Source organism: Marmota monax, unplaced genomic scaffold (assembly GCF_021218885.2).
Source record: "Marmota monax isolate L192 unplaced genomic scaffold, Marmota_monax_Labrador192_F-V1.1 WCK01_AAM20220418_F8-fsc00059, whole genome shotgun sequence".
Taxonomy (NCBI): Eukaryota; Metazoa; Chordata; class Mammalia; order Rodentia; family Sciuridae; genus Marmota; species Marmota monax.
The window spans coordinates 4,987,487-5,131,665 of record NW_026693595.1 but is presented as its reverse complement, the minus strand read 5'-3'; the positions used below and the strand labels follow the sequence as shown (position 1 = coordinate 5,131,665).

Sequence of the window (144,179 nt, the reverse complement as noted above, 5' to 3'; positions counted from 1 at the left end):
TCAGTGGTAGGGTATCCCTGGGTTCAATCCCCAGTACAAAACAAAAAACAACTTTAGTTGCAGAAACATTTAGAAAATCTCCTATATAAAGACCGTGAAGACTTGATTAGTTAGATTGCTGCATAGCTTCATCATAGAAGCACCATGTGGTGTCTTCCTGGCAAATGTGGGGACTCAAGAACCTACCTGTTTAGGATTCTGTTTCACACTGGCTTCAATATATTTAGGCTCTTTGAGCTATGACATTCCCCAAAACAAGGGGCATTGAGTTCACTCACCAGACATTTGTTGAGCTACTACCTACAGGTTAAGCACAGTCAACAAGATGGACACAGTACTTTCAACAAGATGGGCAGGGCCTTGCTGTCATGAAGCTCACACTCCAGAGTCAGACTTCTCATGCTCCCAAAGGGCACATCCCAAGCATGTGCTGTATTTCATCATATAGAAAATACTCACTACTCACAAGTGACATTTCAGAGTGAATGTGTTTTAATACCAATGCTGAGATTTTCCTTCCACAAGGGATTCCTTCTTTTTTTTTGGTGGGGGTGGTGGGGTGGGGGGTGGAGGGTACTGGGCATTGAACTCAGGGGCACACAACCAGTGAGCCACATCTCCAGCCCTAGTATTTTATTTAGAGACAAGTTCTCACTGAGTTGCTTAGTGCCTCCCTGTTTCTGAGGCTGGCTTTGAACTCCCAATCCTCCTGCCTTAGCCTCCCAAACCGCTGGGATTACAGGCGTGCACCACTGTGGCCAGCTATTTTGTTTACATTTTTATTTTTTGTGGTCCTGGAAATTGAAAGCAGGTGCTCTACCCCTGAGCTACATCCCCAGCTCTTTAATGTTTTCGTTTGTTTGTTTTGTTTTGTTTTTGAGATAGGACCTCTCTGTTTCTGAGGCTGGCCTCAAACTTGCCATCTTTCTGCCTCAGTCTCTTGGGTTGCTGGCATTTCCAGGAGTGTGCTACCTTGCCCAGCCTATAAAATGCATAGCTGAATAATATTAAAAAACAAGAAATAAAAACTTAAAACTCGGTCCTATTCCTCTGAAGGGAGCCTCCGCTGCCATTAATGAGATCCAAAGCCTTCGCAGTGTGCTAGGCCCATCAGCCTCGGATTGGTCTATTTTGATTCTCAGAAAGCAACAGATGCAGGAGCTGCAGGCACACTTCCTGAAGGATCCCTTTCCATCCCACGTATTCTAGTGGCCCTGGCCTCTAGCCTCGGCCTAGAGGAGCAACAGGTGCAGAATTGGTTTATGGTGCAACAGAAGATATACCCGAACTCTGATCGAGGCTGTCACCCATTTGCATGACGCCTCGGCAGGCCCTCGCACTCATCCTGGGCACACTTAACCTGGGCGGGCCCATCCTGGTCTAGCTTCTGTTGTACATGCCCATCCTGCAAAGATGTCCACTACCCCAGCCCAAGAAGACCCAGAAGCTTCTCTATTCAGGCCCAGGCCAGTGGGACCCTCTGGGGCAGTGCCCAGGAGAGTGCCTGGCACCTCAGGGGAGAAGATGAGGAACTAGAAGCTGCCTTGAAGAGACTCTCCACTGCAGAGCCTGAGGAAGGTGACCTTGAAGACGCAGACAAATCAGATCCAGGAGATTTCTGAGTGGATGGGGGTTCTGCACTTGCCACATTCCACAAGTCCCACAGGTTCTCACTCTGGCTACTATTTCATCTAACTGCTGTCCCCACCTATCATTTGAGTCACCTGGGAGTGTCTGGGTCTCCAGTCTAGGAGTGGAATGGGTGTTCCTGGGTGCACTTCCTTCCTTTGATGCTGCCCCCACCCCTAGCCAATTTTATCACTATCTTTCCTAATTTATGGGGATCTTAGTCTACAACCCAGTGCAGCGGCTGCCTGCATCTCCAAGAATGAAGGACCTCTGCTTTCCCACAAGCATTTTCCCACAGTCCTCTGCTGACAGCCACACCCACATCAGATCCCCATCCCCCACCTGCATCTTTTAGATACCATATCCAATACAATTTCATCATTTTGAAATAGTTTGGAGCTTTGTCTTAATTTAGGTATCTTTTCCTCTTATTTCCTTTTAGTCTTTGCTTTGTTACTTGTTTGAGGTTATTTTTTCTGTTTGATTTCCCTCGACTTTCAATAAATTTTCTTGTTTTGCTTTAGTGGAAAAAAAAAACCTTAAAACTCTGATATGAGTCACGTATTGCTAACCACCATAAAGTCTCTGCAGAGTGAAGACATAAGAAAGACCTATTGTGTGTCATACTGGTCTTTGAAGTATATAATGCTGAAGAACCATTTCTACTAATATTTGATGAACTTCAACAAATTTGCACAAAGGATTAGGCCATGTGAACTGTCTCAACAGGAGGTTTAAGCAAATTAAACAGAAAATAGTTCTCTTACAAGGGGTATGTTGGACTAAAGTGTACTCTTGTTATAGATGAGTAAACCAGGACTGCCAAGCTGGCTCTAACACACAGAATTCAGGTAGAGGGAGGGTAGTCGCTTAGGACATGGGAATGGGGGTAAGTTCACAAGGAACAGTGATGACTGGTTGCTAGATTTCAGCACTTCATCAGTAAAAGCTCACTTCCTCCACATGAAGAAAAAGTCAGGGGAAAAAAAAACTGGGAGAGTAGCTAGGAGTCATACTTCAGCTGTAAAAAACAGGAAGCAGCAGAAAATGAGTGTCCTTGTGGCCACCACAAAGGGCAGAAAGGAAGGAACCAGTACAACCAACAAATAAAAATGGATCTATGAATGATAGAGGACAGAACCAGGAGTTCAGACTCTGGGGATAAAATAATGAGTAACTCTCTATTCTGAAGAATTCTGAGTTTAGAAGAGGAAACAGATTCCAGGTGTTGTGGTGGTGCACACCTGCAATCCCAGCAACCTGGGAGATTGAGTCAGGAGGATCGAAAGTTCAAGGCCAACCTCAACAAACCAAGTGAGATCCTGTCTCTAAATAAATAAATAAATAAATAAGGGTTGAGTATGTGACTCAGTGGGGGAGCACCCCTGGGTTCAATCCCCAATAGCAAAAAGAGAAAAAAAAAAGAAACAGATTAATTCCACTGAGTGAGAAAAGGGGATAAGAGTCAAATTGAGGAAAACAGTGAGCCCCAGGGGAGGCAGGTGAATAATTCAGTCAAATTACACAGGCATCTTACCCAGAGAGTATACTGCAGGTACTGAGGTATAAATAGGAAGTAGGGAAGATCATAGCATTCCAACTTGGAGAACACCATGGGCAAAGGTAATAAACTGAAATTACATAACAACACTGAAGCTTAAACACCAAGGGGGAGTCGGCAGATGGAGACTGTGAGGAAAGCCAGAAAAGCATTTTGTTTTGTTTAACTTCATTTGGAAAACACTTTTAAGCTTACCAAAAGTTATAAAAATAAAAAGGATTACATAGAACATATGCTTATGTTCATTTTCCCCCATTTGATTTATCCTTCTTCCTCCCTCAAGAGGGTCACAAATTTAAGGTCAGCATAGGTAATTTAGTGAGACCCTGTCTCAAAACTTAAAACAATAAAATAAAGAAGAGCAAGGATCTAACTCAGTGGTAAAGTGCCCCTGAGTTCAATCTCTAGTATCTAGAAGAGGAAAAAAAAAATTGCTTTGACTCGATATAGAAAAACAAACTAAAATGCGAAAAAGCAAAGGATGTTTTCAATCCCAAATTCTTTCAAATTAAGTAAAACAAATATATATGGAAGGTAAAAATCAATTTTATTTCTATTTCCATATTTAATATAGTTTTAAATAACTGGAATGAAAAATCAGCATCTCCCAGGCGCCCCCTTGTGGCTTGACTTCATGATTTCCCCAATTTTTTGATGGACAGAATTGACCTGGAGAATTTTATGAAAAGTTCCTAAGGCTGCATCTCAAAATATCAGAGCAGGAGAGGGGCTATATATTTGTTAAATCTCTCCAAAGTGATTTTGTTGACCAGGCATTGAAAACATACAGCTCAAAAAAAAGTATTTTTCCCCTGAAATTTCAGAAACAAAGTGTTTAGAGCCACAAGGAAATGTAAGAGAACATTTTGTCCTTTTGTTTCATTTGACTTGTGAAAAAGTTGAAACCCAAAACATGAACTGGCTTGCCCAAGGTCACAGAGAATGCAAATGTCAAAATCAAGAGCAGAACCCAACGTCTCCTGGCTCTAAATTCAGCATGATTAATTGGAACAATGCTGTCTAATCCAATCCATCTCAACATGTTTATCCCATAACCCACTGAGAGTTCTACAATGTTCCCTAAACCCCTCATCACCTCTGACTGAAGAGAGCACCGGAAAAGTTGGCAACCAATAATCTTCGAAGATAAACCCTTTCCTTCTTAATGTTTGGCATACCTTAAAGGTCGATTTTAAGAAGGCACAGGGAAATAAGCAGGAGAACTTGTAGGACAAACCACTTAAACAAGTTGAGTTTTGTCTCCAGGAACTGTACATAACTGACACTGGGGGAGTGCACAACAGGGACCCTGCCCCACAAATATCAAAGCACAGCCTGTTTTTCCACATTAAACTTTTGTTTCCTTGGGTGTTGATATTTGAAAGTACGTCTGAAAACACAGCTTTCCTGAGGGAGGATGGGGAAAGTGTAACAGAAAAAAAAAAAAAAAAAAAAAAAAACACTTTCCAATCTGCCTCTGGGCATTTACCAGCTGCAGAAAAAAGGGAGGTAGGGAACACCCAGGCAAGGTGTTCAATGAGGAATGGAAATTGTAAAGCAGGGAAATGGTCCTGACATCATTTGTCTGACCCCATCCTTAATTACAGTTTTCTGAGATTGCTTTAGGTCCTTTGCCTCTAATCTCTCTCCATGTGCATATTTACTTATTCCCCACCTGGGGTGTAGCTCAGTGGAAGAGCATCTGCCTACATGCAGAAGGCTCTGAGTTCAATCCCTTTTACAAAAAGTAAAAATAAAAAAAGAAGAAGTTCATCTAAAACCTTGCTTTCTTAAAAGTCAGATTGGTGGCATGGGTGTCCCCTAGGAGGTTGTTAAAAATGCAGAAACTTGGGGCCCCACCCTGGACCTACTGAAGCAGAAATAGCACCTTAACAAAATCCCCAAGTGGTTCATATGCAAGTTAAGGTTTGAGAAATGGTATTCTAAAAAATAAATTTCAGAATCCTATGGATGGGTAAGAAACTGAAGTTTACCTAGGCCAATTCTGATTTTTCTCAATTGTATTGAAATCTAGGGTCTCATGGAACATTTCCATGACTCCACATAGCACAGTTGCTGAACATATACACATTTTAAGTTTGAGGATTATAGCAGAACCCAGTTTCCTTCTCTTTCTTCCAATCTCACACTTAATTTCATATGTGGCACTACATTTATTTTCACATATGATAAAAAAAAACTGTATAGCAAACAGTTCAAGCACTGTCACTTCAAGAAGAATATTTAAGAAGCCAGAAGCTCTCAGTATGTGGACTAGAGCAAATTATTAGATTTTCTTGAATGTTAGTTACTTCAGCAAAAAAAAAAAAAAAATGGAGACAGTATTCCCAGGCATGGTGGTCCATGCCTGTAGTCCAGGCTTTTCAGGAGGCTGAGGCAGGAAGATGGCAAGTTCAAGGTCAGCCTCAGCAACTTAGAACCTGTCTCAAAACAAAATTGAAAAGCTGGGAATGCAGCTCATTGCTTGCCCCGCCTTCGGTTCAATCCCCAGTACTGGAGGTGGGGTGGAAATGGAGGAAATATTGTGTGCCTTGTGTATTTCCCAAGCATGTTAAAGGATCAAAAATTCCTAGTGTGTAGAATAGTTCAAATCAGAACTGTGATATCAAGAGCATCATTTCTTTTAAAACTTTCTATTTATCCTCACTACCTCAGCTCTGGACCAACATAATATTTTTTTTCAGACTTATTTTTCGTGATCCCTGTCTCTACTACCCTTCAAATAGTCATTTAGCCTGAAACTAGAGGGATTTTTAGAAGAGTTCCATATTGCTCACAAAATTTGCCTACCTTGAACTGCTTAATGGTTTTCTAAGAAGGGTCTTTAAAAAAAGTCCCACATCCTTCCGATGACTCAGTCCACACTCAAATAAGGCCATTGTCACTTTCTCTATAATCTCTTGTCTTGCCATCCTCTAGTTATACCTCTGTTGAAAATTAGAACCCAGACAACTTAATCAGAAAACAGTGTGTATCTCCCACTGTTTCTTCTTGGGACTGTTACTTCTTTGACACTTGGATGAAAATGCTGGGAGTTTCAATGATTTCTTGGTTCCTTTTTGGATAATAGAAAATATTGTAGTCAGGCTGGAGATGAAGCTCAGTGTTAGATCACTTGCCTAGCACACATGAGGCCCTGGATAGAAGAAGGAGAAGGAGGAGAAGGAGAAGGAGGAGAAGGAGCAGGAGAAGGAGAAGGAGGAGAAGGAGCAGGAGAAGGAGAAGGAGAAGGAAAAGGAGAAGAAGGAGAAGAAGAAGAAGAGGGAGAGGGGAAGGGGGGAGGGGAGGGGAGGAGGAGGAGGAATGCGGCAGCAGTGGCTAAGGGTGTGGCTCAGTGGTAGCGTGCTTGCCTAGCATGTGTGAGGCACTGGGTTCCATTCTCAGCACTGCATAGAAACAAATGAATAAAATAAATGTTCATCAACATCCAAAAAAAAAAAAAAAAAAACATTTGAATAAACAAAGAAGAAGAAAGAATAAGGAAAAAATTATAGTCTGAATAAGTGGCAAGCACATATTCAGTTCCATATTTTAAAATAGTTAGTCCCAAATAACCATCAAAATGACAAACTTGATTTTAAATTAAATATTGACCCTCCCCACACCGGGGCCCGATGTTTGTGGAGAAAAAGGTGCGTCATGGCTCCTTCTCTTCCTTTCTCTTGTGCTCCTACCTTCTCTAAACACCCCCTTCCAGCAAAATCCGGTTTCTGACTCTACCAGGGGGTTTAAGGGGAAGAAGGGAGGTGAGGTGGTGGTAGGATTAAAGTTCTTTCTCAGCCGATGTTTGAGATGTCAGAAGCAAAATATAAAAGTCAAGCTGCTCCCACAGCTGGCCTCTCCTGACTGCAACTGGAGACAACTCCTGCCATTTTGCCTATAGACTTTTGTTGGAGGGGTGGGTGGGTTACCTTCATATTTTTTATTGGTTCATTATAATTATCCATAATGATGGGATTCGTTGTTACCTATTGGTACACACACACTATATATATAATTTGGCCAGTTTCATTCCTCAATATGTCCCCTTTCTCTCCCCTGTTTCCTTAAAAGTATGACTTGATATGAGTCCACCATGTTCCCTGAACTCCTCAGGATACTTATCAAATTCTGACTCTTTGCACTGAAGTTCTTCTCTTTGTCTGGAAGTAAGAGTAATATCCCTTCCTCTGCCTCTTGGAGGAATCAGAGGAAACAGTTCACCCTCCAAATATCATCTCCATAGATCTTTCCTACATCTCTGTTATCGAAACCTTTTTATTTTTATTTTTTTATGGTGCTGAGGATTGAACCCAGAGCCTTGTGCATGCAAGGCAAGCACCCTACCAACTGAGCTATATCCCCAGCCCAAGAAGTAAGTATTTTTAACTAAAGATCTTATATATCACAGATAAGAGCTGGGATTTGTTTCATACATGAGAAAATAAGAAAATCCAGTAAACATATGAAAAATACTCAACCTGAGAAATGATGCAGGAATTATGAATTAAAACGAAGAGATACTATTTTCCCCTTAAGGTGTGACAAGGCCAAATGTTGAGACAATAGAAAATGGTTTAACCATGGCTGGTAGCAGGACAAGTTGGTCCAAGCTATTTAAGAGAGAACCTGTTATTACCTTGTGAAGGAAAAATGTATGTGTATCCTATGATTCAGGATTCATTTTAATCATATTTATATATTTGTTTCTACCATATACCTAGAAAAGCACACACTGGGTGTGGTGGTGCATGCCTGTAATCCCAGTGACTCAGAAGACTGAGGCAGCAATTTAGTGAGACTCTGGCTTAAATCAAAAAATAAAAACTCAGTGACAGAGCACCCCTGGGTTCAATCCCCAGTACAAAAAACAAAACAAAAGATATAGTGAAGAAATGATACATGTAGCTGGGTGATAGACACATGATTGCTTATTATATTCTTTATAAATTATATTTTATATTTATAAATAACATTAGTAAATGATTTCACATGTATAAAACATTTGATAAAACAAATAAAACATTTGATAAAAAAACAGCAGGGGTGTAGTTATTTCCCCCTTTATTATAAAATTTCTTTGCCGTATGTAATCATCTCTGTTACATCAAGGTGCTTGAAAGGGCTTATGATTTCTTGAGTCCAATTCTGAGAAGCCATTTTTCTCATACACTAAATCTGATACTATACAGTTGGGGGAAGTGGAAGATAAGAACTGTGCTCCAAGCTGGCTCTGCTGTTTACCAGCTGTTTGCTCTTAAGAGCTGGCCTGGCCGGGCACAGTGGTACAACTGTAATCCCAACAACTCAGTGAGACTGAGTCAGGAGAATCACAGGTTCCAGGCCAGCTCGGGCAACTCAACAAGACCCTGTCTGAAAGTAAAAAGTAAAAGGGGATGGGAATATAGCTCAGTGGTAGAGGACCATCATGTTCAATACCTAGTCTCTCCCCGCAAAATGTGTTTGCCTCAGTTTTCTTGTCTACAAAATGGGACTAACAATGCCATCTTACAGGATTGCTATGAGAATTAAATGAGATAAATAAACATGCACCATGTTCTTGGGACACAGTGCTAAGAACACATTAGCTTCCTTCCCCATCATGAAATAAATAGGTAAGAGTGAGTGTTCAAAATGGCACACAACTATTGCCATTCCTTGGAAATTAAATTTAAACCTATGCATTATTTTAATCTGCTCATTGCTTCGTTGGACAGATATTCACTGAGTGGCTACTATGTACAGGCTATTTTGATAATAGATAAGTAGCTTCAAACACACAGATGAAAAACAGCGTCTCTTCCAACCTCAGGGCTAGACCTAATGGAGAGAAGTTTGACCCAGGCCATGCACTACGTAAGAATGGAGTTGCAGAGACTTAGGCTCTGGGCAAGCAAAATATTTAATAAGTAATGACAATGTGACCCTTGGCGCCAGCATGCTACTTAAGGCCATTCATACTCTCCATCATCTGCTGAGTCATTGCTAAGCCAGGGAAACATGAGTTCCTGAAGCTACCTGGAGGGTTGGTTATATCATCTCTGGTTAAAATGGATCCTGAAATATATGTCACCTCCTGGGTGGGGAAGGAAAGCTTTTAACTCCCAGGAAGTGAGACAGTACATTGTTCCAGCTTACAAAAAAAAGATCTGTTAATCTATCAGATTCCATTTCCAGAAACCATCTCCTGAATGACTTAAGGCAGGGCTAAGGAAACAAAAGCATATTTTTAATTGATTGTGTCTTTCTTTGAGCTGAGATCCAAGTTACCTAATAAATTTTTAAATTCCCAAAGAGCTAGTTGCATTCAGAGTGACTCCAAAAAAGATGTTCTAATTTGAGATGTCATAGGCATCACAGCCATAAATCATCACCAACCAAATTGTGGCTTTGACTAATTGTGGGCTATATGAAAGGATGTCCTTTCGTCCTTCTGATCTGCTTTCTCCTTCTTCACTTTATCAGGTATCAGTTCTCAAAATTAGAGCTATGAATCCAATCTATCCTCCTGTTAATAATTCAGATATTAGATCATAGAAGTACCATAGGGCTTCAGAACTGGCAACTGCAGCTCAGAGTTGCCTTCATTGCTCAAGGTCATACATCTTAGCTCAGGGTTTCTCCAACTGCAGTGAGCATCAGCATCACCTGGAGGATTTGTTAAAAAAACAGACCACCACTGGGCCCCATCCCTGGATTTTATAGCCCAGCATATATGGAATGAGGCCTGAGAATTTACATTGCTAACAAGTTTCCAGGTATTACTGATGCTTCTGGTCCAGGTCCAAGAATGACTCATGAGAACCAGCTGTGTAGGTAAACTAGAGGCCAACTCTCAAGTAGTCAAGTACTTTTTTTCCCAGTGGGTTCTTTTCTAGGGAAGAGTCTTTTGTTGTTTGTTTTTTGCAGTGCCAGGGATTGAACCCAGGACCTCCTGGATGTTAGGAAAGCACTTAACAATTGAGCTACACTTCCAAACCCTTAGAACCCAATCTTTTCTTTGCGGGTGGGGCGTACCAAGGATTGAACTCAGAGGCACTTGACCACTGAGCCACATCCCCAGCCCTATTTTATATTTTATTTAGAGACAGGGTCTCACTGAGTTGCTTAGTGCCTTGAATTTGCTGAGGCTGGCTTTGGACTTGAGATCCTCCCGCCTCAGTCTCCCGAGCCACTGGGATTACAGGCCTGCACCTCCATGCCTGGCTAGAATCCAGTCTTTTAATGCTAGGTTGATTTTTTGTTGTTGTTTCTGCACTAGGGATTGAACCCAAGGGTGCTCTACCACTGGGTGACATCCTCAACCCATTTTATGTTTTATTTTGAGACAGGATCTTGCTAAATTGCTGAGATTGGCCTGGATTTGCCATTCCCTGTCTTAGCCTCTGGAGTCACTGAGATTGCAGGTTTTACACCAACAAGAACAGTTTGTTTTGTACTAATCTTTCACTTTGGTTGAATATTTCCAAACTAGACACTTCAAAACTAAGCATTTTGGTAGTGAAAGTCCATTCATGTGGCAAGATAGAATTGCAGGTTTATGACAAGCATTTCAGAGAGACCTATTAGCTGCAACCTGTGATTTAATACACTCTTCAAAATACCACTCCTCATGGAATGTTGGGAAACATTGGTAATGGTGTCAAAGGACAAAATTATTACCATTTAGTTTAGAAATCTTAATGAACCTTATTTTCAATTCTAGAATCAGATATTTCGTTCCATAAATAGACTGAGGGCTCCTATGAGCTGAGCAGCAGAGGTTGGTTTTATAGATAAGAAAGAGCTGAGGGCTGGGGTTGTGGCTCAGCGGTAGAGTGCTCGCCTAGCATGTGTGAGACCCTGGGTTCAATCCTCAGCACCACATAAAAAAAAAAAAAGTTAAAGGTTTAAAAAAAAGAAAGAAAGAAAGAACTGAAAAAAAAAAAAAGCAGAAACAAAAGGTGGACTGGTCATTCTGAAGGTATATTTCTTGTAAGGCAGGATCAGGCAAACAGAACAAAAGAAAACTAACCAACTGGTTAATATGAGGTTACTTCAGGTTACCTGTTTTTTTTTGTAAGGATTAAAGCAGAGAGAACTTCATTATCATGCCAGTTGAAACTAGTCTCTCTGGGAAATTTGGTTGTTATTTCTCATTTTTCCTGGTTTCTTGGATGGTCAGATAACAACTTTGTTTTAGCATGACTTTTAGTATGAGAAATTTCATTTTTATTTTGAGTCTGGTCTATTGGGATTTGCCTCAGAAGCTTAGTCCAAAACAAAGGCTTCCTGTAATATTTAATTTTTGTGTTTTTCCAGTTGCTTTTATTTTTTTCCCATATTTTCATTGGTACATTATAAGCTGTACATGTGGTGGGATTTGTTGGTACATATTCACACATGCGTTTCCCATAATTTTAATTTAGCAGTAGAAAGATATAAAAGAATTTATTCTGCTCACTCCTAACTACAAAATGAAAACTTATACCTCCACATTTTATTTTATTTTTCTTTACAATACATTTTCAAAAAAGAATTCTCTGTTTGGCATAATAATGTTTTGCAAAAGGGGTATGGCTGTTTTCATTTGCTATTAGCAATTATTACATTTGAGAAAAGAGAGGTTAGAGGATGGGAAACCAATTTCCATATGATTAAATGTCTTCAATGTATTTCGTAAAGTGAAAGTAAATATTTTAAGGGGGAGGGAAAAAAAAAGCAAGTCAAAGGTGTCCCTCAAGCTGCACTTGGTGTACTGTTCAGGGACACATAAAAATTAGAATAGGTGGAACAGCTAAAACTCTTCATCTAGTAGATATGAACCCTGTGACACAGAGGTGGTCAGAGATCTGATAACTGAGCAAATGAGGATGGAGCTCAGGGCTCCTCAATCCTGGGTTCAGGGTTTTTGTCACTGTGATCAGGTTCATCATCATCATTTTTTATTTATAGTTTAATATTTTGATGAAGCCAGGAAATAAAGGGCCAGTGTTGAGTATTAAGTCACCATGGCATGCTTTGGTACTCCCTGGTTATTTGTCTTGATATGAACTGTTTCACATCTGTTTAAAACAGTGATCCAAATATTTGTTAAAGATGATAAGGCAAACAATTCAACAGGGTCCATAGTGATAGGTATGGAGACTGAGGCAGTGGGGCAGGGATTGGACTCAATTCTGACTCCTCCAAGGACAAGTGGGATTTGGAGCACGGTAGGGGCCAACAGGATGGAAATTACCAAGAGGAGACATCAAAACATGAGTAAGGTGACTTGATAGGATTATTGTTGCAGGCAGGCCAGGATGATGAACTATGGAGGGTGAAGACACCAAAGTTTGGGGGGAGTCTCACTAAGCAAAGCGGTTTTTTTGTTTTGTTTTGTTTTGTTTATTTTTAAGTCCTGAGCATTGAACCTAGGGCCTAGCAGAAGCTAGCCCTTTCTCTTATTTATTTGTTTGTTTGGGGGATACAGGGATTGAACTCAGAATCACTGGAGCACTGAGACATATCCCCAGCCCTATTTTCTATTTTATTTAGAGACAGGGTTTCACTGAGTTGCTTAGAGCCTCGCCATTGCTGAGGCTCGCTTCGAACTCTCAGTTCTCCTGCCGCAGCCTTCTGAGCTGCTGGGATTACAGACATGCGCCACTGTACTCGGCTCTCTTTTTTATTTTGAGATAGGCACTTGCTAAATTGCCCAGGATGGCCTTGAACTTGTGATCCTCTTGCCTCAGCCTCTCAAGTAGCTAGGATTATCATCAGCATGTGCCACCAAGCCCTGACCCCATTTAGCAAGAGTTCTTTCTCACACTGGATTCTACAAGGACAGAATGAGAACCCAAGACTGGGCCTAGTCAAGCAAAGAACTCAGGAGCCTGAGTGAAGTTTGGATCAAACTTTGTCACACCTAAACCAAACCTTAGTTTATGGTAAGACTAGGACAACAGTGCATTTTATAAAGTTCCTTTGGTCCAAGGAACATAGTAAAACTCTCTTTCTGAAAGGAGAGATCCATTAAGCGGTCACTAGCTGGCTAAGTAGACAAGGAAAAGATCTTTTCTCACAGCTGTTTAGCTACAGTTCAAAGCTTCAGTATCTGGACTTATTCAGTGACACAGACATTCTCACATGGCAGGGATGTTCAGTTGCCTTGGAAGGACACCGATGTGTAATAAATCAGATGTATTTGCAGCCAAGGAGCAGGAAACTGTGCCTATCAGGAAGCCCATGACCTCTGATAACTAACAATCCTCACTGATAGAAGGTGTTGTCCCAGGAAGAGAATGGAAAATCCCTTTCAAAAGCTACTTTGACCGTGGCCAAAATTTGTAATGTGTCCTTCCTCTGATGATTTGGAGCTCACTTTAATGGGCCTGAAAAATCTGAGAATAAATCATTGTGAAGTGATGACATAAATTATGTATGAGTACCAATTGAATATTCAAGTATAATGAGTTTATGGAATACAAGAGAATGTTTCTTTGGAGACACTGCAATACTGCTATTGTTGGGTTTAGGGCCCAGCTGATCGCTTATAGGGAAGCTTTGTATAAACTTGGAAAAGGCACCCCTGGGTGATGCAGCTCCGCGGGTACATGATTTGGCAGGCAGAGCTTGGGCTGGATCTTAGCTTCCTTTTGTCCCATTGGCTGAGTGCCTTTGTGCAGTGCACAAACTGCATTCCCTTAAGTGGTAGCCTTGGCTCCTATTTGAAGTCTTTAGAAAGATTTCAAGGCTTGAAGCACATGCATAGGTTGTTTGAGAGTACATCTGAAAAATGTAGAAGTTATTTGCTCCTTCTCTTATCACAACATAGAGTTTGTTTGCAAGGTGTAAAGTGTCAATTAAGCTTAAAAGTGCCATGAAAGCAGGTAAAGCCTTCATGATAGAGAATTGAGATCCTGCCTTATTGGGCATGATTCTGGAAGAAGTACATCTGGTAGGGCCACCCTTCCAGAGCCAGACATAAACAAGTCAACACTCGGGAAATTTAGAATTCTAGCACCAGAAATGACTAATTTTTCTACCTGCTGTACTGACACTGAAAGGGGAGAGCTGTGTTATGTCGAGAATACAGTTAAAACCCTCTATAGTACCCACCTAAATGGACCAAAACTTGGGGGGGTGGGTATTAGCAATATAAATTACATGGGCTTGGCCAGGTATGGTGGCACCCATTGTAATCCCAGGGACTGGAAGACCTAAGTAGGAGCATTGCAAGTTTGAGGCCAACCTCAGCAACTTAGCAAGGCCCTAAGCCACTTAGAGAGCTCCTGTGCCAAAATAAAAAATAAAAAGGGCTGGGGATGTTCAACGGTAAAGTGCCTCTGGGTTCAATCCCCAGTACAAAAAAAAAAAAAATTATGGGTTTTAATGTCATAAAACTACTTTTAGTAGTTTATGGTGCAGTGAGGGCAGAACCACAGGAATCTGACACCAAGTGTCTAGTTCGAGAACAAAATGGATAGATACACATCATCCTATTTCTCCTGTTAAGTACAGCCTCTCTACATTTTTTTATATCGTGTATAAAATAAAGATGGAGAAAAGGTGGGCTTGACGAGGAATCTTAGGGCTCAAGGAAGGACATGGCAATATGGATTTTCTTCTTGCTTCATCTACCCAGACTGGCTGTAGAGAAGCAGGCAGTCAAAACAACAACAACAACAAAACCCCTAAGTCTACTCTTCCTCTAGCTACAGGACAAGGAAAGGGATGGCCTAGTAAAACAGATCACTTTTAGACATAATTGCTCTATTTTAGCCAAATACAACAGAAAAAAATGTGACCCACCCACATCACAGCAGCCAAGGCCAAATGGACAGCCTGGGCTTATGCAGCTGCTCAATTGTGTAGATCATCTCAGGTATTTTATCACAGGGATGTATAGCCGACACACATGTACTAACCAAACCCACGGTAATAGAATCCATTCTATCAGTATATCACTGAAGTTGCCCAAGATTAATTTTAAGGACAAACTTTGGTTTTCTTTTTTTTTTTTTTTTTAATTTTTATTGTTGGTTGTTCAAAACATTACATAGTTCTTGACATATCATATTTCACACTTTGATTCAAGTGGGTTATGAACTCCCATTTTTACCCCGTATACAGATTGCAGAATCACATCAGTTACACATCCATTGATTTACATGTTGCCATACTAATTTCTGTTGTATTCTGCTGCCTTTCCTATCCTCTACTATCCCCCCTCCCCTCCCCTCCCCTCCCCTCTTCTCTCTCTACCCCATCTACTGTAATTCATTTCTCCCCCTTGTATTATTTTTCCCTTTCCCCTCACTTCCTCTTGTATGTAATTTTGTATAACCCTGAGGGTCTCTTTCCATTTCCATGCAATTTCCCTTCTCTCTCCCTTTCCCTCCCACCTCTCATCCCTGTTTAATGTTAATCTTCTTCTCATGCTCTTCGACCCTACTCTGTTCTTACTCTTTGGCATTTGGCATTTGTTTTTTAGGGATTGGCTAGCTTCACTTAGCATAATCTGCTCTAATGCCATCCATTTCCCTGCAAATTCTATGATTTTGTCATTTTTTAATGCAGAGTAATACTCCATTGTGTATAAATGCCACATTTTTTTTTATCCATTTGTCCATTGAAGGGCATCTAGGTTGGTTCCACAGTCTTGCTATTGTGAATTGTGCTGCTATGAACATCGATGTAGCAGTGTCCCTGTAGCATGCTCTTTTTAGGTCTTTAGGGAATAGACCAAGAAGGGGAATAGCTGGGTCAAATGGTGGTTCCATTCCCAGCTTTCCAAGAAATCTCCATACTGCTTTCCAAATTGGCTGCACCAATTTGCAGTCCCACCAGCAATGTACAAGTGTACCCTTTTCCCCACATCCTCGCCAGCACTTGCTGTTGTTTGACTTCATAATGGCTGCCAATCTTACTGGAGTGAGATGGTATCTTAGGGTGGTTTTGATTTGCATTTCTCTGACTGCTAGAGATGGTGAGCATTTTTTCATGTACTTGTTGATTGATTGTATGCCCTCCTCTGAGAAGTGTCTGTTCAGGTCCTTGGCCCATTTGTTGATTGGGTTATTTGTTCTCTTATTGTCTAATTTTTTGGGTTCTTTGTATACTCTGGATATTAGGGCTCTATCCAAACTTTGGTTTTCATAGCTTTTTATACCTTTCGTGAATATTTTCTGGTCTCTAAGTATTTAGGTGGCAAAATTAAGATGAATGTGTTTAAAAATAAGTTAAATGTCCTCCCACCCCTGCAGTACTGGGAATTGAACCCTGGGACACTCTAACATTGAGCTACACCCAGCTCTTTTTATTTTTTTAAGACAGGGTCTTGTTAAATTGCTGAGGCTAGTCTCAAACTTGTAATGCTCCTGCTGTGGCATCCCAAGTAGCCAGGATTATAGATATATACCACCACACCTACAAATTGTTACTTTTGCAATGCATATACTATTTAAAGTTGTTTAAATTTAACATTCTAGAGAAAATTACATTCAAAATTATTGTTTTCAATTAAATACAACAACCACATATAGCACTGATTCCACCTTTCCTTTTCAGCTTCTAGAATCAAGTGACCTAAAGGGATGAAAGTTCTCATTGTTTGAATATTTTTCAATGTATATATAGCAAAGAATGCAGCTAATTTTCTTATAAAAATGACACGGAAAGTGCTGTGTTCTTTATAAACATCTTTTTCATTTTTATTCATTTATTTTTGCAATGCTGAGGCTCAAACCCAGGGCCTTGAGAGTATGAGGCAAGAGCTCCACCACTTACATCCCCAGCCCCTAGGTTTACACACATCTCTTTTCCAACATTATCTGCTCAAGTCCTCATAGCAATAAGAAGACACTAATCTTCTCTTTATTGAGAAGAACAAAGAGATGCAGAAAGACAAAGGTTTGTGCTGGGTTTCTACCACTTGGAGCAGTCAACAAATGATTTGAGTCTGATTATCCTTTCCACTTTGATCTCAAAGTGCACAAACTCCATCTCATTTTGAGGTTAGTAATTTATGAGGAGAAATATCATTTTTTTTTTTTTATATTAGAGGTAGAACCTGGGGGCACTATAACACTGAGCTACATTCCCAGCCCTTTTTAAAATTTATTTTAATTAGTTACACATGACAATAGAATGCATTTACGCACTTTGATATATCATACATAGATGTGATATAATTTCATTTTTGAGTGTACATGTTGCAGAATCATATTGGTCATGTAGTCACACATATATAGTAATCATGTCTGTTTCATGCTACTATCTTTCCTATCCCCACATCTCCTCCCCTCCCCTTAATTCCCTTTACCTAATCTAAGGTAACAATATTCTTCCCTACTGTGCCCCCACCCATTATGAATTAGCATCCATATATTGGAGAAAACATTCGGCCTTTGGTTTTGTGGGATTTGCTTATTTGGCTTAGCATGATATTCTCCAGCTTCAATCATTTACTGGTAAATACCATAATTTCACTCTTTTTTAAAGCTGAGTAATATTCCATTGAGTATATATACCACATTTTCGTTATCATTCATCTATTAAGGGACACCTAGGTTGGTTCCATAGTCTACCTTTGTGAATTGAGCTGCTATAAACATTGATGTGGCTGCATCACTATGGTATGCTGGTTTTAAGTCCTTTGGGTATAAACTCAGGAGTGGGATAGCTGGGTCAAATGGTAGTTCCATTCCCAGTTTTCTGAGGAATCTCCAAACTGCTTTCCATAGTGGTTGCAACAATTTGCAGTCCCACCAGCAATGTATGAGTGTACCTTTTCCACCACATCCTTGTCAACATTTATTGTTGCCTGTATTTGATGATTGCCATTCTGACAGAAGTGAGATGAAATCTTAAGTTTTGATTTGCATTTCTCTAATTGCTAGAGATATTGAACACTTTTTCATATATTGTTGATCAATTGTATTTCATCTTCTGTGAAGTTGTCTGTTCAGTTCCTTAACCCATTTATTGATTGGGTTATTTGTTTTCTTGGTGTTAAATTTTTTGAGTTCTTTATATATCCTAGAGATTAATGCTTTATTGGAGGTGCATGTGGTAAAGATTTTCTCCCAATCTGTAGGCTCTCCCCTCACATTATTGTTTCCTTTGCTGATAAGAAAGAAGCTTTTTAATTTGAATTCATCTCATTTATTGATTCTTGATTTTACTTCTTGTGCTTTAGGAGTCTTGTTAAGGAAGTCAGATCCTAGGCTGACATGGTAAAGATTTGGGCCTATTTTTTCTTCTATTAGGCACAGGGTCTCTATTCTAGTGCCTAAGTCTTTGATCTACTTTGAGTTGATTTTTGTGCAGGGTGAGAGGTAGAGGTTTAATTTCATTTTGCTACATATGGATTTCCAGTTTTGCCAGCACCATTTGTTGAATAGACTATCTTTTCTCCACTGAACATTTTTTGGCACCCTTGTCTAGTATGAGATAACTGTATTTATGTGGGTTTGTTTCTGTATCTTCTATTATATACCATTGGTCTACAAATCTATTTTGATGCCAATACCAGGCAGTTTTTGTTACTATAGCTCTGTAGTATAGTTTAAGGTCTGGTATTGTGATGCCTACTGCTTCACTTTTCTTGCTAAGGACTGCTTTAGCTATTCCCCCAGCCCTTTTTATTTTTTGAGATGGAGGTCTCACCAAGTTTGCCCAGTCCGTCCTCAAACTTTAAATTCTCTTGCCTCATCTCCTGAACGCTGGCTTCATTTTAACCAAACTAAAATCTTTTATTCAATGACAGACTAAAGTGTTCCACAGTAATCACTTTTCCCCAAAAGTGTGCATTGTGATTATATCCCCCTCACTTTAACATTTTGTCTCTACTATATACCAAATACAAGAATGGTCCCTACTTTGGGGGAGACTAAAAATTTGGGAGGAACATGGACATACCATTTACTGTATTTCTATACATACTTAGTCTATTTGAGCCTTTGGACATTGTTCTTAAATTCCGCATTCCTTTTTTTTTGAGAGAGAGAGAGAGAGAATTTTTTTAATATTTATTTTTTTAGTTTTCGGCAGACACAATATCTTTGTTTGTATGTGGTGCTGAGGGTCGAACCCAGGTCGCACGCATGCCAGGCAAGCGCACTACCGCTTGAGCCACATCCCCAGCCCCCGCCTTCCTCTTAAACCACAGAAATCAACAATCATTATGTGATCCTAGTTTAGAACAGTATCCAGAATACTCCTAAATAGTTTTAAGCAGAAGCATGGTGAGCAGTTAAAATCTCTGAGTCTTCTTTGTACATATGCTGCACAATCTTCTGGGACGGTACCTCTTTTCCTTATCCCTCCATCCCAGCCAGTCAGAAAGCTCAACTAGAAATGGTCTGAGCAAGAATATATTAATCTGCCAACTTCCTCTCTCCCAAGCAAAATAAACAAATAAAAACATCATCCCCTCTACTGACGTCTATTTCTTTTCCCCCCTTCTCTCTACACTCTTCTCCCATACAAATGAGCCTTGCCATTTAGTATTTCCCTGGTTTCCTCCCCCGCCCCACCCCCACATTCGATGGCAGGAATTTGGAGAACAGGCTGTAATCCTCCGGTGGGATGTTCAGTCTGTTGTTTTCTCATGTGTTCACAAGAAACGATCTGGGAGAGCCTTTAGTCCTTTCCAAGACACTCTGACCTGAATCTGATAAGGCTATGGCAAACAGTTTGATTTGAATTGGATTTTGTTTTATATAGTCTTTTTCAGTCTCTAGGTTCTCTGAAGTGGCATTTTTAGAATGCTAAAGCTTGGGCATGGCTAACTCTGAATTTCAAATGATGTAATTAATATTGGACATGATCGTGAAAAGGCACTGTCCTTGCATGCCCTCTTACTGTACTTGCCAAATGAGTTGAAGTTTGGCAATAGAAGAAAATGTATTCTCAAGGCATCGTGGCTGCACATGCTTCTTAGAACATGCTGGCGGGTGGGAACAAAATGCAGTCAATTGATGTAAATAAACAATCTGACTAGCCCCATCTCACCCAATACAGCTGTGTCTGAGCAGACTGGACCCTATTTAACTTCATGGTGGATCAACAAATCAGTTACTTCCTGATAGCAGAAATTTCATTTTCACCATGAGATAGTAAGCATGGGTTATTAAGTGGTTATTGTGTATTTTTATTTTAAGATAATGATACAACAGCTTGGTAAAATTTAAGATAATGATACAAAATCTAATGTTGACTGAGCACAGAACATTTTGAATAGGATTCAAAAGAGGAGAGAGAGGAGAGGAGGAAGAAAGGAAGAGATAAAGGATAAAATCAAAATGTCAAAGATAAAACACGTTTTGTTTTTTTTTTCATATGTGGGAAGAAGAGAAAAGAGCTACAGAGAATAACATAGAAGCCAAAACTTCATGATTACAAATTACATTTCTTCAGCAGCAAAACTTTTTCCTTTTTCATTTTTATTAAAAAGCACTCATCTTTTCTTAGAGGTAAAGTAGTTGACTAATCCCAGTACAAATCAATACATTTGTACATAATATGGAAAGAAAACATTTAGAAGCCTATCTGCAGAGGCTGGGGCTGCAGCTCAGTGGTAGAGCACTTGCTTAGTGTGAGGACCTGTGAATTCCCACGCTGCAAAAAAAAAAAAAAAAAAGTAAAAACAAATAAACAAAAACTCACTGCATTACTATATATCCCATTCCTCCTCAACTCTTCTGCAATCATGACATAAGGTTTTGCAGCCAACTACCTCTATCTAAAATTGAATGACAAAAAATTAAGTATTGACTATTATCTTTCTTTTTTGGTATGGGGGAATTGAACACAGGGGTGCTTTATTCATTGAGCTACATCCTTAACTTTTTTTCAGACAGGGTTGTCCTACATTGCTGAGGCTGACCTGTAACTTGTGATCCTCCTGCCTCAGTCTCCTAAGTCTCTGAGATTACAGATGTGTACCATCTCACTAGTCTAAAAATTGACTATTTTCTTACAGAATGTAAGAATAAACTATAGGAGAAATTCAGTTTTCTCTGATTACCGCTTTTCCCCTGATGTCTCATGGGAAATAAGGAGTCAAGGCATTTTTTTCTTGCCTTCATGTGCTGTTAGACCAGTGTTCATGATACACAATATTAACCTAAATAAAGTGAAGTGGTATTAGGAAGGCAGATATTTGTCCAATTGTTTTATATTTTTAATCTTCCTCCCATTTTGTTTTCCTTTAAATCTTTGAGCATAACTGTTTCAGTCTCATCAGCTCATTCCTTCATTTCTGTCACATTTGGTACTATTTCTATGGTTTTTCTCCTACTTAATGGTCAGAATTTGGTACTTTTTTGTATGTCTAGTAAGAAAAAATTTTAATGGATGCTGAACATTACCATATTACTTTGTGTTGATGTGTTGTTGCCCTTTAAAAAAAAATTGAGCCAGATGTGGTGGTACACCACACATTTTTAAACCCAGTGACTCCAGAGGCTGAGGCAAAAAACTACAAGTTCAAGGCCAGCTTGGGCAACTTAGCAAGGTCTTGTCTCAAAAAAAAAAAAAAAAAAAAAAAAAAGGGCTGTGGATATAGCATAGCTCAGTGGTAGAGCAGTGCTAGTTTCAATTCCCAATTAAAAAAAAAAGAACAAAAATAAAGTTAATTTCTTTAGATAGGCAGTTTTACTTAAAAACATCACGCTATTTGAGGGTTGTTTTAATTTTTCATCGTACTGGGCATCAAGTCCAGGGCCTCACACATGTAAGGCAAGTGCTCTACCCTTGAGCTACCTAACCTGAGGCTTGTTTTAAAGCTTTGTTACAGTGGGTCTGGTGTTAACCTTTATTTTACACTAATACAGTCTTACTACTAAGGTATGAACTCTTAGATCTTCTTTGATAGCCCTAAATGTTCAGAACAGTCTGGGGCCTAGATGGGTGGAATTCAGATGTCCCTGAGCCCTGTGTCAACTCTTTGGCCTTTGTTATTTTTCTGCTGGTCTTGGCCTTGTGGAGTTTAGCCCTATACAAACACATAATAGTACACAGTCAAGAAATCAGGAAGGTCCTTGTGAAATTTTTTAGGGCTCCTTCCTGTGACATAGCATGCTCCCTTCCAGTATTTTGCTCTACAAACCCCTAGTTACCTCACCAAACTAGTATTTGTCTCACCCTACTGAAATTAGTGCCCTCTATTTGGATTTCCTTTCCCTGTGTCAGAGCCTAAAAATTCCCTCTAAGTAGGGTTGCCAGATTTAGAAAATAAAGACAGAAAATTATAAGTACTTCTACTAAAAATTTTCTGTTGTTAGTGACCTGAAATTTCTTGTATATCTGAGATTTAACTAAATGCCCTGCATTTTATCTAGCAACCCTACCTCTAGGAAGAAATCCACAATTGTGAGGCTCACTTCAATTGTTTCTCTTCTCTCAGGATCAAAATCTTGAACATACCATGATCTGAATGTTGAAACACAGTTGTTTCTTACATATTATCCAGTTTTACAGTTGTTTGCAAAGGGAGAATATTGTACTCCTTTTTGGTTTGAATGTAAGTTGATAGGACTCTTTAAATTTAATGCAAACAAATAAATGGGACAGCTGACCCTTCTAGAATTGTTCAGAGGAATCATTAAGAGTAAAGAAGTGTGTTACTTCTCCTTGTGCCAGAATTGCTGTGTAAAATCAAGCTAAATTATAATCCAGAGCATATGCCTGCTATTCAATGTTTATATTTGAAGTCAGCTTTTCTCTCCTGCTTTATGGTCTCCACATGTACCTCAGTTTTAGCTACTCTGGGGAATGTCTACCTTTCTGGGAAGCCACAAGGGTCCTTCAAAATGAAGTCCTTGTACTTTGCACATCCTGTGTTTTTTAGAAAAAGAATCCCAAATATGCCCATAACAATTGTGAAATGTTATGAAGGCAACTTGAGGGTTAACTTTATTTACAAATACAATGATGATTCTTACATCTTGAGGAACTAAAATAGTCTTTAACAAGCAACAGTTATATATAGCTTTCTTGAAGGGACTCATGAAGACGAGAAAACAATAATAGTTATTGAGTACCTGCCATAAGCCAAGTGTTATACATTCAGCAGTGTGCTGGAGCTGGCTCGGGTGCCTCATGGGATTAAGAGAGGCAATTGCTAAACTGTCAGGAATTTTGCCAGCTAGTTGCTAAACCATCAGTAGCTTGAAATCAGCCATGGAAGGAATATTTATACCATGGAAATAATCAAATGCTACTTATCAGGGTATCTACTACAAGATCTGATTATTAAATATTTACCTCCACAATAACATTTTTCACTTTATCTTCCAAATAACTCAAGAAGGTGTGTGTCAAGACTGCAAAGTTTAAAAAGAATTAGATTGCATAAGAAATGTTTAAGCTTTCCCAGAGTGTAAAAGTAAGAAGATCAATTCTATGTGAAATTCCTCATCTTTTGTACTTACCTTCCTATACCTTTGAGCCAAGAGGCTTATTATTATTATTATTATTTTTGCATTAACATTGTATTGTATCAGTAAGTGAACATTCTGAATTCCCATGCTTAATCTCCAAAGTATTGGAGGTATAACAGTCTCTGCAGTCAACTAATTCTACCTCAGCCAAAGTATGAGATACCAAGCATAAAGACCTATCAAGTGGCTGCTAAAAAAGGGGTTTGTACTGCCACCATTTTCCTGGAACTTAACACTGATACCACCAGATGTGCTTTGTTCAACTGTCTACCCAAGGAGATGAAAAAATGAGAATGTGTATAGTCGGCTGATTTATTAACTTAACAGCACAGCAACCTACCATAAAATTAGCTGTCTTGTTTTTTCAGCCTTAGATTTGAGTTATTTTATCACCACTCTGGGCCCAGAGGGATAATCAAGTTTTGTGTCACAGATGATCCTGTCCCTAAGGATAACTAAATACATTTTTTAGTTTGAATGCTTCATTATAAAGAACAGAAATGGAAGAAAATTAAGGAGTACTTTAAAAAGGGTAGAAGAGGGGAATAATCCCATTTCACATGGGACATGTCCCTTAAAAACTGGGTAAAGGGCTGCAGACTTTTGAGTTTAGGTTGAATTTATTGTTTGTTTATGGGAAGGACTGCAGAGATGTCTTAATGAACCAGGTGCTAAGTGTCCTTCTAGTCTCTAGAAACATGACACCGGTAGTGTGACTACCTGTATGACCATTGACCTTTCAACAGACTGAAGTGATTCCTGAAGCAATTCTAGATTGAGGATCAGGACCTTATAATTTTCTTTAACTTAGGAAGAAAGAGGAGTAAGTTTTTAAGATCAGCTCTTTATTTGACTTTGGTGCTTGGTCCTCAGACCAAATTTAACCTAATTGTTATGGAGAAAACATGTTAACTACAAATAGATATAATTCACATTTTCTAAATCCATAAGCAAAGATATTCCATGATTATGCTTTGTGACAGGGTAGAAAAAAATGCCCCCCTTTTTTGTCTGTGTTTTGGGGGAGTACTGGGGATTGAACCTAGGGGTGTTCTACCACTAAGCTATATCCCCAACCCTTTCTAAAAAAATTTGATAGGGCCTCACTAAGTATCTAATGCTGGCCTCCCACTTGCAATCCTCCTGCCTTAGCCTCACAAGTAGTTGATATTACAGGCAAGCACCACCATGCCCATCTAATAATGATGATCTTAAAATCTAGCATTATAATTCTTTTTAGGGAGTGTTTTAGTTCACATCTTCCAAAAAGCAGATGGGATTACATATGCAATAGCTTTAGTAGTGGATTGGAAGATGTGAAAGTTAAATGGGGAGGGTAGAGTAAGCAAGGAGAGCCTTCAGATTGTGATGAGATTCTGACTTCTATAAAAGGGAACCAGAAAGGAATAATTTTTAGAATGGGCCTTGGACTGCAGCACAGTTCTGAAAGTCTGGCCAGGTCAATGTAGCATCCCTAACCCAAGTACCCATGGGGTTTCTATAGCGAAGTCTTAGTCAAGAATGGCCCACTCTAGCAGCCTCACTGTATACAGTCACCTATTGGAAGTAGCTTGGGAGAATAGTCTCAGTGTGAATGCCACTGTGGAGATGACAGCTGAACAGCTGGAGGCTGTCAGTAGATTCTGCTCTGGCAGATTTCCTTAAAGGGACAGAGGGCTGCATTTCCCTGCCTACCATGCTATAAAATTGTTTTTAGAAAAATACCATGAGGCACTGCTTAAAGCAAGAACTTGGGGTACAAACTCACAAGGGAAAAGGAAGTAAAGAAATGCTAAAATGTCACCTAGGCAGATAGAATCAGAAATTTGGGAGCATAGTTCAAGAATACAGAGGCTGTACTGGGTTGAGGACTTAGTGGTAGAGTGCTTATCTAGCACATGTGAGTCACTGGGCTCAATTCTCAGCACCGCATATAAATAAAGGTCCACTGACAACTAAAAAATATTTTTTAAAAAAGTTAAAGAGGCTGAAGAATATGGCAGGAAATGGCTGAATGACTTTTACAAATAGGAATATTTAATATTCAAAGTTAAATTTTCTGAGTTCCAAGTATAAATTCCCTGACACTCTATAAACTTTCAATAAATCTGACATGTACAAACACTTCATGGGAATATGTGTGTGTGTGTAAATCAAAGAAAAAAGCTGTATTCTGTCTCCGGTTCAACAAAATACAAAATGAATCACTGTACATGGAAAAGAAAGATGATTCATAATAATTAATTTGGTGGAAACGAGACTAGTCAGGAGTAGTCAGTCATTAGAGAGCAGAATTCCTTGGAATTCACAGAAACCTTGGTGGGAAGGTGTTGAATATTTTGGATAATGTAATGAGCACATTGGACTCATTTTTCTAGCTCTGCTGAGTCCATGCAGATTGAGTACAACTGCAAAGCCTTCATGCTAAGCCATTACCAACCTACAGAGGTGTATGCAGTATCAAATAAACAGTCCTTTGATGTTAAGCACCGTTGTGAAAATGGAAAAGTTAAAATAAAAATAAACTTGGTCATTTGTATTGAATACTCTTTAGGATGTATAAATTCTTTATCTTCCATGAGGACTTCTCATGAATTTGAGAGTTCTTTAATAGAAGTTGATTAATTTTAAGTCACAATCATTCTTACTTTGGTAATTTGTGTAGCTTTTTTGGTAGGGTACAGTTGGGAGTAGGATCTCGTTTTCAAAACTATCCAAGGTAAAACAGTATTGTAGAATCTCATTAAAACAAACAAAATAGGGCTAGGGCTGTAGCTCGGTGGTAGAATGCTTGCTTACATGTGTGAAGCACTGGGTTCAATTCTCAGCACTGCATAAAAATTTAAAAGAAGACACTGTATCCATCTACAACTAAAATTTTTTTTTAAAAAAGATATCAGTTGCTAGAATCAGAAATAAAGCATGTACAGATGAAGTTTAAGTCAAACAATAAAATTTACTCACTTGTATATATTTTGTATCACAATATGTAATAAGAGGATTATTTTCTCTGAGAAGTAGTTTAAATTGAAATGCTTCCCCTTTCTCCTTCTCCAATTTGCAATCCTCCTGTCTTGGGCTCCTGAATTGCCAGGATTACAGGAGTATGCCACTGTGCCTGACCCAGAATTTTTTTTTTAAAGGAAAAGTGAGCAGTAAGGATTTGCCACTATAGGTTAAATCTTCCATAACCAAGGGGTTTTCATTTCAGTTGCTTCAATGTTATTTGTCTTGCCTCCAGCCTTGGTTTTAACTCATAAAACCAAGAGCATGTTTGGGAACGAGAGGACATTTGGAGAAGCATCATGAGAGTAGGACAGAATTCAACAGAACAAAAGGTACATTGCTTTCATATACTGTAGTTCATCTACCTGTGCCAATTTCTTGAACCTTTCAACGACACTACAGACCAGATTCTCCAGTGGTTTTTAAGATCTCTCTCTCTCTCTCTCTCTCTCTCTCTCTCTCTCTCTCTCTCACACACACACACACACACACACACACACACACACACACGTACATGGCCAAAGTAAGAAGTGGGACAACTTTAATCACAGAGTTTCAGATTCAGTGTTCTCTGAATCTGTTCATTGGTAAACTTATATATTATCAATAAAAATTTCTCTAAAAATTATCTAAAGTGATTCATGGCCTGGCACTCTTCATTGATAAACAGATCCACATATGACATAAACAACCCCTTATTTATTTATATTTTCTTTTAGAACACTGAAAGTATTCAGTGAACAGAAAGGATATTATAATTACTCACCTTTGATGATGAAACTGGCTCACAGACTAATATCTAAAATTTCAAAGCTACCCTCTGTACCCCTGGTACTTTTAACGTTGCTACTTTCTTTTCAAATGTCATAACTTCAAGAAACACAAGGAAAATATAAAGTCACAACTTTTGATTGATGACTTAAAACTTCAAATGAGAAACAAAAAGAACAAGGCTTACCTCTTTGGAACATCTTCTTCGTTTGTAATGAATTCAATTGTTAGGAAGCTTTCAGTTACCAAGGGAGGGGTAAAGAGATAAAAAAAATAAGAAAGTAATTTTCTCTCCAAGTTAGCTTCTTTTAAGGCAGATCCATGTGGGAAGGGTCTGCATCCTGGGGATCTTCTTTTCAACTCTGCAAGGCATACTGTTAAGAGAACTACCTAAAACTGTTAGGCTTAAAAGGGACAGGACACAATACTACTTCTCCTGTTTTCTGAAGTGAGGCTTTGAAATCATGATTCCTGGAAAACACTGGCATAGCCATCAACAGCTATTATTGGACCTTATGTTTCTATTTATTTATTTGTTTATTTTGGCAATACTGGGGATTGAACCCAAAGCACTCTACCACTGAGCTATTACATCCCGATCCTTTTAATTACTTTCAGACAGTGTTTCACGAAATTGCTGAGGCTGGCCTCAAATTTGCAATCCGCCTGACTCAAACTCTGGAGTAGCTGAGATTACTGGCATACCATTGTTTGTGACATTCCTTATGTTCTTTAAGTAATTATTTTTTGCAGGCAGACCCTAGATGTTCCTAAGTGTATGCCTGTATGCATGCACATACCCTACAACCCAGGGGATTTAAAAAAAAAAAAAAGAAAAAGAAAAGAAAAACAGTTCAAATGTGACCATAATGAGAACTTAAGTTGTGAAGATTAATTCCTAGTCATACTTCCCTCAACACAGTCTGTTTCCAGCACTTCAAAAGAATTCCATACTGTTAATTTATATTCAAATTAGGTATTAACGCAGTATCATTTTTTAAAATGTTGTGCTCAGGGTATCTCATGAATTGTAAAATGGTCCTTATTTAGGTGTTTGGGCTGTATTGTGTATCTACCTTGCCTTTTTCCTGTTTATGTGTATTTGTTTAGAAGCATTTATTAGACTTAACACATTACATCGCTTCCTTCTATTCTGCTTCTTTCTGGCATTCATGAACCCAGTTACTTCATATTCAAAGTCACTTTAAATTCTCTTCCATAGTCCTTGGTATTTACAATTGCTTGACTTTTTGTCTTTGATCCAGAGAGAGCACTTTCAAATCCATCTGTCAATCATGGCTGTCAAACTGGGCTAAGCTTAACCCATACTAACTACCACTTTGTATGCTCCATGCCAGTTTCTTGGTTTGTGATGAATTGTTTAGAAGTTACTGTTCCAACACTGGCAAAACTTGCCAAGAGTACGTTGCTCTGTTTCTTGAAAATTCTTGACTTTGTTTTTTCAAAGAAATATGGAAGACAAGACCAGTAACATTCACCAGAAGAACAGACTCCTAGCAGCCAATCGTAGAAATCCACATCTGTTGGACAGAAGCCAATTAACTGGGTGGACAGTAACTAATTCTTATCTCAGGATGGGAGGAGCTTTGGTTGAAGCTGTCTGGCTGTAGCTCATAGCATGTCCTTTCAGGGCTTCAGCAAAGTCATTTTACTCTTAATTGGTTTTACTAAATTATGTCTAAATTATCTGGTTTTCTAGATTGTTTGAGTAGAAAAAGCAAATTGGAACAGCTGAAATAAACTCATAATTGTTAGGTAGTGTGAAAAGACAACAAAGGAAATTCAGAAAGCAAATAGAAGACCCCTAAAAGCAAAGCAGCCTATTTCCTATCCACATGAGAGCAGATGTGATCTTATAATGCTTGAGTTGAGAGTACCAAAGGAGAGAGAATATTTAAAGAAATAATGACAGAAAGCTTCCCAAATCTATTGAGAAACAATAACCTACACATCCAGGAAGCTTCATGAATTGCAAAGATTAAATGTGAAGAGATCTATAACCGGGACACATATATTAATGACGAAAGTTAAAGACAAGGAGAAATCCTGAAATTTGCAAGAGAAACCCAAAGCAGCATTTACAAGGGAACCTTAATTAAAATCTTATGTCTCATCAGAATCAATGGAATACAGAAAGCAGTGGGAAAACATCCAAAGGACTGAGAGTTAAAAACCTGGCTACCAGGAAAAGGGTGGTAGAGCACTTGCCTAGCATGAGTGAGGCTGAGTTTGGTTCCCAGTACCACATAAAACAAACAAACAAACAAAGACCTGGTAACCAAGAATTCTATACCCTGCAAAGATATCTTTCAAAATGAGGGTGAAATGCTTTCTGAGATAAACAAAAACAGAATTTGTTGCTAGCAGACTATTTTATAAAAAATACTAAAAAAGTTTTTCAGCCTAAAAGCAAGCAATTCTACAGTAATACAAATCTAAAAGAACAAAGAACATCATTGGTTAATTATAAAACTTTATGAACATTTTTCTCTTGATTTAAAAGCAATTTCAAAAATAATATGCATATAATGAATTGTTTTGCCTATAACATAAAATATATATGTAACATATTTGTCAACAGCAAAAATAAGATTCGTACAAAGTAGTAATGGGCTAAGCAAATTACGATAGATACTAAAGTAATAATTATAATAATGCATGGTTGCATTTGTAACATTTAGATGTAATATATAGTCATTGGAGAAAATACTTTAGTTAGACTTAGTACTTATTCTTTTTTTTTTTTAGGTATTGGGGAGGCCAAAGACTCTTCCCACTCCTCTTTGGCAGTACTGGGATTAAATTCAGGAATGCTCTACCACTAAACTAACTCCCTAGTCCTTTATTTTGAGGCAGGGTGTCACTAATTTGGCCAGGCTGACCTTAAACTTGCAAGCCTCCGCCTTAGCCTAGGATCAGTCTTGTACCAACACGTGTGGCTAATTATATTCTTGATAACATCACATATATTCAGATATATATATAGGCTAATTTCCTCTCTCTGTCTCCCTCCTTTCCATTCTTTTGTCTAGACATAGAAAGTTCAGACAGCCTCAAAAGGAGCAAACTCTCATGAAGTAAAATTGATGGCCTTTGACTTTTACCAGAGTTGTTAGGCATTTAAATAACCTACCATATTCCATAGGGATTTTGGAAATGAATGGTACATTTAAAAATTTTAATTCAGATTCCACTATATCCACATACCTCCCTGCTACTCTCCCTTCCTCTATACCATATACTGCTGTAAGCAGTTACTTTGGAAATTTTTTCAATTCTGGGTAAAGTAGTAAGATAGATGAAATTTGCATTTTATCAGATAAAATGTGACTTATTAAAAACAACATTTCCCTCTATTTTTCCAATATAAGAATGCTGTTCTTGAAACATACTAATAAAAACTCTTTATGAGAAATGTTAAATTGTACCATACACATTCAATACATGGTCTACAAGAAATAGAGGAATACAAAACAAAACAATTAAGTCCACCTCGCTTCTTATTGAAGAACCATTTTAATAGCTTTCAGCTCAATGACATTTGTAAAGACTCTATACTTCCCATTTCCTTTTCATTTATTATTTTTTAATGCTAATATCAAGTGGGTCATTTCCAGCATAAAGGTGTTTGCTTCCTTCAGAGGAAAAATCCATTTAAAAATCGGATAAATACCTTCTTTCTCCCTTCTGTAAATTCTGAGAATAATGAGTATCATATGTATAAATTGTTACCGAACATCTGGAGTATACTTTATTAGAATGCAGTATGCTATCATGATATTTAAGTATATTGCTTAAATCAACATAACAAAATATATCCACTTAGTAATAACTACTTTGATATATTTTTCAATGTAATTGCTTAAATTCTCAGCTCTTACACTAAACAGGCTGCTGAAATAAACACTATTCATGCGACCATGGTCATCATTCTTAATAGATTTTAACACAACTAAATAGCTGTCACTGTACCTAATAAAAACAATTACCTTAAACACACAAATCACTAATTTAAGAATTGCAAAGGCACAACCCACCAATTTACCATTCATTAAAAAAAAAAATAGCTGATATGGAAGAATCTTGGAGCAAATATAAAATTGGAGAGCAAATAAATTTATGCTGTTTTATAGTTCAAAAGTATATTGCTCTAGACCTGAGTGTCAACTTAATTCTTCTACATCATACTATCTTCCAGAAAGCACTGGGCAAATGATCCTCTGAGGAATATGTAGAGGAAATCTGAATGCAATATAAAATATTAAAGAACTTACATGTAGCACATCTAGTTCAATGTCCCACATAAATCTGGAATTTCTTCTGAGGCATGAATAAAGGATGCCCTTCAGCTTCTGCTGTATTTCTGGTGGTAAGATACTTGTTAACTCTCAGGAGGACAATCCTCCTCTTTGGTGGACAAATAATAATCAGTTTTTCTTTTGGTACTCAGCTTGCACCAGGGCACTTCCTCCCGAGTTGCTGAGTATGCCACCATGCCCAGCAAAGTCTTCCTTAAACTGTAGTCTCATCTGCCATTTTGTAACTTTCACCTAGTTCCACTGAGATCCAAAAGAATAAAGTGTAATGAAGTCAAACAACAACAAGTGCTGGCGAGGATGTGGGGAAAAGGGTACACTTGTACATTGCTGGTGGGACTGCAGATTGGTGCAGCCAATTTGGAAAGCAGTATGGAGATTTCTTGGAAAGCTGGGAATGGAGCCACCATTTGACCCAGCTATTCCCCTTCTTGGTCTATTCCCTAAAGACCTAAAAAGAGCATGCTACAGGGACACTGCTACATCGATGTTCATAGCAGCACAATTCACAATAGCAAGGCTGTGGAACCAACCTAGATGCCCTTCAATAGACGAATGGATAAAAAAAAATGTGGCATTTATACACAATGGAGTATTACTCTGCATTAAAAAATGACAAAATCATAGAATTTGCAGGGAAATGGATGGCATTAGAGCAGATTATGCTAAGTGAAGCTAGCCAATCCCTAAAAAACAAATGCCAAATGTCTTCTTTGATATAAAGAGAGTAACTAAGATCAGAGTAGGGAGGAAGAGCAGGAGAAGAAGATTAACATTTAACAGGGATGAGAGGTGGGAGGGAAAGGGAGAGAGAAGGGAAATTGCATGGAAATGGAAGGAGACCCTCAGGGTTATACAGTGGAGGGGGTAGAGAGAGAGGAGGGGAGGGGAGGGGAGAGGTGGGGAGGGGGATGGTGGAGGATGGGAAAGGCAGCGGATCACAACAGACACTAGTATGGCAATATGTAAATCAATGGAGGTGTAACTGATGTGATTCTGCAATCTGTGTATGGGGTGAAGGTGGGAGTTCATAACCCACTTGAATCAAAGTGTGGAATATGATATGTCAAGAAATTTGTAATGTTTTGAACAACCAACAATAAAAAATTAAAAAAAAAAAAAAAGAATAAAGTGTAAATTTCTCTCAAATATTTGAGTATAGTTAGCTTCCTCAGTCATCCTTCAAAGCCTTTGGGATTTTGACTTGGTAAAACACTTCAGGATTTTCTCTAATTTGTGATCATTCTTTCACAGCATCTTAAAATTACATTAATGCTGCAATATGATTTGTCTATCACTGTTCATATTATTTCCTCATAATGTATTTTTACAACCCTAAATTAAATCAGTTTCTAAACAAATGACTTATATGTTATTACTTTTCTTTAAAATATTTTTTTTAAGTTGTTGATGGACCTTTATTTCATTTATTTACTTATATGTGGTACTGAGAATCGAACCCAATGCCTCATACATACTAGGCAAGGGCTCTACCACTGAGTCACAACCCCAGGCTCTATATGTTATTTCTAACAAGCAAAAATCTCTACTACTACTTCTTTTCCCACTTATACTCTATTTTATGGTGCTGGCAAGCAAGGGTTTTGTATGGCTTAGACATTCAATAATTGTTAATGAATGAGCAAATACTAAGTAGCATGATCACTACAAAATAGACTTTTGAGATAAAATTTGTAAGAAGGGACAAAGAAGGTTAACTTTTAAAATGGGTAAGGGAACAATTCAATAATAGAGATGATTATTGTAAATCTATATACATTTAATGTCAGAGCACCCAATTTTATAAAACACTATTAGACAAAAAGGGAGAAATGTGTTTCAAAACAATAATGGGGGACCTTTAAGACATCCCGCTTTCATCAATGGACAAATCATTTAGACCCCCCCCCCAAAAAAAAGAAAGAAAGAAAAAGAAAAGAAAAAGGGCTGGGGATTTGAGTCAGTAGCACCCCTGGGTTCAATCCCCAGTGCCAAACAACAACAAAACACAAGAGATCAAATAAACTAAACATGTACAGAACAGTCCATCCAACTAGTGCAAAAAAATTCTTTCCATGAGTGCACTGAATTTTCTCTAGAATAGGAAATATATTAGGACACAGTCTTAAAAAATTCAAAAAAATTGAAATCATATTCTACATCATTTCTGAAAACAAAGGAATGAAACTAGATAATAATTCAATGAAACTGATATCAATAAGAAAAACTTCAGAAATTATACAAATACATGGAGACTGAACAACTCATTGTTTGAATAAACAATGGGTCATCAAAGAAATCAAAAGAGCTAGGCACCAGGGTGCCTCTTCAATAAATAGTGCTGGGAAAACTGGATACCCATGTGTGGAAGACTGAAACTTGAACCCTATCTCCCACTCTAGACAAAAATAAACCCAAGACAGATCAAAATATAAACCTAAATATAGGACCCTGAAACTACTGGAAGTGGAAACATTTCAAGACACTGGCATAGGCAATGATTTTTTGGCTTGAACCCCACAAAGCACAGGAAACAAAATTGAAGAAACAATCCACAGAAATAGATGGAAAAAATGCTCAGTTTCATTAGTCATCAGGGAAATGCAAATGAAACCTACAATGACACCATATCACCCCAGTTAGAAAGGATATTAAAAAGAAACAAAAGAACAATATAAACAAAAATATAAATAAACAAATAACAAAACAAAACACAACACAACAACAAAAAAACCCCCAAATATTAGTGAGAAGATAAAGGAACTCCTACACATTGTTGACAGTAATGTAAATTAATTCAGCCATTAAGCAGAAGAGTAAGAAAGTTCCTCAAAAAACTAAAATCAGACCTACCATATGATCTAGTTATCCCCACTTCTGGGTATAAAGCCCAAAGAAATGAAATTAGCATACCAAAAAGAACCCTGGGATGCCCTTTGCTTATTGTAGTACTATTCATAATAGCCAAGATACAGAATCAGCCTAGATGCCCAATGCACACATGAATGGATAAAGAAAATGTGTTTTTTATATACTTCATATATGTGCACACACACATTATTTGGACATAAAGAATGAAATCCTGTTATTTGCAGCAAAATGGATAAAACTGTAAGACATTATGTTAAGTGAAATAAGCCAGACACTGCCATTGTCTCTCTCATATGCTGAAGCTAAAAAATTTGACGTGAAAATAGACTAGTGATTATTGGAGACAGGGGCAGGAAGGAGTGGAAGAAGTAAGGTGATTTATCAGTACATGCTATATACACGTATGGAAATATCATACTGAATCCTACTAATATGTACAAATAATAGATGTTAATAAAAAACTCAGAAAATTTCAAAACTGAGTCTTATAAAGGTGAATGGGCATTTTTCACTCTTGTGTAGGAGTAAGGAGGATGGAAGAAGGCAAACAAGCACAGCTGAGTGGTATATTTGTGGTTTTACTGTTAATTTGACACATCTGAACCAAAGCATTCACAATACTTGATATACGTTGTAGAGAATCATATACTATAGTCTTAGACATAACCACAGAACAAGCAGAACAATTAAAACTACATAAGGCCTTAAAAGATATCCACAGTGTGTATTATTTCAATATTCATTCATTTACAAATTAGACTACATACCGTTAATTTTATTTTTATTTTTCTTTCATTGTTTTATTCAGGCAGGATTCATTCAAGGAAAGGCAACTTAGTTTTTGTGTGTGAGCTTTATTTTTTACTATACTGGTTAATATAAAACTTATGAATTAAATGTTTTATTACCTCCTGCATACAGGAGTAAATCCATGAAATTCTTAGATAGTAACCCAAATGAGTGGGTCCTATTCTTAAAAATAGCCAAAGTGAAAAAAGTCCAAATAGCCAGTCTGTTTGTGGTATTGAAGAACAACTAATGGACTTTCAGGTTTTCATACAATGAAGAGTAGTACTACAATTCTACAAGATTAGTCAAAATTTGAAAACAACGTTGCATTACAAATCAGTCTTGAAACCCTAAATGCCTTTTAGGTAACTAAATAAAATTTAAGTAGTTGCCTCACAGTATCAAACTTATAAATCCAAACTAGTTAAAATTCAGTGCCACTATGACTGCATTTACAAGGTAACTAATTGGTAAATTAACAGATGGCATAAAAATTAAGACTTACTTCATTTTTAGGATAAATGTATTATAACGAGAATACAGAAAATTCAATGTATTTTACAATAAAATAGCCATTTAAGCTCCTATCCCTGTACAACAGGGTTAGATGAACCCTATTTAACTTGATGTTTTAAAATTTTATTTTTACAGTTTATTCTATTATGAGTACTTGAATTGCTTTAGATATACAGCTTTTTTAAAGAATATTACATCATTTGTATATCAGGATAAGGTTTAGTACATTGAGATGTTTTAAAAATATTTATAAATTTGTTTCTGATATGCAAAAGCATTTGGCAATACTTTTACAGCATTTGATTTTATAGAACTAATTAAAATTTCATACAGTACTCATCTTTATGTTTAAAAAAAATTCACAGAAAAAATATAAATTACACAGCCTGACTGCATGATACTGTTATTTCCAGTTTCTATTTCTGGTAATTAAAACCTTCATTAAGTCTGTTAACAAATCATTACCTGTACATTTTTGAAGGCAACTGACATGATTTGTAAACAAAACCTTCAGGTTTTATATTATTTACCAAAGAGTGCAGTTCAGCAAGAAAAGAAAATCCAGTATGCAAATTTACAGAATATTTTACAAATTTACCAGTTCCTGTGACACAAACTGTTTCAACCTTTCAAGGTACTGTCCATAAAGTTCCACATCATTATGTCCTGCTCCTTCAACCCACAGAGGCTCCACAGGTCTTTGGCAACGCTCAAATAATGCGAGGCCATGTGAAAAGTCAATAACTTCATCTTCAGTCCCATGAATTATTAATACTGGAGAGGTTATCTTAGAGATTTTGTCAATGCTGTAGGGGAAAGAGAGGGGGGTAAGAAGACTCAATAATATGGCTATGTAAAAAGAAAGAAATTTTCTTGTGCTATAACAGAAAATTTAAATATTTGATCTCTAAGATTAAATCAGATTTTAAGATTCAAAAGTTGCCTTTTATATTAAGTCTAACTGAGGAAAGTGACCTTCATGTACTTCTGCTTTGGTGGAGTCATTCAATGCTGTCATCCTTTTTCACTGTTCTAAAATACTGATTTTTGTTTTTAAACTCAGGAAAACTTAAGCTTTCAAAGACAGAAATTAAGAACAATTTCAAGTATGTGCCAATTTTATCTCCTTCTGCACTCATATTCTCCCTCCTAATTTCATACTAAAATCACAACAAAACATTTTGGGTTTTGTTCTTATTTTGAGGGAATAAACAAACAAAGATAGGAAGAATGTTAATGCACCAAAATTTTAAAGCTAGAAAATAAGTGAATGTGAGAGAGAACTGATTAAAAGGATAGGAGAAAGCAAATACAACTTTAAGCAGACAGAAGGGTAAAGTGAAGAAGCAACCCAATTTGTAACAAAGAAGGCTAAGGAATTTGCTATGGAGATAAAGGTGGGGGATTAGAATATAGAGAATTTGTTCAGTCTGTTAAAACATATCCTCCTCTTTCATAGGTCCCCTTTACCTCTCAATTGCAGCTAGGTGGTAAGCCACCTTCCCCCAAGACTGAAGGTTCTGTGAACTCAGAATTGTCAGAGTTTAAGGTAGAGGTATCAGTTACAGAATACTCATATATTCTGGCTATTATGAACCCTACTTGGTTTCCAAGAATACTGGAAGCTAGGCCTTCACCGCCCAAGGGGCTTCTTTTTTTTTTTTTTTAAGAAAGAGAATTTTTTTTTTTAATATTTATTTCTTAGTTTTTCGGCGGACACAACATCTTCGTTCGTATGTGGTGCTGAGGATCGAACCCAGGCCACACGCATGCCAGGCAAGCGCGCTACCACTTGAGCCACATCCCCAGCACCCAAGGGCAATTTTAAAAAGAGCTTTCTTTATTGACTAGATTAGATTAGTTCTTTAGTTTTACACTCGTATATATGAGCAGACACAGCCAAGAATTATTAGATATTGGAAGAGAATACCTCAAATATAAGATAGAGATCAAAATAAACAGAATTTTCAAAAGACAACTTAGAGGAGTCAGTCAGAAAGAGAAGAAACCTTATAAAGAAAAAGGTTTTTCAAGAACTTTTGAGAGAGAGAAAGATAACATTACAGCCTTAAAAAAAGAAAATCACCAGACACAGTGATACATGCTTATAATTACAGTGGCTTGAGAAGCTGAGATAGGAGGACTGCAAGTTTGAGGCCAGCTTTGCATTTTAGAGAGGACCTAAGCAACTTAGTGAGACCCTGCCTCAAAAATCATCATCATCATCATCATCATCATCATCATCATCATCATTATTAATTAAAAGAGCTGAGGATGTAGCTCAGTGGTAAAGCACCCTTGAATTCAATCCCTAATTCAATTAAAAAAAAAATCTTGCAAAGAAAGAAATTAATCAGTGAAATAATTCAAGGCTGAATTTGCTAAGAAAAATTCTTGTATTATTTTTTATCAGAAAGATGTTTTAACTATAAAGGAATTAAAACTTTAAAAAACAAACTGTTTTAAAATAATTTACAACCAATGCTATTTCTGCTCATGTGAAGTAAAAACGGGAGCTAGACAGAAATATAAGATGGCAATGGTATAGATGCCATCACTTCCCTACATTCATTACTACCATTCAGCTAAACAGAAGTTGCATAATGTATATACCTAAAACAAAACTAAACCAAAAACAATTAAAAAGCCACAGTGGTAGAGTGCTTACTTAACATGCAAGAGGTCCGGGGTTCCAGCATCACAAAAATAAAGCAAAATAAAAATTTAACAAAACAAAATCCCTTCCCCCCTACCTCCCACAGCCTGCTTGAATGATAAGATCACATGCTCCCATAAGCTTCCCTATTAAAATGATCACATTCTGGCCAACATAAAAAGATTTATGCTTTGAAATAACCTCCATAGTTCTTCTAAAGAACCAAAGGATAGATTGGCTTTTGGCCTGTCACTCACAAAAAAAAAAAAAAAAATCTTTTGTGTTGCTGCCAAGAAAAGAAAGAAGACTGAAATTTGCCAGTTTCTTCCTTTTTGTCTTTCTCCCCTCTGAGTAAAACAGGACATAGATTTTTCTAACTATGAAGAGAAGCAGAAGAGAACATCTGCTTATCTCGAGGAACATGAAGAAGCTGCCTTTCTTTCAATCCATTTAATACTGTATGTTTGCAAATTTTGTGATGATAATACTTATTCTAGCTCATTTAAGACTCAACCTTTTTTTGTAAATTAGGTGTCATTAACTAGAAATTATTCACTCATATTTCCTTCTACCTAGTCTTCTCCAGGTTTTTTTTTTTTTTATCTTACTCAATGGCATCATCATATGTTGGCAGCTCAAGGCAGAAACTTTAGAGTCTTACTCAGTTCTGTCATTTCCCTTCTCTGCAATACTACTGCCATTACCCAGGGTACAAGGCCCTCCTTGGTACGTACTTCTTATGTAGATTACTATTACTCAAACATTTCAGCCTCCTTACTGGTCACCTGCCAATATCCTTTTCACATTAGTTTTTCACAATTTCTTTTTCTTTTTTATTTAATTTTTTAAGATATTGATGGAACTTTATTTTATTCATTCATTTACATGTAATGCTGAGAATAGAACCCAGTGCCTCACATGTGCTAGGCAAACACTCTACCACTGAGCCACAACCCTTCATAATTTCTATGTGATGTAAAACAGTTTATGGCTGAATAAACTGTATCATCAATGCATGCTATGAAAGAAAAAAAAATTCCCTTAAATGCATCTTGGAATTGAACTATTTTGAATATTGCCACTTACTTTGGGAATGCATCAAAACAGTAGGTCTTCTTTGTATCAGGAAAAGCAACTCTCATTCCAGAGGTCAAAGGAGAATGAAGAATAACAGCAGCACTCTCATACCGAGCAGCAAGATCCACAGATGGTACTGTACCTATACTTTGGCCATATATGATCACATTTTCAGGACGAATGCCATATCTATAAAATTCAAAAGTTAAAAGTTGGACAAGCAATGTTCCATCATTCTCTAAAGATTTGCTATTAGAATGAAAAAATTAGACAATATCAATTTATATTTAAAATTGAACTTTCTTAGTTATCACCATCATGTTGTTGTTGTTTTTTTTTTTAACTTTTTCTTTTTCTGTAGTGTTGGGGATTGAACCCAGGGCTTCCACATGCTAACAAGTGCTCTATCACTAAGCTATACCTCCAGCCCTATCACCATCATTTTTAATGCTACTTAGTAAGCTCTATATTCTCAGCTTATTTCATCTATATTCTCAGCTTATTTAATTGCCCTTGAGATCAATCCCCAGTACCCCGCCCCCACCCACACACATTTATTAAATCACTTATTAAGCTCTACTAATTCAAATCTGGCATATTGTTGTCCTATAGAATACCTTATGTTATAATTGTTGTCTATATAATACCTTAACAAAAGTTCTTTATTTATCTAGATACTGAGAATAAAAATGCTACATATAGTTATGGTCTGGAATGAGTATAAAAATTTTAGTCAAAATCAAATTACAATTTATCTTAAAGTTTGTTTACCTGTAAAAATAGACTAATGATTGAAAAGATCAACAGATAAAATACAATTCCAAACACCATGTGGTTTGGTTAATTATGAACAGACTTCATTCTACAAGTCTCAGGAGTATTTTACCCCTTTTAACACTGCTACAGATCTAAAAATGTGAACTCACTGACTCAATAAATATTTATTGGTTATCTACTATGTTCCAGGAACTGTATTTATCCACAGTATAACTGTCCCAACTGTAAACTACTTGAATTGTAGGTGAAGTGATACAGGAGCTAATGAATGTAAGGTGAAGGGTTATAGTGACCTTAAATATGTCTTTCCACCTACAAGGCAGACAGTAGTCATTTCTGGTAGCCAAGAGCCATTTGCCCAGCAAGCACCATCTGGTCTTTTGGAAAGGTAAGGGAGCTTTCTGAGAATCTGAACATTCACCAGGAAAGAGCAAGGCTAAATACCCATGTGTTCTCTTCCAGGAGCACAAGACTATTTGAATTATCCAGTTAGTGACATACCTCCACATAGTTTCTTCCATAAACATCTGTGATATGACCCAGAAGTGGGGTTTCCAGCTACACCTGACTCTAAATGTCACTCAACTCAGAAATGCCTTTTTATTTACAATTTACCTAGTTGTACATGCTCCTTAGAAAAGAAGATATTAGGAGAGAGAATGTGTGCAGTCACAGCACAACTCCTAACATTGCACTACTGCTGTCAGATGAACAGAAGCACTGTTGGTGGCAATTATAGGTTGTGGGCTCAAATGAGCAATGGCAAGAGTAGCAGAGACATCTCCTAATTAAGCATGAACAATTTCAGAATAGTATGAGTTAGAAAGGACTTTAGAGACCATCTAATCTAGTTGAGTTGCTTAATGAGCAGATGTTCAAAGTTAATGATAGACCTATAATTATAACCCAGGTAAACTGATTCCTGCCTGGTACAGTGTTCTTTCCACGAGAGCACACACATGCAGAGCTCAAGATTTGTGAGAGAAGGCTAAATGGTGAAAACCAGGCCTTTATTTTCTGTTGACCCATCAAAAGGTCAGAAACTGGGATTATTTTCCCAGTTGAAAAGTTCATTTATTTATTTCCCTCTTCCTGATTACTTAACATTTTACTTTTGGCTGGTAAAAGAAATACATGGCATGTATTCTAATTATATACATTTTGTTAGAGGATAGATTTTCAGAACTACAAAGAATTTTGGAGATCATTACACTCAACTTTTTCAGTAAAAAGACGAGGAAACAGACTCAGAGGAGTTGAATAAATTTCCCAAGACTACTAACTCTTTCAACTGGGCTTAGTTATGAAAAATCATACAGGAGAGCTCAAACAGTATGTGGGATTATTTAAGAATTTATTCTGCACTTGTTCCTCATTAATACTTGTTATCAAACGTGTTAAAATTAATTATTCAAGACAGGCAATCATTTTAGAAAGTTTACTTCAAATTGGTATCTGGCCAGGTGCAGTGGTGCATGCTTGTAATCCTAGCAACTCAGGAGACTGAAGCAGAAGGATGACAAGTTGAAGGCCAGCATCAATAACTTAGCAAGTCCTGTCTCAAAAATTAAAAAAATGTAAAAGGGCGGAAGATGTGGCTCAGTGGTAGAATGCCCCTGGGTTCAATCACCACTACCAGAAAACAAACACAAAATCTGACAGGAAAAAAGAAAGCTGACTAATCAAAAGAGGGAATATTTTTCGATAGACATATACTCATGTTTTGTTTCAAAAAAGTTGTCCTTCTATGTTAAGCACTAATAATAGAGGCTATCTACTTTACCTTTGCACCTTTAAAATCATTATTATAGATGAAATTGACCAAATCATGCTATGTGCATATATAACTATGACAAAATAAATTCCACTTCTACGTGTAAAAATGAATTCCACTATTTTATATGTATGTATACGGTACACCAATAAAAATTAATTCAAAAAGGATTTGAACCACTCTCCCAAAACCACATTATCAAGCTATACTTTATAAGTATATCTTTGTTATATGAATCACATCAATTATTTCAGTATTTTAAAAGATTATAATACTTTGTGAAATATAATATTCCAATGGTTGACTTTGAAAAGTGGGTAGTATTTTGTTTATTTAAGGCCTAATGAAACTAATATCAGTACAGTTGAAAAAGAGTTTTATATTTCTAAAAAAGTTACACCTATTAACAAACAATGAGGAGGTTCTTTGACATCATTAATATTTTAAATATTAAATTAGAAATAGTAAGTTTTCTTTGTGTTTTAGTTCTTTAGTACAATACTCTGGAAGTCAGGCAGCTTATCAGTATATAACATCAGAAAACTTAGATATCTATTTATTGTACACTAACTGCATTGATAATAAATAATTTACAAAAACTTGAGATTATTTCTCCAAAGTTTAGGAGTCCAGAATGTAAAGTAAAATCTCACCTTTAAATAATATTGAATTACTGTTTTTTTTTCTCATTTCCTTAAAATGCTGAAATTTTGAGTAATTATTTGTATATCATGCACCAATAAGTTTTTTAAAACCAAATATTCATCGTTGCATTTAACTTTAAAAATTCACACATACTTGCATTAATACATATACAAATCTGAGCTATCTTTAAATAAAAAAGTTTGTTATTCTATAAAATTTAAAACTGAAACCTAAAAGTTGGACTATTAACATTGGTAAATATAATCTTTATATGGTAGTTCAAGGAATATGTAGTAAAACCAACTATTGTGTAAAAAGCAATTCCCAGTCACAATTTACCTTGTCCTAAGACTAAGCCAGGCAGCTTCAATATCTGCATAGAGGTTCTTCTCTGTTGGCTTCCCAGAACTTGCACCATATCCAGAATAATCATATGAGAATATATTACAATTAATCCGTGATCCCAGTCCTATGTAAAAGCTGCTCATCTGACCAAGATCAACAGCATTTCCATGTGAAAAAAGTAAAGTATATTTGGCATTGGGTGAGCAACGCACAAACATACAGGCAATTCTGTTGCCTTTACTGGTTCCAGTCATGAAACATTCGATAGCATCTTTTTCTCTAGAAGAATACTGCCAGTCTGCTCGTTCTGAGAGGTGTAAAGTCCAGCGGCTTCCACTTTCATCACACATCAGTGTGTAAGTTGGATCAGGTGGCAAAAATGCTAGTTTAGAAGCAATTTTCCCTGGGCAAGGAGGACAGCAGAAGAGGCAACACAGCTCACTAAACGAAAGATTATTCATCTTCTGAAAAAGAAAAGGAAATCACACAGGTTTTAATAACTGAATGTGGACTCTGTATTCTCATATAATAGATTAAAACAAAGACCTGAACAAATACTACTGGTGGTTAACATCTAGTACTATAATTTCAAGTATCCTTCTCCCAAGAGCTTTTTGGCATCTTCCTAGGAATACATTAAACACTGAAGTGAGGCAAATATTCCTGGCCAATAGGCAGACTCAAATATTTTATGTTTCAAATAGTGATGATCATTATTCTCATTTAACAAAAATATGAAAGGTGCAGAGGTATTCATTTACAAATAATATAGATGATATAAATTATCTTTAGGTTAGTTTGTACTTTCTGTTTAATTCAATGTACATCATTATACCAAAAACGAGAGGAAATCACTTTAGGAGAGTGACTAAAGAATTGAGAATACATGAAAATATATGAAAAGGAAAGAATGCCCTTTTCATTCAATACTGAATCAAAATATACTCTATAGTAATATAATGTGTTGATTTCCCAGTGCAAACACAGTAAGTAGAAAGAAGCTGAAATAGTGCAAGAAGGAGGAAAACAAGGCTAAACATGACATGAAAGGTTTTAAAAAAATGAGTAAAGGAAGGGCAGAAGAGGGCAGATATTATAAACATTTTTTTTTTTTTTTAAACCCGGGGCATTCTACTACTGAGCTACATTCCCAGCCCTTTTCATTTTATTTTTTATTTTGAGACAGGATCTCACTGAGTTGCTAAGGCTGGTCTCAAACGTGTGATCTTCCTGCCTCAGCCCTGTGAAGAAGCTGGGATTACAGACATGCATCACTGTATCTGATTTGGAAAAACCTTTACTTGATGTTTACCTGAATTCTTTTAAACCAAATACAGTCTGAGTGTTAGCCTAGTTGGAATAAGAATTATAATAGAAATAAAATTATGCAATATCTACAGTGCTAACTTTAACTAGCTTCCTGAAATATGTGCTGAGAGAGTTCTGAGGGCATGCACAGGGCTTAGCAAGGCAAAGAATATGTTCTATTCCAGAACAGTTGACCTGATATATATATATGAGTTATAAAGGTATGATATATCCAGGCAGTGTGTTTAATAATCAATGTTGACCTACAACAGTCAATTAAAAGCTCAATTAATAAGTAAAGTATATATAGCTAAACTATATTCCTATAATTTACTTCTTAACCATGAAGACTCTTACATACTAAATTAGTTTTAAAATAAATCTGGCTGGGCTGGGGCTGTAGCTCAGCGGCAGAGCGCTTGCCTAGTATGCATGAGGCACTGGGTTCGATCCTCAGCACCACATAAAAAAAAATAAAATAAAGGCATTCTGTTCACCTACAACTACAAAAAAATAAAATAAAATAAACCTGGCTAACAGAACATACATAATGCTGCAGATGCTTCTAAGGATTTAAAACATCAAAAGAAAGAAGCACACAAAACTGCAATGCCAAGGTCTTGTGTAATGAAAAAACAATCTGTCCTTCTTAATGGTGGCAAAAGAAATTATTCTTACCTCCACTGCCCAAAAGCCAGATAACTACAGCCCATTCAGTGATAACTCACAAATTATCACTTTCCAAATAATCTGAAATAGGGTAGAAATATAGACCTACTTTTTAAAAAAAAATTATTGCCTTCTTCTCTGTAAATTTCAAAGTTTTACTGTGAACTGAGTTGAGCAAGTTACTGAGGGAAAACATTTTATTCTTGATTTAAAAAAAAAAGCATTGACATAGCTTGTTAAATTTAGATAACTTCAAGTCCAACTTACAAACTTATCTGAATGAAAATATTTACTAGTTATCCTTGGGAAAACAGCAACAAACAAACAAAACCAACATAAAACAAACAAACAAACAAAAACCTGAAATGACAAGGCAGTGACTCATTCTTTAGGAAGATAAGTCTTAAGAGACAACAAACTGAATTTATAGTAGAAGCAGATTTTTTTTAATATTTATTTTTTAGTTGTAGTTGGACATAATACCTTTATTTCACTTGTTTATGTTTGTATGTGGTGCTGAGGATCGAACCCAGAGTTTCGCACATGCAAGGCAAGCACTCTACTGCTGAGCCACAACCCCAGCCCAGAAGCAGATTTTTGAACCAGACAAATTAAGGATTTAAAATGAGTTATAATAAATCCTTTTTTTTTTTTAAATTTTTTATTGTGGGTTGTTCAAAACATTACAAATTTCTTGACATATCATATAATAAATCCTTTTAAAAAAAGAGAAAAACTACTTATAAGATGAAGCAGGAAAACTGTTATAAAGAAAAACCCAACTGGAAATTCCTAGTTTAAAAAATTATTAGGTGTTGTTGGACTGGAAAAGCTATTGATGGATTGGAAAAATGAATTAGGTTTAGCAGTTGAAGAACACATTAGTTAAGTTGGAGGACCGGGCCAGAATTTCAGGGTGATAAGAGAAAATAGAAAATAAAATTTAGAAGAAATGCCAATATGTATGCCATAAGAGTGTGAGGAAAATAAAAAGGAAAAAATAAACAGAAGATAAAAAGACTTAAGATCTTCTTAAAATTAAAGATAATTCACATTGAAATAGCTCCAAAAGTGAAAAAAGGATATCGAAGACAACTCTCACAGCTAGACACACTATAGTAAAACTGAAAAACACTAGAAACAAACCCAAAAGTTTCTAAAAAGGAAGTATGGATCTCACTTTCAACTGAATAAGTCAGTTTTCAACAGCAACACCAGAAACCAAACACATAGGAAGACAGTTTTAAAAGAAACTAAAAATTTTAAACTTTATGCTTTTCACATAACTGAAATATCATTTTATTATAATAAAATAAAGATAGCTATAGGCATACAATAACTCAAAAGACTTATCAAGCCAAAGACCTTTTTTGAAAAACACTAGCAAGGAAGGAAATAAATTCCAAGAGAATTCATATCTGAAATTATGAGAAATAAAGGAGAATAGCTAATACAATGTGCAAGTAAGTAACGAGCAATTTTTTTGTTGGGGATAGGGGTTACTGGAAACCAAACCTGCGGTGTTTAACCCCTGAGACATATATCCAGATCCTCTGAAAAGAGCCTCTTATGCTAAAAGCTTAGGCTGGCTTTGAACTTGGGATCCTCCTGCCTCAGCCTCCCAAGCCGATGGGATTACAGGCATGCACAACCATGACCGGAGAGGAAATACATTTTTAAAGGTAGTAAAATATATCTCTAACAATCCAGAATAAAAGTTCTAGAGAATACCAACATGGAGAGAAATGGAGTATAGTTAGGGAATATTAAGAGATGAAAATGTGCTGGGGAATCTGACTTGTTCAGAATGACAGTGATAAGCAACTCTTAACAAGTCAGCTAAAAGTAGTAAGAAAATTATACTTTGTAGGCTATATCTAATGTAGTTATATTAGCTTTTTTTTTTTTTCAGAGTACCCAACACAAGAAAAGAGTAAGAGAAAATAACAACAAAAAAATTAATGGTAGATAACAAAATGAAGAACCAAAACTTGATTCTTAGAAAAGGTTTCCATTGTGACTATTTGCAAACAGTATTAACAGAATATCTACTCAGTGCCAGAGACTATTCTAAATGCTTTTTAAAAAATATATTAACCCATTTTATTCTTTCAACAACACCCTGACATAGGGACTATCTTTTTTCCCCATATTTTTTATTGGTGCATTACAGGTATACATGATGATGAGATTTGTTGTTGTACATATGCACACAATATAACAATATAATTTGCCAATAACACTTTCTAGCACTTGCCTACTTCCTCCCTGCATCCCACCCCTGGTCCCTTCCTCTACTTCTACTGATCTTCATAGGTACTATGTTTATACCCACTTTGCAATTGAGGAAACAGAGGCACAGAATAGTTATAGAACTTGCCAGTAGTCACATAGCTGGTAAAATTCTGGAAGCGATAAATGGAATGACTCTAGAGAATGAATTCATAATCTCTATTTTGTTGAAAGGGTCCTCAAACAACACTGACGATGAGGAGGTAAATGTTATAAGTTTATTTTTTGGGTGTCCCCCAAAGGCCCATGTGTTAAAAACACTGATGACCAGGATGGCAATATTGGTATGTGGTGAAACACTTAGGAGCTAGGGCCTAGTGTTGGTTGTCTTTAGGTCACTGGAAGTTTGCCCTTGAAGGGGTCCTTGGAATCCCAATCCTCTTTGCTTCTCTTTCACTTTCTGGTCATGTGAAGTAAGCAATATGGCTTTTCTACATTTCTGCCATGATGTGCTTCCTTACCAGAGCCCAAAAGTCAAAAGGGCCAACTAATCATAAATAGGAACCTTCAAAAATATGAGCAAATATAAAAACTTTTCTCTTTATAAGTTGGTTATCTCAGGTTATATTTGTTATAGTGACAGAAAAGTGACTAACAAAATGCTACATGTAAAAGGAGAAAGAGCTACAGGAAAAAGTTTTTTAAAAAGGCAACTCAGTGGCAGCAAGAGCTGTTATACCAGTGATTTGGGAGGTTGATAAAGGAGGATTGCAGGTTCAAGGCCAGCTGCAGAAACTTAGCAAGACCTTAAGCAACTTAGCCAGATCCTGTCTTAAGAAACACCAAGACAGTGAAGACAATCTATTGAATGAGAGTAAATACTTAAAAGGGCTGGGAATGTAGCTCAGGGGTAAAAGTTTCCAAATTCAACCCCCAGTAACCACTCCCCAAAGAGTACCTGTCAATAAATTAAATGACCTCAAATGCATAATTTCTTGAGTAATGCAAAAGGAATAAATTGGCATAAGAAACAAGAGGCAAGAAAACATAAATAACCGTGAGAATTTGAAAAGGAAATAAAAAAAAGCCGCCTTCACCTAAAACACTTTCCAAGAAAAGTTATTCCAGAAATAATAAATACTCAAAACTCACTTCCTGAAGCTATTACAATCTTTATACTAAAAGTAAGGACTGCACAAAAGTACAGAAACAATATGTAAAATGCACATGAAACATGAAGTACTATAGTTGAAAGAATGATGACACTTCCAACGTTAAACCAAAGTAGTTTTCCACATTAATAATTAAGACTAAGAAAAACCTATAGATAACACAGAAACAAAAATCATGATCTACAGATGACATGACTATCTAGATACAAAAGTCAATATGACACTGAAAGCACAAATAACAAAGAAAATAGACAAATGAACTTCTAAAACTTTTGTGCTTGAGAGCATACCACCAAGACAGTGAAGACAACCTACTGAATGAGAGTAAATACCTGTAAATAATGAATCTGTTGAACAGACTTATATCTAGAATATAAGAAGAATTTCCATAATTTAACAATAAAAAGATAATCTATATAAAAAAAAAACTCAACAAAAACTCTAAATAAAACAATTTAAAAATGGGCAAAGGATCTGAACAGCATTTCTCCAAAGACAGACACATGGCCAATTAAGCTTGTGAAAAGCTGTTCAACACCAATAGTCATTAGGAAGATACAAATCAAAACCACAATGAAATATCACCTCAAACCCACTAGGATGGCTATAATGAAAGACAGTTAATAGCAAGGGTTGGTTAAAATGTGGAAAAACTGGACATTTTCTGGGTAAGTAAAATGATGCCACAAAATCAGTCTGGTAGTTACCATTTCAACAAGAAATTAACTCAAAAATAACTTCTGGGTATTCCAAGAGGAATGAAAACCTATGTCTACAGAAAAACATGTACATGAATGTTCACAGCAGCATATTTATAAAGACAAAAAGTGAAATAAAACAACGCAAATGTTTGATTAATGGGTAAACAAAATGTAGTATATCCACACAATGGAATAAAAAGGAATGAAAGGTTTAAACATACATGTTTAGAAAGAATGCACAAAAAAATTGAGGAGACTATTGCTTATGTTTAGTATGTGGAAACAAAACAGAAGCAGATAAATGAAAATCTATGCATCTAAGTTGTGGGGAAGGAAACCTATTGTGAAAATTAGGATTTACTTTCAACAAAGGATTCTTTTTCTTTCTTTTCTTCCCCTCCGCCTTTTAAAGTTTGCTGCTAGAGAACTCACACCCTCAAAATTTCTACCACTGAGCTACCTACCCCCTTATCCTTACACTTCACTTATAGCAAGAGGAATTTCCTAAAATTATATGAAATAATTTAAGAATCTGCTTCTCCTGGTAACTTTTTCCTGCGCACTGACAAAGGAAAAAGATGAGCATCGGTTCTTTTACACCCCTAACAGAATGATCTACTACTATACCTCCTTCTACTCTAACATAAATTACTAACATTATTTATGTCGATTTCTGATGTAATTATAATTTACTGAAAAACTTCTTTTCATCTCCCTATTGTTTCTTGGTAATAATGCAGATTAACTTGGCAAACTCTTATAAAATAGGGTCAGAGAAAACATTAATGAAAACTTATCTTTCCTTCATTTTGTGTGATATTCTGAAAGCTATGCTCTAAATAAAATCTATGTTGAGTCAATATCTTATCCTATTTACAGTGTAGGTAATAAATAATACATAGCAAACTTTGCTAATACTAGATTTCATGTTAAAAAATACATTGTAAAGTCTAAGATGAATTACTTTGGACCTGGTCTCTATATGTATAAATCTGGGAAAGTAATTTCACATACTGTTTTATGTAATGTCAGAACTTATGTCACAAAGAGAAATCTAAATTAAAATTTAACAAATAGCTTCTAGAATTTCCAATGTTCCCCAAAACAAGCATTTCCTAGATTTTAAAAAATAAACATATCTCTAATAATTCAAGAACAAAAATAATTAAAAACATGAAGACTGCACAAAATGTAAAAATGGTTTGTCTGCTATTGTAAGGAAAAAACTCATCAATTTTGATATTTCTCTGCAGTGATGGGGACTGAATCCCCTAGACGCATGCTAGACAAGTGCTCTACCACTGAGCTACAGTCCCAGTTCCACTCATGCTTATTTTGGTTACAAATATTAAAACCCGATGTTTTAGATGAACAGATGAAGAAAACAGAAAAAAAAAATATACTTAAAACAGAACCTACTAACACCTGATGTGAACAAACAGAGTAGATGTTTATTAACAAAAAGAAAAGACCAGAGTAGAGCAGAGTGACAGCAAAGGCACTCAACTCTGAAAATGTAAATAAAAATTGGAATTTAGGTCAGTTCTGTGGAAAGGGGGCCTGGAGAATGACCCAAGGGAATCTATCATAATAAAGGTGATCAATATATAACAACTCAGTAGTCTTGGTATAAAGATACAAAGAAAGGCATATCATGGTTCATTTCAGTTATTATCTAAGGACATCATTTATGCCACACACAGTCACCTCAAATCTAGTATGTAACAGGTAACAGCATTCACGAAAATACACCCAAGAAGTGTTATGGTCTTTACAGAGCCATACATTTACAATATAATACACACAGAGAAGCTGAACCCTTCAGTGAAGTTTGTCAAAATGCTCCTTTTTCAGTAAAGCTGGAACATATAGAATATTCACAATAATTTATAAGTTTTAAAGAAGGTATCATAATGTTTTAACAATGTTTTAACACATTTTCTGTGTTATGGAGAAATATAGCTAGTGAAACTCCTATGTCTATGAGGTAGGTTGTACTTCTTTCTTCTTTTAGACTGTAAAAAAAAAAATCAGCAGCAAAACCATTCAGCTGCCTGTGAGATCACAGAATCTGAAATTCTGGTGACTTTTCTAGCAACATTCAACTCTGCCTGAAGAAATGCTGCATAGACTACTATATGGGAATAGAAACAAATGGAAAATTTTAAAGAGTATCAGATTTTTTATATTTCAATTTGAAAGGAGAAATTTTAACAGAACTATTTTCTTCTTTGAAAAGGAATCATACTCGATACTAAAGTTACAATGTAAAATACTAGGAAGATTCTATACATACTCAAAGCCAATGAATTACTTGGGGTATTTTGTTGATAAACTTGACAAATACCCTGATAATTCTGAGTTTAGTTTGGAGAAGTTTCTCAAATTGGAAAAATCTACTGGGTGATTCTAAGATTACTTTTCCACTAGTGAAAAAAACTGGTAGAAACAACTGAGGAGAAGATAGCAAGCATCTAACCAAGAGACATCAAAATAGTTCAGTCCTTGTGTAGGTTATAAATTTTTTTTTTTTTTAATAAAAAGTTAGGCAGTAAGATCAGAAATAAAGAAGTTGTATCCATGACATTACAGAAGAAGAAGAAAATAAAGGCTGAAGAGCCTATGTACTATACCATGTAAACACATTTTGGGCCAGAAGTCCACACAGTTCAATGCAGATATTTCTATACTTTTGTCTTTCCTTAGTTTTTAATACTATTTGAAGAGGCTGGGAGTATGGTTCAGTATGGCTGGGAGTATGACTTTCTAAAGATCATAACACTTTTTGAGTATATTTTGGTGCTGTTACCTGTTACGTACTACATTTGAGGTGACAGTGTGTGGCATAAATGATAAATCCTTAAACAATAACTGAAATGAGCCATGATATGCCTTTCTTTTGATCTTACCTAGCATGTGTGAGGCCCTGAGTTAAATCCTCAGCACTGCAAGATACACACACACCCCTACCTATCAGACATTATACTATCTAATATGGAGTCACAAACTATGTGTAGCAATTTAAATCTGTTAAAATTAAATATTTTGTTCATTAGTTCCACTACTCACATGTGGCTAGTGGCTACCAATTATACAGTACACAGTAACAATTCCAAATCCTACTGGGCAGTGCTGAATTAGAACCTTAGAAGCCCAGACAACTCAGAAATAGAGCTCAAATGCATCACATTCATACTAACTTCAAAAGTTCATTCTGTACACACAGGCAATTTTGATAGATTCTCTGATGAAGCACATGTAACCGAGATTACATACACAATACTGTTTTAGAAGACCAATCTTGATAAAAATATTATAAACTTATTTCTGATAAAATTCTAATATAAAAGCCAGTTTTATAAAAAATAATGTAAATTAATCAAGATATTTATATGCTTTAAAGTATGGTTTTGATTATCAAAAGGATTTATGTTCTAGGCAGGTTACATGTAAGCTAGAGTTGCAAGCAAACTATAAGAAACTATCTTGTGACTATTAGCCAGCTGTTTTCTGAATTAGCCCAAATAGAATTCTAAATACTTTTATAATCTTTTTTTAAATATTTTTAGTTATAGGTGAACACAATGGCTTTATTTTTTTTTAATATGGTGCCGAGAATCGAACCCAGTGCCTCACATTTGCTAGACAAGCACTCTACCACTGAGCCATAACTCCAGCCCCTACTTTTACAATCTTGATTGATAATCTACTATGGCAATGCCCTAAAAAACGAATCAAGTATTCCTGATTAAGCAATAAGACAGTTTATCAATTTTTGCATATTTTAGTATACCAGATTCTCATAAAGCTTTTTGTAACTGGAAAGTACAATTATCACAGAGATTTCCAGGACACACCTCCACATGTTGCTGAGCATAAGCTAAAACATGAACAGACACATGTTCCCCCACCTTAATCATCAGTTTTGGCACCTCTACAATAAGACATGTACATCAAGTGTATCTTCAAAGGTAACACAAAAGCTGTCATAATACTTTGGTCTAGAAACATTCTACAAATACACATTATTCCTTCCTTACTTACAAGAAATTCCTAGGAAACTTTTCAGGTGAATATCTATTTAACACATTTCATACCACATGGTATCTATCCATAGCATAACAATCTGATCAAGGCTTTCATGCATTTCAGAAAACTTAAGAATTATTGATAATATGTGAACACAATCTTTTTTAAAAAGAGGCTCATATTACTGGTACCCCACTTTTTTTTTTGGCTTTATAAATGCAATATCCTCTGAATTCTCAATACTTTTTTTTCCCCTCTATTCTGATAATGTTTCAGGTATTTGCTCCTTGGGCTTTCACCGCTTCTTCACTGATTTTTCTTATGAGGAAAGAACTAAATTGAGCTTCATTTGTATTTGTTGACTCAGAGGACTGATGTAGTCTGAAGAGGAGGATCAACTGGCTATAGGCTTGGGATGCCCTTAACTGTCTAAATAAAGATAGATTTCTGGGGATAGGACTGAATTCCTTTCTTCTCACTCACTCATACCTGCCTAGGGGCAACTAAATGTGTCCTGTTTACCATCTTCTATGAGAATAGAAGAAACTTTATAAATATTCTACAACATTATACAGCTTTAATTACTTAGTCCAGTGAGGCAATTAGGGATTTTACCCAGCAAATTCTTCTATTGAGAAGGTTTGGATTCGCAACATCCCCCAAAACTCATGTGTCAAAGGCATACAGTCACCAGTGCAGCATGGCTCAGAGGTGGATATTTAAGGCAATGATTGGATTGTGAGGGTTCCTGGATTAATCCACTGATAGCTGAATGGACTACTGGAGGGCTGAAACTAACTTGAGGAAGTAGGCACTGGGGTTGTGGCTTGGAAGGGTTTCTCTTCTCTCTTTCCTCCTGGCTGCCATGAGCTGAGCAACTTCCTTCCACCACGCAGTTCTGCCATGATGTTCTACCTCACCTCAGGCCCAAAGTATTAGAGCCCACTGATCATGTACTGAATCCTCTGAAACTGACCAAAATAAATCTTTCCTCCTCTAAGTTGTTCCTGTCAGGGATTTTGGTCACAGTGACAAAGAGGCTAACACAGGAGGCAATACCTCACTTTATTTTTCTATAAAAGGAGTAGTGTGAACTAAATACTAAGGTTTCTTCTAGTTCTATAATGTGTTGTGACTAAGATTCTTCTCATAAGTTTCAAATTCACTTCATCGTTCACTGCATGTAAAAGAATGAAATAACTTGTAAAATTTAATATTCTCACCCCATTACTAAGAAACAAAGAACCTAGTTTATAGCACATTAATTTATATTTGACAATTTATAGTTCCCGAGTTGTAATTTTGGGGATGGGGCAAGTGGAGAATAGGAAGGTATTCATAACCGGATAAGAGGTTCCCATTTCCCAGAACTGTTTTCCAAAATGAGTGTTTTCTGTGTCTCCTATACACTGTAGGGAAATATTTTGTTTTCCAAATTGTGAAAAAATATACATACATCAAAATTTGACCATTTTTTAGTGTACAATTCTGTGATGTTATGGGTACCCAACTGCTGTGAATGATCATTACCAGCTCTCTCCAGAACTTTTTCATCTTCTCTAATGATATATCCAATAAACAGTAACTCCATTTTCTCCTTTGCACAGTCCAACAACCACCATTCTACACTCTCTCCAAATGTGACTACCCTAGGTACCTGGCATAAGTAACGGAATTACACATTTTGTCTTTTTTTTTTTTTTTTTTTTTTACTGGCTTAGGGTCCTCTATGTCTTTAAGGTTTATACATCTTGTAATATATGTTAGAATTTTCCTTAACTTTGAAGCTAGAATAATATTCTATAATATGTATATACTTCATGTTTTGTTTATCCAGTCTTCCATTGATGGGCATATTTTTGGCTCTTATAAATAAAGCTGCTATGAACACAAATATGTAGTCAAGTTCCTGCTTTTATTTCTTTTAGGAAGGAAACAATGTTTTGAGCAGCATAAAAATATTTTAGTTTTACTCTAATGTAGATTTACTTTTCTAAATTATTTCTTACTTCCCATCAACTGGAAACAAGATAGATATACTGTATCTAGCCAACTTGTATATACATATAAAATGAAGCTAAAGTAACACTTCAAAGTAAGTTTAAAAATCTGAATCAAAAATACTTTAAATTTAAATATTAAAATTAGGAGAAATGAAGTATTCAAAATACTTGTTTAAAATTCTAAGGCAAAAACTTCAAATATTTCAGCTTTAAAAACAATTAAGCCAGGGTGTAGTTTAATTGGAGAGTACACATTAGCAGGCAAAGACTCATGAGTCCAATCTCTTTCCTAGCAAATTCTCTAAACTTGAAATTTTCAGAAATTTTATATCTTTAGTACCCAGTGAATTATCACTAAAAGATTAAATTGCAGTGTGTACATACATCATTAAAAGGTATCTTCTAAAAGCATGGAAATGTATTAATGGTCCAGAAAGTCCCGTTTCAAAAGGAGCTAGACTTCTTGGGCTTCAAATTGTTTCCTCTTCAATCACCAACTATTTTCTAACCATTAAGTCATGTTTGTAGTTGTTTTGAACACTATCATTCATACATTCAACTCCTTAATTGTGCATACTTAAATTTAACTATATCTAAAGCTGACAATGGCTTCCGCAGAGATGTCACTCAAAAATTGAAGTTTGTGAAACCAAATCAAACAGTATTGTCACTGATTTGTGGCAATGAATATTCTAAATTTGTAGGTTTAAACTTTGGTAAGTTATGAAAGCCAGCCTAGTGTTTCTTTATCAAAATGCATTTACTAATAAATCTTGTTCAAAGTACTTTTAGTCCTTATAACAATCTTACAAGATAGACACCATTATCCTTCCTCCTCTGATCCCATTTACAGATGAGGAAATACACTCAAAGAAATTCAACTTCTATAGGATCACGATACTAGTAAATGGTGAAGACAGGATTTATATTCAGCAATTTGAGTATACAATGAATGGCTTCTTGATGCTTAGTTATATTGATATGTAGGAATGAAACTTCTTTCTACTGAAAGATAATTTGAGAACACAAAGACTCCAAAGATTTCAGTAAACTACAACAACAAAATCCTACTATTGGATTTTTAAAAAGGTGGAACAACTGCTCAGAATATGTGAGTGAGAGGATGTATGTGGAGAAAGAAGTGAGTAGCCTTGGCAACTAGAGGCAAAAAAAAAGCAACAAAACCTAGACTGGGGTTGGGTCTGTAGCTCAGTGGTAGAGCACTTGCCTAGCATGTGTGAGGCACTGGATTCAATTCTCAGCAATGTACATAAATAAATGAGCAAAATAAAGGTCCATTAAAAATATTTTTAAAAACCTGGACTGGTGTCTACACAACCACAGCTTCATTGTTCTGTTCTCCAAAAGATTCTAAAGTGTGACTTTTTTTTTTTTTAAAAGGAAGAAATCAATATATTACCATGATCTTCAAATATATAAGGATTCTTGGAAGTCTTTGGATATATGCCTTGATATTATTAAATATCTATTTTATAAAATGTACCTGAAAATAAATGCCAAACTGTGATACACTCTCAAAAGTATATCAGTTTGCAATAACACCTACACAACTACTCCAAGTATATTTCTCACTTAGATTCACTCTGATATATTACTGAATGTGAGACTGCTGCAAAGCTGATGGGTGGCACTGAATCTAGAAATCAATCTGGAAGAACTAAAATCTTTGAAGTCTTTGTATTCTCACATCATCTCTCCATAACTTCTTAAAACAACTGCAGTAGATTATGTTCACTGACTTTGTACATAGCAACTTTGCATTATTACAATCCCCAAATTTCTATTATCAAATTCTGATATCTGCGCATTACTTTCTCTTGCTTTACCACACTGACTGGGGTTCCAATACACTGTTCCTGGTGAAAGAGGTGACAGTAGTCTTTTTAAGGCTAACACTTACTGTAGAGTTTTGTGTGGGAATTTTTTTCTTAGTTTTTAGTTCCAAAGAAGTAAATACCATATCTTGCATTCCTAGAATAATTCTACTTTGGTGATAATGTATAGTCTTTATACATAGATAGCCTTGCTTTACTAATATTTAACATAGGATTTTTGTACTTATACCATGATTGAAAAAGGCCTTTACTTGTTTTCTTTCATACTTTTCATTAGGTTTTTGTATTAAGATTATATTAGCCTCATAATTTAATTGAGCACACTTTCTATGCTAAAGAAAAATTAGTTATATTTTCTCATAGGCAATAATCAGATTTATTCATATTTATTTACTACAGATTTTCTGTGCTTATCCTCTTGCTATTTTTCCCCTGTATTGCTCTTTAGAATTTCCCCCTTTACTTTAGCCTTTAAAATTGCTATTAGAGCTATAGCATTGAGGACAGAAAAATGGATAACTCACAAAACAAAAGCTGCCTATTAAACAGAAACTATTGATTAGTCTTAATATATATCAAGCATATACTACACTTTTGTGATTTATGGACTTAACATTCAGTTAACTAATGGAGGACAAATGCAGACACCTATGCCTGGAATAATGTATATTATGGAAATCTATCTATCTTACAGGATTGCTCTGAGAACTAAGTGAAACTTGTGATACAAATCTGAAATTAAAACAGAGAGGCTGGGCTGGGGATGTGGCTCAAGTGGTAGCGCGTTCGCCTGGCATGAGTGCGGCCCGGGTTCGATCCTCAGCACCACATACAAACAAAGATGTTGTGTCCGCCGAACACTGAAAAATAAATACTTTTAAAAATTCTTTCTCTCTAAAAAAATAAAACAGAGAGGCTGTTCCAGGAAGAACTGAGGTTTTATCAGCTATTATTAACACAATTCTACCTCAAAGTACTGTATATCTGGCCTTGAATGATTTGTTAGAAAGCTTAGCAGGCTCCTTGGGATACATATTATCCAAGACTTGGAAAAAGGGGAGAAGAGTGGGAAGTGGTATTAGTGGAACCAACACACTTGGAACCAAACCAAGCACACCAACTTGGAATCTGAGCCAGCTTATAACCCTTGATTAATAGCCTTCCTCCCCAGCTGGATGAAGACATGTGGCCATGCTGCCCTATTTCAGGATTCTACATGTTGCTCTTCTTTTGAACTCTCTTGTTCTAGTCTATTATTTCTGGTTTCTGTCCTGTTGCTTTTCTACTTTCTACTGTCAATTCTGAGGACTTAGTTACATGGTTTACTTGACTCAAAATCACAGAAATCATCTACCCAAATCCTACATTAAATCCAGGCTTCCACATGGGTAGGAAGAGAGAGAGAATGATGCACAGAGGGAACTAGACAGAGTCAGGCAAACTGGCTATCAGGTGTACATTAGTTAGAAGGGATTTGTTAGTCACCAGGCTGAGAATCATCAGCCCTATCAGAGGCCTTGTGTGGCTTTTAACTAGAAAGAATCTAGTCATTGCATATGCTTACTGGTAGAAAGCATGACCACAATTCCACTTGTTAACTCTGAAAGGATATTTAAACAATTCTATTCCTCAATTCTAATGAGAAAATAACCAGGGTAGCTAGGTCCATTCTTTTGGTTTTAGGTCTCATTTTCGACTTTTCATCTTCTTGAGAACAGTCTCCTTTAAAACATTACAAGCCATGGACATGGCAGATTCCTGAGTAAAGGGAAGTCTGTAGAACTTGAGTGAAAGCAAAGAGCTCACTGATGGTGAGATTAAAACTCATCACTGGGGTTGGGGTTGTGGTTCAGCTGTAGAGTGCTAACCTAGCACATGTGAGGCCCCGAGTTTGATCCTTAGCACAATGTAAAAATAAATAAATAAAATAAAGGTATTGGGTCCAATTACAACTAAAAAATAAATATTAAGAAAAAAAAAAACTCATCTGACCAAGCAGTAGGTGGATAAGCTATACACATGATAAGCTCATATAAGAAATCTACCCTAGAGGTCTAGAAGGGGTTTGAGAAGCAGCATAAATACATGCTCTTTTAGTGAATGCTGGGGCTGCCTGAATAGACATCATGGATCCCATGATTACATACTGCTTAGAAGTTTTAGCCTTTGTGTTTCTCCACAATGTTAACAGTATATTTATGTATTATATTATATATTATATATTACATATAATATTTTCACAGGGTTTCACAGGTTGCCATGAGAAGATATTCTTAGATCTGAAAACCAAGAAGTTATACATGCCTAACGCCTATTTTCTAGTAAAATGGGTAAGGATACTGTGTTGTCTTTCAGCACTGAGTTAACCTGTTTTGCATTTTACTCAAGATTCTTTTGCCACACTAGTGTGGAGAATCTTAGCTGTCCCCTCCACATTGTGTGTGTGTAGGGTGGGCGGCAGGGGGTCATCTGGGGATTAAACCCAGGAATGTTCTACCACGGAGTGATATCCCTAGCCCTTTTTATTTTATTTTTTATTTTGGGACAGGGTCTTGCTAAATGCTGAGGCTGGCTTCGAACTTGGAATCCTCCTACCTTAGCCTCCCATGCAGTGGGATTACCCACATGCACTACTATGCCTGGCTCTACCAATCTTAATCAAGAGACAGTTGTTCTCATTTCTATTCTTTCTGCCCTCTTATATCAGCTTTAGTTTGAGTATTAATGAAATTGAATCTAGGGGTAGATGCAGGGGGCTATAACCCAGTATAGATATTTGAGGTAGAAAAGTGCTATATTATCTTTCGTTGTAAAGTCTGGGCAATTTGAAGAATGCATCAAGTTCCTCAGCCTCTGTAGTCACCTTTTCAACATTCAAATGCTTCATAAACTGTTTCTAATGAATACCCTATATCCTTGAGAATATCAGGATTAATATAATACTATATATATATTACTCTCAGATCTGACTTGGGATAAAACCTTATCTGGGTGTTTCTAAGCTGAAAATTATTTAATCAACTTTAATCCAAAATCAGTTAACGTGCCAACAGCTTCAGGTCAAACCTGAGAATCACCTTAGATAGCAACAGTACTATGAAAACTGTAATTTCTTGGACCTAGATATGTTACATGTTTATCTTATGCTTCTCAAGACTTACCACTTGCCACTCTATAACAGCTACAGTATTTTAATTTCTACAGAAATATTTGGAAAGCTAAAAGAATCCATCCCTTTTACACCTATTTAATCTGTGGTTAAAATGAATATCTCCAGTATTATACTGGTGACAGCATTTTTGTTTCAAAATAAATCAAACTGGATCTTAATCTATTGACATCTTGATTTTGTAAATGCTCATTCTGTCCCAACTTTGCTTCTATATGATTAACACTCTTAGCTCTAGATAGGAATTTCTACTTTGTACTCCCAATTTCAATTTCTTGTGACAATGCACACAACCCAGATTGTAATTCTGGTAACTGACTTCTTATTTCTGGCCTAGGGATATGTCTTTATACAGTCTTGGAGGTTTAAGAGAATTTGGTAAATTTCTTACTCTACCCACAAAAATCCCTTCATAATCCTTATCTGAAGTAGACTTAGAGATACTTGCGAAGGGAAACGGTTAGAATTCTAGTCTGTGAATAAAGCTGTGATGCTGCTAGATTTCCTTGTAGAAGATCTCTTTAAAAGGTAGTTAAGATTATCATTAGAAGTCAACTAATGAAATGGAATACATACATTTCTCTTTTCCTCAAACACACACACACACACACACACACACACAAAAAAACCTTCCTCAAGACATAGGACCATCTCTTCCCTTATCTTTCTAAAGAAAAATGATAGGATTCAAAAGCAAACAGGATATAGAAAATTGATCAAATCCAAATACACATTTTCCTTTTGGTACAAAGACCAAATGAAAGTAAAATGCAAAAACAGTTAACTCAGCCCCTTTTTTTCTGAGTTGAAGAAGCTCAATTAAGTTAAGGAAATGTCTTGTCTCTTCTAGGAGGCCTGGGGGCTGATTACATGGAAAACTTCTAAGAATAAGGCTTAAGATGTCCAATTGTATATTCCTAGGAGGAAAAAGGGAATTATAAGAAAATTTATATATTGATCTATTCACATTCTTAAATACCATATTTCACCCCATAATTGGAAAAAAAAAAAACATAAAATCTGCAACAATTATACTGTAAAGTATGGTAAGGATCAAGAAAAACTATAGGTCTTTCCCTCCTCCTAAGGAGCAGCTCCCAAGAATAAGCAATAAATTAAGAACAGTTTGCTTAGAAGTTTTCAACTACCTCCATATTATTAAACTTCTTATAACCCTATTCTACATTAGCTATGAAGTCACCTGCAAAGTAGAAATTATGTCCTAATAACATTCCTCTTATTTACTAATCCCTTTCCATACATACAATACATTTTAGGTAGCGATACAAGATGACAACATTTATGTAGTCTCAATATAAGTATAAGATTCTCTAACTTTCTTTACACAGATGGTGTGATATGACAGTCCTTACTAATGTAGCCTTTAGTTGTCTACTCATAGTCTGACTACATAAACTGCCATCTCTACCACTTCCTTTTCCTTCCTTTGGCTGCCAGCTGCTTTCCCTTAATCATACTTATCTGTAGTAAAGACTTGAAGAAATAGGGCTGCTTCAGAAGATGTGAAATAAATACTTGTCACTTGTGCTCAATATCCTAGCCGGCCTCAGAAAGCCAAAACTTTGCCTTTCAGAAGAACACTTACCTGGGTTGAAAGTGAAGCTCAGTGATAAGAGTACCAGTATGGGCAAGACCCTGGGGTTCTATCCACAAAAGAGAATAAAACAAAAAAAAAATCCCCACAAATCTAAATGTTTAAAGAAAATAAGAATAATTTAATTTAATAAATTTAATAAATAAGAATATTTAACAGACTGGGAACCAGTTAATTCTTCAAGACCTTGTGAAAATCATCTTAGAGTTTGTTTCCTCATTTGAAAAGTAACCAAGCTAATATTCATTCTAGTCTCTAAAATTCTAAATTCACATTCTACTTTGTAAACTGATAATTAATATTTTGAATATTTTAATAGCCACATAATTAATAAACAATATACTATTAACAAATTGAGGACTCTATACAGCTTTTTTATCTTACCAAAAAATAAAATAAGAGCAAGGTAATGTGAAATAGCTTCAGAAATCAAGCAAGAAAACAGTTCAGTTGTTAGGAAAACTTCGTAATAAACTTTAGGGTTTTCCAAAAACAGAGGGAAAACCCTTAGTGGACCAGCACATATAAAGGTGAGAAAGAACTGAAGCAATGAAAGAAAAGGGGGAAGGGATGGGAAACGGTGGCATTAAATAAGTGAGAAGCAATCTTTGTTCAGTAATGTATAAAAAACCACTATAGTTCTTTACGCCTGGAGAGAATAAAGTAGTCATTTAGGGCACTGCATATAGGGACATCAGGATTTGATGCTACTGATACTTTATAACTCATGTACTGTTAAATAATTTTATGTATTTAAACTTTAAGATTTCAAATCTAAGATTTTGAAAAAGAAATCTCAAATACATTTCAACCTGGTACATGGAAGTGTGTTAAATATACATTGCTGCCACGCCTGTAATCCCACTGGTTCAGGAGGATGAGGCAGAAGGATGGCAAGTTCTAAGCCAACCTCAGCCAAAAAAAATAAATAAATAAAAAGGAGGTGTTAAGCACTCAGCGAAACCCTGTCTCTAAATAAAATATAAAGTAGGGCTGGATATGTGCTCCTGAGTTCAATCCCCAACACCAAAAAACAACAACAAAAGTAAGTAAGTATTGCTAGGTAGAAAATTAACATATGGCTATTATTTATACTGCAAAATGTATAAACCATACCCTTTAGTTAAATACCAATACTTGACTACATTTAAAATAAACTGTTTTCTCCAAATTAGTAACAAATATAAATTTCTACCACACAAAATAAAGACAATCATGATTTGACGGATATTTGAATGAATATGAATTTTGTTTCATATTCTCCTTTTAAAAGAGGCAAGTAGCAATAACTCAGCAAAGACAGTGGGTTTTTCTTTTAAAGACAACTTCTAGGGTAGGTCTGAAAAGTACTTTAGCTGACAGAGGACAATACTTCTGAAGCTGTAAGCCAAGTAATGTAACAGGAGAAGAGTAGGATGGGGGAGGAGAAACAAAGGTTTATAAAAATGGTTAAGGCAACTTCTTTAAGATGCAATCTGATAGCTTAAGTGTTTAGTATTTGGAAGTCAACATGTCTAGTATATCTCTAGCACTCTTTAGGAAGGAGAAAGCAAATATTCAAGAAAGGTGTTCCATTCATCCTTACAAAGGTCATTCATTAAGATACTAAATATTATACACTGTTTACAGCATGGATGCGATAGGCATATAAAATTATCAAAGAAACTTTATTTATTTACTCATTCATTCATTCATTCATTCATTCATGCTGGGGACTGAACTAAGGGGAACTCGGCCACTGAGCCACATCCCCAGCCCTATTTTGTATTTTATTTAGAGACAGGGTGCCACTGAGTTGCTTAGTGCTTCACTTTTGCTGAGGATAGCTTTGAAGGAAAAAAAAAAAAAAAAAAGTGAATCTTTTAGAGGCATTACTAAAAACAAGCCAAAACACTATTACCAAGGCAGGAAATTTTCATTCATCTAAATATCTTAATATCTAAAACCAAAAAACTAATTGGAAAATCATTCAATTTCTGTCACCCTTAGTTGGAAAGGCCCATACAATTCTCTGCATATATTGAGATTATCTTTTCTACCCTTTTGTAGTAGTAGTTCCTGGCTTTGAGAAAACAAAGGCTTGATCAGGGTAGAATGAGACTAAAGAAGAAGAGCTCAGTATGTATTGAGTTGATAAATGATAAAATACTTGAGAGTAAATGCGAATTTCTCCCATTCAAATGTTCTCTAAATCTACGCTTCCTTTTCTAGAAAGTCTAAAAAAGTGATTTTTGGTTTAAGAACTCCTTGCTATGTTCCCTCCAGACTTATAATAAATTCAAACTTCTCCACAGGTTCTCAAAGACCTTGCATGAACCTACCTTAACTTCCCCCTCCAACTTTAATACTCTCCCCATTCACCAGTACGGTTGCATTCTCACCATCTTTCAGTACCTTGAAAGCACGAAGCTGTTTCCACATTAGAACTTGCACACTTGCTTTGCTTACTCCCTATTCCAGTCTCAAATACCACTGTTTCAAAGAGATCTTCTGAACCCCAAATCTAAATTATGCTATTTTTTTCACAGTACTTTCAATTCATAGTTAAAAATTGTGATTCCCCACCATATATTCATCTGTGGACTCACTTGATTAATGCCTACTGTCTTTACTAAACTTAAAGCTCCCTGAGGTCAATAACAACAATTTCTTCAGCATTTGTACAAGTAGCATCTGACCATTACTCTTTTAACTACATTAAAGAATGGCAGTTAAAAAAAACAGACCATTAATGAGAGTGATACCCACATGTACAACTTACTAATTTGCTAGAAATCTGTTTACTTGGTTAATGCCTATTAACTGTAACATATAAAACCAATTCTTGCTGGGAGTGGTGGTGCACACCTGTAATCCCAGCGGCTCAGAAAGCTGAGGCAGGAGGATAGCAAGTTCAAAACCAGCCTCAGCAAAAGCAAGGTGCCAAGCAACTCAGTGAGACCCTGTCTCTAATAAAACACAAAATAGGGCTGGGATGTGGCTCAGTGGCTGAGTGCCCTTGAGTTCAATTCCTGGTACCCCTGACCCCCACCAAATAAAAAAAAAAAAAATCCTGATTATAAGGTCTTAACAATACCATATTTTTTTCTATATCAAGTTATACCTTGAACATTCCCTGACAAGGCCATAAAACCCTTTAAAAAAGTTAGAGAGTCATTGGAGCATGCTTCCCACCTTGTTAATCTGGAAGGATATTTTAGAGTGCTTGGTCCTCGTATATTATTTTGATGAGATAATTTAAGTCTTGTATTAGCAAAAACTAACCATTCTTATATGTTTGAACATTTCTTTTTCAGATGATGTAATAAGATTCTTGCAATTCTTGTGCTATTGGAAAGGACTTCATTAGTGAAAAATTCATTTTTAAACGATTGTGCATTAAAAAAAATTAATATTTTGTTCCTGTAGTTTCAGGTACAGCCTATGTTCTTAAGTAATGTGATACTTTTAATTGATGCCCTAAATACCACAAAAGAACAATTCAGGCTTAGAAGTAACTTTCCTTACCATCTATTAGGGCGGTCAACTACAGGTGCTGAAGACCTCAGGCAGTAAAACATTCTTAGGGTCAAGTCTGAGACACTTAAGAGATGGCAAGAATTCTACGTTTTCCCCCTTCTTTTCCACCCTCAGCACAACACAGGAGATACTAGCCTGTGTTCTGCTATTTCCACATTCTTAGGACTTACAGGAAGCAAATGTTGGTATTAATGGTAGCTAAGCGCTCCTGAACACTGAATGTTAAGGCAAGGGCTCTACTATTGAGCTACACCCCAGTCTCACTCTCAATTACTTCCAGTGCCATCTTAACTAGCAGAAGCAGAATTTAAATTATATATATATATATATATATATATATATATATATATACATATATATATTTTTTTTTTCATACACACACCCCACACACTCTGCGAGAGCTCTATTTCTTCCGGAGGTTGAGGCAAGAGGATTCCAAGTTCAAAGCCAGCCTCAGCAACTTAGGGAGACTGTGTTTAAAAATTTAAAAAATTAAAAAACTAAAAGGAGAGGTGGGGGGCAGGTGGCTGGAATGTAGCTGAATGGTTAAGTGCCCCTGGGTTCATTCCCAGGCACCAAAAAACAAAACACATATTTCTCAGAACTGTTTCAGTTGTCACTTCATTAGTTTCTTACCAGTTTGGCAATGAGTAGAATCCTCAAAAATCAATCTGGAACAAAATGAAATATGAAAAAAATTTACAAAATGAGGGAAATACAATAATTTTTTGAACACAATAAAATGTTCAGCCATACTATTTTGTTTTAAAAAAGTAATAATATACCATATTTTTATAGATAAACTTGCCATTTCATGACTATTTCTTGGAAACAAAGGTCCAAGATCTGGTGCTAGCTAGTCTATGTTAATGTTTTCATGATTCTTTGGCAAAATGAAAACAATTTTGGACAAATTAAATGTATTAAATTAATTTTAATCTATTTCCACTGAAGGGAATAGAAGGGATGCCTTTTGTTCACATTATATTCTTTCTACTTTGCTAATGCTAAAATGTATTTTTCATGAAAAATGAAACCTTTGTAAAAAGTAAAACAATGGTAATAGATGTCAAGTTTCATTTCTTTTAAGTGATTTTTACCAGACAAAACTTAAATTAGCTTTCTCCCACCTTTTTTGAAATCTAACTGGTTCCAAGACATTAGGTTTTAAAACTAACTGGGTTTGGAGCTGGACATAAATTCATTCAAATCACAATTTAGTTGTAAGACTTCAGACAAACTCCTTCTCTGGGTCTCAATTTTCTCAACTGTAAACTCTACAGAGTTGCTGGGAAGATTAAATGAGATAAGCTTTTAAGTTCTGCACAGGCTACATACAGAAAAAAAAAACGTTCTTTTACTTGGCAGATATATTATTTTATCTTTTTCTGGGCCCTAGAAATCCAAATCCGGATTGTCTTTTCAGTCCTGGGGAAAAGTCTCACATGCTTTTACCAATCCCAATACACATATTCTGGAGGATTCCATTACGGCGAATATCTTCAGAGACCTAATAACTAACCAGTTATTCTATCAATAGACCTATTTCCTGTATCTTCAGTCTCTCTTCCTCTAGTTTCACCACTTCTGTTTATATTGAAGACTTTCCACTTTAAAAAAAAACTGTGTGTATATATAAATAGATAAACAGATGTATGCCTACATATCTGTATCTAGAGTTTATCTCATATATCTCAAAACATCCTTTAGAATCAAATTACTTTACCTCTCCATTTCACAGTTACTCCATCAGGCTCAAAATGTGTTCTGGTCCAGTGTCTATCCTTACTTGCTCATCATTTAGACTCTCTGACAACCTCTTATAATTTCAAAATACACTGAGTTCTGTGCAACTTTTACTTTATGGCATGTAACACCACTTTCCTTCATTAAGCATTAAAACTAATGTTCAAACTTGGTTTCTTGGTTGCCTCAATCAAAAATTCCATTTTAAACAGATTGGTATTCTTTTGTCTTTTTATGCCAGTCAAACCCAGAGCTTTAATTACCACTTCCACACTACTGACTCCTACATCTAAAGATTGCAATGATGTCCCTTCAACTTCAGACCCCGGACATCTCAGTCTGTAACCCACTACCATCCCCCTCCTTAAACCAAGGCCTGTTTTTTTGGGGTGGGGAGTGACTGGGCATTGAACCTAGGGATGCTTAACCACTGAGCCACATCCCCATCCCTTTTTATTTTGAGACAGGGTCTTACTAAGTTGCTCAGGGCCATGCTAATTTGTTTAGGCTGGCTCTGAACTTCCATCAAACCTGCCTCAGCCTCCCTAGTTGCTGGGATTACAGGTATGTGCCACCATGCTTGGCTGAAGGCTCATTTCCTATGTATTCCTTTCCAATTCTCTCAACCACATTTCTGCTCAACCAGTTTTCATTGAGATCACTCACTGACTAATCACTCACTGACTAATATCTACCTCATACTCTTCTAATCCATACTCTACATTACTGCAATGTGATGTCACTTTCCTGTTTAAAATCTTTGGATGGGCCTTACAAGCCCTGTTGAATAAGCATAAATTCGTTAGCATGCCATATATGATTCCCTCCTACCTCCTGTTCCTGTTTTCTATCTTAGTTTTGAACACTTCTCCATTTATTCTACTGAACATACCGTGTTCTTTTCCACTTCTTTACTTTTGCACATACTGCTAATTCACTGTTGGTAAAACCCTCCAACTCATCATGCCCCTTTCAAAAAACAAAACAAAACAAAAATCAAACAATTTTTTATTTATTTAACCCTCTGTTAAAGTTTAATTTCTTCCTCTAGGGAAAATAAAAATCTCCTCTGAACCACGCCTATGCTGACTGATTTAGATAATCCCTTCAGAGATTTTTATGTTTGGGATTGTGTATTTATGTTATGTTTTTCTTAGGGATCCTAACAGATAAAAAATTGAAAAACACTGCCCTAGGGATTTATATCAGAATGTCCTTTATTTATGCATGCCCTCCACACTGCATTATTTTACTGCCCTAAATCTTTAATTAATAAAAGTAACATTGAGGTCTGTTAAAAAGCTGTGTAAGGTAGCATCAACCCAGCTACCTATGTGGCTGAAACAAGAAGACTGTTTGAGCACAGGAATTCAGAGAGCCTGGGTAACATAGAAAAGACCCATCTCCAAACAAAAAACAAAACCCCAAATGTAACCTGTGGTGTTTTAGATGTTACATTTGACAACCCAAGTCACTGAATAGTTTTTTCCCCCATAACCAATATGCAGAGAATAATTTTTTTCTTTGGGGGTTGCAGATGTTAGAGGGTAAAAAATTATCAGCATACTAAGCAGGATACTAATCGAAAACAAAATATCTAGGTCAAAATCTGCAGGTGGTATTTTTTTGAACAGTTTATTATAAGGAGTATGTCAACTAATTTTAAGTTTTAAAATACACAAAGAATAATCCAAACTCAGAAGCCAAACAAGTTTGCTGCAATTGATAGCAGTCATAATAAAAAGAATTTCTTTCACTGCATATAGATTCTTAAGAGTAAAGGCTTGACAATTGACTACTGACAATTCTAATACTACCTCTAAGACACTGGGGAAAGCTTCATGGGAAAACTAAAAACAAAACCACAACTAGAATATCCATTTCATGTTTCCTTATGATTTTTCCAAAGGTTATGACAAAACAATATAACATAAGCTGTGTTTTTGCTTTTATGCCTTAAAGAGTCAATTTTAGCACTACTGTAGAAAGTACAAAAGCAACACAGAGGAAATGTAACTAAATATAATCAGATTCAATCCTAATTTGCTTTGATTTTCAAGTAGCTTCAATTCCTTCATGTACAAGACCATACATACCATACCCACTGCCTTCATTACAAAGATATGTGTAATTAATAATGTGCTAATACTTACAATACAATCTGAAGCTCTGGTGTAAGGACACTATAAATATAAAACACTTGCTTGACAAATCTGCACAAGATGATTTTTCTAATGAAAAGGTTAAAAATGTCTAAAAAGTAAAAAAAAAAAATTAAAAAAAGAATAACTATATGCTAATATCATATTACTGCACAGACTAGTTTGACCCATCAATATTTTAGAATGGGTGAGATAAACTTATCACAAATGATGGCACAGATAATTATGAGCATAATATATACTAAGAAAATAAAGTAAAAAGTGGTATACGAGAACAAAGTGGCAGGGGTGGAAGGTGGCCCTTTCACTTGTCATCTCTTAATCTTACTAATACTGTTCTCAGGCTATCATCCCTTTGCACATAAGGAAATTAAGCCTTTGGGTTGTTAAGTTATTAACTTGCCTGAGTTAACACAACTTGTAAGTGGGAGAGACATAACACAGGTTTAACTTAAAGACTGTCTTCTGTCTACTGTTCCTGAATTTGGCTAATGTCTGCCCAGCTATGATTTCCCTGACTGCACATCATTGCTCATTTTTTCATTCTCCCCTATTCATTGAGGTCTAACATGATCACCCTATTGAACAGGTCAAATCAAAAGTGACTGGTACATACATCATAGACACTGGCCCATTTTTCCTTTCGCATTTTTAAATGTTAGCTGTACGTAAAAACTAGTTTAGTCATTTTTACTTTTATCTCCTTAGAAAACAAAAAGGTCTTATATCTACGTCAAATTTACATATAAAATGTATTCTAAAATTTGAAATAATTGAAATAAAAATTAAGTTTGAAATTATGATTGTAATTTTAACAAATTCTAGCCAAAATGAAAAGAAACTGCAAAGTGTAGGTTGCAGTGATTAGTATTTAAAAGAACCTGCCATGTTCCATGACTTTTAGAAACTGAATGTGAGCTAGAGATGAAACCTAAGAATCAAACAGTACAGCTTCATTATCCTTGATCTAAAATGTGTGGGATCAGAAGTCATTCCAATTTTGGAATATCTGTGTGGCACTATCAGTTGAGCATCCTTAATCTGAAAAATCAGAAATCCTTAACTGCTCAGATTTTTTGTGATACCGATGGTCAGCTTATATTCTGAAGCAATGGTTTGGGGTGGGGAGAGGAGAGAGTTAGAATGACAGAGTTGCAAAGTTTTAACTTTTAAGTTAAAGGGATATTAAAAACTAAATACAGTTATTACCACCATAATTTTATCATAGCATATTAACAAAAAAAAGACAATTTCAGAGAAAAAAGAGTTAATTTTATTTAGCAAACTGAATTCACAAGCACATCAGTATATAAAATAGCTCCATGTAAATTTAAGTTCTAAATGTGAATAAATAAAATTGTTAAGGTTTTATTTAGAAAAAGGACAAATCATAAAATGATAAATGTGGCATTAAAAATCTTTTAGTCACTAGAAGATACCATATTTAAAGTAAAAAGGACAATCCCCAAACTGGAAGAACAGATCTTTAGAGCCTACCAAGTACTGTTATATAGAAAATAGAAAAATTATTACAATTTAATAAGAAAAGGTAACCCTGAGCAGGCAATTTATAGAAAAAGAAAATGAATGGCCAACAAATAAGTGAAAGTCTTAGCAACTACACAAGTTATTGGGTGATGCAAATAAAAACTGCCACTATGTGCCATTTCATACTCCTTAGAATGGCAAAAGTTAGGCCTTAAGTATTTGTAAGGCAGAGAACACATCTCTCGTCCACAATCACTTTGGAGAGAAAACTGGCAGTTATCTTAAAAAGTGGAATAAGCTCATACCCGGTGTCTAACAGACGACTACCAGATTTATATTCCAGAGTCATCTTTCTCAATTACAGCTTTCTGGTTGTTTTAATGAATAGGGGTGCTACAAAATTAGAAGTCAAAGAGCCAGGCACTCTTCTTGCATAAAGATAATGCTGCTCTGTGTCCTATGACTTTTAACTATTCTACAGACTTTCAGAGAGGGGTTGAGGGAGAGGAAAAACAACAAGAACCCTAAAGTCAGATATTTCTCAACAGGACTTGCAACCAACATTGCTTTAATACAGGTGATGATTTTAAAGAATTCAACTACTGTGTTAAAAAGATTCACTTTCTTTGATTCAACTTTACTGAAAATAGTTTTAGAAAATCATTTTTCACCAACAGTGCTGCTTTTGGTATCTGAATGCCCAATTCAATATAACAACTAAAATATGCACTGGTAGCTGTTGTATTGACAGTGTTACTATCCATTGATGCAAAGTACCCAAAACTTCTTCTAGTAGTGCTTCTAATTTAATGCATACACAAATGACCTGAGAATCTTATTAACCTACAGCACCTGAATCAGCAGCATAGGATCTGAAATTCTACTTTTCTAACAGACTGTCAGGTTTTAGCATCACACAGCTAAAACTTAAGTATAGTTGAACTGAATGAAGCATTTGCACAGTGAAATACATATTAATGTATTGTAATTAACTGCTTATATGTTAGAGAGGACATTGTCGGTATAACACTTGAGAGACTGGGTTTGAGACCCAGCACCACATAAAAAGAATAAACAAAAGGTATTGTGTCCATCTATAACTAAAAATACTTGATAAAATTAGATGTAGGGTCAAAAATATAAAGAGATAGTTTGGGAAAAGTGTTATTAGGTAATTTCATTGTTGTGAGAATGTCAGCATATACTTAAAACATGGCTAAGAAGTCACTAGGTGATTCAATTTTATGAGATCACTATTGTGTTTTCGGTCCATTATTGACCAAAATATTATGTGGTACATGACTGTATACAAGAATATTCCTTAATTCTTGAATAGCAAACAATTGAGAAGCAACTAAAATGATCAACTACAGAAAGCTGGTATAGTCACATAATGGAGTACATACCGTATTAGCAATAAAAATATACTAGAGCTATCTGAATAAACAAATAAATCCTGGCCTAATGACAAAAAAGCAAACTACATAAAGATATAAACATTATATTTAAATAGTTTTTTTTGTTGTTGTTTTGAGATTGGATCTATGTTATCCAGGCTGGTCAAAATCCTTAACTGATTTTCTGCCTTAGCCTCCTGAATGCTGAAACTATAGGCGTACACCACCACACTCAGCCTAAATCATTTTAAAACAATCAAAAACAAAAGTAGTGTTCTGGAATATAAAAGTAGATAGTTAAGTATAAACAAGCAGATAGGAAGGATGGATGTTAATTAAGTTAGTGGCTGGGGTGAAGAGAATAGAATTTAAGAGGATTTACAAGGTAAATTGTCTCATTTTGATTTGTAGCTTTATTTCTTCAATTGAGTCACAGGTAAATGGAGAATCGTTATATTGTGGGTCATCAATAGTTATATTGCTATATTATTTCTCAGTTCACCTGGACTGAAAATGTTGGGCCTATATGTGTTGGGAAAACACTGCTCTAAAGCGTAGCATTCAGGACTAGAGGTCAGAAGACACACATTCAAGTCTCAATTCTGCATCTCATTAATTGTTTAGCTTTAGGTAATTCAAGTAATTCTTTTCTTTAGTTTTTACTCGTTTCACCTCTAAAAAATAAAATTTAAAAAAGCCATAAAACTACTTTTCCACTCCACCTCAGAAGATTGGGTTTCAGAGACAAATAGTACAATGTATGTGAGAGTAGGAAAAGTGGGAGTAATTCTGAGAATTAAAAGAAAAACCTTGGTTAGACAAGAAATAAAATCTACCAGCAATAAACCAATCAAGTCAATGAACTATTTTTTTGTTATCACTGATTCTAAGGATATGACACCAATACTAACATGGAAGAAATTTTGAGTTTATCAGTTGGTAATTTTAAACAGAATATAATGTCACACACTTAGAGTAACTGTTGCTTATAAATTCTCACTGCCTTTTCTATAAAGTGAGCAGGTGGCACATTTTATTAGCTCTATATTACAGATGGAGAAACTGACTCAGATGTGAGATAGCACTGCCTGGAGTTGTATACCAATTCAGTAACAGAACTTGGAACAGATACCACTTGCCTAGTTTTGTGTTCACAAAGCTAACTTAAAAAAAAGAAATTGTTAGGATGCTGTATAGTTATTGTCCCACGAAATAAAACATTCTTTGTCAACTACCATTTCATACACATTTCAAAATGGGCAAAGATACTCAAGGAAACAAAACACATATCAACTAGAGGACTGAACACCAAGAGACAAAATTAAAACCACCTAGACTGCTGAAAATCTAATCCTATCCTTGCCAATTAACCTTATTAATGCTAGAGTACGAGAAAAGAGAGGACAAAATGTGGGTGAGAGAGCTTTTCACTTCCTCCTGGATCTCAAATAAGATATCAATTATGACACAAAAAAGAATTTGTATCTTTAGAAGTTTAACACAACTTCGCTGCTCTTTAAGTAAGGCCACTACCACTTCTTCCAAAAAAATTTCTCCAACAAGCATGAAATTAGGCAGTCTTAGATTACTGAGTACTAGCAATCCTGGTAATTATCAAAATAATGTCTTGTTTGTGACTATTACCCGAGTTCCTAAGATAAACATACGAAGAGACTAATTCTTAATGGAGAAAAGTCCATTATTGCAAACCTTCCTGTCAACGTAAACATATTAATTTTATTACATGTTCTAACTTTAGAGTCCAAACGTAGTAGTTTCAAATGCTGACACAAGACATCCAAAATCCTATTTACCGAATACTTAAAAAAGCCAATGAATCATCTTATGGATCAAGCATTATACAGAAAGTGTTAGAGGAATACCTTTCAGAAACTAAATAGCTAAAATTTAAAGGTCACCCTCTCTATATTCCGTTATTCACCCTTTGATTACCTAATGTACCTTACACTGATTTAAAGCATCATGTTCAAAGAAAGGCAGAAATCTCACACTAGATCAACATTTAAAAAAAAAAAAAAAACAAGAAGCCGAGTTTAGAGCCTCTCTACGAACATCCTCCACACAATACAATCCACAACTTTGTTTCAGGGGTAAAATAAAATTTCAAACCCAAACTCTTAATTTTCCAATTCAAAGTTGATCCCTGATGAGCATATCCTAGAGCAGATGAAAGTTCAACTATCTAAAGAAGAACCCTGCGACGGCCCGGCCAGAATACACAAATCACCAAGCTCGGCGCAGATTCAATCTAAAATCGAGGCTGGCACGATGAGGACCTTGAGTAGAAAGCTGCTAGGCACCGGCGAATCTCAGAGAGCGAAGGAGAGGAATGTAAACCCGACCCCATCTTTCGGTCCACTGGGAGAAAAGCAAAGGAAGTGAAACAAGACCCTTCCCCGCTGGGGAGGACCCAAGACCTTCCCAGGGCGTCCGTCTCTCCCTCACCCCTAGACTCCAGCAGCTCCGCGGAACGCAAGGACCCTCCCACCTACCCCTTCACCAATACACCAGAGTCCTCTTCAATACACCGACCCGACCGGGAGTAGGTCTCCGGCCTTTGCCGGCGCGGAGAGGCATCTCGGTCGCCAACAACAAAGACGCCTCCCGCTCCCCTCCCCCGCCGGCCCCGGCCAGTCCCTCCCGCGCTGCGGCTCCCGGCCTAGCGCCCCCTCCCCGAGCCCGGCCGCAGCCGCAGCGCGTCCCATCCGCGGCCCCACGCACCTGCACAGAGGCGGCCACCGCCGAGATGCCGAGTAGAGGGGGTCGGGAGAGAACGTCTGCGACGCGTTGTCCTCCACGAGGCGCGACCCGCGCTCCGGCCACCGGACTCTCGCAGTCCGCGGACGGGCCCAGGCGAGGAGGGGGCACGAGGGCTGCAGTCCCCGAAGCCGGGACGAAGGACCGCGGGGTCTGAGGGAGCCCCGAGTCTCGCCTCGCGCCGGCTCTTCTCCACACAAGCTCGCGTTCTGCTGACTAACGGCCCCGGCTCGAGGAGCTGGAGCGGCGGCCGCCGGCGCCGGCTGCTCTCGGGCCTCACGTCCCGAGCGGCCGTGGTCGCAGACGCTGCCACCGCCTCCTTTTCTGGCACTGTAGACAACACCCAGTCCCAGCCAGGTCTTTCTTCTCTTCAATTCTCCTTTCTTTCTCCTCCTCAGCCCGCCAGGCGCTGGGCTTGCTCTTGTAGCGGGAAAGACACTGGATAGGAACGGAGGGGGATAGCCGAGACCTTGCTACACCAAGAGTTGGTCACTGACTGGAGGAAGGTGCCAAGCTGACCCGGGCTCCAGCCTGCGATCGGGTGTGGGGAGGGACGAAGCCCTTCCTCGCCCAATTTGCACCAATCACAAGCCGCTCAGTAGAGTCGGTAGCGCAGCCGACTTCCGGAGAGGCTGAACGGATTCGGCAGGAGGCGGGGATTGCGGAAAGGAAGAGCCAATAGGAATAGAGGAAACCCTCCCCTCTGCCGTGATGGACTGCCGCATTCGGGTCAATGGGAGAATGCTCATTTCGAAGAAAGTGGGACTTGTTCACCCGGTTAGAGGCAAGGGTTGCGCAGGCGGGGGGGTCGGGGGCGCTGGTAGAGGCTGAGCCTTGTGGAGTTCCCTGCACCAAGTGCTGGGAGGGCAAGAGGATGTCCTTTCACCACCACAGGGAGTCACGTGTGCCGACTGGGGGCGGAAAGGCTGGATAAGTTCCTTCCGGGTCACGAGAGAAGCGTCAACACCTGGGGAGGAAGCTCTCTGGTCTTCCCTGCAACTTTTTAGGTACACTCTACTTGAGGTGGTTGTGGTTTCGGGGATGAGTTCCCAGAAGGGCAACGTGGCTCGTTCCAGGCCTCAGAAGCATCAGAATACATTTAGCTTCAGAAATGACAAGTTCGATAAGAGTGCCCAGACCAAGGTAGGAACCTGCCTGTTGTACTAACTCTGACTCCAGGAAGAAGTGATTTATTGGAGGGGGAGTGAGGAAATCAGTGCAGTTGGCGAGAGCGAGTGTGGACCGCAGCCCAGGGTTAGTCTTGGCTGCAGTGCAGCCCTTTCTAAAATGTTATTCCCACGCCCTTTGTTTGACCTGGATATGTTGTCTCCTCGTAAATACTTGTCACGATCGACACACTTAACTAATTGCACAGAGTGGACCGGGACCCTCTTCAAACCTAAGGTGCCAATGAGAAAATTGAGTCGTTGAACGCTCCCATCTGGATCTTTCTCGTTTGGGGTAGGAAAACAAGGATTATGGCACGAGTGTCTCTTTCAGAATTTGCACCAAGTTTATGCAAGCAATAGCCTCAGTGTCCTCACCAACGTAATGGGAATTTCTCTTTTTCTTAAGATTGTTTTGATAAGCAAATTATTCGATTTGTGTAAAACTGGTAGCTTTGGTCTTTATAAAGTCTTTTACTTCTTTAGCAGAACTTCTGTAAACTGGTAGAAAATTCAGACTGTTTCGATAAGCCAGAGAAATTGGGTTGTATGTAACTACTAATTTACTGTGGTCATCTCTTCCTGCACCCTTATCCCTATGGAGAGGACAAAATTGACGACACAAGGGCATATTAGAGACCAACATTACATCAGATAAACTTGATATTTAAACTGGAATTCAAATGTATTAGGTTTGAGACTTGAGTTATTTAATGTTTATCTGAGCTTTAATGTTGTCTCAAGTGAGAAATCTGGAAGGATTGTTGTAATGCTAAACTAAATGATCATAATGGGTGTTCAGTAAGTAATTAGTTGAGTGAGAAAGCAAAGTCATCTGTTTATAGTAACCTGTAGTCTTATTTTGTTTCCTCTGTCTCTTCATTTACTGTACAAATATTTAATGAGCACCTTCCATGTGCAAGGCCCTATGCTCCTGGTTGTGCAGTATTCACAAGTATTGACTCTTTATAGAACTTAAGAGTTTTCTGCATAATATGGGCAATAATTAAGACAAGATATATGTCATTACAAATTGTGATACATATTGGTGAAGTGTAAGACAGTTTAGTAAATTGTCCTACAAGGACCTCTCCTTTCTCCCACTTAAATTGAGCAAATTTTCAGAAGAAAAATCATAAGCAGTATTTGGAAAGATTTTTCCAAGACTGTGCCAATTATCAATAGGTTACACCAGAATAAAAAAGCTGCATTAGCCAGGAGTGGTGGTGCAAGCCTGTAATTCCAGAGACTCAGGAGGCTGAGGCAGGAGGATCCCGAGTTCAAAGCCAGCCTCAGCAACTTGGTGAGGCACTAAGCAACTCATTGAGACCCTGTCTCTAAATTAAATACAAAAAAGGACTGGGGGTGTGGCTGAGTGGATGAGTTCCCCTGAGTTCAATCCCCAGTACCAAAAAAAAAAAAAGAAAGAAAGAAAGAAAAAAGAAAAAGCTGCACTATACCAAATAGATGTCTACAGTTTTGTCACAAGGATTTTGATTTTGATTTCCTTTTCCTCTTTAAAATTGTGAAGAAGTCTCATTTTTCAGTAGGTCAGACCACCAGATTATTTGTTATTGGAAGTTCTGACAAAAATAGCAAGAAATATTTTACTAAGGAACAAATGTTTTACTAAGAACTAATAAATAATATACATAGTTGGCTCAAAAATCTTGTGTCTAAAGCTAAGACTTTCCAGAACCGTCTGACTCTACCTCAGGACTGGTAAGAAATGTGTGGTAATTCCCTTTAAAGTCAGAAGTGATTAGTTTTACCTCGTAACTTACAAGGTGAAGTGTAAGACAGTTCAGTAAATTATCCTCTAAGGACTTCTCCTTTCTCCCACTTAAATAGAGCAAATTTTCAGAAAGAAAATCATAAGCAATATTTGGAAAGATTTTTCCAACACTGTGCCAATTATCAATAGGTTACACCTATTGTATATTTTATTTAACCCTATATCCCCAGCATCTAGTAGACTGTGGCTGGTACCAGACACTAGATGTGGAATAAATGCATGGATACAAAAATTTCACTGCAACCTTTTAAAAGGCACAGTAAAAAACTGAAAAGAACTCAAATGTTGTGCATGATACTTCTCTTTTATTCTCCTCTGCCAAGTGATTTATCAGGACTTAACTGAAATTAGAAGTTGGGTAATGATAGATGTTTTTTGGGGGGGAAGTATATCCAGATAAAGCACCCATTCTCATACTTAAATATATTCTAGAAAAAAGAGAGAAATTTTGTTGTGGCACTTCAAATGAACAAATTTGTACCAAAGGGTCAGAGTAAGAAAGATAAGTTTCAGCTTAATATGAGGAAATTATCTAACAGTAAAGTAGCAATCGCCTTTTGTAATCTCCTGTCACGGGAGTTATTTTAAAAAGGCCCTGCCGCTGTGGTCATTGGTCAGCAGTGTGCAAGTGGTGGTTGGGAAGGGTGAAAAAGGGGATACGTTTAAATTTGGTAATAAAATGTCAATTCTGTAAGTTAGCCTTGTTTCCTCTACTGGAGAGATAATGATACGTAGTGAATTTTGAACTAAGAGAAAAGATCTTTTTAGCTCCAGGTCTATCATTTGTTTTGTTATGTCAGGCAATTTCCCTATAGCTTTTAATCTATAATTCTGGGTTATTAAAATATTTTGTCTTACTTTCTTCTCAGGATCGCTGTGAGGATCATTTCAAACATTTTTAAAGAAATAGGGATATGAATCTGCACTAAGCATAAAGCAAATTATAATTTATTTTGATCTGAAGTTGCTTAAAGCCTAAAAAAAATTAATTAGAAAAGAACTTCAAAATTGTTGAAGAATGTGGAAACAGTAGAGAAGTATAAAAAACATGAAAGTGATAATTGCTGTTCCCAGCCCTAGTCCTGTTTAGGTTTAATCACTGTTAAGTTTCTTGTGAGTGTTTCTAGACATCTATGTACATCTGTAGTGTGTATGCAATAAAGTATGTTTTCTTTCTCATTTAGCAAAGTGGGTGTATCAGAGCATGGAGATTAAGTTCTTTGTTTTTAATGGGTGAATAATGTAATATAAACAGGAATTTACTTAATTACTTTTCTGTTAATAAACATTTGAGTTCTTTTTAGTTTTTTATTGTGGCTTTTAAAAGGTTGCAGTGAAATTTTTGTATCCATGCATTTATTCCACATCTAGTGTCTGGTACCAGCCATAGTCTACTAGATGCTGGGGATATAGGGTTAAGTAAAATACACAGTCACTACCATAATTGAAGCTTATAGTTTGGTGGGACAGGAGACAGACATTAGTCAAATAATCTTTCAAGTATGCTAATACCAATAGCAGTAAGAATTATGAAAGAAAAGTCTAAGGAGCCAAAGAGTATATAGTAGGATTAAGTTTGGAGTGTTTAGGAAGGTTCTTCTGAGATTGGAAGTATAGATAATATTTAACTGAATGAAATGGGAAGAGCATATGTCATCCTCTGGAGGCTGCTGTTTGTTTTATATGAATAGTCAGCATTGTTTTTAACTAGTATTTCCCAAAGTGTATTTTTTAGTGCCCCAGAGACATGAGATTTTTGTAATAGGGAAATAGTAAATGTCATTACTTCGAAAATGCTATATGCTAGATTTCACTATGGGGACAGGAATAGTGTACATTGGCATGAACAACTGATGAGATGTTCTGCAGTTTTTTAGAAAATTAAGCTAAAACTTGCTTGGCTATGAACTCTAGTTTACAGAATACTTGCTGAATTAATTTATTGTGGAACACACTCATTTTGGAAACTGATCTTCACCTTGCTATGAAGATAGAAAATGAAAGTCTGACTGACTATACTCTAGCTTTGGAAATATAGTGATATTAATAATAGCTAATATTTGTGTACTTAAGTGTGTTATGCACTAAGCCAACCTGCTACACAAGATCTAATCTTCAAAATAACACTAGGATAGATGCCATAATTATCCTATATCACATACTGGGAAATTAGTGCTTAGGGGAGTGAATTATGCACCCAAAGTTACAAAAATTATCAGGTAGCTATCCATTGGTGAGGTGGAATCTGTTTGAGGAGACCTTAAAGGGCAAGTAATTGAAAAGCCCTCTATTATATAAGTGTGTATGGATGTCTTTTTCTGTATTTTTGTGTGCAGTAGAGGCCTTGTGACTTGAGGTCAGGACAAAGATGTGTGAACTTTATTGCTGTTCCTTCTGTTATACTTTGAATATGATTTGTTCTGCAGAGGTTTGTGTGCTGACCACTTGGTCCTCAATGTTGTAGTGTTGAAAGATGGTGGAACTTTTAAATGATGAGTTCCAGTGGAAGGTGATTAAGTACTTAGGAAGGTGTTGATCTCAGAAGCGATTGTTGTTGGTCTTGTGGAGTGAGTGAGTTGTCATAATAGTTGAGTTCTTATAAAGTAAGACTATGCTATGTGCTTGGCCACCTCTGCCTGTGGCTGTTTCCCTTTTTGCCCCTCTGCCATGTTGTAGTGCAACAAAGGGAACCTTCAACAGAGGTGGAATAGATGGGGCCTCCAGATCTTGGACTTTGAGTCTCCAAGACTGTGAGCTAAATAGACCTCTTTTCTTTATAAAGTACCCAGCCTGAGGTGTTTTGTTATGGAAACAGAAAATGGACAGAACACTGCCTGTTTGTAATGTTTAAAGGAAAGAGTCTCTCCTCACTGAATGTGGTTTCTGGAGTATCATGCAGGTTGGGGTGAGTCTCACCTAATAAGCCAGGCTTTCTAGTTACGATTCCTTTTGCTCACTTAACGTAAAAGAAGATGCTAAATCAGTCTAATCCTTCAGCTTCTGGTTTGCTTCGGACAAAAAGTTGTCTTAAATTTAAGCAACACAATTATACTTATTCAGCAGAATAGGAGTTTATGTTTACTAGGTCCTTTATTTGCAGTAGCCAAAATGGGGAAAGCCCCCAAATATTCATTATTAGGAGCTATATAAGCAGATTATGGCAGATACATACCTTGGAGTGTTTTTTATTTTTCTTTTTTGATGGTACTGAAGATTGAACTCCGGGATGCACTACAACTGAGTTATACCCCTAGCCTTTTTATTTTCTCTTTTGAGATAGGCTTTTGCTAAATTTCTAGACCGGCCTCCTGCCTCAGCCTCCTGTACTCTGCTATTTTTTAAAAAAGAACTACTGATACATACAAACTGTGAATGAATATCAAAAACATTATGTAGAGGGAAAAATTAAAAAGAACATTCTGTATGATACCTTGTGTGGAAATTTAAACTGCAATTCCTTGAGTGGTAGGGGGATTGACTAGAATAGGCATGTTCTGGGGTAGTGGATGGGTGAAGATCACAAAGTGAAAACATTTATCACATCTGACTGAATTGTACAGTTCAGTCTGCATATGCCACTCATGTAAATTTTGCCTCAATTAAAGATAGGTATTAGTTGGGCATGATAGCACATGCCTATAATCCTAGCAATTCAGAAGACTGAGGTAGAAGAATCCCAAGTTGGAAGCCAGTCCTCAGCAACTTAGGTCCTTAGCAGGTTAGCAACACTCTATCTCAAAAAAAAAAAAAAAAAAAAAAGAATTGGTGTAGCTCAGTGGTAAATTGCCCCTGTGATCAATCCCTCATACCAAAAAATAGGTATTTCAGCAAAAGAACTGAGTTTGCTTTTTGTTTAGGGAAAGTTATAGGAACACTACCTATATCAGTCCTTTTGAAAAAAAAAAAACAAAAACATTTTTTCTTCAGGAGTATAACAAAAACAAGTTAACAGTCTTAACAGGTATTGAATACCTTAGCTAATCACAAATAACAGTTCTACTAATTGTTTTTCAGCTTTTTCTATTCATAAAGTTTTATCTACAAACTCTAATGATTCTTGAGTTTGTCTCTCTGTAAAAGTACAGATAATGATTACAGAGTTGATTTTGTACATTAAGTTACTGAGATTGGATTCTGTTTTTTTTTTTTTTTAATCTTACTCTAAGATAGTTTTAATCCTAATTTAGTTGGCCATGATACCTGACACTGTAAAATGAATAAATATATGCCTGTAATCACAGCAACCTGGGAGGCTGAGCCAGGAGGATATCAAGTTCAAGGCCAGCCTCAACAACTCATCCAGGCCCTAAGCAACTTAGTGAGATGCTTTCTCAAAATTAAAAAAAAAAAAAAAAAAAAAATGAGGGAGGGCAGGCTGGGGCTGTAGCAGAATAGTAAAGCGACCCTGGGTTATATCTGTAGTACCAAAATAAATAAATGAAATGAATAAAACTTTGCTGTGTAAAAACCTCTATATTATTGAAAAGGTTCTTTTTAATCCAGGTACTTTGGAATTGGATTATATGATGTTATTGGATGTTTGTCCCATCTCCACCAGCCCAGGAATGTTAAACTGTAGGGAACTGCCCCAGATTGGTTCAAGTAATCCTTGGTGTAAGTAAATTTAAGTGTGAATGATAAAGTGCTAGTCCTGGGAATAAGTGTTATTTCTCAACCAATGGGTGTCAGCAATTAGGGGGTTAAGCCAGTGGGTTTCCATTGAGCAAAGCAATTGAGCAGATGTAGACTCCACATTAGTTTTGAGATGATTATCTTAGGTAATCTAGAGATCATTCTAGTGATATAGAGATGAGTCTCTTTTGATATTAAATGTATCTCCTGTTTCATTGATCTGGTTTTAGATTCAACATAACATATATATTACATATCATACCTAATGAAAGTCACAGCGCTAGTAGAACTATTTGCTTTTCTCTTGTCTTTTTCATTGTTTTAAGTGCTGCATTCTATACTATTCTTTACCTTTCGTTTTCTCTCCTTTCACACAAAATGATTCCTAGAGATTTCCATATACTTTCATTCCCGACTTGCTACTGCTTGAAGCCAGTAAAACACTTCTGCACATTTCTTGATGTTGACACCTGCTACAAACAATATAATTGTTTTTCTGCATTAATCAAATATTTTAGACACTTCCTTTTATATATAATGAATAGCAACTGAAATTAATTTGTCTTGGCTTGATCTGTTGGGTTAGGTAATGGTACTATGTTCACTATTGAATTAATTATGATATTTTATAATTATCTTATCAATACTTATTTCTACATAAAGTTAAATACTACGTTGTTAGAAACAAATAAGTCTCAGATTCTTCATCCAGGCATATTAGTTCATTGGAGAAAGGGGAAGTTATAATTTTTTATAAATTACCCACCAAAATGGTCCTTTGTCCTTTCAGAAAACACTGTGCAGAGAGTGGTACAATTGGACACAGAACTGGACTGAGAGTTACAGTCTGGCATTTGTTATTTTAAGCCATAGGGCTCTTTCCACACCTGCAGAAGTGTTATCATAAGGTCATAGGTAGGTGCACTGAGAATCCTGTTTGTCCTCCGAACACCCCTGCTGCTGGCTCACTTCATCCTCAATGGTCAGTTCTCTCATTTTTTTTTTTTTAAACAATGGCTTTTGTGAGATGAAGAAATGAGAAGGGGATAAAGCAATATAACATGCTCAAGGTTTCTTTCTCAACTTTTCCTTATCACTCTAGTCCAAATAGCATTTAAATGTATTGAATGAAGTAAATAAATATTCTTTCTCTGAATTCCTCTGATGTGTGCAAGGCAGTGTACAAAAAGGTATTTGGCATTAAGATTCTTTAGCTGCTAAATTAAGCAAAAAGGGAATTTGTTGGAACGATCCTAAGCTAGACTTATGAAGCTTACATAGGGTATTTATTTCTTTGGCTATTCCTCAGCCCCTGTAATAGAGATTGGACCCAGGGGCACTTTACCACTGAGCTACACCCCAGCACTTTTTTTTTTTTTTTTTTTTTGCAAGACAGGGTCCTGCTAGGTTGCCCAGGCTGATCATCCTGTCTTAGCCTCCCAAGTTGCTGTAGTAGCAGGTTTGCATCACTCTGCCTCATTTGGCTGATTTTTTAGTGTCTAAGATTTCCTTGTCAGCCATCATTACTGGAAAATCTTACCCCATTTGGATTGCACATCTCCTAATCTGATGCAGTCTTCCAACTTTATGGTGCCCCTCCCTTACCCTTCCATTTGCCTTCATGAATTTATAGTTTATTGTCACTAAATAGAGACATATACTTAAAATTTGTTACTTTCTTGCCATACCCGATTCTTCTGGGAACACTGTTTCTGAATAGACTTCTTAGGTGATATTTTTTTGCCTCACATCTTCACCTCCTCCCAGGTGGAACCTGACTCCCGTTTGTTGTGTTAGTTCATTTCTTTTCACTCAAATACTTTAGCCCATCTGAAATACATATCATCAGAAGAGTATCCCCTTCATCCCAGTACTAACCTTCTCATTACATGTCCTCATTAGTGACTTGGCTCACTGCCTTTTCACATTTCCTGTCATCATACTTAGTAATTGCTACATACACCTGGATAATCCATCCAACATCTATCTGACCTCTCAGCTGTTAGACATCCTCCCACCTCAGAAGTCTATTCCCACAGGCAAACTCTAACCTTATTACTGTTGGTAACTGTTGTACTTATAAACTTAACAACAACAAAGAAGTATCACCATCTACTGGTTTGCTTATGCCTCAGCTGTAAATTTGTGTGTGTGTATGTGTACATATTTAAACCCCATTAGGTGCTCTTGTCCGTTAATATTTCTACTTTCCACGGTACTTCATTCATGTTCTTACTTCTAACTCAGAGTCTGGTTTCATCAATATGACTATTCTTGACAGAATTCTAAGCCTACTTAGATCTAGATTTCTATTATTTTACCACCACACCTACCAAATTACCCATACCAGTACCTATATATCCTGCCTTCCTATTACAATAGGTGAAATGCCATTCCCTCCTTAAGGCCAGCCCCTTCCCTTGTACCCTGGAGTTCATCCTTTCTTGCCTATCTAAAGACTTAAAGGTGCAAAACTCCTTTGTTGTTCATATATACTCTTACATAATCTTTCCATCTTTAATGACTTTATACAATTTCTTTAAAAATTTTCCTTAGAATCTATTTTTTCTAGCTGCCACCCTATTTTTTCTTCCCTTTATAGAAAAGTTCCTGCTTTTCCACTTCTTTACGTGCCCTCCCCATTTTTTTTTCATCTCATATTGTTTTTGCACCCATCATTTCACTAAAATCACTCATGATGAGGTCATTGATGTCTGATATACAAGATGTTTAGTAAAAAATACTCAGTCCTTGGGCTGGGCTCAGTTGGTAGAATGCTTGCCTTGCATGCACAACACCCTGGGTCCAATCCCCAGCACCACAAAAATAAATAAATAAATAAATAAAAATAAACAAAAATACTCAAACCTTTTTGCTAAGCAGTGTGAGAAGCCTTGGGTTCCATCTATAATAACACTAAACAAAACAAAATTTAGTCATTTCAAGTGAAAAAAAATGTGTCAATGTAGATGCATCAATAATAATTTAGTCCACAACTTGCCATGCCATCTTTGTGCTTGTAATTCCTAGGTTTTGAACTCCAGGTCAAACTTTCTTCTGAGCTGCAGAGTTGTATGTTTAAGTACGTACTTGACCTCTGTTCTTAAGATTTCTAAAAGGGATCTCCAGCATAAGATGGCAAAGAAGGAACTCTTTTTTTTTTCCTCTCTCAAAAAAATTTTCCCCCATGTTCTGTAACTCTGTAAAGCACTCTACCATTTACCCAGTTCCTTAAACCAAAAATAAGAGTATCATCCTAGACTTTTGGCCTTTCTCACATTCCATGTTTCAGTTCATCAGCAAAATTGAACTGTTGTATTGTTGTATTGTTTTAATTTTTATAGCCTTTTTACTTTTGGACATTATATTGTTTATTTTATTTATAGCTCACCTTAGAATATTATAAATAAAGGAAAGGATTTTTTTTTTATCCTCAATACCTAGGGGTTGGTACATACAAGGTATTAAGTAAGTAGTTGGTGACTGAATAAATTAAATAAATATAATTGTATTTAGGGCTTGGGATGTGGCTCAAGCAGTAGAGTGCTCACTTGGCATACACGGGGTGCTGGGTTCGATCCTCAGCACCACATAAAAATAAAATAAAGATGTTGTGTCCACCGAAAATTAAAAAATAAATATTAAAAAAATTCTCTCTCTCTCTTTAAAAAAAACTGTATTAAATGCTTTGACAAGAGAAGTACCATTATAATTAAAATAATGGGTGAGAAAGGGAATAACATAATTATTTTCCTCAAAGAGATAGTGGAGCTTGGTGATGTGGGATCAAGGAAGAATAAACCAGATGGAAGACTGGGTGCATGTGAGTGTATATGTTGTTGATCAAAAAGTTGAATGAGTTTAGCTTAATGTGAAAACAAAGGGAAATGAAAAAGGAATCAGGTAAAATTATTATACTGGACAATCTCAGAAACAGGGCTTTTCTTCATTTATCTTTGAGGGAAGAGACATATTGGAGGTGCCTCAGAAGTATTCCATTGAGTGACCAAGGGAGAAAGAAAGGCAAGAATAGGCGAGTCTGTGAAGTTATCCCCTCACCCCAATGATTATTCCAAAACAAGATTACAAATTGGCACTGATGCCTTTTGGCAAAATGAATATATTACATTATGTGGTGACAAACGCATAAGAAGGAAATCTCTCTATTATTAACTCTCTAGGGCAATTCTAGTAGTTGAATAAGACCTTTTTACCAAAAAGGGTAATCGGGTGGATTCATATTAGGCTATAAGTGAAAATTCGAATACTGTCAATTTAGGCCATCATTCTTGTAAGTAGACACATAGTTGGTTTTGTTTTGGCTTTGGTCAGTTTACCGTGAAAAAATAAAGACATTTTGAAGTATTTGCATCAGGTAGAGAAAAAAATCCTGTTCTGGTAAGATTTCAGATGTGAGGTTTTTTATTTTTTGGCCCAAAGTTATCAAGTTCTCATTCAAGACCATATCTACTAAAGGCAACTTGGTTTAGCAGAAAGATACTGATTTTGGAGTCAAAAGATGTAGGTCAATTTCTCTGCTATTTACTGGCTGTGTGATCTTGGACGAATATCTTAACTTTTCAGAATCTTAATGGGTTTTAACTATATTTCAAATGTTAAAAGTTTTTGAAAATGCCCATATGGTGCCTGACATATAGTGTTGAACATTTTGTAAATGTCAGTTCATTCCTTTATCTTTCTAAGACGTTCATCATGCTCATGTGCTACTGCCTCAGTGATGCCTTTCCTGGTTGATCCTGGCTGGAATGTCCCTCTATTTCCCTGTGGCATTTCTTAGCCTCACCATACATAGGATGCATGTCATCTTAGTTATTAGTGTACATGTCTTGGCTTCTTTTTCTTATACACATACATAAATACAATCTACTAAAGACAGGGACTCAAAACATTTTTGAACTACTCATGGTGTATAATATATACTGTGGACCAACAATCCTATGAGGTGGCATGAAAGTATGGAAATTGAGTAGTTCTTATTGGCATAATATAATTGATTACTGATCTGTGTTAATTCACCTATCGTTATTAGGTCACTATCATGTACCAAACACTGACAAAGATGAGTGTGATATAAATTCTTCATTCAGGAATCTCATTTTAGTAGTTAATTTTAAAAGTGGAAAAAGGTAGACATAAAGCATTTTCACTTACTGAACTTTTTTATTGAAATATAACTTAAGGGAGCTGTGGCTGTGGCTCAGCCATAGTACACTTGCCTGGCATGTATGAGGCACTAGGTTTGATTCTCAGCACCACATATAAATAAATAAAATTAAATTTAAAAAAAAAAGAAAAGAAATATAACTTAAATTGCCAGGCACGGTCACACATGCCTGGAATCCCAGCGGCTTGGGCGGCTGAGACAGGAGAATCGCAAGTTCAAAGCCATCCTCAGCAACTGCGGGGCGCTAAGCAACTCAGTGAGACCCTGTCTCTAAATAAAACAGAAAATAGGCCTAGGGATGTGGCTCAGTAGTTGAGTACCCCTGAGTTCAATCCCTGGTACCAAAAAAAAAAAAAGAATAAAATGAAATATAACTTAAAAACATATAGAAAAGTATGTATATTATAATACAATCCAACAAATTCTCACAAATGAATACAGTCATATAACTGCCACCTAGATCCAGAGAATGCCATCACCTTCTCTTGGTCAGTATCATCTCTCTTTATCAAATATAGCCATTCTCTTCAAAAATATGAAGTATTTTAAAATAAGTCATAGCTTTTGGGGAAGAAAGGAGAGGGATATATAGGTACCTCAATGGCCAGCCTCTTTACAGAAATAATGTTAGTGAATATGGAAAAGCACCTTGATGGATCGATCATCTTTCTACTTCATATGTACAGTACAATCTCAGATAATCCTTCTTTGGACTGAAAGAAATCAGTGTGATTTGATTTTTCAACAGTCCCTGTAGGGTTTTGGGTTTCTAAAAATATCAGGTGTAAGCTTAGACTTTCCCATAGCTTTGGGCTGATTATCTCAATAGCCTTCCTAATTCTCTTCTCTTTTATCTGCTTATTCATGAGGTGGAATGACATTTTTAGAACTTAATGGAGGACATTTCTGTGATATCAAGTTTATTTCTAGTTGGAACAATTGGGTTTACATTGTAATGTTAATGTAATTATTCAAATTGTTCTTTTGCAACTAAGTCAGTAGCTTTTTTTTGTTTGTTTGGGCAGGAGCTTTTTTGTTTGTTTGTTTCAGCAGGGTAATTAACAAAAAAGTATTTCTTCTTGTAGGTAATGAAGCTATGTATGTGTAACAATTTTCAAGCGATGGTCCTTTAGCAGTAGAATTAACTTGGTGTTACTCAAACTCAGTTTTGAAGGTCATTTGATATTATTAAGTCATTCACAACATCATGGATATGAAATATTAATCTGAGTTTGGGATTATTTTATATACTTTGTTGTTCTGTAAAGATTTATATATTATTAAATGCTCACCCTTTCCTAACAGGTGTCTGACTTGTTTGTTTTGAAATTACTCATGTCACTGAAGTCATCAATTTGCATAATATATTTGCTAGCATAATATATACTTGTGTATGTTGAATGTTCAGTAGACGATCATTAACTTTTATCACAAGACATTATGGAACATGATATCGTGTTTCATGTGAACATCAATGACATAATAGTGCTAGATATAGTCTTCAATAGAGTTAGAATAGTCCTATGGGATAACTTGTCATGTATTGTCTAGATAAAAGAAGATTATGGCCAGGCTCAGTGGCGCACACCTGTAGTCCCAGCGGCTCAATAGGCTGAGGCAGGGGGATCAAAAATTCAAAGCCAGCCTTAGCAATTTAGCGGGACACTGTCTCTAAATAAAATACTTAAAGGGCTGGGGATGTGGCTCAGTGGTTAAACGCCCCTGGGTTCAGTCCACAATGGGAAAAAAAAATAAAGAATATTATGGTTGCTTTTACATATATAATGTTTGAATTTATATTCATTATTGAAGTCAAAGGAGACAGTGGACTAACTCCCTTGTGTACTGTGTGGCTTGGGGAGAAATGGGACAAAGAAGTAGAATTCTGGAAAACTGAACCCATATCTGAGGGGATTGTTTTAACTTAGTTGGTAGCTTATGACAAAAATCAGATCTTTTATAGGAAATGAACAAGCTATTTAAATATCTGAATGTAGAGACCCTTTAAGCTGTCCTGTCTTCATAATAAAAATTTAAGGAAATTTAAGATATAAAGTAGGTAGTAATAGACTTGTTCAAATCAAGGAAGGTGAGGAAGAAATGATTAAAAATAAAGAAAAAAATCATTTTCCCAAAGTTGAAGAAAATCTTAGACCGTGTCAACTACTTTACAGGAATATTGCAGAAAAAAAAGATATTACCTAGACATGACAATGTGATGTTTTTGAACGCTAATGATAGAAATTCCTACCAGCTTCCAGGAAAAAGAAAAAATAGTGATTACCCATAGGCCACCATAACACTACAGGCATCAGAGTTCTCATTTGCTACTTGTGAAAAATAGGGCAAGGTCTACAAAGTGCTATAATGGGAGCATTTTTAATTTAGAATTCTTTATAGAACTAAGTTATGGCTTTTTTTTTTTTTTTCCAGAACTAAAAAAAAATCATTTGCACTAAATTTTGTCCAAAAAAAAAAAAAAGTGTGTGTGTGGGGGTACTATCCAGAAACTCTGGATGACACACTCCTGCAATCCCAGTGATTTAGGAGGCTAATACAGGAGGATCACAAATTCAAGGACAGCTTCAGCAATTTAGCAAGGCCCTGTCTCAAAACAAAGATTAAAAAGAGCTGCGGATGTAGCTTAGTGATAGAGTGCCCCTGTGTTCAATTCCTAGTGCTTGAAAACAAAAGAAAAAAAAAGGAAAAGTATGCTTAGGAATTTCTCCAGACTATAAAAAGACATGTGGTAGCTGTGCACAGTGGTGAATGCCTATAATCCCAGTGATTCAGGAGGCTGAGGCAGGAAGATCACAAGTTCAAGGAAAGCCTGGGCAACTTAGGGAGGCCTTGTCTCAAAAAATAAAAAGGACTGGGGATGTAGCTCAGTGGCAAAGCACCCCTGAGTTCAGTCTCTAGTACAAAAAAGAAAGGAAAAAAAAAAAAGACAGAGAAGAAGAAATAGTGATAAATCATGAATCTAGTAAAACTGAATTGATTTTAAATAAAGATTGATAATATGGCAGTGAAATGTAATGCTTTTGTTAAAATGAATCATAAAATAGAAGAGGTAAATCTTTTAGAAGTATAATATCTAGACCCATAGCTCCAGATTTCAACCAAGCCTAGGAGTTAAAAATAAATACAGGCTAAAGATTTTTTCTGATTGGAGGTGGTAGAGATGCCACATAAGAGAAAAATCAGTGTTGCCATCAAGATTTTCAAGTCTGACTGCCTATTGTTGCTTGATATTTGTGCTAGGCATTGTGGAGACGGAAATAAGAACAATTCTAGTTTTCATGGTGTTAAAAGTCTAGCAGGGGCCATAAGATCACTGTACAGAAGTAATAGTGAGCAAACTAGTAATTTTACTAAGAGCATCTTATAAAACAAGTTTTTTTTAAATTAAAAATAGCTGAATTAAGGGTTTGAAATGAGTTTTCAATTAGTAAAAATATGAACTGCAATATTGTTCAGATACTTGAGCGTTTAAAACGTGGGATTTCTCATTTTTGATTGAAGCAGTTCTTTGAATCACCTCATTCTCTATGAGACCCAAAATCAAGTCACATGCATGTCAGGAAAGGCTGAAAAACAGTGGCCTGAGAGAATTATCTACACATTATCCACATTATCTTTCCTGCTTCTGCTTGTGGGTTAAAGCCATTTCTGATCTTAACTTCTGACTGTAGAGGTACAAGGAAGGTTTGAAGGAAGAGAAGTTGCTGCTGTTATAAATTATCAATGCATCACTGTAGACTTTGATCTGAAACCTTTTGAGGACTTACTGTATTTAAGATTAACAATAGCCCCCCAAAGCATAAAACCCCTCTTCCATCTGTCACACCTTATAAATTTGTCATATGCAATAGAGGTACATTACTCACATCAGATTGTAGTTGAATGAAATTTGATTAAAAAAAAAAAAAAACTTTTAATCTGGAGGCTATCAATTAGCCTGGGTCTGTAGTGGTTCCCATTCAGTCCATATCCTTCTGAAAGCCCAGTTTAAGAAGCCAACCAGTTAATCTCTTCCTTTAAATACCATTTTAACTCTAAAAATAATGCTTTCTCTTCCGACTTATTTTATGCCCATTAATTTAGTCTTTCCAACTATATTTTAAGTAACATGAGGAAGGAACTATGCATCATAAATCTTCTGAATCTTTGAGATGGCTGGTGTACATACCAGCTACCCTTACTCTTTTTAATTGTTTCTGTAGGCAGCAGAGAGATGGTCATGATACATGCTGTGCTTAATTCTAATCTACAATATATTTATAGTTTGGTAAGTTGAAAGGAGCCCTAAACTTGGAGTTAGAGCAACACCAGTAGTAGACTCCCCCGACTGCTAGTGTGGCTACTGAGTCGCTCTTTATGTAATCTTGGGTGAGTTACATCAACTTGCTATAAGTTAGAGTAACAACAAATACAATACCACTTTCTTCCCTCTGCACAGGGATGATTTGAGAAAACCAGGATTTGTATAACAAAAAAGGATTGTATAACAAATTCAGATTTTAGGACTGGGATTATGGCTCAGAAGTAGAGTGCTTGCCTAAATAAATAAATAAATAAAATTCAGATCTCAGAAAAACTATAGAAATACAAGGTAGGACTATATTTTGTTATAGGTGATTTGCATTCTTTGCTCAGTATATTTTAATTTTATATTCTTGTTATCAACAATATCTTTATGCTTTTTCTCTTTAAAAAAGATAAGAAAATGCTCTCAGCTGAAGGTTAGGTAAGTCATATGTGAAAACTGAGCTTTAAACTAAATTATCATGTTACAAACCTAAATTTTTCCTCATGTGACTTGACTCCTGAATCCATTATCAGTGTAAATAGATTTTTTTTTTTTTTGATGTGTTAATATGACCAGAGCAGGGCAACTATCTTTGAAGAAGTTTACTAGCTTCAAGATGTAATTGTCTTCTTACATCTGCCCCAAGTAGATGACTTAAAATGTGGTTTTATTTTAAAAGATAAAATCACTTGGTTTGTGGATATTACCAATTAGTATGCTTGAAAATGTTAAATCCACAAGTTCCTAAATATGGTATTAGGAAGAAAGAAATATTCTTTTTTTTTTTTTTTTAATTTATTTAGTACATGTTAAACAGTGGTCAGTCAGTTGTTTATCTTAAGATCACTAACTTAGGGCATAGCATACTGGTTGGACAAGATCTCAAATTGTGACTAACTTCTAATGAATGGTTATAAAAACATTTGTGTTGCCTTGTGACATTACACCATTGCTGCTTGAATAGGGCTTTTTGCATTCCAGTTGAATTGTACATATGTTGGCCTGTATTGTTCAACAATTAGGTACCCTTCATTATTTAGATAGGTGATGATAGAAAACTAAATCCTCCTGTCTTAGAACACTGCTTAACGAACATAATGGTTTCTTTCTAAATGAGGTTTTCTAACTTTGGAAGTTTACTTTGTGCTTTTAAACAAATAATGTACTGCATACTATACAGCGGTTAAAATACCAGTGTTAGAATAAGTCAGAACACTATACAAATTGAAATGTGTACTCTGCAAAATGGGGGGGGGAGGCTTGTTTGTTTTTGTTTTTTAAATTTTAAAAGAACTTGAAGGCTGTAGAGGAAACACTTTCTACTTTTAACCTAATAGCATGCCCTAAACTAAAAAGCATCTTTTTATGGCTGCTACCTGTGCTGCTCTCGATTAATTTTGTGACCTCAAGCAAATCTCTTAATTCTGTGAGCCTCAGGTTTCTCATCTGCAAAATGAGGATAATTATGCCTACTCTTAGCCACAGGAATGTTGTAAAAACAACAGGGAGAATTTTTATAAAGGATTAGACATGTGATTTATAGATTTATGGTAGCAGTCTTTTATGTACAAATTATTTAGCTTGCTATTATTTTTATGATAAAAACCAAAAGACCTATTATATAGTAAACTATGTAAAGAGCTCTTCCCTAATACAATGACCAAAGTATAACTATGTCTATGGATGTGAAATCACTGGAAGACTTGTGTAAGAAAAAGAATATTGATCAGCATCAAACCAGGCAGGGATTTAAGTGAGAAGACAGAAACACACACACATATGTATAGTTTTGATGTCCCTTACTGGGAAATAATATATCAGAAATTTTCTTCCTTGTCCTTCTCCAGAATATTTGTTACTTACCTGTTAAGATGTACTGTCTTCTGTATGTGATAAGAGCATGTGAACAGGGGAAGCAGAAACAAAGACTGAGAATAACTGATCTAGAAATTACCCACATTTCCTAGAGTGTTTCCTAAATTTAGATTCCCTAATTAACTAAGTTTTAGTCTGACATTTGATCTTATTAAGAAATAGAAAAGAATGAAGAAGGAATAGTTTTCCATCCATTAGTGTACTTTGATTGGACTAAATTCCAGGAATAGGAATAAATTCTATTTTTTTAATCATGAGGAAGTCAGTAGAAATAATAGATGTTTTCTATATTGTGCTATGCCAGGGTCAAACAATGTCTGAATTAAGGAACTTTATAAGACAGATTAAAAAATCTGGGGAAAATTACATTTGGGGCTGATGTCCTTTGTTAGAAAAGCTTTTTAAATGATGTATTAAATAATAGCCCTTCTGGATTACTGATTTATGCCTCTAGCATGGATTTTCCTGTCAATTCTGAGATCATTTTGGGGACTAAGATATTTGATACATTCGTCAAGCATACAGGTAGTCAGATATATGTTTCAAAGATTTCTTCAAGTCACTTGTTTAGTACTCAAGATAATCTTGCCAAAGAATTGATGCTCTCAATAGTGAAACTGAAAATCAGCTATAGATTTAGTCTCTAGAAGAAAAGTTACCTGGAATAGTAGGGCATAATATGGAATTTAGAGGCATGGGTGTTGTCTTGAATGATAATTAATAGACATAATAGTTTAGGCAGATTATTTAATCTGTCGGATTTCTTTGTATGTAGAGTAAGAATAACATGTTATCCATCAAGGTAGTTAATATAATCAACTGAGAAAATTGATTTTTAAGTGAAATCAATGACAAGTATAGTTTGATAATAGCTGACAAATACTTAGAACTGTACAGAACACTTGCCAGGTATTTATTTCCCTTTTTTTTAAGTGCTGAGAAGTGAACCCAGTGGTATTCTACCACTAGCCACACACACATCCAAGCCCATTTTATTTTTTATTTTGATACAGAGTCAAAGTTGTCCACGCTGGCCTTGAACTTGAGATTATCCTGCCACAGCCTGCCTAGAAGCTTGTTACAGGCAAGCACCACTACACCCAGCTTTTATTATTTCTTATCTATACTAACTAATGCTGTTTCAGTTGTGATAATCATAACTTTCTTTCTAAGGTAAAGTATATCACCTTATTAAAACTTGTATTCCCAGTAGCAGAGGTGAGGTTTCGTTAGCAATATCAACTTGTTTCATCTGCTTAGAAGAGAAGTTCTTCAATTTTGGTGTGCTTAAGAATCGTCTGAAGGCTTGTTCAAAGTGCAGAATCCCAGATGCCAGGAATTCTTAATATCTTGGAGTTGAGCCTAAGAGTGACGTTCTTAGCAAGCCTTGAAGGTAATTCTGATATACATGGTCCTCAAACCACACATGAAAATACCAGGTAGTTACCTTCCCCCATATAGATGTGCCACTCTACTGTACATAAGTAACTTTCCAAGGATCAGACTTGTTCAGTTTGTGCTTTTAAGTTTACCTTGGGAAGGTGAGGATGAGGGAGAGAGATGGGTTGTTATATAAACTCACCCTTTATGAGCTCTTGGCATTAATTGTGCCTTGCTCTAGAGCATTGTCCATCCTTTAACTGTGGGTTAAGTATCATCTGTGCCACAGAAACTCCTAAATGACAAAATCAAAATATCAGGGAGTGTGCTTGGAAATCTAGATTTCAGAACTGGCTTAAAAGTCACTCTTCCCAAACTCTCCCCAGTCTTGACTTTGCCCCAACACTGTATTAGTCATTTTATCACTAACGATTTACTGGCTGTAGGTCATTTTTCATCTTCATCATCTCCCTTGTTTGTGTCCATCTTTCTGTCAACCCTGCCACAGCCAACTATACTGTTTAAGGATATCATTTCTAGATTACTTCAGTAACTTCCTAAGTGATCTCATCCTTTCTTTTATCTTTAATTGCTGCTCAAAATCTTATCCAGTTATACCCCTTCCCTAAAGAGGCCAAATTCTTTAGCTTGGCAAACAAGATCTCTCATAATTTAGCTTATTCTTTCCATTGTCTTCATCCCCTTTTATCTAGCCCTTGTAACTACTTGCAGTTTTCCAAATAGACGATATGCTTTCTCATGCTCCGTGAGGGCTTCTGCGTGTACTGCCACTGGATTTGCTAGGTATAGAATGATACCAAAGCATACTTTGTCATAGTAGTTTCCACACTGCTGTATTTATCTCAATGGGAAAAAAAAATCAACAGCCATTATCAACAGACAATCAACAGACATTATTCCTGAAAGACATTGTCTGTTCAGGCTGATTGTTGACACAGAAACAGTATACAATAATAATTTTAAATCAAATGGAGGAAGGAGATATCTGACCTCCAGAAAAAACTGTTTTAGTAAGATTTTTTGCTGCTGTGATCCAAGGACCTGGCAAGAACAATTAGAGAATAAAAAGTTTATTTGATGGGACTTATATTTTAGAAGTCTCTGTCCATAGACAGCCAATTGTATTCCTCAGGGTGGAAGATTGTGGTCAAGGAAGCCTCGGAGCAAGGCACCCAGGAAGTAAAGAGAGAGAGCGAGCTCCTCTCTTCAGGGACAAAATATATACCCCAAAGGCACATCCCCCAATGACCCACTTCCTCAAGCCATACCCTACTTTCTTATATTTATGACCCAAGTTAATCCTTATCAGAGGATTAATGCACTAATTAGGTCAAGACTCTTATAACCCAATTATTTCACCTCTAAGCTTTCCTGCATTGTCTCACACCTAAGCTTTTTGGGTACACCCAATATTCAATCTATAATAACCACATTATTCAGATGTCTGGTTTTCAACAAAAAATTCACAAGACATACAGAGAAAAAGGAAATTGTGACCCATTAAATGGAAAAAAAACTAAATCAATAGACATTGTCCCTTAGAGACAACTGATGGTAGATCTATTAAACAAGGAATTTTTAATAGCTATCTGAAAGATACTCAAAGTACTAGAGAAAAATAAGAAAGCTAAGAAAATGATGTTAAAACATTAGTAAAGAGAGAGAAAAACCTAAAAGGAAACCAAAAAGAAATTCAAGAACTAAAAAGTATAGTAACTGATATGAAAAATTCACTAGAGGAATTCAAAAGTAGATTTGAGCAGGAATAAAATAGAATCAACAAACTTGAAGATAGGAGAGTGGAAATTATCAAGTAAGAGGAACAGAAAGGGAAAACAATGGAAGGAAAGTGAACAGAGTGTAAAGGAGCTGTGGGAAACCCTCAAGTGGAACATATATATTGTGGGGGTTCCAGAAAGAGAGAAAATGGCAAAAAATATTTGAAAAAATAACAACTGAGGGGCTGGAGTTGTAGCTCAGTGGTAGAGTGCTTGCCTGGCAGGTGTGAGGCATTGGGTTCAATCCCTAGCACCATGTAAAATTAAAGGGATTGTGTCCATCTACAACTAAAATATAAATAAATAAGCAAATAAAAAAAATAAAACACACACACACATATGTGTGTGTGTGTATGTATGTATATGTATGTATGTATATATATATACATATACATATACACACACACACACACACACTGAAAACTTTCCGAATTTGATGAGACATGAATGTAAAAATCCAGGAAACTCAACATGAAGGAAAATAAACACAAGGACATGTACATCGAGACACATTATAATTGAGCAGTTGAAAACCTAAAAAATCTTGAAAGCAGTGAGAGCAGTGACTCATCACACCAGGGATCCTTGATAACATTATCAGCAGATTTCTTATCAAACTTGGGAGGCCAGATAGCAGTGGACTGATAAAAAAATTAAAAGAAAAAAACTATCAACCAAGAATCCCATGTCTGACAAAACTGTCCATCAAAAGTAAAGGATTAATTAAGATGTTCCCAGATAAAAGGTGAGAAAGTTTGTAACTACTAGACTTGCTTGTGCAAGAAATGCTGAAGGGAGTTCTAGAGGTTGAAATGAAGACAATGGGTAGTAACCCAAAGTTTTGTGAAGAAATAAAGATCTCAGTTAAAGTAAATTCATGGACAGTTATACAAGCTATGTTAAATAGGGTGTGTAACTCCACTCTTTGTTTTCTATTTGATCTGAGAAATAAACACATTTTTTAAAAAAAAGTATTAGTCTAAGAGCTAGAATTATTGTAACAAGTGTTTATAATTCCACATTTAAGAGTTGAATCCATTTTAAAAAGTAATTGTTTTGGGGCACACATGTTTAAAGAACTAGTTTTATGACATCAGCAACTGAAACTGGTAAGGATGGAAATTAAAGGAGCAGAGTATTTTGTATTATTAAAGTCAAGCTGTATTATAAATTTGCTTTAAAACTTTAAGTGCAATCCCCATAACAACCACAAAAAAAAATAGTTTATAGAATATACATATAAGGAAACAATAAAATAATTTATAAACATTTCACTACAAAAAAAATCAACAAAACACAATAGGAGACAGAAATGATGGCCAAAACAACAACTATAACAACAACAACAACAACAACAAAAATAAGGCATACAGAAAATAAATAACAAAATGACAAAATCAAATCCGCCCCCCCCCCAACCCTTTTTTTTTTTGATGGTGGTACTGGGGCTTGAACTCAGGGGCACTCAACCACTGAGCCACATCCCCAGCCCTATTTTGTATTTTATTTAGAGACAGGGTCTCACCCAGTTGTTTAGTGCCTAGTTTTTGCTGAGGCTGGCTTTGAACTTGGTGATCCTGTTTCAGGCTCCCAAACCACTGGGATTACAGGCATGTGCCACTGCGCCCAACTTAAATCCCTTCTTATCACTAATTATTTTTAAGTGTAAATGCGCTAAACACTCCAATCAAGAGAAAGATTGTGGAGGTATTATTGTCTACAAAAGACTCACTTTAGATCCAATAAGTTAAAAGTGAAAAGAATGGGGGGAAAATAGCCTGTGTTAAATAGTAACCAAAATAGAGCAGGAATGACTTTGCTAATCTCAGACAAAATAGAGTTTGCATTGTCTTACTCGTGAGCTTTTAGGGGATGCCTCATATCTAAACCATAACAACATGTGTGTACGTAATGACAGACCATCAAAATCTGTGAAGCATAAGTTGAAAGGAGAAGAGGAAAATAGTTCCATAATAATAGTTGGAGACTTAAATACCTTACTTTGAATAATGGATTGAATAACCAAACAGAAGGAAACAGAAGACTTAACAACAAACCAACTAAATATAACTACCATTTATGGAATGCTAACCAACAACAACAAAATATTCTTCCAACAACAACAAAATATTCTTCGTAAGTGCACTCAGGACATTAGGGATAGACCACCTCTTAGGCCATCTATTAAGTACCAGTAGATAGATATCATTCAGAGTACCTTCCCAACCATAGTGGGATGCAGTGAGAAATTAGTAACACAAGAAAAACTTGAGGGGCTGAGGCTGTAGCTCAGTGGTAAAGTGTTAGCCTTGTATGTGTGAGGCACTAGGTTCAATCCTCAGCACCACATAAACAACTACAAATAAATAAACATTAAAATAAGAAAAGCGAGAAAATTCACAAATATGTGGAAGTTAAACACAGTCTTACCCAATGAATCAATGAAGAAATCACAAGAAAAATTAGAAAATGCTTAGAAACAAATGAAAACAAAAACAATATACTAAAACTTATGGAATACCACAAAACAACACTATGGAAGATATTTATAGCTGCAAACAAATGCTTATGTTAAAATATAAGAATGATTTCAAATTAGTGATTTAACTTTACAATTTAAGAAATTAGAAAACGAAGAAACTGTATCCAAAGCTACTGAAGGAAGGAGATATAGTACAGCAGAGATGAATTAGAACATAAAAACAATAGAGAAAATCAGTGGAACTAAAGGGTTTTTGTTGTTGTTGTTGTTTGTTTGGTACCAGGGATTGAACCCAGTGGTATTTAACCACTGAGCCACATCCCCAACCCTTTTTATTTTTTTAAATTTTGATACAGGGTCTCACTAAGTTGCTTAGGGCCATGCTAAATTGCTGAGGCTGGCTTTGAACTTGAAATCCTCATACCTCAGCCTCCCGAACCACTGGTGTGTGCCACTCTGCCTGCCGAAGAGTTGTTTTTTGAAAATATCAACAAAACTGTCAAACCTTTAGCTAGATAGACTAACAACAACAACAAAAAAAAAAAAAAAACACTTAGATTACTAAAACCAGAAATAGATTGTAGAAATGAATGCCCATTCTGCAGAAATAAAAAGGATTATAAGACAGTAGTATGTCTATATAGAGAATAATGTTCAACAGGAAAAAAGCATTTTGCCAAAGACATACAAATGAGCAATAAACATGTGAAAATGTGCTTAACATCACTGATCATTGGGGAATTGCAAAGTAAAACTACAAGATAGGATTGCCATAGGATTCTATTATGAAAAAAAAAATCAAATGTTGATGAGACTGTGGAGAAATTGGAACCTTTGTGCTCTGTTGGTGAAACTAAAATGGTAAAGCTACTGTGGAAAGTGGCATGGAGTTTCCTCAAAAACTTAAAACGGAGCCGGGTGCAGTGGTGTACACCTGTAATCCCAGTGGCTCTGGAGGCTGAGGCAGGAGGATCATGAATTCAAAGCCAACCTCAGCAAAAGTGAGACACTAAGCAACTCATTGAGAGCTTGTCTCTAAATAAAATACAAAATAGGGCTGAGGATGTGACTCAGGTTGAGTGCCTCTGAGTTCAATACCTAGTACAAAAAAAAAAAAAAAATTAAAACGGAATAGTCATTCTGGGCATGTTCTCCAAACACACAAAAAAATCGAAAGTAAGTTGGTTTTCTATTTGTTTGTTTGTTTGGTATTAGGAATTAAACTCAGGGGTGCACTACCACTGAGCTACATCCCCAGACTTTTTATTTTGAGAAGGATCCAAGTTGCCCAGGTTGGCTTTGAACTGGTAGCTCATCCTGGTTTAGCCTCCTAAATAGCTGGAATTACAGGCATGTGCCACCACACCCAGCTAAAGCAGAGTCTTGAAGAGCTATTTATACACCCATGTTTGCAGTAGCATTATTCATAGTAGAAAAACAATAGGCAACCCAAGGGTCTATTGAGGTATGAGTAGATAAACAAGATATATTATATACATACAGGAAATTCTGATATATTTACTGCATCTATGAACCTTGAGGACATTATGCTAAGTGAAATAAGCTAGTCACAAAAAGACAAATATAATTCAAATTATAAAAAGTACTTAAAGTAGTAAAATTATAGACAGAAAATAGAATAATAGTTGATGGGTTGAGGAAAAGGAAGAAAGTTACTGTTTGACTATAGAGTTTTAAATTTGTAAGATGAAGAGAGTTCTGAAGATGGATGATGGTAATGGCTGTGCAGCAGTATGAATGTATTTAATACCACTGAATTACATACTTCAAAGGCTAAGATAGTAAATTATGTGGAAGAATTGATTTTGTCAGTATTGGCATGTTGGTGAAAGGCTATGGAGGAGTAAAATGTGACCTGAAACTTGTTAACTTGAGCTGATGAAGTTTAGGACAGAGGAGGAACAGATTTTCTAAGAAAGATTATGATTGCTATTTAGTTTGTAATTTGAGGTGTCTCAAAGATTTCTGTGAGGAGGAAAATGGAAATTTCTCATGCAGTCTGAGATATTGGAGAAAATAGTTAGAACTGAGATGTAGTTTTGGATGTAATCCTTATTGAGCTTATTGCTGAGACTGGAGTTAAATATTCAGTTGACCATGAATATATAGTGTGAAAAAAAGGAGGATCCAGCAAGCACCTGAGCTGAGAGAGGAGAGTTAATGACTAATGAGGAAGAGTGTTAGCAAAGGATCTTGAAAGGAGCAGATAGGGCTGGAGGCGCTGCCTACATGTAAGGTGAGTCTTTAGACAAACTATTGCTGGATTAATCCTTTAAAGACATTTTGAACATTCACAGTGAAATCTTGAGGAAGAAAAGGCCTGTTCTCCATAGTGCTGACAATAAAGCTGTTTGTTTCTATTCAGATACTTTTTTTTTTTTTTTTTTTTGGTGGTGCTGGGGATTGAACCCAGGGCCTTGTGCATAGCTCTACCAGCTGAGCTATATCCCCAGTACTCTGTTCAAAGACAATTTTTGTGGGTTTTTTATTTACTGAAAATGTTCTGTAATCAACAGGTACAAAGGTAACTGAAGCCACATTATGTTAAAACTCTTAGTACCCATTTTTTAATTCTTGTTAAGGCAAAAATTTACCTGTTGTCGAGAGAGAATTGCTTCTGTGTTTTGTATTGGCGATGTTTTTTTAAAAGTATTTTTGTACTCAAGAGGCTGAGGCAGGAGGTTAGTTCAAAGTTCATAAGACCCTGTCTCAAAATGTAGGAGATGGAGTAGGAGCTTGCTCTGTCATGCCACACATCAATCTGGTATTACAGTACCTCCAGGAATAGTACACCCCCTGTGGGGGAATAAAACTCAGTTAAAGGAAAGAAATAAAAGTGAATTTTGGGGTGTGTGTGTGTGTGTGTGTGTGTATGTGTGTATTATATAATATGTATACACACACACACATACATAGTTGTAACTCAGTGGTGGAATGCTTGTCTAGCATGTGTAAGGCCCTAGGTTTGATTCTCAAAAGAGGGGGGATGTATTTTGGAAAAGAAAATCGCCTTAATGGGTTTTCTCTTGCTGCTAGAAAAAGGTACTGCCACATTGTGTTTTTGCCTGTAGACAGGTGTGATTCTATTTAAGTGTCTGCGTTAAGATTGTCAGTGAAAATCTAGATAGTTTGCTTGGCTGTTGTAACAACAGTAGATGGTCTGTACATAGACCCTCTCTGTATGTTTGCAACTGACAGTATCTGTGTATCGACCTATTCAGAGAATAGCCCTCTGTTTGGGATGATCAGAACTCATTTTAGATTCAGATGTCTTGCAGATGAAATGTGATTGTTTATTGTTGCAGTTGATGTTGTTAAAGATTCCAGCCATAATAAGAAAAGTAGGAGGAGGGAATCAAATATTATTTCTTTACTTCTAGAAAAAGCTATGTTCTAAGTGTATTTATTGAACAAGAGGAACATTTTTAGCATATATTTTGAATTCTCTTATTGGTATTTTAAAGATTTGTGATGACTTTAGAGTGAATGAGAGAAAGATGAGCTAGACTTCAAGGAAGAAAATAATTTTGTCTCAGAGGAATGCTTCGTTTTATGGTTTTTAATTAAATTTGTATAAATAAAAACTAAATATGGGAGCTGGGGTTGTGGCTCAGTGGTTGAGCGCTTGCCTCGCATATGTGAGGCACTGGGTTTGATTCTCAGCACCACATATAAATAAAGGAATAAAATAAGGTCCATCAACAACTAAAAAAAAATAAGCTAAATATGTATTCAATCTATATATCTATACCGGACATTTTTTAATACTAGAGTAATATTTTGCTTGAGGGAGAATGGGCTGATGTTTTGGGTAATAAAATCTTTAAAATGTTGATAACTGCTGGGCATGGTGACACATGCCTGTAATTCTGGTGACTCAGGAAGCTGAGATAGGAGGATCACAATTTCAAGAACAGCCTGGGCAACTTATTGAGACCTTGTTTCAAAATAAAATACAAAGCACAGGAAATGTAGCTCAATGGTAAAGTAGTAGCAAAGTGCCTTGGAATCAATTTCCAGTGCAGCCCAAAAAAAAAAAAGTTGATAGCTAATTTCTGACTAGCAATGTTGTACAACTATAGTTTCCTTAAATTAAAAAAAAAAAAAGGTAAACCAATAGTAACTTTGATTTTACATTTTTCCTCAAGTGACAGTAAAACTAATTTTACCACTAGAACTTGCTTCAAAAGTATTTCTGAACTATATATATGACTAAAAACACACAAAAAGTGACTTATCCAAATAATGTATTTCAGAGAGTAATAGATGTTCAAATTGTTACCTATTATTACATTTTTAGAAGGATTTATATGTTCAAAAATTTTACATGAGTAAAATTTAATATTGATAATCTAGCACTGTTGACTAGGTGAGAACTTGACATTCTTTGCCTCCTAACTTGGAATAATACAAAATACACAGCAGTAGCAACATGTATGAATTGTTCTGATCAAAATACATTTTTCCCAGATGTTATCAAGACTTTGAACTTAACTTCCTCTTCATAGGAAATATAGAAGGTAAAGCAATGAGTTTAATTCCAGTATGAGAAAACAATCAAACAAATCTGGAATGTGAGATATTCTCTAAGATAGTTTGCCTGGTATTTTCAAAAACAACTTTGTAAAAAAGGATAAAAGTGGGTGGATCAAAAGAGACATAAGAGCTAAATACTGATTTGTTCCTGGATTTGATGCTGGAGAGCAGGGGGAGGCAGGGGGACAGCTATGAAAAATATGTGAGCAGTCAAGGAAATTTCAGTGTGGAATAGGTACACTCATTTGTACTAGGGAGTTATTTTACCTGTTTCTTCAGTATGGTAACAGTATTATGGTTCAACATGAGAAAGTATTTCTAGAATATGATAAGTAGTAAGAGGTGTAGTGCCTTTATGTTCATGACTTTAAAAAGTATACACCTGGGATGGGAATATAGCTCAGTTGTAGAGTGCTTGCCTCACACGCACAAGGCCCTGGATTCAATCCCCAGCACCACAAATAAATAAATAAATAAATACACACACACACACACACACACACACACACAAAGCAAATATGTAAAATGTTCATGATTGTCTCTAGGTAGTGTGTATGTGGCTAATGTTAATATTATTATTTAAAATTTTCTGCAAATTTGACATTTTTTATAATAGAATGGAATGTTCTTAAAACTTAATTGAGAGAAATAGTATTTATTGAGTGGCCTTATGATATACAGTGCATTCTACAGGTCATACAACCAACCATCAGGGATCTGTACGTATACTTCATTCCTAAGTAACATTGTTTTACCAGGCTGTGTCTGAGTACCATAACACAAGTTCCATTGAGAACCAGGACGGAAAACAGTTGTGTTAAATATTTTGGAGAACTTTGCTTATTATATCACATGATATCCTTTTGGGGAACATGAAACTTTGGATTTTAGTAACAGGAATAGTTAAGCTGCTTCTGAGAAACTAGATTTTTGGCTTGTTACCGACATTGAGTTCTGTTTTTCTGGCTGCTAGAAAGGTCAGACCTCACTTGTAGCCATCTCCAGCTGGTGGTCTTCCTAACTGTGCCCCTGAGTGCTTTCAGCTTTTCTCTGTTTCCTTTAGTTTTTCCTCACTTTGATTCTCTTATCTTTTTTTTATTATTATATTTTTAGTTGTAGATGGACACAACTAAAAATTTACTTATAATTATTTATTTTTATGTGGTACTGAGGATCGAACCCAGTCATAAGTGTGAGACAAGCACTCCACCACTGAGCTACAACCCCAGCCACTTTTATCTGTTTTTTTTCTAGCCATATTCAAAGGATTTAAAATAATGTAGTTTATTATTTGAAAGTCACAAACTAAAAGACAGATTTTCACATTATTTTCATTAGTCCTATAAGTTCCTACTTCCAAATGCAGTACTCCATTGTCCGTTAGTCAATTTTAGAATAAGAGAATGTTTCTAGAAAATTATATACTTTTAAATATAATTTAAGATATAAACATTTTTATTTTCTGGAATAACATTGCCATTGCTATATTTAAGTAAAATTCCTTATTTTATGGGGAGGAGTAATTCAGGACAAAGAACAACGCCAGTCCATGATAATAAATATTTAGCAGCAGTTGGAATTAGCATTTTCCTTTGAGAATTTCGTTTTTCTTTTTTTCAATCAAGGGAAGTAAAATATGCCATTTGCAGTCACTTTACCTTTAACATTTCTGAAAGAATTGTGATCTACAATGACATTAGTTGCTTTTGAATGGTATTCAAATTCCTTCCCTCCTATAATAGTATCTTTCTTCTGTTAAAAGAGACTTTACATTTTACAAAATACTTTTCAGCATCAGCGTGTTGATGCACATATTTAAAATTTGCTCTTGCTACTTTTCAGGAAGTCAAAGTCCTCACCTCATTTCTGTGTAGGATTGCTGTGTTATATTATTGTGCTCTAACAGAATACTTATGACAGGGATAATACCACTTACTCTAAAATATGTAAGCTAATGATGGCCAAGACAATTTTTAGATATTATGTATATGTTAGGTAAGTATTTAAGTTTAAATTTTTAAAAAGTGTTCATTCAGTGAAATTTTCCAGTGAAGTTTTTTGTGATTTTGTTTTGTTTTTTTTTTTTTTTTTTTCTTTAGTGATGGGGACTTGAACTCAGGGCCACTTTACCACTGAGCTACCAGCCCTTTTTATTTTTTATTTTGAAACAGGGTCTCCTGAGATAGGAGGATCAACTTCTAGGCTGGCCTAGAAGTTGATCCTCCTATCTCAGCATCCTGAGTTGCTGGAATTACAGGCATAAGCCACCATGTCTAGCTTTTAAAGGCTTTTGTATTTGCAAAACTGTGTTCATTTTATATTTGGGCATACTTAAGTCTGACCTTAATAACCTGTGATCTTCCATCTTGAGTGGTATACTCAAATTAATTGCCAAAAGAGGGTTGGTGTCGCTGTGTCCTGCACAAGGGATCAGTTAGTTAACTGCACAGAGGTATGAGCCAGCTGAGAAATTAAAAGTCTGAAATAATTAGTAAGAAATAAAAGACTCAGAAAAGTAGTTTCACAGCGGGGTCCTGGTGGGAAGATTGGACCTGATGACTCCTGTCTCTAACAAAGAGTGAGGGTCTGCATGCTTTATTTATAGGGGAACACATCAAAGGGATTTATTATGAGGAAGGGTTCTTAAAGGTAAACGAGAGAGAAGCAGGAGGTTATGGGGAAGTTGGCCTGAATGGAGCCTTATCACCTTCGCAGTAATTCCTCCTCCTCCAGGCAGCTGGCACCTCAAGACTATATGGATGCACAGATATCTCTTTCCACCTCCTTGAACCTGGAGCTGTCTGAACCAATAAATTCTGCAGTATCACAGAATTCTCTATGAGCAGGATGTTGCCAAGGCAACGGAGTGGTCTCAGATTGGTGAGATGGCACAGAGAGTTCTTTGAGGGGCACACCTCCGCTTAGAGATGGCTCAGACAAGCTCACAATTCATCTGTGGCTCCCAACAGGTTAGTTGTTCACTTAAGTGTGAGTGAAGTAAGACTGCCATCTCTTTTGCCCCAGATGGAACAATTCCTAGAATCAGGATTTAGCTTTCTTTGCTCACCTCTGGAATTCACTTCTGGTTTGCCAAAATAAGGTAAAATAAGGTGTATATCTTTCTTTCTGCATTTTACTTTCAAGTGAAAATTCATTGTCATCCTTACCCCATTCATTTGTTTTTTCTTTCTTTCTATGTGTGTGGTACTGGGTATGGAAGCCTCGGCCTCACACTTCCTAGGAAAGTTCTCTACCACTGAGATACATCCCCAGCCCACCCTCATTCATTTCTTGACACATAAACATCAACTTTAATTTTGCCTTAGGGCCAGTTGGTCATGTGAATGCTGTACAACATCTCCGTTTATACTGCTTCACACATCACTCTCAGGACAAGTTCCCACAAAGACCTCTTTTGTTCTACTGTCAATCCACCCTGAAGAAACCAGTTTCCAAACTATGCACAGCTTTGTAAATCAAGATGAACTGGTCAGAAATTGGATACAGAAGCAAACAAGAAGCCAAATAATACTTCCTGGTTAACATGGCAGTTAACAAGCTGATCGTGCTATGTGTAGTAAAATTGCAGGTCATAAAATGTTTTGAATTCTAAGAAAATGCCAGTTAGAAAGTTTATATCATATTCTTATTGTAATTATAGTTCAAGGTCATTAACTTGTTCCTATTATTATTGGAGTTAAGAAAATACAAGTAATGTTTTTAGTAAGATATTCTAGGTAACAGAAGGCAGTGAGAACAAGAACAAATGATGAAATGCGAACTTTAGTTCTGCATATTTCTTTTTTTTTTTTTTGGTGGTGCTAGGGATTAAACCCAGGGCCCTGTGCATGTAAGGCAAGCACTCTACCAACTGAACTATATCCCTAGCCCCCTAGTTCTGCATATTTCTTAATTAGCTTTGTACATGATCACTGAGGACCAAAATTGGGAGGAAGAGGAGTTTGGCCTGTGGGCATAGCTGTCCTTTCTGACACCAATGTACCACAGTATGAAACCAATATAGTGAGATACAGAGCTGACGTTCCTGGGAACTCTACGTAAGTCAGGAGGAAAGCGATATACCCATACATAATGATAGTAACAATATGTTTTTCACCAGAGTTAAGCATAATGTATTCACAGCTTAATTTATGGATTTTGAAAATATCCTTGAAATATTTTCTCTTTTAATAAATGTTTTGTCCAATTATTTTTGCCATCTGGTTCAGAGCTTTCAAGAATATCAAGCACTTCTCAAAAGTTTTGTTTTCCTTCAGATGATCTAGTCTAAACACTGTGCTTTTAACTCTATCCTTCCAAATATCCTTCCAAAGAATTGGCATCTTTGTGATATGTTTCTCTCCCCTTGAAAAATTTAAAAAAGAACAAAGGGAGTAAAAAAGAAAAGATTTAAAATGCCTTCTATTCATAAGTTCAGTAATAGGCAAAGACAATGTTCCTCAACCAAAGAGATCAGAAAATTCTCAAGAGTACTTTGAAAATATATAGTTTAGATTCTGAATCTGTTACAGAGATGGTATGATACATTTAAAATTTTACTATATATCACATTTCTTCCCCACCATATTTTGAGATGGAAATCATAATTAAAAATGTTTTCTTTCCTCATAAAGCCCCTTTCTCACCAAGCTATTTACACATACAATTTTTTTTTTTTTTTTTTCCTATTTTGGTAAAGCCAGGAGAAACTTTTTTTGGTTTTTTGTTTTGGGGTTTTTTTTTTTTTTTTTTTTTTTGGTACTAGGGACTGATCTCAGAGGCACTTAACCACTGAGTCACATCCCTAGCCCATTTTTTGGTTTACTGGGGATTGAACTCAGGTACTCAACCACTGAGCCACATCCCTAGCCCTGTTCTATATTTTATTTAGAGATAGGCTTTCACTGAGTTGCTTAGCACCTCGATTATCCTGAGGCTCGATTTGAACTCAAGATCCTCCTGCTTCAATCTCCTAAACCACTGGGATTACAGGTGTGCACCACCATAACCAGCCTCAAGAAGAACTTTTTGAAAATATTTTTTCCTTATGTAAGAATGAAAAAGGGCTGAGTAATGAAATGCTGCCTTGTTTCCAGCCTTCTTTCCCCCCCTTTTTTTTTCATATTCCCAGGCTGGAGGTGCAGCTAGGTAACACTTGCCTAACATGTCCCAGGTCCTGGGTTGGAACCCTAGAGACTGAAAAAAAAAAAGATAATTCAGAATGGATTCCTCAGTTTAATTCCAACTTACTGATTATATTTGAATTGTTGAAATAATATGAGCTATGTTTTCTTTTTTAATTATTGCATTTTTGAGGTATAATTAACATATACTAAAATACACATGTCTTAACTATACAGTATGAATTTTGACCCATCAGGATATGATGTACATCTGGTCAACAGGAAAGCTTTCTCAAAATACTCGTCAGAAAATTGAAAAGTTTTCTAGATGATTCTGAGCTAAACCCAGTTAAGAACAATTACCTTTTAAAGAATCAGAGGATAATATACATAAAATATGTAATGTGTCATAGAATGTTATACAGATTAAAATTAGGTTATTGTTTTTTTAAAAAATATAAACTTATCAGGCTAGGGTTGTGTCTCAGTGGCAGAGTGCTTGCCTAGCATGCATGAGGCCCTGGGTTCGATCCCCAGCACCACATTTAAATAAATAAATAAACAAAATAAAGGTATTGTGTTCATCTACAACTAAAAATATTTTTAAAAAGTAAACTTCTCAGACTGGGGGTGTACCTCAGTGGTGGAACACTTGACTCACATGTATGAGACACTGGGTTTAATTCTCAGTACCACATAAAAATAAATAAATAAAGATATTGTGTCCCTCTACAACTAAAAAAATATATTTAAAAAAAAGTAAATTTCTCTCATGCCTTTTTAAGGGGTTTGCTATACTCACTCATGTATGAAATTTTTAATTTGTTTTTCTGTTTGTTTTTAAGAAAATTAACCAAAAACTTCACGATGGAGTATGTCAGCGCTGTAAAGAAGTTCTTGAATGGCGTGTAAAATACAACAAATACAAACCATTATCAAAACCTAAAAAATGGTGAGTTAAATTTCTTCATTACCTTAACCAGTGGCATGTATATCATACATTGTTATTTCTAAAATTGTATCCAAATAAATATCAAAGTCAATTTTTTTTTAAAATTCCATTTGGGCTGGGGATATAGCTCAGTTGATAGAGTGCTTACCTCACATGCACAAGGCCCTGGGTTCAATCCCAAGCACCACATACACACATAAAAATTCCATTCTCTCTTTTAGCATTTTGTCTTGCATGCATAGTGAATCTTGGTTTTTAGAGATGAGAAAAAGTAGATTCATCATTCCCTGTCCAGTCTTTCACAAATAATAATGCACCACTCATAGAACCTTGTTCATAAAAAGTGAGTTTTGGCTGAGAAGAAGTTTGTGTTACAAAATGTCTCCTACTAATGAAATAACACTATTTACTATAGATTATCTTTACCAATTCTTAAAAGGAATCCGATCTTTTAATTCAATCCATAAAATTTTTTGTAATTACTTTCAATGTAAAAATTAGCATATTCTTTTTACATTATGAATTTAATTTGGTAATCTATATAGTTGCTATTAAGAACATTTGCTCAAGCAGGACATGGTGGCACATGCCTGTAATTCCAGCGGCTCTGGAGGTTGAGGCAGGAGGATCACTATTTCAAAGCCAGCCTCTGCAATGGTAAGGTGCTAAGCAACTTAGTGAGACCCTGTCTGTAAATAACATAGAGAATAGGGCTGGGAATGTGGCTCAGTTGTTGAGTGCCCCTGAATTCAATCCCCAGTACCCCAAAAAATAATCTTTATTCATTATTTCTTTATTTAACTGTTCAATAGCTTCATCTTCCTTGAAAAGGTGTTCTTCTTTATATTTTTGTTTGTTTATTTTTTTTTATACTTGGAATTGAACTCAGCAGTGCTTTACCACTGAGCCTTTTTTAACTTTGTGACAGTGTCTTGCTAAATTGCTGAGGCTGGCCTTGAACTTAATCCTCCTACCTCAGCCTCCCAAATTGCTGAGATTATAGTGTGTGCCACTGCAGTAGGTGGTATTCTCACTTTATGAGAGAAAATTTTACTTAAACTTTGGAAGGTCTGTCTAAATATATGTAATATAGCTGTTGGTGTTTATTTTTGTCGAAAAATGTCAGCGTATCTGTGAATCTAAAACTGAAGCTATGGAATAATTTGTTTACTTGGGAATATTTGATAGCTTTGAGTGTCTTAATTTGAGTGATTTATTTTGCCTGAGATATGCTGCATTTTCTTAACTTTTTATTCTATAAAATTTATTAAAATTAAGAATTATACTTTCTATGAAACAGATACTAAAACATCTGAAATGCTTTCAATTTTTCAAATACACTGAAACATCATACAACACAAAAAAATGCAAATTTTATCGTGAAGTTTTTTTGATACTTGTCAGAAGGTGACTGATTGCAATGCCTAAGATAGTCATACTATTAATTTACCTCCAAGTTTGTTTAGCACATTGTAGATCTTTTTTGTCAGGCATGATATCCCAGCAGCTCCAGAAGCTAAGGCAGGAGAATCCTAAGATTGAGACCAGCTTCAGCAACTTAGCGAGGTCCTAAGCAACTTAATGACACCGTGTCTCAAAATAAAAAATATAAAAGGGCTGTGGAATGGGGCTCAGTGATAAATCACCTCTGGGTTCAATCCCTAGTACCAAAAAGAAAAAAAGGAAAGAAAGAAAGAGATCTTATCTCTTAAAAGACAATGAAACGTGCACAGGATGCTTCTTTTTAGTATGGAAAGTTACAAACTTTTTAGAAAATTTTTTTTCCAGTACTAATCTTTCAGACCAGAATTTTTAGATTTATTTTGGGTATAGTTGACTCCCCCTTTAAAAGGTTTATAAATTTCTCACTTCTGTCTTTCAGTGTTTTCTTCTTGTTTTTCAGCATTCCCTTCCAGAACAAAACACCTTTAAACAAGTCTGATGAGTCTTATTCTCACTGGCCCAAATTAGCAGTAGGGAAATTTAATAATAGGGAAATTGTATGCAATATCTAATTTAGAGTTTTACAAATGAATTAAGTATATTCTCTGGATAGCAATTAGATACTAGTTGTGTACTTTCAGTTAATAGGCCTAATACAAGATTTGTAGGTTTCTGAGTATTTTCTACAAGGCATTTTCTATAAAGATCTTTTAAGATTTCATCAATCTCCATTTTCTCTTTCTAGCATTTTTTCCCTAAAAGAATTGGAAGTATAGGTAATAAATATTTGCATATTCATAGGATTTTAATAGACTAGTGTTGTGTAAGAAAGAAAATCTTTTAAGAACATTTCTGTCTCAGCAATTGTTTATGTTCTAATTTTGCCCATCTTTAATATATGCTAGCTGGTGACACATGCCAATAATCCAGTAGCTCAGGAGGCTGAGATAGGAGAATTGAGAGTTCAAAGCCAACCTCAGCAACTCAGTGAGATCCTATCTCTAAATAAAATACAAAATAGGGCTGGGGATGTGGCTCGTTGATGAGTGCCCCTGAGTTCAATCCCTGGTACCTAAAAAAAAAAAAAATATATATATATATATTATCCTAGGTGTTTATCTTCATTATGAATGTGCTAGTATGTGAAAGATTATATCAGTTATTAGTCTTCCACAGGCTATAGAATTTCCAGACATACTTATATGGCTCTTAGATTTTTCCCTTCTTTTCTGTGTTACTTATAATCTTAATATTTTCATGGCCAGTGCCAGGTGCAGTGGTGCACACCTATAATCCCAGGGACTAGGGAGGCTGAGGCAGGAGGATCGTGAGTTCAAAGCCAGCCTCAGCAACTTAACAAGGCATTTAGCAACTCAGTGAGACCTGTCTCTAAATAAAATTTTAAAAGGGCTGGCGATGTTGTTCAACAATTAAGTGCCCCTGGGTTCAATCCAGGTACCCCCCTCCAAAAAATTTTTTTTTCATGGCCAGAAAAACTTGCATACTTTAAATCCTAGAAAAACAAATATTTATTTGGACAAACACAAAGATTCAGTTAAAAACAAAAAGAAAAGGAAAGCAGTGTAAGTGGCAAATTTTTGTAAGTCACACATCACTTAATGATGGGGATAGCTTACCATTATAGTCCATCCTGTATGTGGTTCATCATTGACAAAAATATCATTATATAATGCATAACTGTAATTAGTTTTCCAGAAAATTTAGAATATACCAATCTTTGAAAATGGTTGGATGTGAACACATTAACTCAAACACATACAACTTTGTTCTGACTCAAAGCTGTTGAAGTCCTTGGAGTTAGGGGAGTTTGTGGTGGTATTGTCACTAGCTGTGTCACTAGCTGTGATTCAGAGGTCTTCAAGAGACCATTGTGTCAAGGAGGTGAGGGCTAAGAAGGACCTCAAGAGCTACTATTCTGCATTATATTGAGGTAGATGTGGTTAGCCGTACTTCAGCTCACAACAAAGCAAGATGAGGGAAATATTGTACAAATGCCAAAATATAGATAACAAGATTTTAAAGCCTACAGGAAGATCTCTAAGAGTAAAGAAGCCCAAGCTAATGGAAAACAGGTCATAGCTTATGAGACTGAGACATTACTAGTCAAAACAGGATCTTGTAAAGGAAGAAAAAGTTATTTTTCCATCTACCCTTCTAGGTTCTTAGTTGAGGCCCTTCTTTTAACAAAAACAATAGCAAGAGAAAAGGACACCTTTATTTAATATGAGTTTTATGTGACATTTACACATGTTTTTGTTTAGTTTTTTAGGCAGTGCTGTGGGGATAGAATTTAGGGCCTTCTACAGGCTAGGCAAGTACTCTACCCCTGAGCTACACCCCACCCAAATTTTATGTGCCATGGGAACCTTCATAAAGATTTGAAGAAATGATTAAACCCAAGTGCTTTCATATTAGGTTTGATAAGGAATGGAAAGCCATGGGAAAATGTGATAGGACAAAGTAGGAAACTTAGCTAGACCTTTGTCCGCCTTTGGAGATAATGATGATCTTTTCCTCCAGGTATCATGAGGGCATGTCTTGAATGAGTGTCTTATAAGGAGAAGGTCAGAGAGATTTTCCTACACCTGCTGTTTCTCAGATTACTTCATCTTTCAATTTGCCAAGATACCTTATTTTAGACTAACATGTTTTGAACCTTGTCAATCTGAACATGTTACCTTCCTATACTAGGACATCGTTAATTTCTTTTCTTTTTTTTTTTTTTTTTTTTTTTTTTGTGGTGCTGGGGATTGAACCCAGGGCCTTGTGCATGTGAGACAAGCACTCTACTAACTGAGATATATCCCGAGCCCCAGGACATAATAAATTTCTGATAATCCTGGACACATGGTACGTGAGGCATATAGGAAAGCCTAGCTTTCAAATTTCAGTCCCATGACTGAAAGGGTTATAGAGTGTATAACTCATCAATATCCACCTTGCTTTTTCTGTGTATTAAGACATGCCCAGGGGGATGGGGATATAGCTCAGATGGTATTGAATGCACAAGGCCCTGGGTTCAATCCCCAGCACCACCAAAAAAAAAAAAAAAAGACATGCCCAACATTATAAGGAATTTAAATCTATTGATGATGTTGCTAACATAACTTGTTTTGAAATTTTAAATATTTTCTTCGAGTTAGTACTCACCTATAATTTAAATTTGTCCTCTGTTAGGGTTTCTATAAGATGTTTACAGATGCCTCTCAACTGATAATGGTGTTACATCCTGACAAACCTGTCATATAAGTTGAAAATATCTTAAGTTAAAAATGTGTTTAGAGGGCTGGAGATATAGCTCAATTGGTAGAGTGCTTGCCTCATATGCACAAGGTCCTGGGTTTAACCCACAGAACCACCAAAAATATAAATTAATAAAAATGTCTTTAGGAGTGGTAGCATACTTGCCAGCAAGTGGATATCTCAGTTTGATCCCTAGAATTAAACATGCAAAAGAATATATGTTTAGTATATTTAACCTTCCAAACATTGTATCTTAGCTTTACCTTCCCTAAATATGCTCAGCATAATTAATCTACAGCTAGGCAAAAAGTATCCAAGAGGAACTATTCGTGTGTGTGTGTGTGTGTGTGTGTGTACTACCGGGAATTGAACTCAAGGGTCCTTTACCTCTGAGCTATAGCAGTCACCCACACACACTTTTATTTTTTTCAATTTAAGAAAAGGCCTAGCTAAGTACCTGAGGCTGCCCTTAATCTTTCAATTCTCTTTCCTAGTTACTAGAATTACAGATGAGTGTCACCATGCCCAGAAAACACAAACTATTTCATAATAAAACATGTAATTAATTGTATAACGTATTGAAAGTGGAAAACAATCCTTGTATGGGTTTGTTTTTATACCATGATGAAATCAATAAATTGTAAGTCAAAACATTAGAAGTAGTAGACCATTTGTACTTTGTTACTAACTGTCAAAGATGTGTCTTTTAACTGGACATGGTAGCTTACACTTACAATCCCAGGTACTGGGAACCTGAAGCAGGAGGCTCACAAATTCAAGGCCAATCTAGGCAATTTAGTGTGACCATATCTCAAAATAAAATTTTTCAAAAAGTGGAGTTGTAGCCAGAGCACTTGCCTAGCATGCATTAGGCCCTGGGTTCAATCCCTAGTACTAACCCTCCACCCCACCCACAAACACACAAACAAAAGTAACTTCTGTGTAATTTCATTTTTCTGGTTAAAATGTTGAATACTGGGGCTGGAGTTGTGGCTCAGCGGTAGAGTGCTTGCCTAGCACATGCCAGGAGTGGGGTTCAAACCTCAGCACCACGTAAAAATAAATAAAATGAAGGTATTGTGTCCAACCACAACTAACATGTTGAACACTATTTTACTTGTCTAAATATCACTTGCCAAAAATTATGCAGCAAAACAATGTATATAAAGAAATGTTAAGTAGAATATAAAATGTTAAGGGAAAAGGGGGCTCTTTGTAAGTGACATTTATTTTAAATTGAAGTAGTAATATTCTGAATATGGGAACAATTAAAGCCCTTTCTCCCATTTGTCTGTCTTTTCAAATGTCAAAACCCATACCATTAGCAAATTTCTATCATTCATGGGGATCTGATACCAGAAATTAGAGCAGAGAAAAAAAGTTTGGCATCAAAATTTTCACACATACCTGCTTCAACCATTAGAAAGAAATGGTCCCATGTTTGTACTTGGCAAACAATGTTGCATATTTATTTTCTTCCAATGTGCTAACATGCTGCAGGAATTTTTATAAGCGTGTTCATTATGGCAGTCTCTCCCAGTTACTGGAAATAATCCTGGACCATCACCAGAGAATTTTAAAAACAGAATAGAGGTCCTAACTTGAGTTGATTGAAAGAGAGATGGGTTGAAAACTGTATTTGATAAAGGGGAATTAAATGAAGGCAGTGAGAGGATAGGGGATAAAAAGCAGCTGGTGCTTCCCTTTGTAATAAGTCAATTTTAAATAGCTCTACAAAGGGCTAGGAATGTAATTCAGTAATAGAGTGCTTGCCACCAAGCCCAAACCCTACAAAATAAATAAGTAAATAGCTCTGGATATTCAAAGCTTGAGGTCTTTATAGAAATAAAGTGAAAGGCTCATAAAAGTAAAAACCCTAGAATCAACAGTCACCTGTATTTTATAGACTGTGACTTAGAAGTCAGATCAGTCTCTACCAGAATTCCCCACTCATTTTTCCTTAGATAGTTGCTCTTAAGGCCAGTACCTGCTACTCCCTGGTAGAAGGGCTGCTATGGTGGGATCCAGATCTCCTTTGGTACTAAATGGCATGATCACTATTAGATTTCAAATTTTAATATTACTATTAATAAATGTATAAGTTGTGGTTCAGGGCAAGTCTGCCATTTTATATAAAATTATTTTTTCAGTGACCTTATTTTTGACTTTTGAAAAAGAAACCCAAAGATTAATTAAAACTGTTCATTACTATTCCTGATTTGTCCCAAATCACTTATGAGCAGTATAAATAACCTTGGATGTAGAGCTGAATTATTAGAAAAGCAAGAAATCTTATAAAATGATTTGTGTAACTCTTTGAGAAGGAGGAAGGAATCATGTTTTTTTAATACTTAGTGGAGTGTCTATTTAACATGTGCACGGTCCTGGGTTCAACCCCCAGCACACGTAAATAGTAAATAAGCAAACAAGTAAAGAAATATTTTAAAATATGTATTTATATTTTTCCAGGTACTTGAAATATAAACTGTTAAAAGATTTTGTTCCCTTCTTCAATCTTAGGCCAGAAAGAAATTCTTTGTTTATCCTGGGATTAGAGAGATTAGATGTTTCATCCTGGACAAAAGTAGAGGGAACAAAGATTCAAATGCATATTGGTCAGATTGCAAAGGCATGTTTTCCTCCTCTTTCATAGTGATTTTTCAGTATTGTATTATTCAGTCAAAAGACTTTTTCCCCCTCTTCAACCTGAGCCTGATGCTTCATTAATTTTTACAAATGTCACCATCTTGTTTCATGGAAGTTGTCTGCTATGTGCTGTTACCACATACTGCTGAGTACCATCCTGCTTTGTTTTCTAATATTTGTTTCTATGGAAAGTATTAAATAGGTTTGCTTCCAGGTGCTGAATGCCTTTTGTTTCAGGTAACCAAGCAACGTTTTTCTTCTATTAAGTTAGAAATGTGGTAGGCAAATAATGCACATTTCTGTTAAAATGTCTAGCCTACTTCTTTTCCTCTTGCCATCCACTTAAAAAAAAAAAATCTGTAGGCCTATCATGTGTGAATGCCTGGGTTCATTCCCCAGAACTGCAAATGAATGAATGAAGGCTGTATCATCATGGATACAGCATTAGTTCATGATTAACATCACCATAGTAGTAAAAAAGAAAAGAAAAGCTGCTATAAAACAGTGGCAGGCCACAAACAGACTGGGATCTGAGCTGACAGTTGAACCTATAAGTTTTCTATTTCAGTTTTCTGTCCCTCTGGGACATTGGACAGAATCTGGAGACCGTTTTCTTTCTTTCTTCTTTTTTTTTTTTCTTTTGGTATTGGGGATCAAATTCAGGGGCACTTTACCACAAAGCCATATCCACAGCCCTTTTTGTTTATTATTTTGATACAGGATCTTATTAAGTTGCTGAGGGTCTTGCATAGTTGCTGAGGCTGGCCTTTTGATCCTGCCTCAGCCTCACAGGTGATGAGGATTAGAGGGATTAGAGATGCCTGTGCCTTAGTGCCCAGTGTGAATTGTCCTGTATCTTAAGTCAGTGGTTTTCAAACTTTTCAGCTATAGAATTCTTTAGTAAAGCAGAAGCTTACTCAGGAGTCCCATGAACACAACAGGTTAAAACAACTGTCACTAATGGGGAGAAGGTAGCACAGAACTTAAATGCTGTGAGATGAATGTTCACTGGAAATAGCTTTGATCATTAAAATATTTCAAGTGAAAAAATGGAAAAATTGGTATACCCTGCCTTGGAATCTACATTGCTCTGGAAATGTGTGGGCTGACAATTGCTTTAGTTTTTTACAACTAAGAAACTGTTTCCTTTTTTACTAAATCTTCTTATTTGTATTGTTTGTTTGTTTGTGTTTATTGCAGTACTGAGGATTGAACCTAAGGACACTTTATCCCAGCCCTTTTTTAAACTTATTTTTTATTTTGAGATAGGGTCTTGCTAAATTGTTCAGGTTGTCTTTGAACAGTGATCTTCATGCCTCAGCCTCCTGAGTAGCTGGAATTATAAATAGCTGAGATCACAGAGGTGCACCACTATGCCCAGCTAAATCTTTTTACTGAATAAAGTTAGGCCCTTGCTTCTCACATCCAAAATTTAGTACCTCCTGATTGGCAATTTTTATCTTATTGATTCTAAGTTTTTATTCTCATTGAGTGTCCCAGTGTAGCCCTTGTCTAGTTGAACTTAATTACTTTGAACAAATAAATTCTCCTCTCCTTTTTAATATCTTTGCTTCTCATCTGAACTACACTCAGATATGAGGCCAATAAGACAGTGGTTTGGGGTGGGGTGGGGAGAGCCTTAATCCTCTTAACTGTTTCAAGACCTCCAGTGGGGAAGTGGTGAGTCTGTAGCAGCGGGAGGCTCCCTGAAGCTCTGTCTCCAGAGAACTCCTGCTTTTTATGTCTACTATAGTGTGGGAAAAGCCAATTGGTTGGGGAGAGAGGCCTGCCTCTACAATGCATTAGAAACAAAAAAGTCATACTATTTGGAAGAAAATGAGCAAAGGAAATGAGATGAGTCACCATGCTTGGCACTAAATGAATGCTTTTAAAATGAATTACCTTGTGGAGAATTTTTCCTTATTTTTTCAAAACGTCTTTGAATTTAAAGAGTGTATTTATATCAGGACATCTACAAATTAAGTACCTTATTACAGAATCTTTAATAGAAAAACTGTCTAAATGCTGATAAGCATTGGTGCTTATCACAATTTATAATTGGAATGGAAATGCAAAGCCTTCATACTTGATCATAGTAATATCAAGCCAGAGAAGACTCTTGACTTTGTAAATTTCTATAGGGAAATGGCTAAAGAGTAATGGGCAAAGTTGAGTATCTTAAGAATGAAATAGCATGAAGAAAGAGAGATTATAAAAGGTTTGGTAAAAATAGAATGTTTAATTTGTGTTTACTGCCTAAAGACTGATTTTCTATAAATTGTTTTATTCTTACCACTTAAATGTAGCAGTTGGATTACTCTTCAGTTTATACATTATCAGATACCTCCCATACCACCATGTTTCAAATATCATTTTTTATTATTAATTTAGGATATTAGACTTAGAGTAAATAGCAGTGTGTTTATTATATTTTATTGACTAAGAGACAAGAACTGGCATTTTAAATGTCGTATTATATTTCACTAAATTTTTACCAGTTTAAACTCCAAATGACATCCCAACAATTTTCATCAAAATAAATGCATTACTAGAAATAAATACAAAGTATCACATTACCAGACCAATGAAAAGTTGATTATTTACTGCTATAAGACATAATTAATTGATTAGGAAGAAAAATATTATTCTAAAATACAACAGAAGAAAGGGCTATTTAAGATTAAACTTTCGTGATCAGTCTGTTCCTCTCTCTGTAGACGTGTACCTGTGTAGCTTATTTGAAAATTCAGGTAAGTTTGTGATGGCAGAGGTTGTTGGGAAGAAGATAGTTGAGTAGTACATGCCATCTTCCAGAATCCAAACAGAATTAAAAGATAATAAAGACACAACTGTAGTTGTTTTTTTCTTGTCCATCTTCTTTCTAGCCCTCACCTCCTTCCTTGCCTCCATCCTTCATATGCATAGTAAGATCTGCTGTTAACAGCTGTGGAAGGCTGTCCATCTCCCCCACCCCCAGCAGTGGAGTCTTTCCCCCACTAATACAGTGTGACTTCATGAATTAAGGATTAGGAATGACATTGCAGAGAATATATCTTAGATCAATAAAGTACTTTTAGCAAGGATTGCCCTCTGGGATATAGAAATAGCTGCTGTTGTAGAGCATTCGTCTTTAATGGTATTTTGGAAATGCAGTTTTACTGTTGAGGCTCTGAAATGATGTATCATTTCTGACTTGAATTTTAACGGTAAAAAGTTAGAAACCAGTATGCAAGAATGCCTCTAAAATTAGAAATTATATTCTGTTGATGGTAATTGTGAGAATTATTGCAAGAATTCTTCAGGGAATTTTCAGGAAGCTGATGCAATTTGGGGAAGCAGGGTAAAAGGGAAAGGAAAAGATTTCAGCTGCTTAAAGCTGACCTAAGGAGGTCACATATAGCTGTTCTTTAACCTGAGAACACCAATTTTTTCTTTTTTCAGATTGCATTTTAAATCAGTGAATAATTAAGATATTAAAATGAGGGGCTGGAGCTGTAGCTCAGTGGTAGAGCACCTGCCTTTCATTTGTGAGACACTAGGTTCAATCCTTAGCACCACATAAAAATGGATAAATAAAGATATTGTGTCTATCTGCAACTATATATATATATATATATATATAATTTTTTAAATTGATATTTTATTGAATTTAACATTTTTTCAAAGCTCTGCCATACCTATTACATTCTATTAACCACGCTGTAGAGTTAGAAACAATGAGGAAGTGGCCTTAGAAATTTAGATGACTTACCCTATTCAGCTAGCAGCAGCAGATTCACAGTTAGGATTCAGATTTTTTTTTTTTTTAAATCATAGTCTCTCACTACTCTCTTTTATTTCAATATCATATCAGATCACAGAGGTTTGATACAAAGTCATGCTCCATGACTTGAACCACTTCTATATCTTAAATTAACCAAAACAGAATTTTCACTTATAAAATATGCCTATTAGAAAACTTCATATTGTGTAACCAGATTTCCATTAACCTACAACAACCAAAAGACTCAGATGAATTTGAAAGATAATTTACTATAATCTACTTTAAGAGTTGGAATTCTGGTTTGTGGCTTTACTCCTAGCCTTAGAAACTGGGTTATCACTTTTTTGTTGTTCTTTTACCAAAGTAAACGTGTATTACAGTCTTGTTTATATAAAAATGATAAGTACTACAGTTTTATCAGTTTCTCCACGTGGCACTATGTATGTGGCAATAAGCTATATATATTGGTCTCTGTGATTGTGCTTTTCAATACAGCATTTCTTGTAATAGACATGCTCTGAAAGTTAATCAGTGTTATGAAAGTTGTGTCATCACATTCAGGAGCATCAAAATATCCAGGAGTGAAGTTTTAGTCATAGGTTGCTCTTGATATGAGTGTATTATATAATGACTTTAACCCCTGACTTTACTCTTGCCTAAGATCTTGGGTCTTCTTTCATGTTTATAAAGGTAAAATAGAGTTTTCATTACTTCTATTACTCATTTACCTGTATGTGAATATTACTTGTTCACATCGATTGGTGCTGCAACTTTTGATTTAGAATTGTCTGCCCTAAATAATTTCATCCTCTCTTTTTTTTTCCCCCTTAAATTGTTCCTGGTCAGAGGTGAATATGTTGCACTCTTAAGAATTCTTATCCAATCTACCGCTGCGATAAGAAGTAGTATAACCTCTCCATTTACTTTCAAATACATAATCTAGAGACATAAGGAAGTGAATCGGAACTATGTACAGTCGGGGTACTTGAAATTTGAGAGTATTGTTTCCTTATATGCATCTTATAAGTAGCATGTGATGCAATCCTATAATATGGTATTAGAATCTTCCTCTGTTGGGTATAGATGACTTACAGCCACTTCAGGAAATGTGACTTTGTGAAACTCTACCAATATTGAGTGTCTATTATTTGTACTCAGGAGGGTGGAGTACCACAGGCCACTGTTTACCAAAGCACCTCGTCATCACATAAGTGATAATACAAGTGCAGCTGAATTATGGTATAGGTTAAAGTGTAATGACCAGGAAATGAAGGCATTGTCAGAAAGGTTGTAACAAGAGACATTTTCTTTCTGACAATTACTAATCTATTTTAAGCCTGTCCCCATGGAAAATCCTAAGAGTACAGGAGAAATTTTACCTCACTGATAGATGGTCCAACTATTGATATGTTTAATTATATAATATGAAAAGTCATGTTATTATTAAAACATGACTTTTAATTGAGTAGAGGTTATGAATACATTGATTGCTATTATTAATAGTAAGGTGTCAGCACTTTTAGTACTATTATAAAGAATGAGACTCAAAGAAGTGAAGGTTATATGGCAAGATATATGTGAGGGCTGAGGATATAGCTCAGCTGGTAGAGTGTTTGCCTCACATGCACAAGGCCCTGGGTTCAATCCCCAGCACCACAAAAAAAAAAAAAAAAAAAAAAAAAAATATATATATATATATATATATATATATATATGATTATATGACAGGGACATGTCAAAGATGGGCTAGAAGCTTGGTCTCCTGTTTTCCAAAGTAGTGTTCTTTCTCTTTTATTTTCAAAAAATTGTATTTTCTAGTTCTTATGGTGGTCGATTAAGAACTTCAAATTCTGTCTCTAATTTTTATTCATAAAATATAATGAACAGGACTGGGGAGATAGCTGAGTGATAGAGTGCTTGCCTTGCATGAGTGAGGCTCTGGGTTCAATCCCCAGTACCAACCATACACATAAAAACATATATATATATACACACACACACACACGCATACATACATAGATACATATATATTTATATAGAACATTTATTAGCTTCATTTAATTTTTCTTTTATGTTTTTCATTATAAAAAAATACAGTACCATTTTTTAAAAATGTATTACTATCTCCCTTGTCAGTAAACATGGTTTGTAGAAGTGATCTGTATTTTTCTTTGACCGTATATTCCACCAAAATTATTAGTTGTAGTATAGGCATGATCATGATTGTTCAAATGATTGTTTCTGCAAATTGTTTTTCCCCAAGAAATGAAGTCAAAACTACTATTTAACATCTCTGAATTTTTTTAAGGGTGGGGGAATTTTCAAATGTAGCCATTTTCAAGGAAAAATTTAATATTTAGGTGTTATTTTTTGGTGCTGGGAATGGAATCCCTAGTGCTCTACCACTAAGCCATTCCCCCAGCCCTACTTAGAGTTAATTTAAAGTTATTCCTTCATGGATTCTATAAGGAAAGAAAATATCCTGGAGTGATTAAAGAATTTATAGATTTTTTTAAAAGGTATTTTATAACACTTTATAGGTTTTGTGACTACTTGGAATGTATAGTTCTTATTAAAATTATGTCTAAACCATTCTCTCTTTTTTTTTTTTTTTTTTTTTTTTGGTACCAGGGATTAAACTCAGAGGTACTTGACCACTAAGCCACATCCGTGCAGCCCTATTTTGTATTTTTATTTAGAGACAGGATTTCACTGAGTTGCTTAGTGCCTTGCAGTTGCTGCGGGTGGCTTTGAACTCTCCATTCTCCTGTCTCAACCTCCCAAGCCACTGGGATTACAGGTGTGCATCACTACACCCTGCTAAACCATTCTCATATTTAAGATCAAGATTATTTGGATAGATAAGTGTAATGTTGAGGTGGAAAAATAATGCAGAAACTGTTATTTTTGCTAGCCAAAAACTGCTACCTTTAACAGTAACCTCCTATACTTATAGGGGCGGGGGAACTGCTGTCCCTTTAGAAAACTTAAAATACCTTCAAAATTTTCAGCCAGGCAAGGTGTCATATAGCTGTAATCCCAGCTATTCAGTAGGTTGAAGCAGGAGGAGGGAGGGTAACAAGTTCAAGGCAACCCTGGTTAATTTAGCCAAACGCTGTCTCAAGATTAAAAACAACAAATAAAATGGGCTTGGGGTATCGCTTAGTGGTAAAACACTTGACTAGCAAGTGAGAAGTCCTGGATCCCCAGCACCTCCCTGCCACACACACACACACACACACACACACACACACACACATATACACAAAGTTTGTTCCTTTTTGTTTCAGCTAAGACTCTTTGGAGACACACACAAAAAATGTGTCTGCCATCTTCCTTTTGGAATATGTGATGAATAATCTTGAACTGAATATGCTCAGGAATATGTACCTAAACTGAGCATGCTCAGGAAGGTACTAGCCCCCTCCACATGCTTTCCTATGTATAAGTGTAGGTTTCCTCAATGAATCCCTCTCTCTCTGTCATCTTACTTGCTGCAATTAATAAACCTCTCTCCATGCTTTTATCTTCTGGTTGTGCTCATGGGCTTTGCACTCAGCAAGAGGAGAACACAGCATTCAGTTACATGTTTAGAAAGCCTCTCACTATACTCTTCAGGGAAAGCCTGGATTTAAAGGTTTGAAAGAGGCATACCAAGGTGCCACTTACTTTTGTGATAGGGAAAGTAAAATTTTATAATTCATATTTTCACAAGCATGTCATATTTATTTTAAAAAAGGACAAAATGTCAACGTAATTGTGCACATTTGCTTTACTGTGAGATGTGTGTGTGTGTGTAGTCAGAACTTCTATCCTAACAAAATACAAATGATTTTCAGAAAAAGTTTAAATTTGAGAATAGCATAGTTGCTTTCAACAATAGAATTCATTCTGTTCTCAGAATTGGCTATTGTAGTCTCAATGAGCAATAGGATCACTGTAAAACTTGAGTATGAAGGCAATATTATTTTGATATTGGTCAAGACTTCTCAAAGGTTGTAAGCATAAGAATTTCTTGAAGAGTTTATCAAACGGATCCTTGGGACCTATTCCCAAGATTCTGGTTACCTAAATAATTCAGGGAGTCCAGGAATCTGCATTTTAATAAACTATGCAAGTGTTTAGATTCTTAGGAGTAGATGGGCTAGAGAACTAGGACCTTTTGACTCCAGACTCCAAAACAAGTTAGCCATTTTAAACCTTTTTTATATGTAAATTTTAACACCAGCTCTGCTGCTAATACAGTTTTATCCTCAAATTAGCAATTAAGGATTTGTTTTCCCCAGGAGTCTCTAGTATGTAACCAGATTCTGATTTCTTTTGAAGCCTCAGATGAACCTAACCAAGAGAGATTTTAACATTATTTTAAAACTTTTAAAAATATTGAAGGCAAAAAGCATTGTGAAGATTTTTCTAATCCATTTGAATTATTAGAACTTAATTCCATGTTCATTCTAATGGTTTAGAAATTGTTGATCTATTTTTTATTGCAGAGTAACTAAGTAAAGCTTTTTGGTACACTAAAACACAAGTATACCAAAATAATTCAACCCAGACATTTTTAATAATTATTTTCATTTAAATCCATATATCAAAGAGGTTTTGGGTTTTGTTTAAAATTTTTCCCATTTGGGGCTCTTGAAGTATAATTTATGTACAGCAAAATTCACCCTTTGTAGCACACAGTTTAAATTCTAACACACACAAATGTATATAGTTGTAAGAACAACATCACAGTCAAAATTTAAAACATTTCCTCTGTGATTAATTTAACAAAATTATGCTGTATCATGCTGTGTGTATATGTAAATAACCAAAGGGAATTCTACCTTTCTGTATATGTAAAAAGCATCAATCAAAAATAAATAAATAAATAAATAAAAGGAAGATTGGTAGAGAAAGGAGAATGGGGGAGAGAGGAGGGGAGAAAAGAAGGGAGGAATAATAGGAACTAAAACAGAGAAAATCGCATGCTTGATTTTGTCAAAATGAACCCTACTCTATGTATAACCGTAATGTTGTAATAAAAACATATGTCTATAAAACATTTCCATTACCCAAGACATTTTTCATACCACTTTATTTATATATATATATATATATATATATATATATATATATATATATATCAGCAGAATACATTACAATTCTTATTACATATATAGAACACAATTTTTCATATCTCTAGTTGTATACATATCACTTTATAGAGACTCCTGCTCACTGCCAGCCCTGGCAAGTACTGCTGTTTTCCTTCCCTACACTTTTACCTTTCCTGAATGTCCTCTATGTAGAATCATATAGTATGTAGAGTTTTGAGTATAGCTTCTTTAGTTTACCATAGTGATTTGAGATTCATCCACATTGTGTGAATTAGTATAGAGATCCATTTTATTGCCAAGCAGTGTTCTATTGTAAGGGTGTAACACAGACTGTTCATTTACTCATCTGTGGAGGGATATTCAAGTGTTAGCAATTGTATATCATGCTGCCATAAACATTCATATACTGCATTTTGTGTGAATATAGTTTTATTTTTCTTGAGTAAATATTTAGTAGTGAGATTGCTGGGTTGTATGTGAAGGGTATGTGTATTCCAAACTGTTTTCCAAAGTGGTTGTACCTTTTGCATTCCCACCAGCAGGGAGTAGGAGTTCCAGTTCTGCGTCCTGGTCAGCACTAAGAATTGTTAAGTTTTTGCTTTTTGTTTCAGTTTCCCCTTTATTTAGCCACAAATGAATAGATCTCTCATTGCAATTTTGATTTACATTTCCTTAATGAACAGTGAAGACAAGCATCTTTTCATGTGTTCATTTCATATCTTTCTTTGAACTTTCTGTTAAGACCTTGAAATCATGTTTTATCTTGTTATTACTGAGTTTCGAAAACTCTTTGTATATTATGGATATGAATCAAATCTGTTTTGCACATATTTTCTGCCAATATCTGGCTTATTTTGTTTGTTTGTTTTTTCAATCTCTTTTAGTGTCTTTTGTCTTTTGTTTGTTTTTTGAGATGGGGTCTGGCTGTATTGCCCAGGCTGGTCTCAAATTCATGGACTCAAGTGGGAGACACCAAGTGTCCTTGAAGAGGAGAAAGTTTTATCTTGATGAAGGTCCAATCTAATAAATCATGATTATGGATCATGGTTTTATTATCATAGCTAAGAATCACAAATAGTTTCACCTATGTTTTCTCCTCCAAGTTGTATGATTCTGTTGTGTTTATAATTTATTTTCTTTTGATTTTAGGGATGTCTGATTGTTTATGCATCTTCTGTTGAAAAGACCATTCTTTCTTTATTCAATGGTCTTTGTACTGTGTTGAAAATCAGTCAATTTTATATATATATATATATATATATATATATATATATATATATATATATATATATATTTATATACACACACACACATACACACACACACATACAGTATGGGTTTGTTTCTGGATACTATTCTGTTTCATTGGTCTATGCATCTGTCACTTCACAAATGTACCTGAGTACTGCAGTTTTCTGGTAAGTCTTGAAATTATATATTTTGAGGCCTCCAACCTTGTTTTTTAATTATTTTGCCTGTAATAGTTTCTTGGCTTTTTCATATAACTTTTAAAATCAGCTTTTTACTTTCTACATGAAGTCATTGGCCAATGCTGGAAACATATGAATATAGTTTTCTTTTGTTTAATAATCCTATATATTATGATTTTATTAAACTCATTTTAAATTTCTAGAACATTTTTGGAGATTTCTTTGGATTTTCTACATAGATAGTGATGATTTTTTTTTTCCCCTAATGAAAGACAATTTGATTTCTTCTTCCCCAATCAATCTGACATTTAGTTAGCTATTTCTGGTTTTATTACACTTGCCTAGGACTTCCAATATTATTCTGGAAAGAAGTGGTGAAATCAGATATTCCTGCCCTATTCCTGATCATGTGGAAAGGCATTTAGTCTTTTATTATGAAGTATAATATTTGCTGTGGGTTCTTTGTGAAAACTTTTTGTAAGCCTTAGGACATTTCATTCAATTATAGTTTACTGAAAACTATATAACCAATAGTTGTGAAATTTTGTTAGATAAAGCTTTTTTTTTTTTTTTTTTTTTTTTTTTTTATTAATTTTGAGGCAGGGTCTTGCTAAGTTCTTGAGGCTGGTCTTAAACTTGTGATCCTCCTGCCTCAGCCTTCTGAGTCTCTGGAATTATAGGTATGCACCACTGCACCTGGTTACATGAAGCTTTTTCTGTATCTCTTGAGGTCATCATGTGGCTTTTCTTCCTTAAAACATTAGTTTGATGAACTGTATTTAATGGTTCTTAAATATTGAATTATCCTTATTTTCCCAGAATACACCCCACTTGGCCAAGATATATATGTTACTGGGTTTGATTTGCTAATATTTTTTCAGAGATTTTGTTTGTTTTTGTGGTACTAGGGATTAAACTCAGTGGCGCTCTGTCACTAAATATATCACCAGCCTTTTAAAATTTATTTTTTATTTCAGGGGTCTTACTAAGTTGCTGAGGCTGGCCTCAAATTCCTGACCTTGTCAATGGGGATTTATGGGTAGACCACCATGCCCAGCTGATAATTTTCTTTAATGCACAAGTATTTAATTTTGGTTGTCATATTTACCTACTTTTTTGTTTGGTCACTTATTCTCTTAATGTCATATGAAAGAATACTTTACCTAACTCAAGTTTGCAAAGATTTCTCCTTGAGTTTCTTCTAGACTTTACTTTTGTTCCTAAGAGTTTATATGTTTAGCTCTTCTATTTAGGCCTTTGAGCCATTTTGAGTTAATTTGTGTGAAGTAGCAGAGTGTGGAGGCAAACTTCATTCTTTTGCACCTGGAGATTTACTTGGCCCTGCACAATTTGTTTGAAAAGACTATTCTTTCCCTGTTGCATTATCTTGGCACCCTAGTCAAAAAATATTTGATCAAAATGTGAGGGTTTATTTCAAGACTGAATTCTATTTTGTTGACGTATACACCTATCCTTTGCCAGTATTAAACAGTCCGGTTTACTGTAGGTTTGTAGTGTGTTTTGAAATCTGGAATATGAATCCTCCCATTTTATATTTCCTTTTCAACACTGTTTTGGCTCTCTTGAGTGCCTAGTATTTCTTCAGGTGCCTTGGAGATATTGTGGGCTCAGTTATGGTCTACTACAACAAAGCAAATATTACCATAAAATGAGTCACACATATTTTTTGGTTTTCCAGGTAAAAGTTATGCTTATACTGTATGGTAGTCTGTTAAGTGTACAATACCATTACATCTAGAAAAACATTGTACATGCTTTAATTAAAAAGTACTTCTTAATGGAATCACCATTTCACCCAGTTATCCCACTCCTCAGTATATATCCAAAGGAGTTAAAACCAGCATACTACAGTGACACAGCCACATCAATGTTTATAGTTGCACAATTCACAATATTAACCTATGGAGCCAACCTAGGTGCCCATCAACAGATGAATGGATAAAGAAATTGTGGTGTATATATACACAATGGAATATTACTCATCCCTAAAGAAATATGACTTTATGACATTTGCCAGTAAATGGGTTGATCTGGAGACTATCAGGCTAAGTGAAATAAGCCAATCCCAAAAGACCAAAGGGCAGATGTTTTCTCTGATATGTAGAAGCTAACCCACAATGGTGGGGGATGTGGTAGGGGGGCGGAGTAGGAGTTGTTTTGATTAGACAAAGGGGAATGAGGGAAGGGATCAGGGATAGGAATGGGAAAAACAACGGGAAGAATCTGACATAACTTTCCTGTGTACACATATGAATACCGCATAGTGAATCCCACCATGATGTACATTCACAAGACTGGGACCCTAATTAGAATAAGATATATTTCATGCATGTATAATTTTATCAAAATGGACTCTGCTGTCATGCATAACTAAAAAGAACCAATAAAAATAAACTACTTCTTTGTATTAAAAAAACCCTAATGATCACATAAGCCTTCAGCAACTCGTGGTCTTTTTTGCTGGTGGAGGGTCTTCTTTTAATATTGATGTCTTCTAACCAGTCAAGATGATGGGAGCAGAAGGTTAGGGCAGCTGTGCCAGTTTCTTAAGACAAGGAAATTTGCTGAATTGACTGACCCCTGATTTCACAAAAGATTTCTCTGAAGCATGCAGTGCTGTTTGATAGCATTTTACCCAGAGATAAGCAACTTTCAAAATTGGAGTCAGTCCTCTCATACCCTGGAACGGCTTTATCATCTAAGTTTATGTGACACTCAATCTTTGGTTATCATTTTCACAATGTTCCTAATCCTTGGTTATCATTTTCACAGTAGTCATAGCATCTTCACCAGGAATAGATTCCATCTCAGTAAACCAGTTTGTTTATCTGTTAGAAGCAACTTCTCATCCATAAAGTTTTATCATGAGATTGCAACAGTTCTGTCACATCATGAGGCTCCAGTTCTAAATCTAGTTCTCTTGCTATTTTTGCCACATCTGCGTTGCTTTTTCCACTTAAACTCCTCAAAGTGTCCATAAGGGTTGCAGTCAACTTCTTCCATACAGCTATTAATGCAATATTTTGAACTCCAATTAACCATGTTCTTAATGGCATCTAAAATGGTAACTCCTCTCCAGAAGGATTTCAATTTACTTTTACCTAGTTCCATCAGAGGAATCACCATCTGTGGCAGCTGTAGCCTTATGAAATGTATTTCTTTAATAATAGGGGTTGAAAGTTGAAATGTCTCCTTCTTATATGGGCTACAGAATGAATGCTGTGTTAGTGGGCATGAAAACAACAAAAGTCTCCTTTACACTTTTGTCAACATTCTCTAGTGAACAGGTGCAATGTTGATGAGCAGTAGTATTTTGAAAGAAATCTTTTTTTTATTTTTATTTTTTCTGAGCAATAGGTCTCAATAGTAGGCCTGAAATATTCAGTAATCCTCTTGTAAACAGTTGTGCTGTCACCAGGCTTTCTAATGCCATTTATAGAGCACAGGCAGAGTAGATTTAGTATAATTCTTTAGGGACCTAGGATTTTTGGAATGATAAGTGAGTATTGACCTCAACTTAAAGTCACTGGTTGCATTAGGCTCTAAAAAGAGACTCAACCTGTTCTCTGAAGCTCTGAAGCCAGGTACTGGCTCCTCCTCTTCTGCTATGAAAGTCATAAATGGCATCTTCCAGTATGAGACTGTTTTGTCTATGTTGACAATCTGGCCTGGCACTGTGGTGGCGCATATAACCCCAGCGACACTAGGCTAAGACAGGAGGATGACAGTTTAAAACCGGCCTCAGCAATTTAGTGAGCAACTTAGTGAGATCTTGTCTCAAAATAAAAAATAAAAAGGGCTGAGGCTGTGGCTCAGTGGGTTAAGTGTCCCTGGGTTCAATTCATAATACCAATAAAGAAGAAGAAGGAGAAGGAGAAAACAATCTGGTGTTTGTCATAGCTTTTGTAGTCAATTATTTTTGCTGGATCTTCTGCATAATTTGCTATGGTTTCTGCATCAGCACTTGCTGCTGCCCCTTGAACTTTTATGTTAAGGAGGTGGCTTCTTTCCTTAAACCTCAGGAACCATTTTCTGCCAGCTTCAAACTTCTTTTGCAGTTTCCTCACCTCTTTGAACTGTCATAGAATTGAAGCAGGTTAGGGCCTTGCAAAAAGCAGGTTTTGGGATGGGGGAGTTTTATGGCTGGTTTGTCTTCTATCGAGACCACTCAAGCATTTTCTGTAACAGCCATAAGGCTGAGTCACTTTCTTATTCCTGTGTTCACTGGAGTATTAATCTTAATTTCCTTTAAGAACTTGTTCTTTATGTTCGTAACTTGGCTAACTGGTACAAGAGGCCTACCTTTCAATCAGGTCAGCTTTCCATGTCTTCCTCACTAAAAAAGGCTTAATGATTTCTAGCTTTTGATTTAAAGTGAAAGAGCTGTGACTTTTCTTTTTACTTGAACAGTTCGAGGCCATTTTGGGGTTATTAATTGGCCTAATTTCAATACTCTTGTGTCTCATGGAGTTAGGGGACCTGAAGAAGAGAAGTGAGACAGGGAATAACTCATTAGTGGAGCAGTCAGAACTTACACAATATTTATCATTTCAGTTTGTTGTTTTATATTGGTACTATGGTTGGCATCCCCACACAATTGCCATCATTACATCAAAGATGTCCAAAACCAGATCACCACACCAAATATAAGTATAATGAAAAAGTTTGAAATTTTATAGAAATTACCAAAATGTGACACAGAGACACTATGTGCTTGACCCAGGGTTGCCACAAACCTTCAATTTGTAAGTAACAGTATCTGTGAAGCACAATAAAACAAAGCACAGTAAAATAAAGTTTCCCTGTATGAACTGTAGGATTATCCTGCCAATTTATGAGGCGAACGTGATAACCACTACACTACGGAAACACCTTATCCTGCCAATTTGTGAAAGAAAAAAAAAAAAGCCAGGCAGAATTTTTATAATGCCATTGAGTCTCTACGTTAATACGGGGAGTATTGCCTTCTTGCCTATATTAAGTGTTCTATTCTATAAATATGGGAATCTTTCCAGATCGTTAGGTCTTTAGTTTCTTTCAGTGATGTTTTGTAGTGATGTTTAGTGTAATGGTCTTATATTTCTTTACTTGAATTTATTCCTAAGTAGTTTATTATTTTTTGAATTGTTTTGTTGGTAGTGTATAGAAATGCAATTGATTTTGTATATTGTTTTTTTTTTTTTTTCTTTTTTGACCAGGGATTGAACTCAGGGGCACTCAACCACTGAGCCACATCCCCAGCCCTATTTTGTATTTTATTTAGAGACAGGGTCTCACTGAGTTGCTTAGTACCTTACTAAGTTGCTAAGGCTCGCTTTGAACTGGTGATCCTCTTGTCTCAGCCTTGAACCACTGGGATTACAGGCGTGCGCTACCACACCCAGCTGATATGTTTTAATAACACTTAGAAAGCTTTAAGAAAGTAGATAAACATCAAGTACTACTCTGCAGCTGTAACTGTTATGTAGAAAAGCTGTATATGTAATTTTAAAATGATATAAAATAAATATCTGAGATTGAAATGTAAGAGTTTTGATTTTTAGATTCTCATCCATTCATTTAGTTATACCCTTAGTTCATCAACTGAATCTTAATTAGTAAAAGTTAATATTTTATTTTTCCCTTTCACTTTTAGTGTTAAATGTTTACAAAAGACAGTGAAGGATTCTTACCACATAATGTGTAGACCATGTGCCTCTGAGCTTGAAGTTTGTGCAAAATGTGGAAAGAAAGAAGACATTGTTATTCCGTGAGTATTTCCTTTTACATTTAGATTTTATTCTTAGTAATTGATATATGAACTTTTGTTTTTTGGAGTAGGGGGGTTACTGGGGATTGAACTCGGGGACACTCAACCACTGAGACACATCCCCAGCCCTATTTTGTATTTTATTTAGAGACAGGGTCTCACTGAGTTGCTTAGCACCTCACTTTTTGCTGAGGCTGTCTTTGAACTCATGATCTTCCTGCCTTAGCCTCCTAAGCCACCAGGATTACCAGGGTGTGTCACTGCACCAGGCTAAATTTTCTTTTATTGAGACATTAAGTAACTATTGTCTGAAGTTACAACCTATCACACTAATGTAGACATTTTTCTACCTATAGGAAAAGAGTCACTATTTTGTTAAATTTTTCTATTATTACAATAAAAGGGACTCTTTGTTTTTAAGAAAATCAGATGTTTAGCTATGAGGTTCACATTTATTGAAAAAGAATTGCTCATTATGTAACAACTTTCCTTCAATGGATACCTTTTATTAATTTCTTAGAGCCTATTCTATTGCAACAGTATTATAATTAGTTGAATCCTAAGTTAGTTTTCAAGAACCTGTTCTCTGTACTTACTTTGTTAAGCTCCTTTAAGAAATGTAGTGGTGGTCCCCAGCACCACAAAAAAAGAAAAAGAAAGAAATGTAGTGGTGGGCTAGGGCTGCAGCTCAGTGTGGTAGAGTGCTTGCCTCACACATGTGAGGCACTGGATTCAATCCATAGCACCACATAAAGATAAAAAAATAAATGAATAAAGGTATTGTGTCCTTCTACAACTAAAACAGTATTTTTTTTAAAAAAAGGAAAGAAATGTAGTAGTAAAGGTCTCTTCAACTGAACTGCATGGTTGAGAAATAATTAGAATTTTTTTTCTTCTATCTTTAGGTTTAATAAAGATCCAGAAAAGACTGAAAATAATGAAAGTTACAAACATACAAGAAACTGCAAAAGCCATGAAGAAAGTGATGCTGATTTAGATTTTGATATTTATTTAGATGATACAGATAATAATCAAGTGGATTAATGACTCAAGTTAAAGAATGTGAAATTTTGACCAACTTTTGCCTTTGAGGGGCTCACAAAAAATATTGTGAAATCCTAATGAGGAAATAAGAAAAACTATAGAAAATACATAAAATATATGTAAGAAAAATATAAACTGTGTAAAATATTTGAATAATTATCAAACATTATAAAGCTTTCATCCAGAGTTTTTTATAACAAATTTTTTAGGTTATATAAATTAGAATAATATCTGCCAAAATACATATTGTGGTATCCTGTTGTAGGTCATGAGAATTATTTAAAAGAATATATTACCGGGGCTGGGGATGTGGCTCAAGCGGTAGCGCACTCGCCTGGCATGCACGCGGCCCGGGTTCGATCCTCAGCACCACATACAAACAAAGATGTCGTGTCCGCCGAAAACTAAAAAATAAATATTAAAAATTCTGTCTCTCTCTCTCACCTCTCTCTTAAAAAAAAAAAAAAGAAAAGAAATTCAAGAATGTATTACCTAAATATATAAATGTATTTGTTATCAAAATAAATGAGACTCAGAATTGGTGGTTATGTAAGAACTATCTCATGTAAAAATGATATTATTATAAATAATATTAAAAATCAGTAAACAGTCCTCTTCACAAATGCTCCCTTACTTTATTTTTTTATAATAATGTATAGCAATTTTCCTTTGAAAGCATTTTTATTTACCTCTTCACACTGTTGTACCTTTTTCCTCTTGAGAACTATATATCCAGGAAAAATGCATAAAATTTATATGTACAGTTTACTCAATAATTATAAAAGAGAGTTTTACACTTAGACCTGCATGAAGAAACTGCTGGGACCAGAAACTCCCCAAGAAGCTCTCCCTCATCATCACAAGTTCATCCTTCTTCCCAGAGTTGGCACTAACACTGAATTTTTGGGGGGGCAGCGGGAATGGGTTGCCAGGGATTGAACTCAGGGGCACTTGACCACTGAGCCACATCCCCAGCCCTATTTTGTGTTTAATTAGAAACAGGGTCTCAGTGAACTGCTTAGCGCCTCACTAAATTGCTGAGGCTGGCTTCAAACTCATGATCCTCGTTCCTCAGCCTCCCAAGCTGCTGTGATTACAGGCGTGCGCCACCACGTCCATCTCTAACCTGAATTTTGATAATTATTTCCTTTGTCATTTTACTACTACTAAACAATATAAATTCACTTTGTCTGATTCTTAAACTTTCCTATCTTTTTATTTTGAAACATTTCAAACCTACAGAAAGGTAGCAAAGTAGTACAGTGAACCTTTATATAGTCTTCACATAGATTTCAAATGTTAGAATTTTACCATGTTTTCTTTATAGCTCCATAAGTGGACATATATTTATTTTTAATTTATAAAACCATTTGAAAATCAGTGCTAAGTAAGGATTTGATTTTGAACTGTATGTGAATAGACTTGCAGTATGCATACTATTTTGCATCTCTTTTTTCATTTTTATAAAGTTTGGGAGATTGACTCATGTTGTTACAAAAGTTCATTTTATATTATTCTATGGAATTACATAACATAGTTTCTTTATCTTTTCTAATGTTAAGACATTTGAGTTAATTCACATTTTTCCTGTTGTAAGCAATATTGGTATAAACACTGTTATATGTGTCTCTTGGTACATATGTGCATTTCTGTTAGGTATATATATCAATAAAAGAAATCAGGTGTATGCAAAAAGAAATCAGGTGTGTGCATCTTCAATTTTCCTATATAGCATGAAACTTTTTCCAGAGGTATAGTTATCCTCCCTTCACTCAGCAACATATTACCGATTCTGTGCTCTGCATCCTTTCTGATGCTTAGTATCAAAATTTTAAATTTATGCCAATTTGATATGTGTACAACAGTATCTCCTTGTGTTATTGTTAATTTGTATTTCCAGAATTACTAGTAACCCAGATCCCCTTTTTATGTTTACTAGTAATTTTTTTCCTAGTAGATAATGCTAAGAAATAACTTTGTTAAGTATAATAATGTTATTTTTAAAAAGGTATACTGAATTAGGGTATAATGTCAATTTACCTTATTTTGTTGTAAAGAAAGTAAATATACAGATAACATCTCGGTTGCGTCAAAAAATGTTACCTAGGAATAAATAAAAAGTCCTCAAGAACTGTCAACCAAAATATAAAATCTTATCAAGATATTAAATAGGGGCTGGCGATGTGGCTCAAGCGGTAGCGCTCTCGCCTGGCATGCGTGCGACCTGGGTTCAATCCTCAGCACCACATACAAACTACGATGTTGTATCCGCCAAAAACTAAAAAATAAAATATTTTTTAAAAAAAAAAAGATATTAAATAAAGAGGAGCTGGGGTTGTGACTCAGCGGTAGAGCACCCACCTAGCATGGGCAAGGCACTGGGTTCGAGCCCCAGCACCATATAAAAATAAATAAATAAAGATTGTGTTCAATTACAACTAAAAGAAAAAAGATTTTGAAGAAAACATAGACAAAAATAAATGAAGCTCAGGAGGCTAAGGCAGGAGGATCATGAGTTCCAAGTTCAGCCTCAAGGTCAGCATCAGCAACTATGAAAAGGGTAGGGGATGTGGCTCAATGGTTATACATCCCTGGATTCAATTCCTGTACAAAATAAATAAATAGAAATACCATGTTCATGATTTAGATATCTCAATATTCTAAGCTTCTAGTCTCACAAAAGTTTCTATTAACTTGTGTGGCTTTCCTTTTTATATAAATTTATTTTGGTATCTGTATATTTTCGTCCCTTTTTATATATAGATTTATTTAACTTTTGTGATTAAAGAGCCAACGAACTTATGATTCGATTAGCATAAATTCTTTCCCATGTGAATGCTTGTAATTCCTCAGAGCATCACCTAGTAACATATATTAATAGCTGCATTTTATTCTTTAATAGTAAGAAAATTTGTTGTGTTTTGTTCCCTTTGTTTTATTCCCCTGGTACTAGAAATTGAACCCAGGGGCACTTAACCACTGAGACAAACCCCAAGCCTTTTTTTTTTTTTTTAATTTTGAGGCGTTACCTCGCTAAATTGATTACAGCCTTGCTTGGTTGCTGAAGCTGGCCTTGAACTTTCCATCTCCCTGCCTCAGCCTCCTGCTCCTGGGATTGCGTGTTTGCCCCATCACACCTGGCTTTTGCTTTGTTTTGTAAACAGACTTTGTTATATTAACTTCCTTTATATTTCTTTAAGAATTATTCTAACCTCAAAACTGTTTTTTTTTTTTTTTTTTGGAACTCAGCACATAGAAACAAAATGAAGACCTTGTTTTATTTTAACATAATGAATCAGTTTAATATAGTGAATTAGCTTATCCCTCCTTAATATTTTAGCATCACATATTCTAAAATATTACAGTACTTTATTACAGAAGTTCTGAATTCTCATCATTAAATTCATATGATGAGCTTTTAATAAAAATCTTATTCCTGGGATATTGTGATTCCTTTGTCTGAATTATAGCCCCATATTTTCCCTCCAAATCTTTAGGTGATTCTGATCATCAGCTACTGCATGCAATTGGCTGCATGTGCCAAAAAGCCATTTTCATCCCATCTGCTGCTTTTTAGCTACCATAATACCATACTCTATTGTCATGTTCTCTCTTAGCTTCTCTTGTAACTGGTGCTAGCCAGCTCCACTGGGAGATTCTAGGAAAGATTAGTCTTACTGGCAAAAAGAAAACGTTTTTTCTACCATGTTCTTCCTGCCTAAATGTGGTTGTGAGAAGACATGATGTCTAGAACTTGTATCCCTAAAGAGGAAGTTGAGCTGCAGAGACAGCAGTCCAGAGCCCTGATGTTTTTAAGCTGCTGACATAATGAATCCTTGTGAATTCTTGTAAATAAGTGCCTATTTGTATAAGCTGTTACTAATCAGAAATCTGTTATTGGCAGTAAAATGAATTCCAGCTGATAACACAGCAAATTTGGTAAGCCTTGTTTTATAGAACCCATTGTGTGCTATGACAACTAGGTTAGTTAATATATCAAAAAAAAAATTTCATTGTTTACCTTTGCTCTGTACAACAATTCTGATTAAATCACAACTAATCACATAGTAGCAATAATTAGAATATCAAATATATAGTATTCATAGATTCTAAGCATCTTGCATCTATCAACACATTTAATGCTCCTACCAACTTCATGGAAACAAAGCACAGAAAGATGAATTTCTACCAAGTCATATAGCTGAAGTGATAGAACCAGGATTCAGAATCATGTTCACTGGTTTCAGAGTCTACTTTTTTTCCTCCCCCCCAGGGGAGGGTACCAGGGATTAAACTCAGGGGGCTCCACCAGTGAGCCACATCCCCATCTCTATTTTGCATTTTATTTACAGACAGGGTCTCACTGAGTTGTTTAGTGCCTCGCTTTGCTGAGGCTGTCTTTGAACTCACAATCCTCCTGCCTCAGTCTCCTGAGCTGCAGAGTCTGCTTTTCAACTACTGCATTGTACAACTCCTTTGTCATATGCCAGACTTTTTTCTTTTTCTTTTTTCTTTCTTTTTTTTTTGAGAAAGGTCTGGGTTAGCATATTTTAAGACTTCATAATTTTTATTTAAATTTTTCACTCAAGAGCACTACCTGCTTCTACAGAAGCCGGACCAATTTTTATTTTGGAGATACACACCTGTAGATTTTGAAGAACTTACTGATAGAAGAGCAGTCCTGGGTGGAAATAAGACCAAATGTTCCCCACAATTTGGGTCAGAAGGAGGGATCTATCTATTGGTTGAGACAAAAGTGACTTTAATCTAAAATGTACCCTGCTTAACTTACACTGATACCAAAGAGAAGGAGGCATTGCTGGAGCCCGAGTCCTGTTGCCCAGCTCTGCACAGATCTGACTGTCTATCTAGAATTTGCTAGACACACTGCATTCCCATGAGAGCACTCTGTCATTCCCCAATGTGTATCGCTACTCTTTACTCAACTCCAGGACCCTCAGAGACCAGGTGCCCTCAGAGACCCTAGCCAAAGATTTCACTCCAGACACCGGATAGGCCAGCCTAAATGCCAAAGACTTTTCTAAAGGTAGAGCATATTAGACTGCATGGCATGATAGGTTATTTGGTGACTAAAATTTCTGTAATAATAATACAATAATATCTAATATTAATAGATAATCATTGAAGTGTGTGCATGGCACCGTTGAAGATAGTAGGGATACAACAGTGAACAAAACAAAGATCTCTGTCCTTGCAGAGATAACATTTGGATGGAGATAGACATTAAATAAAGTAAGCAGGTTATGTGTTAGTAGGTGAAAAGGGCTATGGGAAAAGTGAGTCATAGAGGGTGATTGGGAGCCTGAGGGTGTGATGGACCAGGGTTGAGGTGCACGAGTGGGTGGGGGATGGGATGTGCTTTTAAATTTAGGCCTCAGTGAAAAAGCATCATTTGTACAAAATCTTCAAAAGATGGGAAGAATGTTCCAGGCAGAGGAAACGATGGCTGCAAGAGTTCTAAAGGAAGACTGTGGTTGATGTGTTCAAGGAAGGGAGTGATTAAGTTAGTCCCAAGAGATTAAGTCAGAAGTGATGGAAGGCCACACCATGGAAGCCTGCTTTTAAAAGACTTTTTTTTTTTCCTTTGTATTTGGTTTTCAGCCATTTGAATGATTCCTAAGTATTTGTCCTATGTAAGGTTTTCCTTTTAATATTTTTTTTTTAGTTATCAATGGACCTTTATCTTTTTATTTACTTATATGTGGTGCTGAGGATCGAACCCAGTGCCTCACACATTCCAGGCAAGTGCGTTACCGCTAAGCCACAGCCTTAGCCCGGTTTTCTTAGTTTCTGAAATCTGTTGGTGAATGTCTTTAATGTGGCTCAATAGCAGAGCACTTGTCTCGAATATGTGAGGCACTGGGTTCAACCCTCAGCACCATGTATAGATAAATAAAATAAAGGTATTGTGTCCACTATAATTAAATATATATATATATTAAAGACTTAAAAAATTGTCAACTATTGTTTCTCCAAAGTCTGTTGTTTCTATTCTTTCCCCTTCTGAGACTTCAGTTACACATACTGGTAGACCTTTTTGCTTGTCTCCAGTGTCTGTCTTCCCTGCTTTCTTTTGTGCATTCATTTTCTCTTCTCTGGGCTGTAGCTAGTATATTTTCTATTTGCCATTTTTGCGTTCATGAATCTTATCTTCTAGAGAAATAGAATTAATGTGTACAATTTACTTTCAAACCTATGTGATAAGTTCTTAATATCAGACACTGAATTGTATAGTTCTAAAGTGTGCAAGGGGCGGGGGTGGGGGGCTACTGGGGATTGAACCCAGGCACTTTACCACTGAGCCATGTCCCTGGACCTTTTTACTTTTTTTATGTTGAAGCATGGTTCCACTAAGTTGCTTAGGGTCTTGCTGTGTTGCCAAGGATGACCTTGAACTTGTGATCCTCCTGCTTCAGCCTCCTTAGTCATTGGGATTACAGGGCTGAACCACTGTGCCCAGCAGTCTGTCTGTTTTTGTTTTTTTAATAGCTTTATAATTGAAATATTTCATCTTTGCCTATTTTCTCTCTTTTCTTTGACATATCAGTCCTAGTTAACTTGAGAACTACTATGGCTTGGATGTGCCTTGAGTGTATCACCCAAAGGTTTATGTGCTGGAAACTTGGTCTACATTGTAGTGTTGTTAAAGTGGCAGAATCTTTAAAAGGTAGGACCCAGGGCAAGGTAATTGGGTCAGCTCTTGCAAGAAGTTGATATAGTTCTCACCAGAGTGACTTGTGGCAAGGAGCAGATTGTAGGAAATCTAGATCACTCACTGTTGGTCGCTTCTAAACACAGCCAGTTCCTTCTCATTTCACTTCCATGTTGTGACTCAGCCAGGGCCCTTGCCAAGACACAAGGGTCTGTAAGGGCTCTGATGAACTTTCTCTTAATTAAGCAAGACAGAGATTCCTTTAACAATGAAAGGTTTAATTGGTGATGAGAGTGGAGAGAAGGAGGGAGAAATGATTTTGATGCTGAAATTCCATATAAGGATATCAAGAGTCATACAAGAGGGACTGGGGATGTGGCTCAAGTGGTAGCATGCTTGCCTAGCATGTGTGAGGCACTGGGTTCGATTCTTGGCACCACATAAAAAAATAAAATAAAGATATTGTGTCCACGTAAAACTAAAAAATAAATATTAAAAAAATCAAAATATTCAGCACACTTGTGACATTGTCATGGCAAAAATTCTTTAAAATCCCAAGGATGCAAGAGAAAATCAAACGTGTTTACTGATTAAATTCTCAAAAAAGAAGAATAAAACATTAAAAAAAAAAAGCCGTACAAGAATTTTGGGCAAGGTACCAGGCAGGTCACCGCTATCTGAATAAGCATGTACAAAAGAAGTGAAAAGAAAGTGGGCTGGGGAACGTGATGGTCATCATTATCCAAAGTACGTGTATAAAGACACGAATTGTTGTGAATATACTTTGTGTACAACCAGAGATATGAAAAATTGTGTTCTATATGTGTAATATGAATTGTAATGCATTCTGCTGTCATATATAAATTTAAAAAAATTAATTCAAAAAACATTCACAGAGCAGTTTTCTAAGTGAATATTAAGTTACTTTCCACAAAAAAAGAAAGTACTCTGCATTAAAAAATGACAAAATCATAGAATTTCCAGGGAAATGGATGGCATTAGAGCAGATTATGCTAAGTGAAGCTAGCCAGTCCCTAAAAAACAAATGCCAAATGTCTTCTTGGATATAAGGAGAGTAACTGGGAACAGAGTAGGGAGGAAGAGCATGAGAAGAAGATTAACATTAAACAGGGATGAGAGGTGGGAGGGAAAGGGAGAGAGAAGGGAAATTGCATGGAAATGGAAGGAGAGCCTCAGGGTTATACAAAATTACATACAAGAGGAAGTGAGGGGAAAGGGAAAAATAATACAAGGGGGGGAAATGAATGACAGTAGAGGGGGTAGAGAGAGAAGAGGGGAAGGGAGGGGAGGGGAGGGGGGATAGTAGAGGATAGGAAAGGCAGCAGAACACAACAGACACTAGTATGGCAATATGTAAATCAATGGATGTGTAACTGATGTGATTCTGCAATCTGTATATGGGGTAAAAATGGGAGTTCATAACCCACTTGAATCAAAGTGTGAAATATGATATGTCAAGAACTATGTAATGTTTTGAACAGCCAACAATAAAAAATTAAAAAAAAGAAAGAAAGAAAGTAAGTGGGTGGGGCAATGGCAATGCAGGTGGAAGGGTGTGATGTTGGCCATGAATCTAATGTGATCTTGGGAGATGTGTCATATAAGATAAAGACCTGATTTTGATAGGTTAAATTTTATTTTGGTTTTTGTAAAATTTGAAGGCACTTGAGTCCTACCTGTAGGGATAAAATAGACTAGCAAAGAGTTTCTCATAAGATATATGTTTTCTGAATCATAGGAATTTGACAGTAGCCAAGGAAAAAACATTATATAGAATTTTTAAATGAAAAAGACCACCAAGTCAAGTTAGAAACAGGTGACACAGAAGAATCCTCATCAAAGATCAGGAAAAATAAAACTGGAATTAGAGAAGGGTATTCAAATCAGTTCTGTAATGTATTGGCTGTCTGAGCTTAAATCATCAGAATCTGCTGAGTTTTCTTCTTAATTTCAAATTCAACCCACTATACAAGTTTGATGGGAGGAATAATTCCATCTGTGTAAAAAGCAGCAAATACAGAGAGGTGGCAAGATGTGGTGGGTAGAAGAAACCCTCCCCCCTTTTTTAATGTTTATTTTTTTAGTTGTAGTTGGACACAATACCTTTATTATTTATTTTTATGTGGTGCTGAGGATTGAACCCAGGGCCTCACACATGGTGGCAAGTGCTCTACCACTGAGCCACAACCCCAGCCCTCTGAGATACCTTTTGAACTAGAAAAATCTAGGTTCAAATAGGTCCTTTGGTCAAATAACTTTAGGTTTGCCATTTGTTATCTATGAGTTTTATTTCATTTTATTTCTGTGAAATGTTATAATAGCAACTTTGTAATGTTTAAGGGTTAACAGCAATATTGATACACGGTAGATATTCTGCAAATTTTAAGCATTCTTATTTCACATATAAATTATTGTTGCAGATTCAGAAATATGGATAAATATATTCCCAATTTGCCAAATTTAAAAATATTTATATATTGAACATGTTGAATCCAGTTTATATTATGTGTAGGCTTATTATATATTTTATGCAGGAAAAATTTTAACATCATGTGGGGGTTACATATGACACATGATTAAAGTATTTGAGGATATTGTTAGTCTATTCTATGCATTTTAATGTTGCCAGGCTCAAACATAAGGGGAATATATATATATATATATATATATATATATATATATATATATATATATATATATTCGTTCCCCAGGAAATCCTGCAAATAGGGAAAGTCCTGGAAAAGCCTGTTGGGGTAAAA

General features: G+C 35.9%; 2 protein-coding genes across 4 annotated transcripts; one reads left to right on the top strand and one right to left on the bottom strand.

The window, feature by feature from the left end:
* Positions 1–35,144: 35,144 nt before the first annotated feature.
* On the bottom strand, positions 35,145–75,575 carry Abhd17b (abhydrolase domain containing 17B, depalmitoylase). Of its 2 annotated transcripts, none has more exons than XM_046459464.2 (4): positions 74,974–75,575; positions 43,160–43,629; positions 39,634–39,813; positions 35,145–36,697 (listed from the first exon to the last, which is right to left on the bottom strand). In XM_046459464.2, the coding sequence occupies exons 2-4, from the start codon at positions 43,624–43,626 to the stop codon at positions 36,478–36,480; spliced, it is 867 nt and encodes a 288-aa protein (XP_046315420.1). In that variant the 5' UTR covers positions 43,627–43,629; positions 74,974–75,575; the 3' UTR covers positions 35,145–36,477. The 2 variants fall into 2 exon arrangements, with proteins under 2 accessions (XP_046315420.1, XP_058439993.1); XM_058584010.1 differs by lacking the exon at positions 74,974–75,575 and adding an exon at positions 66,075–66,093.
* Positions 75,576–75,778: 203 nt separating this feature from the next.
* Positions 75,779–136,425, top strand: CUNH9orf85 (chromosome unknown C9orf85 homolog). 2 transcript variants are annotated; one of them, XM_058584011.1, is made up of 5 exons: positions 75,779–76,152; positions 106,923–107,158; positions 110,158–110,264; positions 133,569–133,682; positions 134,588–136,425. In XM_058584011.1, exons 2-5 carry the CDS (start codon positions 107,117–107,119, stop codon positions 134,724–134,726), a joined length of 402 nt encoding a protein of 133 aa, XP_058439994.1. In that variant the 5' UTR covers positions 75,779–76,152; positions 106,923–107,116; the 3' UTR covers positions 134,727–136,425. The 2 variants fall into 2 exon arrangements, with proteins under 2 accessions (XP_058439994.1, XP_046315422.1); XM_046459466.2 differs by lacking the exon at positions 106,923–107,158 and having other exon boundaries at positions 75,783–76,152.
* Positions 136,426–144,179: the final 7,754 nt, after the last annotated feature.

What these genes read in the sequence shown, in the direction of transcription:
- CUNH9orf85 (XM_046459466.2), top strand. Translation starts at nt 76,051, where the DNA reads ATGAGTTCCCAGAAGGGCAACGTGGCTCGTTCCAGGCCTCAGAAGCAT. An exon ending in ATAAGAGTGCCCAGACCAAG is followed by an intron (nt 76,153 to 110,157) that starts GTAGGAACCTGC and finishes TTTGTTTTTAAG; the next exon opens with AAAATTAACCAAAAACTTCA. An exon ending in AAAGAAGACATTGTTATTCC is followed by an intron (nt 133,683 to 134,587) that starts GTGAGTATTTCC and finishes TTCTATCTTTAG; the next exon opens with GTTTAATAAAGATCCAGAAA.
- Abhd17b (XM_046459464.2), bottom strand. Translation starts at nt 43,626, where the DNA reads ATGAATAATCTTTCGTTTAGTGAGCTGTGTTGCCTCTTCTGCTGTCCT. An exon ending in TGGCTTAGTCTTAGGACAAG is followed by an intron (nt 39,814 to 43,159) that starts GTAAATTGTGAC and finishes TGAATTTTATAG; the next exon opens with ATATGGCATTCGTCCTGAAA. An exon ending in TGTTTTGATGCATTCCCAAA is followed by an intron (nt 36,698 to 39,633) that starts GTAAGTGGCAAT and finishes TTTCCCCTACAG; the next exon opens with CATTGACAAAATCTCTAAGA.